Below are 122,687 nucleotides of genomic sequence, written 5' to 3'. Positions count from 1 at the left end.
AACCACCGGGCAGGCAGCCCGCCAGCGCCCCTGAGCCGCCGGGCAGCGGCTTTGCACGCGGCACAGCTCCGCCCTCCGCCTTAGCATTGCTCTCACGCCCACCTCCCGGTGGAGCGCGGCCTCCTCCGCGCCCGGGCAGCGCCTCCGCGCCCCGAGGCGCTTTCCCCCGCCCCTCTTCCCTCGCCGGCGGGCGGCCTGTGGCAAAACGTCCCAGCGAGACAGAGGGTGCCCCGAGCACCTCGCAGAGCCTGAGGCGGCAGGAAGCAGACCTGAGCCGGAGCTAGTACCTCAGCAGCGCGGATCCCGCTCAGGATGGAGGTGAGCGAGGGGCGCAGGCTGGGCGGGAGGCCGCCTCACGGGAGAAGAGAAGCGCTATACTGCGCCGGCGGAGTTCTCTCCCCTACCTGGGATGCTCACTCGCGCGGGTCTCGGCCTGGCCGCGTCTGCAACCACATTTAGCTTGATAGACAAAGCGACCCACCAATCAAAAGTTGCCCTCATACGTCTCCAGCCAATGAGCGAGCGGTGCCTGGTGAAGGGAGGGCTGCTTCCAGGCGCACCCCTCGGAGCGGGGATCTTCTCAGCTGAGCCCCCCCTGCCCAACGGGCACACGCAGGCGCCTCCTTGCCCGCCCGCCCGCCCTCAGGTGAGGAGTCGTGTCTGTCGGGTGGCGTCGGCCGCTGGGCAGAGCTGAGGGGGAACAAGATCTCAGGGAAGCTGCTTGCGAACAGAAAGGGACGGAGCGCGCCCCTGCCGCGTGAAGCTCTTGCCGCACTGGTTCGAGCGATGGGCTCGCGCTCTTAGTGCGAAGTCGATCAGCGATGACGAGTTTCATGTAAGCGTCTAAGGCTGTCATAAAACTACACAAAGTTAAAAAGTGAAGGATTGGCTTTCTGGTGGCTCATTTGCAAAAGCTAAATTAGCTTGTAGTCTGCAATTAACTTCCTGCCAAAGAATTAGAAACATTGAAGGTGTTAGAAATGCCTTTCTTGTACCACCCTCCCCTTTAGAAAGAACTCGTGTCAAACAGAGCAAACGGCCCACCTCATTTTTACAACTAAACAAGCAAAAGGTTGCAAAGGAGAAGTACCTTGAAGAGAGAAAAAAAATGCTATTCTTGCCCAAAACAAAAAAACCCCACCCTTGATACACCTTAAAAAGACATTGTAATACAAAGCAATATGCAGCCCTGAGGTCCACATTACTACCACCATGTTTTCCTAACACTACAACCTACTGTAACTACCAGTTCACATCATGAATTCTAATGTGTCTGCAGATGAGGCTAAACACGAGTGTGAAACACTTCTGATGCATCCATTTTAGTCTAGTGTCATAAGCACTGGATAACCTTTAAAGCCTTACAACTATGCTGAAGTACTACATAAAATTATTTTCTTATGCAATTGTTTTGTAGTTCTTGCTCGTTTTTCACATTGGTTCTGATAATTTGTACCTGGTGTTCTTACATTTCTTTTTTCCTCTTTTTTCATAGCTCCAGAACTAATGTTCCTAAATATGACCCTCTTTGGGCCTCGTCCTGTGAACTTAGGTAAGAAACCTCATTCTCAGTAGAAAGTACTATTCCATACAAGATGCTTGCAAGACTGAGACCACAGTCTTCTATACAGCAAATTAAATAAAGGAGGGTACTTGCTTTTTGTTAAAATCAATGTGTTTATCTTTTCCTATATTGTTCTTATATGACTTTCACTTGTATTTAACCCTTAATTAAATAAAACATTTCACTTCATTTACAAGCAATTCTTTAAGGGGTAACATATCCTCTGTAAGAAAAGAGGTATCGATGTGTTTTCTCCATAAACGTATTCTTTTAACACCCTTTTTTACGCAAACTTTCAATACAGTTCAAGGTAACGTACATTTCTTAGTCTGTGCTGCACTCTACTTGAGGGGAGGTTGTATGAGCGTACTCAAATTAGTTTTAACTAAAGTATCTTGGGCAACAGAAGCAAAGATGGCACAGTGTAACAAGCCAGCTATCCAGTATCTAGAATCCCTAGATACATAGTTTGTGTTAAACCCTATTATTTGTAAATCCATCTAGCTAGGCTGGTGGATCTAGGAGGCAAACATGAGTAGAAACCGAAGCTCCGCTGTCAAATGTTTGTATATCGTTTATATACCTTTTGCAAAATTACAAATATTGTTTTGGTTGCATACAAGTTCTTGTTTGCAGCAATTAGCTAGAGCCTTTGTAAGCACAGAAAATACTTAAAATAATCTTTCTCTTCTTCCCTGTAAAAATATGTACAAACTAACCTCCATGTTTTTTCGGTTTCAGTATTGTGTCATTCCATTTTAGTGCCATTATCTAACAGATTTCACCTGTAAAATGCTACCTTTAAGAACATTTTCACCTCATACAATTTTGTTACTATAATCAATTCCAATTACTATTTTTAACATTTAATGATACAAAATATCAAGGCTACAGTGACATCTTGTGGCATTTATTTAACTGTAGGTAAAGCAGAGATTTTGTTGTAGTCTTGCTGCATCTTTTTAAGACTATATCCTGATTTTTTTCAACAGTGAATTTTTAAGATACAATTTAGATACAATTTTTAAAATCCTGTGTTGCATAAACATCAATTTCTACAGAATATTCAGAGGTGGTGATGAATCTGTTTAGACTCCAAAATACTTCCAAATGACATCTAGATAATCTCTTAGAAGAGGTCATCACATGCATAGTATTTTGTAAAAAATATAAATTCTCAGTAATATAATTAATTAAAGAATCTTAAGGCACTTTTATACCTATCAACAGATAAAAAGTTACCAGTCTTTAAAAAATAAACAAACAAGCCCCTTTTGGTTCCTAAGCACAATGAATTATGGCTGCAGCTGAAGTCTTATCTTTGCATTTTCTTTGCTATCTGAGCTTAATTGCTTAAGGCTGTGTTTTTTGATGGACTTTTTTTCCTCATGAGAGGGCCTTAACTAAATTAAGTGAACGTATGTGCCAACAAGTACACGTTTTTTAAAAAGTGAAATCTTGGTGCTGCTCATCTCTATGCAAACTGTGAACTTACTTTAGACATCTAGCACTGAAAAACTTGGTCAATATTCTGAAAAAAAACACACTGCAAATCTCTTTTATGTATTTTATTTGACAATGGTACAAATTAAATTTACCAGTATAAGAAAAGCTTGTTCTATTAATTCTTTCACTAATACAGAAGAACAAAAGAAAAAAAAAACAACAAAGCACAACCCACTAACCCAAAACAATTTCCTCCCCCCAACAAAGAACCCACTAGTAAGATTTGGCTGAGTTAACAGTTCATTTCACATTTTAAAAGTAGGGTAAACAACATCTGTGAGGCTTTACAATTCTAGTCGATACTGCACAGAACAGAAATTGCAGAAGACCAGTAAATAAGTGAAATGCAGTAAACTACTACTAGGAAGGTTGCATTTCTTGAAAGATCAGAGACCTGTTTGTATACTACTTATCACTACAGCACAATAATTAAAATCTACTTTTCAGTATTACAACAAAATTAAGCAGACTTTACATTGCCATGTTAAGATTTTGCCCCTTAAATCTTGCAAAAGTACTAGGAAGACTTCACTGAACAGAAACCAAATCCTTTAACACTGATAGAACAAGGCCAAAGAATCCTCTGTTCCCCCGAATAAACCCAAAGACTCACATCCACAATCAGCCCTGCTGTAAAGAACTTGCACATTTGTCAACCACTTTTTATTCAGCTAACTTATTACAAAAAACGATAAAATTATATGCAATTTGTGCAGATGCTATTTGTGTATTAGGTATTAGCTGTTACTGACTGCCCATAGATATCTTTGAACTAAGAAAAAATTAAAAGCTGATGCAGATGAAACTAAATCTACTTTGGATGCCAGATTTGATTACTCTGTGATCCAGGAAAATCACCGTCTCTTGTTCTTTCCTCCATACCACAAAAAAGTTCTGTAACTGCAATGGAAAAGGTTTGTCCTGTCTATGTTAACACAATGTTTCCAGAACTACAGAGTCCGAATCTAACAAAAGCTGTAAATAATAGTTCTGTTTCTTGCTATAGATAAAGCCAGGAAATTCAGACAGTGATAACAGTCCAGCTCTGTCAGATACTCCTGTACCTTACAGTATTTTTTTTTATAATGCTTTAACCATTCATTGCACATTTTAATTCTGTTGTCATACCCACCAAAAACAGAGATGAAAGGAACCAAAAAGTAAAGTAAATAGTCATTTGAAAGAGTAGTTAAAAAACAGTAGACCTGTAATATTACAAAATGTACACTCTGTAACAAATGTAGAACAGCTTGCTCTTATTAGAAACTGTAAATAAGACATTTTTTTAGAAGTGAGGATTTTCTTGGTCACATCTTTGTAACAATGTCCATGCAAAGTATCAAAATAAAACTTAAGTACTAAAGCGAGTATTAATAAGTAATATCCCATCCATATAAACTTATATAAGCTTACATAAGTTTCATATTTTGTGTATTCATGTTTCTTACATTTCCGACTGCTAGGTTTTACCTTTCAGCTGCTTGCAGTGTTTCAGCAACTCTAGGCAAATTAATAATAGGAAAAAAAGCCACATGAGAGATCATTTTCCACTATCTCAGCAGTAGTAGATACTGCAGGCAATTGTTTTAGGACTATCTGAGATTAAGGTGAAGTACTCTTCTCTGGCTTGCTTTCATAGCAGCTTCAGGAACATTTCAGAATACAGAATAGCTTATATACAAACTGCAAAGGGGTTTTGTACAGGAGACTAGAAGCCTGGCCAACAGTTTACTGTAGCCCTTCTGTAGTTTTACTAGGAACTGGGTGAGAGGTGGTGAGGAAAAGAGGGAGAAGGCAAGGACACATCTCAACATGTACCTATCAAAAAAATGCCCAGATCTCGTTTGACTAGATATGTATATTAAAAAAAAAAAAAAAATCAAAACATAGGGTAGGAGTGCATCTTTGCATGTTTCTGAAGAACTGGCCTAATTAATTGTAAGAGCTTTTTAGGTTTTAAGGAAAGAGGATGATTTTATCACAGCTAAACATTAGTATATATTCTTTAAGTTTTCTCAAAACTTACCTTGGAAAATTAGTAAGAAGGGGAAAAAAAAACCTGCACGTAAAAAGCCAGATGGAAAAAATTCAGAGGCTACACAGAAGGATGGCCAAGATGCAGTAATTATACCTTCTTCTCTCTTTGAACTCGGTACAATTTACTGAGTATTGTTTAACATCCAACCCCTTAAATTCATTGGCTTACATTTTATTTTTGTGATTGGCATAATTAGGAAAACCAAACTGAGAAATCATGATATTAGAATATTTTAAAGGCATGCCATCATAAATATTAACAAGTTTATTTACACAGTAAGATCTCTGTAACAAATGCTCTGCTCGGTGCCACATTCCAGAATAGCCACTGTTAGTGTCTTTTTCTAAGTTTCTTACATCAACAGGCTTCACAAACACTCCTGAAGGCTTTCCAGTATGCTTGGCTACCAGAAAATTCATGGCAATATCATCACAATTTTGAGTTTCATCTATTAAGGCATAAACAGCTTCTGGCTGTCTTTGAAAGTCTTCTAAATACCCACTATGAAAAAATGCTGCACCGATAAGAACCATAGAATATTGATCTCCGTTTCCAAATCCAGGGTTCTGCAATTCAAAGCTGCCATAACTGTATACACCTGAAGGAGTAGAAATGTGCTTTCTAGGAACAAACCCCACTATATGCTCTGGAAATTGCTGAAAGAAAAAAGAAATTTAAAAAATCAAAATGAAGCCTACACTGTGAAATGCGTGTTAAGTATTTTCGTTAAGAGATATATGCTTTTTTTAAAATGACAGAAGCACTAGATTATTGCCAGGAAAGAATAAAATTGTTGGCATATGGACCTTTGATCTGCATAAATATTGCAATTAAATACAATTTTGCAAAACTGACACAATATGCCTCATTCCACATCATGTCGTGCAAAGAAACATCTATCCACAATTTGCAGCTGTATATTTGGCACTCAAAATAAGTTTACAGCCGATTTCTCTTAGAGAGAAAAAAAACAAACACTTTCATTTTGCAGCCTACTATCAATTCAAATAAATCCAGCAGTCAGCAATTTCAGTGTTCATGTACAGGAAGAGTTAAAAGTTACAGATTACAGGTATAGCTGCTACTGAAGAATATTTTTTCAATTTCTACTATTCAATGCTTCAATCCTCCTAAAATTTAACTTTATAGCTAGAAAATCAATGGTAAAACATGATAGAGTATTACTCTAATTAAAACCATTAATCTGAATTCTAACTCACAAATAACTGCCTGCCAACGTGCAAAACATTACCTGCCAAACAGAAAAGGCAAAAGCAAGGTCATGAGCACTGACTAGTGTATCATCATCCATCATTAAAACAGCTGAAGGGAAGGAAAAAAAAAAAAAGAAAAACTTTTAACTTATCAAAAGATTAAATACACGAGCACAGTATGCAGCACAGTATTTGACAAATTAGCTGTGAAACTTCTATAACCATTAAGCTGAATTGCAGAACTGAATTGTAACTCCTTGAAAGCAGATTGAGAAAACGTATTTAGATTTCAAAGCTAAAGCAAGGTTGCGGCTTTGTGGTAACTGGAAGCAAACATAAGTTTTAGATTATTTGCCAGGCTGTGACAAAACTCAGCAACCTTTAATCATCTGTAGTACAGCAAGACAGGTATGTGTTGGAAAACTTGGAGTGTCTGGCAAAGCAACTTCAAATTCTACTAATCTTGTGTAAAAATACAACTAAAATGAAGAGATAGATACCATTCTTAGTGTATGAGATTTATATGGGATTCTTAATATAAAATTTTACCCATGTCGGTACTTGCAAGTTCTAAATAAGCAAACTTAATGAATTGCACAGGCAACATTCAATATGAATAACTACAGAAGGAAGGATCTTTGCCTTAAATTTTAGGCAAAAGACTATCAGGAATTGGAAGAGGGAAGATATTCTTAGATCAGAACTCCAGACACATTAAAGCTTTTGAAGTTTATAGTCAGCATAAATCCTGTTACAGTAAATAAAACACTTGGGAAGTTGAAGTTTATAGTGTCTTCCTAGAAGTCATGGGTTTTGAGTAGCAAGACATGTTAGGAAGGGGGCAGTAAATAGAATTACCTTTACTAATCATGAGTTAGGTCAGGTCTGTAATGCAACATAGGGGGTTTTGTTCCACTTGAAACAAACAGGGCTTATTGTTGTGCTTCTCCTGGAAAGAGCTTAGGAAGAATATTTAGATGAATAGCCAAAAGACTAGGGAAAATACTCTTAAAAAGGATGCATAATTTGAGGTAGAAAGCCAGCCAGCTAGGGAGGGAAGTTTCTCTGAAGAGCAGAGCATGCTTGAGAACTTAGTCTTAAAATGAATGGATTAAATCAAGTCTCTACCAGATGACTGAAGTCCAAATTAATGCAGAGACTCAACAAATGCATGCACTATGAATTTCAGTTTACACGATAAAGGGAAGAGAGGCTGAACTACCTATGTTTGCTTGACAAAGGAAATGGAGAACAGAGTTGCAAAGCCCATGAAATGCATTTGACATCCCTCTTTTTTCCCCCCTTACTCTTCATTGTCAGCCCCTCTAGCCTGCTGGTGGTGGTGCTAATGTGCATCTGATACCATAACATAGGTTTCTTCTACGTTACCCACAATCTATTAAGTGGCCCAACAGATACATGGATTTATTACATAGTATAAGTCAAACCACCTCTCTCTTAGCATTCATGTTTTAAGTGTGAAAATAGTATTAGTAGTAGTGATATGAACTGCTGATTACCTTTTGTTTCCAGCTCAGGGAAATTCTGGAGTCTGTTCCTCATGCGATTTACAGTTTGAACTTTAAAGACAACAGGGACGGGATGAGGCCCCAAGGAATTCCACATTTCCTCTGGTACCTTCTCACCAATGTTGTTCCACACAACAATTACTTTATGCAGCTGGGGGATGGCTTGATAATGGTTTAAAAGCTTTAGCAGTAAGTCAGTTCTATTATATGTCTGCATAATAAGAGTAAATGAATCCAAAGCAGATTGACTCTGGGTTTTTGGTTCCCTTCTCAAATTGGGCATTTTGTCATCTTTGATATTGGGAAGCAAAGCTGTTAAAGCACCTGCCACTAGAAGTAAGACAATGATCACCACAGAAGTGAAGCGTAGCAGTCGGATTCCCATAACTCTTCCTGGAACTTTACAGAAGTGAAAATACCTTTAAAACAACAGGAAAGGAAAAGTCATTAATGTCCTGTATAGTTATCTCCCATACTTGACCGAAACTCTCACAATATTAAGTAGACTTTTGTTTAAGTAAATAAAAGAGGAGGATTTTAGGACTTGGGCTAAGTACTTTCAACTATCAAGACAGATACTTCTGGTACTCAGTTTCTATGTTTACTTGCTTTTCACTTTTTTTAAACTCTGAATTTCATTGTTTTGTGAAAATGCATCTAGAGTAATTCTTTAACGCTAGATTGTTCATCATCTTGTATTTTCTCAGTACTGCATTTTTGATTGAACACTTATGTACCTCACCAAACCCATCCAGCTGAAATTAGAAAGCAAATTTGTAGAGATTCAGTATTTTCAGCATTGCAGGAGCTCTGCCTTAGCTGGGAAACATAAGGAAGAGAAGGTACCTCCTCAAGAGCTCTGGCAGAAAGGAGGAAGTTAAATGCTTTTTCTTTTTCCGTTGCTCAGGCACCATACACAGAAGGAATAATCTTTATCACTGATTTGCTGGACATTTTGTCAATAGTTTGTGTATCTGCTCGCTAGTGGTTATTAATGTGGGAAATACGATTCTGATCATACTAACTGAGGCTATTAACACAGGTGGAGCAGAAGAAACATGCCAAATGGAGTAAAATAGGAATGCAACATCATCAGTAACAGCTGGTCTGCTAAATCTGGAACTCAGTGGAAACTGGAAATGTCAGATGCTAGGTGCTATGTATCAGCTAACTGGGGGAGCAGCCTTAGCATAAGGCAGGGGTTTCTGGAACCTCCTGATTTTGGAACTAAACAGGAGTTCCTAAAAAGTGGCTCCTACAGAGGTATCCCTGACATTCATGCCTCTTAGGTAGCACTCACAGTTCTCCAAATTGTAATCTTAGCAGGATCCAGCAGCCACTGCATTCCATGGTTTGCCCCTCAAATATGTCATCCACATCTGTTCTTCCTCCTTTACTCGCCATATTAGTATGACTTGAATACAAGATGACTATTCTAAGCTTACTAGGAAACAGTTACTCATCTATACATATTACTCATGTTACTCTGTTAGTAATTTCTAGGCTTTCAGTAGGGAATTCTGATCAAATTAAGTGATCCAGGACAGCCCCACCAATTACACTTTTCGAAAGAGTATCTGTGTGTTGTTTCACAAGTTCTTTTCACAAGTTTTAAAAAGTGAGTTCTTTCACATTTTTTTCCACAGTGCATATACTGTGCTTGAAAATATGAATGTAAATTATTTTAGTCTAAAATAACTTCTCAACTTACCTCATGGTTGTCAAGTAGGATTGTTTTTCCCCTCTTGTTTTTACCGGACAGTTGTTTGTGATCTTTGAATCTGTTGGAAATTAAAGGGACTCTATAACTGAAGATCAACCGTTATCCCACATGCTACCCAGCATTCTTTTACAAGTGAACGTTCCTCTCAATTACTGATTGATGTATGCATTCTTGGCAATTATCCAATCCCTTTTCCTATTGCTCAGTTGAATAATCGTCTCTGCCTTTCAGTGAACACTCCAGAAAGAAGTTATTACACCAGTTGGTTAGAAAGAAAAGCACAGCATACATCTCTGCTTGTAAAATTGTTGCTTCGTACCAATGCCGTGTTCCATCCTTAGGGTCACCTACAGAGATACAAGTAGGTCTCCAGAACCTCACAGACTGTTGCTTTGTTCCCCAGGCACAACTAAAACATATATTTGGCTACCACAGTCAGGCAAGTAGTCTCAATAAAATTATTTCCTTTCCTGGCTCATCCCCTTCACACTCTCCTTCCAGTAAGCTTACCAGTTGTGTTAGAGGTTTAAGACACAACACTTTGTTCTTCCCGTCTGGTTTCGCAGCTTGGCAGAAAGGAAGGCAAATATGACTGTAAGCACAAAAAGGAAGGATGCATAAGATGCAGGACTGCAACCTAAGAAGCCTGTGTCTGTCAAGGCTCCTAGGTTGTTGGACGGATTTTTGTTCTTTTAAGACTAGTTGAACAAAGAAAGGGAGTTTTTATTTTTTATTTAGGAATGAGTGCAAGAACTTGTATTTAGTAATTGAACCCATGTGAAATTTTGTAAGAGTAATTTGTTAAGGTTATATACACTTACTTCTTAAGAGTACAGAATTGCCAATTTGTGTGGATACCAACCTGAATACATCCACACATACAGGTTGTCCCAAGTTTGAGTTCCAATTTTACCATTGACTTATTTTGTGAGGCTAGAGAGGTCATTGAAACTATTTCCAGAAGTTAATAATCACTTGTTTTGGTTGCTTCATTTTATAGGTGTGAACGGTCATGCCTGACTTCTAAAAATGACTGGCAGCAGTAGCTACTCAGCATTTCTTACGACCACCATATCTCGGTCATGTGTGCTTTTAAAAAGGTGAACATTAGACTCTCTTTCCCCAACTGCAACCTAGACGCAACAATACTTACCAATACTACTGTAATAATTAATTACTTAAAATTTAAAAGCATAATTAAGATGAAAGTATAAGTGTTGTTTACTGTGGTAATGAGACTTCCTGGCTTGCCATACATTCTTGCGTTTACTCAATTGCATATAATAGGCTGTAATGATAAGTAAGGACGATATTATTATATATTCTCTAATTAAAGTAAATGTCTATATAAAATCGTTAGAATTAGCATCATGGCACTTCCCAGTAAGAAAGTGTCTATCAGTTTTGCCAATTAAGTTATGAACTAGCAATGCAAGATTGACCTCTTTAAAAAATTCTTACAATACCCTCTGTAGGGAACACCTCTTCAAAACTGACGAAAATAAAAACTCCACGTCAAAATACTGTACTTTAATCCTCATTCCAAGAAAGAGACTTCGTGAACGGGCTCCCCTCCCTCCATGGGCAGCACCTCATAATAGCATTTCATCATAATGCCATGCAGAAGCGAACAGCCTCCCCCCTGCGCAGCGCACGCCGCCCCCCGCACGCCGCCCAGCCCGCCCCCCCCCCACGCGCGGTTTCGCTCACGTTCTGGAGGGCGCCAGTATTGCCGCCTGCCTCCCCAGCGGCGCGGCGCTGCCCGCGGCTGGGCTGTGCTTCCGAGGCGTCACCAGCGGCGGCAGGCCGCAGGGCACGGCAGGGCAGGTGCCGACCCGGGCCCCCGCGGCTCGGTCCGCCCGCGCAGGCCGCTCCAGTGACTCAGGGCCGGCCCGGGCGCGACCGCCGCAGCGCTACGGCGGCGCCGCCGTGCTCCGCTTCCTGTGGGGCGTCCCTCCGCTTCCTCCCGGCAAGCCCCGGTTTGTAGTTCGGGGTCCTGCCGCGGGCAGAGTTTTCCCCCGGCTCCGGCAGCTCTGGCTGTCACGCACTTTCCCAGAGCGCGGCGCTACGCCGCAGCCTGGGCCCGGCCGCGGGGGGGCAGGCCGCCGCCCCAACCCCCGTACCGAGGGCTGCTGCACCAGCTGCGCCGGGCATCGTTACGCGGAACGCGGGCGAGCGGCCGGCACGAGACGGATGAGAACTCACATTCTGGGGCTCGTTTTGGTTCGGTTTTTTAGTCGGCAGCGCGCGCTCTGCCCTGCGTGACCAGCACCCCAGGGTCCGAGCGGCAGCCACGGCCAGCAACCCCTGCCCGCCCCCTGCGCGCGAATGGCGCCGCCGCCACGCCCCCGCCGCTCCTCGTGCCCTCGCGGCGCGCAGGCGCGCGTGGTAGGCCGGAAGTGTGACTGGCGTGTGGGCCGGCCGTAGGGGGATCGCTCCCGCCCCGCTCGCCTGCCCCGCCGGCCGGGCTCGCCGCGGCCCCGGCAAGATGTTGCCCCTCTCCATCAAGGACGATGAGTACAAGCCGCCCAAGCTCAACCTGCTCAGGAAGGTGTCGGGCTGGTTCAGGTGAGCGGCCCAGGGCGGGGCGGGCCGGGACGGGCGCAGTGGGGGCCGGGGCCACGTCCAAGCCCTCGCGGAGGGGCTGGGGAAGGCTGATGCCGTGGGGGCCTGGGCCTTCCGCCGCTGCCTCCCGCTGTGCCGGCGGCGGGTGACCCGCCGTGTGCTCCGTGCGCAGGTCCATCCTGGCGGACAAGACCTCCCGCAACCTCTTCTTCTTTCTCTGCCTCAATCTCTCCTTCGCCTTCGTGGAGCTGCTCTACGGCATCTGGAGTAACAGGTACTGGGGCCGGGGGGCGCGGCGCGGGGCGGCTGGCGGGGCGGGAGCGGCTCCCGGCGCGCAGGAAGCGGCGCCTCCCGCCGCTGCCAGTGCCACGTCTCCCTCTCGGCGGGGCCGGCGCCGTGCGGCCGGGCCTGGCCTCCTGCCCGCCGTCCGGAGGGGCCGCTCGGCAGAGCGTCGGGGGGCTGCTGGAGAGCTTCCCCCGACCGGGAGCGCTCTCCTGGTTAGCGCCCGGCTCCGCCAACCCCTCGGCCAGACCCCAGCGGCTCGGGGGGAGGCGCTCCTGCTCGGGGGCGCGGCTCGGCGCACCGTGAAGGATTGCTGATGTTTGAGACCGCGGTCTTGCCGGCTGTGCTGAGGAAGAAGCCTGGCCTCTGCGTGGGTTACGGGACCCAGGGGTCGTAACCATTTCGTGCCTGCCGCTCGCCACAGGCACCCTTTGTCTGGGGTCTTGGCTTCAGATGAAGTTAATAGCTGGGTGTCAGAAACCAGCACTGCACGAGACATCCTTGTCTCTGGGTGAGAAACAGGAATCAACACATCCAGGTATAGCTGAGTGGTACTTTATGTAGCACATAAATTCACAAAGGTGGAAAAAGCGGGAGGGACTTGAATAAATTGCTACTAAAAAATCTGTAAAACATAAGCAGAAATGTGAAAAAACTTTAGTATTGATGTATGGCTTACAGATAGAGAATAGACAATGGTGGTAGTATCTCCATCATGCTTCATCCTTGGTAAGAGTTGTTTTATGGTGGTATGACAGTCTCTAAGTCAGTATTTCAGTTCGAAGTGGACAGGCTTAAGCCCAGCAGTGTGTCCTTCCATATGGGACTTTAGTCTTTATCAAGAGCTGTAGTATGGACACAGATTACTGGGGTTCTTAGAGAGTCTTGAGTGACCGCAGGAATGCTGATTTGGAAAGAGTTGCATCTTGCTATTTATCATGTTGCTCTGAACGTCTCAAACTGTACTGTAAAATCCTTACCCCTGCACTAGTAAGAACACAGTGTATCTTGGGCACAGGCTCTCTTGGCAGTGTGCTGACCATCTTGGATGTGCTTGGTTTTGATTTTCATGTTGATTCACTTTGCAATTGTGTGATGATTATTGTAGGCATAGTCTGTCTATTCATGTATAGATTTTTTTTTTTTAATAGCACAGAAGATGCAATTATTTTTCTCAGTGGTTCAGGTATAGAGAGCTTTATGTTCATGTGAGTTTGGTCCAATGTCTTTCTTTTAAGCATAATAATTTTTTTGGTAGTGTGACCAGAAATGAAATCTATACCAGAAAAAGTCCTGTATACGTGATAATTAACTGAGAAACTGAAGTGATGCCTGCAAGAAATTTGTCACTGAAGAATTTGGCTTACTGGAATTGAGAAGACTCTTACTTATTTTTATTCATTATAGAGATTAAGAATTGGGGTTTGCTCAATAGTCATTAGTTGGACTTCTTGTTTGTATTTCAAGCCACTAATTTTATGTATCTTTACATTAAGTCTAAATTTTGGGCTAGAATAAAACAGTATCTTAGCAAGTATCTCTTTAATAGAGAGGACTAGCAGAGAATATGATGAGGAATGGCTTCACTCAAAGCAGATGGTTCATGCCTTGGAAGAACAAACACATAACAAGCAAACGAGCCCTCTATATGGAAAATTATTTCTCGAGTTTGAAAAACACAGCTCCATTGCTCGCCACATGAGAGATGCAGAAGCAGAATCTTTGCAAAGGGGATTTTCTGTATCATCTTGGAGCAATTCTTTATTCCACTGTGGCCTGTCTTGGGTATGGCCAGTGGCTGATGCTGCAAGTTTTAGAAGCATGATCTTGAATTCTGTTCTCTAGTTTCCTTGATGATGTCAGTAAGTGTGAGATAGCAAAGCTAACAGGCTGCCATGATTATTCAGATGATTCTTCCCTTGGCTTCCACAGACTAAGGACTTTCTTTGAAATTGTGGTTCTGTAAACTACGACACTTTTATCCGTTTAAATTTAAGCGGGCTGCTGTGTTGTTTTACTAGGATATTCTTCTTTCCAAATCAAAGCCCCCAAAACTTTTCTTGGCAAGTTCTAGAAGTGTTCAATTTTAATTTCTTTTGTTTTCTTTTAATTCTTACTTTTTACATTCTCCTTAGCTTTTGTTTGCCAAGGAGGTTGTTTCCTGAATTCACATAGCTGTTTTGTGTGATCCTCTTAAAAATACTCTGCTATGTTGATGTTACTGAAGCACAGACAACAGAACTGAATGTGGTATTTTGCTATCTGAGAGCTTGTTTAAAGTTGAAATCTGCTACCTGGGCTGTTCTGTCTTAAAATACTATTATGTGCATAGTTGTGTAATGTGGTGTTAAACTTGTGTTACTAAATCAGCTGTGGAAGCGTCCTCATTTAGAAACAATGTGTTTGAGTACAGGGTTTCTACCAGATGATACTCTGGATGATGTGTTCCAGTTCTAATGGAAGTTCTTGCATACGTCATATGTTGATAGTGGTTGACTGGATTGCTTGTCTACTGTGGTAATCACTTTGCACCTAGGTTTTTAAGGTCTTCTTGATTTACAGGTCATTTAAAAAGAAGCCTCAGATGAAATCAGATTGGCCTCTTACTAGACTTCCTATCGTTTGTGCAGTTGGATCTCTTGCAGGTGTACCTGTAATACAGAGCATGTTTATGCCATGTAGCGAATTGCGTTGCAGACTCAGTCTGTACTGACCTCTGTTGATAAATCCATGTGCCTCTGGCTACTTGGAGATGTTAGCTTAGGTCCTGAAAGCAGCACAGCTGTGTTGGTGCTCTACCTATGGCAAGTAGCACCTCTGTGGGATTTGCAGGTGTCAGCACAGTGCTATGAGAACTTGCTGTATGATTTCTGGTTCTAGAGCCAGTATGGGATTTTGTTTCAGTAGCAGTCCTTATATACTCTTCTCTTTCCCAGGAGACTCTTAAAAAACAAACAAATAAACAAACAAACCATACACCAAACCACAGAAACCACTAGCTATCTCTGTTTAGTGATGCTTATTTCTTCCATTTCATAATCATTATAAACTTCTGGTTACTGTCAGCCTAATTACCTTCTACCTGAATGTTTGGTGTGTTTTGTGGGTTTTTCCCCACTGGATCTTCCTTACTGCTCAGGACCAAATGTAAAATGAGCTGTTTCCCTAGCGATGCCACCTGGTTTTGGGGAGGAGGAAGCTGTTCACCTACACCCTTTAAGAATTCAATAGGGAATTCCATTCTGCTGCTTCATAGGCATGCAGCTAAAACCTTTGGTGGTCTTTTAAAGTTTGTTCAGAACTACTTCATCTGTTTTGTGCTTTGATGGCTAGAGCACCTAAGGACAATTTATCATACCATCATCCTCGGCCTTAAATGTGTTATAGTTGTATGTATATATATGTCTGTATGTGTTCTTAAAGTATATATGTAAATATATAGAGCAAACGTATGTTCTGTCTCCTCCAAACCCACTTCAGCAGCTGAGTGTTTCATCTGAAACAGTTCAGATTAATCTTGAAATTTATTTCAGTCAGGTTGTGAAATGGTTTGGTTTCTTAATGTGAAGTAGTTTGAACTTTGGCTAATGAAACTTTGTATTTGACTTCAGTGTGAAAACGTGACTGTCCTCTAGTCCTCTACTACTACCAGTAATTGCTTTTTATTCTTCAGTTTCCAAGAACAGAGTTGTGTACGTACTTGTTCTTAGACAACCAAAGATTGGGAAAACGGAACTTTTGGGACAATTATAAGAACAAATGCTCATCAGTACTTCTGTATCAAATGTCTTTTCAAATATGAAACAATTTTTGTGTTTTGATGCACATACTTCCTTGCAGACTTACAGAACCTGTTTATGATTTGTAATAAAATTTGGCAACTGTTGTGTGTGGTGTTAAATCCAATCTACGTACAGCCTACAAACTGATGTGAGTTCTACTGACTGGGTAACTTATGAACTAAGTTAAGTTGGTTTGAACTTTGTAGGGTAAAACTGCATGCTAAACTTTTCCTGTGTTTATCAGTCAAGATTGTAGTTGTGCATTGGTTATTGAAAGAAACAGTTTAAAAAGTGGTCTTTCAGCCTCTGCTTCCTTCAGCTTCTAGATCAAAGGGGAGAGAGCATCTTCTAGTCAATGCCTTGCAGCTGATAAGGCAAAAATTTAAGGACTGTTAAGGTTTACAAGCAGTGGCTCATCGTTCTAATACCATTCTGTCATTTTTGAACTGGAATTAGCTTGGATTCATTCAGCTGAAAGCACAGGTGGAGCAGGTATCTGTTTGCTTTTATTTCTGTGTGGCTATGTTCCAGTCAAACTGGAAGAGTAATGGTGATCACCAGCAAAAGGAGCAAATGACTGCTATCTTTACACTTGGCAAAATGAAGAAACAGCCATCGATAGCAACTTTGCACTCTTGTCTGCATTTTTAATTTTTTTAAATCATTGATGGAGCTCTGTGCTCGCAGGAATACTACTGTTGCTTCCTTTTATTTAGTGTAGCTTCACCGCAGTATGTTAACCTTGGATGTGTGTGATCCTGGTAGAGATCAGGATGCTGGAAACTTTGCTTTTTGCTCTTAAGTAATGTAGTTGCTTATCCCTCTCTCATCATAGTCTGTTATAGTGAGAAGAACTAGATGCATCTTGGATAAATTCTATACCTGTTTATGATTCAGGCTAAAACCCTGGCTGAAGGTTTGTGATTGGAAATTTGGAGACTGAGCAGCAATAAATTAAGAAGAATGTAGGTGTGGTGCTTTGGCCATGCCATCAGGGACTGGCTTCTCTGCTTGGGTAAAATATAAAAACAGATGTAAACACAAAAGATGGATATTTAGTGAAGGTATGTAGTAGTCAAAAGTACTTACCAAGTATATTGCTTGCTGTTCTGCTTTTATTTCAGGCAAAAGAGAATATGATCTTAGGATTCCGTGTGTACTGAAACCATTTTTTCAGCCTGCCCACTCAGAGTGTCAAGTTGCTGCAACGTGAATGAATAGCAAAGACAAATTCTCATCTGATGATGTGTTAGTTCTGAAATAAGATGCTTGAGAGGAAAACTGCTATGCTGAAGTAGACTTTGCAGTTTTTGGAATGTTTGACATAATGAACTAAAACTATAAGTAGAAGACTTCAGTCTTTACAGGCCTAAAATATTTTGTCGCAGGCATACGTTCGTCAAAATTTTCTGAAACTTTATTTTGATTGCATCATTGGGGGTTTTTTTTACTGCAGACATTAAAGAATTTTTGACCAATTTTCCCTGTGTGTGAAAACTCCTCCAAAGTATAAAGTTTGAAAATGGATTTGAGAATACCGCTTTTGTAAATGCTTAGTGCCATCACTATGGTGGTACTGGTAGTCTTCAGCAGAACAGTTTTAGTGGTGTTGTACTAGTTAACCTGTATATACACACTGCATATAATAGATACTGAAAAGCAGTGTCTTTAAACACAATTTTTTTTTTTTAACTAGATGTGAAATACTACTTTTACAGATTTATGTGGGGTCAGTATCTAAATGCAACTTGTGTGTATACACTTTTCTAGCCAAATTTGCTAATATGGTCAAACTATAAATTGAAATATAAGAACAAATACCTGCTGCTAGAATTAGGTTGGTGAGAGATGCAGCTGTGGGTATATCTACTCGAGAGGCTTCAGTTTGTGTCAGTGGAAACCACTCTCCTCCACTACCACCAAAATCATATGCTAGGGGGACTTTTTGCCAAAAGCTCTTCCAGAGTGTCTTCCCTAAGCTGACAAAAGCAGTTTTGTCATCGTTTGTATTGGTGATCTAGTGTGGCCTTCTCCCCATGGCTGAAACTTAGACTCGCAGTCTGTTCTGCTGGTGTGTAAAAGATTAAATACTGTTTTTTTCATAGTCAACATGTAGCATATGGAACGTAACATTTTTTTCCTGTTCTTTTCCAGTTTAGGTCTAATATCAGATTCTTTTCATATGTTTTTTGACTGTACTGCTCTATTGGCTGGATTAGCAGCTTCAGTCATTTCAAAATGGAGGTCAAACGATGCTTTCTCATATGGGTAAGAAACTTCAGGCTGTTACCTTAATGTATTTTAGTAAATGTCTAGGTAGTAATTTTTCACTGTATAAACAAAACCTCTTTTTGCAGAACATGGAAAAGCTATGTTGAAAGTGTGTTTTTTAAGGTGAGTTACATAAACCTTTAAGTTAGTAACCCCCTAGAAATAGTAGAAACGTGAAGGCATTGCTTTTGGGGAGCAGATTTATCACTTCTAAGATCTCTGTGATCATACTAGTGGAAACAAGTTAGACAGCAGAAGGTTGCCCTGCATTGTCACACGTTAATGGCACGAGTGGAGCGAGAGCAGCTGCATCATGGGTTTGTCCTCACAGCGCAGTGAAGTGCATTACAGGGAATCTCAGACTGCTGGTGCCCCATGCCTTTTTTGAAAGTAGCTAACTCTGTTCCTGCTGTAAGTCTCAGTGATGCTGCACCTGAGATTATAAGCCATGCTTCTCAGAACCAGTGGGATTCAACAGCTGTGGCTACCATTAACACAGATCCTCAAGGCTGAGGTTTATCATCCCATACCGCCCTTCACGGATATAGCTGCTGCAGCTGGTTCTGTTTCAAGGGCATTTGGTTCCACTGCAGAGTGCAGTTGTGCCCTATAAAACAATACTGGTGATACAATATTATTAATTGGTGATACTGATTAATTAACAGCAAATGAGCTGTAACATGGGTTGCTGCATTCCCCATAGCATTACTGACCTGAATGTCAGCATTTAGCTTCAGCTGTCTTGCCTAAATCATGTAGTTTGAAACTTAACTTAAAGCACTGCTTAATTAAGGTGGAAACTCCAGTGTGCCTAGAAATCAATTCAGGAAGAATTGATTGTAACATGTACTAATTGCAATGGAAGCAGGTTCTGTGTTAATTACTGCTCTGCATTTAAACAGCTGGTATTCCATTTATTACAAAACAGCCACAATTTGTTATGTCTGGTGTTTGCTACATTGGAATTACATGTTATTCTAATCTGGCTGTTTTTTATTGGAAAAATTTAGTAGCTGAAATAATTGATTTCTACTTAAAACTTTTCCTAAAAATCCCCCTACTATAGGGGGAGCAAATTAGTGTATGGCTGTTTGATATTAAGCAGAACTTTACATCAGCAGGCTTTGATTACATCTTGCATGCTTATCTTACTTTGTGGCTTTCAAATGTACATTTATACCATAACTTCCAGTAGAGATGCTCTTCAGTGGGAAGATTTTGATGTATTGAAGGTTTTCTTTCATCTAGATCAGGTAACGGCTGATCTAGATCAGGTAATTTCTATCAAAATACAACATAGTGAATTTTATATACTTATCTGTAGTTCATATACTGCATATTCCATTTAGCACGTCTCTGTGTAATACAACTGTTTGAGAACTAGAAGATTGTACTCCAGTGTCTAAGTTCCACTTTTAATTTTCAGCATTTAAATGGAAGTGGTAATATCTGCTATTGCTCTTTTGTTTCTTGCAGGTATGTTCGAGCAGAAGTACTTGCTGGTTTTGTAAATGGTTTATTCCTCATCTTTACAGCGTTCTTCATTTTTTCAGAAGGCGTTGAGGTATGTTATGCAGCCAATCACACTATGAATTGTTACATTTCTATTTGTAGAGCATATTTAATGGGGATAAAATTTTTGAAATAGATTATGTTCATAAGTGGTTAAAAGTCTGTGATTTGAACAGAGAATAGGGCCATCTGAAATTGCTATTTTGTGACACAGAAACCCAGCTTTTTCCATGTATCTGTACTAGCTGCTTAGTGTATTTTCATTGTGTGTAAAGATTCTGAGCTTTACCCTGTCCTTTTTTCAGCCAGTTAAGTATGTCATAGAAAGATCTTTACTTCTCATTGTTAAAGGACAAATGAGGCCAAGAAAGAAAAGGCAAAATTAGTCATTCAGAGGAGAGAAGTTAGTCATAAGAAATGGAGGTACATTCTGTGAAGAAGTTGGACTAACTTCTTAAAGAAGTTATCTTCCAAGTCTTGAAATCTGATATCAATGGCAAGTAGTAATAGCTTTAACATTCACAAGGGCACTTTTCTTGAATTATTTTTTCTACAAGATGATTCAGGTGATAATTTCAAGATTAAAATTTAGACATCAAGGGTGTCTGCACTGAAGTGACGTAGGATTAAGAGTAAAATTGATAACTGATTCGGATCAGCTTGCATTAATGATGTCACTTTTTAATGGGAGATGCACCATAAATTTCTTCAGACTTCTAATTTTGAATACATTCTAGTGTTGGGTTTTTTTAACTAATAAAGCTCTCACCAGTTCTCTCATGAACATACCCTCTACATCGATAAGCCTGTATATACTTCAAAACCAGTACAAACTGGACTGAAATGGCCTAAAAACTTGGGGAAACTTAACTCCAAATCTAGAAACAGCAACAAAACTTAATAGAATTAAAAACTACTACAGGAAGGGTCAGGGGTAATGTTGAATCATTCTTTTCCTGCTGATCTGAACTCCCATGCTAAGTATTCCTTTTGCTTGTGATGGTGACTTCTTTTCTCTCTGTCACTTCAAAATTTTATATCTGCTGAAATTTCATTGTTTTGCTGTTGCCTGTACCTTTCATGCCTGTGGACAGATGGTGAATGTTTCTCTCCCCTGTCAATAATAATTTACACTCTTCAACACTTAGCTTCAGAAGCAAATTGTGTTCGATCTATAATATATCAGTGGAAAAAACTTCCAAAGAAAGTAGGGTAAAAAAGAATTTAAAAAAAAATTCGATCTAGATTTTAGAAGTTTTTTAAAATGCCGTGATTTGTTCTCAGTCTTCATTTCATTCCCCTCATCCCCTCACCCTTCTAAGGAGAAGGGAAGAAATGTCATTCTAGACGCTTGGAAGTTGTGTGAATGACTTGGGCAATCCACATACCACAAAAAGCTCGAACGTTTTCATATGGTATTGAGCCACATCCCACAGCATAATGAAATCTCATGATAAAAGTTAGCTGGACTATCAGAATATTCTACTATACTTTCACAGCTTTAATAATAAAACTTCAACTTCAGACAGTAAGAATTAATCTCTCTATCATCCCAAAAACTGGAAGTCCTGAGTAATTTCTGATGATGTCTTTATATATGCCTGTTTGCTTGTGTATCTAAGCATTTTTTTCAGTGCCTTTTAATAATGTAGAGAGATTGTAAAACTCTGCATTTGCTGCTTAGTTCGTTTTTTGGGGGGCGTTGGTTTGTTTTTTTGTTGTGGTTGTTTGTGTGTGGTTGGTTTTTTTTTTTGTTTTTTTTTTTTTTTAGAGAGCGCTTGAGCCTCCTGATGTGCATCATGAGAGACTTCTTCCTGTTTCTATACTAGGATTCATTGTAAATCTTATAGGAATATTTGTTTTTCAACATGGAGGTCATGGGCATTCACATGGCTCTGGTAGGAAGTCTATAATTTTCAGTACTGTTTCGTTTCATGGCACCCTGTGTTCCAGGACCTTATAATCCTCTAATGAGAACCCCAGTATTAAATTTTAATGTCTTTTTAGTGGCAATCCTAGCCGAATGTGTATGTGACTTATTGCAATATTGACACTTATGTTTTATCACTAGCCCTAGTATGTCACTACTGTACTTCTCATGTTAATATCCATTAACTGAAAGACCTAGAACTCCAGAATCTGCTTTTTGGAACATGCACTCTTCTGCACTTTATTAGAAGAGATTTGCAGCGTGCCTTTTGAATAAAATTAAGCTGGAGTTAAGTGAGATCTTGGCTGGAAAATTTACAAAATGGTGTCTAAACCAAATTTTAAGTATGGCATGATTCAGCTTCACGTGCTTCTCAGCTTAGTGTCTTTTGAATTTAAATGCAGAGTTTATTTGCCTAAATGTATGTGGCAAATATTTTGGTTTGGTTTTTTTCCTACAAAGCTAATTGGTATCTCTTTCAGCTTAACATATAAACTGTTATAGGCTAGTGGAAGAAACTAGTCTTTGGTCTTTAAGCAGCAATTTAAGCTTGAATTTTTAACATGTGAATGATAGCTGTTTTTAATGTGCTTGTATCTAATTACGTGTACATTTTTCAAATTGTACTAAAAGTGTAGCACAACTTGTCTCAGAAGTGGGAATGTATAGAAGCACTTGACTTCTCAAATCAGGTATATATTTTATACAGCTCCACAGCATAGATTTACATGACAAACAGCTTGTCTTTATTTTCTTAACTTATTTAAAGCCGTATCTTAAGATGACCTAAAAAATTAATAGGTTTCGAGTAGCTTAGAAACAAATCTAAGCATACTTAAATGTATACTCTGACTGTGATATTTGTTTATAGGGCATGAACACAGTCATTCTCTATTTAATGGTGGTCTCAGCCATGGACACAGTCACGGAGGTCATGGTCACAGCCATGAACATAAACATGTCCATGGACACACTCATGATCATGGCCATAGCCATGGACACTCTCACGGTCAGGATTATTGTCATGGTAAGTACTTAGTTAATGTCATAAACTGTCTTGACTCAATTTAAATTTTCTATTAAAGATTTACTGAAAAAAAAAAAAAGTGGGTGCTGGCAGCTTGTTGCAAGCATACATGGAAGTAATTTCACTAAATGTGCGGGATGCTATGCCACTGCCATGTTTTGTGGCTCATTTTGGTAAATGCTCTTTCACTTGCAGTAAGTTCAGTGTTAGTTTTTAAAGGTTTTGTTTTACCTACTTTTTTTTGAATGTTCACTATAATGTTATGTGTTGGCAAAAGTTAACAGATGTATGCTATAGCAATATAATGAAATTAGTTATCAGATGCTCTGTTTCAATTTTTTATTAAAATCAATATACAAAGTTAAGCTGCTTAGCCAGTGTTCTGCATTTGAATCATTTTACAGCTCAAGAAACTAGGAAAGATGAACAAGCAGTTTTACTTTGTGTACTTAAAGATTGATATGTGGTATTTCATTTGTGATCTCATATTTGAGATTTCTTCATCTTGTGTAGTTGTAATCTGTTTTAAAGCCAGTTATGAAAAAGGTACTTGTTAGCTATGCTTAGGTCTTTTCTTATAAAGGCAATCAATCTGTGAAAAGATTACCAGTCATTTTGCATGGATGCCTTCACTATGGGAGAAGAGACAGTGTGGTCACGACCTATTTGAAACAATGCAAATGAAAGCTTTGTTGTAACGCAAGGTTGTCAATCCTGCCCGCCTAAGCCGTAAACTAGAATTTGATGTGACTGAAAATGTGTACATTCAGAGCAGGGAATGGTGTGGTAACTTGCAGACAGGAGGTGACAGAGAGTATTAAAATATTTGCTTGTCCCTTCCTTGCTATTTTTAGTAGGAGATTGGTGCTTGTTTTCCAAATATTCTTCTGGAGTTTGGTTAGAAAGCAGGAGCTCACCCCTCATGCCTCTCCCTTGCTCTCCCCATGTCCCCCACCCCAGCGGACCAGTGAATTTTATGCAATTTGATATTCAAATCAACTTTTGCATAAAATATTACATATTTTCAGTAGAAGTCATTTGCATCCTTTAACGAGTTGGTTTTTTAAATATCTATCTGATGTGTTCCACAGAAGAATTAATCTGCTTGGATGAGAGGATTTCTGGACTTAGTTCTACCTTCTCCAAGTCTTATCCTTGTTGTTTTACATTAGGTATAAATGCTTGCTGAAGTGAAATATTTCTGGTTAGCAAATTTATTTGACCTTACTCTTCCTGCTTGTGTGTATGGCTTGTATTCTTGAGAGGGCCTTATTTTGCTAAATACTAGAAACGTCTTATTTTTCAGTTTGATTTCATTAGAAAACAAGTGTTGATCTTTTTATACAATAGATTTTATATATATATAAAGCTGTATTTTCTTTTTTTAAAAAGTGTTAAGACTTTTAACTTAACTGCTGCATTAAAAAACAATAGCTACAGTAAAAGTCATTGTGAGCAGCTTGTCTGTTCAAGAAATTTCAGAAATAAAGACCATAACAAAATATACCACTAGAGAGAGCCTTTCTGTAGGTTAATTTGCCAATAATTGTCTTTGCAGATGACCATTCTCTTGAAGGGATGGCTGGATCCAGCAAACAGATTTTACAAGGTACAATGAGAATAAGTATAGTGGTTTATTAGTATTATCATCATCTGCCTGCCTGTGACTCTTTGTCACACATCTGTTTTAGAGGGTGCCTCTGGGTAAATGGTGCATTTTACATTGAGGAGCTATTTTATGAAGTCCCCTTCCGCCTGTAAACAGAGCAGTGCCATACCCTGTGCATGGCTAGGCATGGAGACACTCACTGAAGTCTAAATGTAATGCAGTGCCAAGATGTTTAAAAGGGAGACCCCAAAAGCTGGGATTCAGCTTCTGTTACTGGAACTGAAAAATGAAATAATAAAAACCAAGGAAAGAGTGGTTAAAGGTAGAAGCCTAAGGAGCCTAACTGCAGTGTATGCTCTGGAAAGTGAAAAACAGTATTATTAAGACAGAATGTATTTGAAAAATGCAGATTGATATAATTGTTAAGGGGTACCTGAGCTTAAAAAGCTTTAAAACTTGCATTTCATCAAGGTAATACAGTTGGTTTAGACAAGATGGTAATTCACTCTAAATTGCTTGAAGGAGTATTGGAGTCCATGATCTCCTGACCATTAGTGTAAATAAATTGCTGATAATTTAGATGTCAGTCTAAATTATGTAAATTTTTATTTAAGTGTTCAAAAGTTAGGGAGAACATTATGTAATGTGAGAGGTAATAATTATTTGGCATACCCAGATGTACATACGGTTTTCTCTTATTGGATGATTTTCTAGCTTGTTAGTAGTCCTTGAAAAGGAACATTTTCAACCTCTTCCAGAATTTATAGTATACCGAATTACGTATATGTATACTCAGAACTTCAGTAGAAGAGATTTAGAAGTCAGTCTTTTCATGAAAGGCACATTTTAATTGAAGCATATTAAAAAGACTCAATTTTATATAAATTTATTTTCATTTTTCAATACTGTCATGGGCTGGCTCTGGCCAGCAACTAAGCACCCAAGCAGCTGCTTGCTCACTCCTGCAGTGGGACAGGGAAGAGAAGTACAAGAGTAAAAGTGAGAACTAGTGTTGGATTGAGATAAAGACAGTTTAGCAAGTGCAGGGAGGAAAACAAAAACACACACCCAAAAACCCCAAGTGGCGCAAAGACAATCGCTCACCACACCTCCCACCAGCAGATCAATGGCCAGGAAGTCTCTGAGCAACAGCTCTTCTGGAAAGACAACACCCCGGTTTTATTGCTGAGTATGATGTTATATGGTATGGAATGGTGTGACCCTTATATATGTATACCATATTGGTATGACCCCTCTGGTCAGTTTGGGTCAGCTGTCCTGGCTGTGTGCCCTCCCAGCATCTTTCCCACCCCAGCCTACTTGCTGTGGGGGCAGAGGGAGAAATGGAAGGCCCTTATGCTGTGCAAGTGCTTTGGCAATAGTTAAAACATTGGTGTGTTATCAACACAGTTTTAGTCATTAATCTAAAGCACAGCATCATGCAGACTGCTGTGGAGAAGATGAAATCCATCCCAGCTGGACCCAGTGTAGACTTGGAAAAATCACTGAAGAGCTGATTTATAGTTGTGAGTTGTTTTTGTGAGGAGGGATTATCTGAATCTGGAGACTTGTATGCAAAAAGCTGTTTCTGAATGACTGTTCCTGTCATTGCCAGCAGAGAGCTCCAAAGGCTAAATTTTAGCTAGCTGCAAAGTCCTTGTTTCTTTGTCTTTTATGGTAGTGTGTTATTCTTCGAAATAAAGAGTGAAGTTGTTAATGTCTGCAGTACTGTTTAATTCTCAAAATCATTTGTCTTGGATGTCTTTGCCAAATAACTTCTACAAGATATTGTCAATGAAACATTAGCACATTTCAAAGCTTTACAAAGCTGTTTCTGTTAAGTCTTTCCTTCTTATACAGTACTTATAATTGTCTTTAGGCATCATGATTTTCTTTACTGTAATATGGGTGGGTATTGAATGAAAAAAATTTAGCTACATCTCTTAATCACTGCTTAAGTTGATAGCCATGCCATGAAATACCCCTTACTGCTAAGTGCAGAAAATAATGTAAATTCTTCAAATATTCTGCAAATTCTACAAATATGTTAAAAACCTGTGATTGCTTTCTATGTTTGACCAAAAATTGACCACAAATTTAACAAGCATAAACCATGTTATCTAGTGCTTGTAACTCTTCTCCATAAACTGTCTTTGAAATACTCCATTAGCTTTAAGAATACCAAGTTGTAATGATATCAATTAATCTCCTACAGGTGTATTTCTACACATTGTTGCAGACACGCTTGGAAGTATTGGTGTAATCATATCTGCTATATTGATGCAGAACTATGGTCTAATGATAGCAGATCCTATTTGTTCAATGCTGATAGCACTACTTATAGGCGTAAGGTAAGTGTTTCTATCACTGATGTTTGGTAGTGTTTTTGATGGTAGTTACAGCACAAATTACAGCTCGGAAGAAAAAGTTTGTCTATTATGTTTATGACTTAGGACGTTTGCTTTTCTTCCAAGAGTGATGTGGCACCTCTGTTCTGTACAGCTGTTCTGGTGTGCTCTTACATGAGCTATCTTTCTTTTCCTTTTCTACAGCTTTTGCTCTTAAATTGCATATTTTACCCCTGTTTGCATAATACTACAAAAATGTCTTTCAGTTTCAAACTCTAGAAGGCTTCCTCTCTGTATTTAGTACATGCTTATATAAACCAATGTACTCCAGTAAATGGAGCAGAATGGCTTCAGGGCAGCAGAGTTGAGCCTGCTGGCACAGGATGCGCCCTTGTCCTTGTCAAATTGAGGCTTGTTTGTTTTTTTTATTCCCCCACATGGTGAGAACTGTCTTTTCCTTTGTATCTGTATTCTGAGACAACCTTGTTCCTTTTAAGATCTGATGGAAATGCTTCAAGTAGTTCTGGACTTTCCTGGTTGTTGCTTACCAAGATCACTATACATGTGAAGCTATTTGGATTCGATTGGACAAGCAAACATTTCATTCAGTGATGCTGTTATTGAGGCTCTTCTGGCAGCAATTTCAATGGTGGCATAGGGCAGAGTGCCACAACTCTAGTTACAACCTAATAACTGAACACCTTTGTCTCTCCAGCAGTGGTGAATACCATCTGATTAACTGCAGCTACTTATGCTTATACCATATATAGCATGTTTACACCATATGCATGGCAGCATTCACAGAATTATTGATGTGAATCTCCCTATTTATCAGAATAGGGCAACATGGTTCAGGCGCTAGATGCCCACAGATCACTATTAAATTATCACTTTAATATAAACTTAATATTTTGACTTATGTCTCCTGTAATTTCGTAAAGGACAATTTATTACAAACTAATTCTATTACTGAAATTGTAAAAACTGGGAAAAAAATGTGCAGGTTACCAAGGGGAAAGAAACTATTGCTGAGGTAATAGCTGAGTAAAACACACAGGTTTCCATACACTTTGTATTTTAAGGGTCTAGCTTTGTGCACAGCAAAGCACATGTGGACATGCTGATCGGTAAATACCACGTGAATGAGGATTTTTTTTTTCTTCCATACGTAGAGAAGTTGAGAGAAGACTACCTTCCATAACAGAGCTTTCATACTGAATCTGTATATAGGTCTTCTAGCGCAGTTAGGAGCAATGTCTGAGGTCCATGTTCAATGCTGAAAATGCTGGAGAAGTTTACTGTTTGATGTGTCTTTTGACCTGATATCAGACCTCAGCCTGTAACATTATTTTGTTGGTCCATGACACTATAAATCATCTCTAGAATCATTATGCTAACTGAGTGCAGTCAGCTGCATCATAGGCAGTAGAAGCAAGTTTTGTCCTTAATCAAGTCACTTAAATCTAACCTGGAGAAATTTTGTGAAATTTAAAATTTTTTTTATTTGCAAAAAGACTTTAAACTGATAGTGGCAAGAGCTGTGTCTAGTGTTTTTGAATTGTCTGCTTGCTGACGGCGTGCGTGTGGTTTTGAGGTGGGGAGGAGTGGGTTGTTCAGTATCTAGTACAGGGATTCCTGGCCACTTCTGTGGGCCTATTTGCAACCTTGATAAATAACTTTTTGGGGGGATTTGGCTCTAGAATAAATAACTATCTGCTCTTTCAGAGGAATATTCGTCAATTTTACTTGTGCGGAGTAGCCCTCTCGTGTCCCTTTTTACTAGTTAAACCAAACTTGATAAGGTGGAGTGGGTTAAGAGTACATGTGTGCCCCAACAAGTGGGCCCATGCATGCGTGTTTAAAAATCAGGGTCTGTTCTTTGTAGCTGTGATAAAACAAGCATAGTTTTGAGTCAGAGATGCAAAAGCCGGTCTGATACAAAGTTGTCCAAAAATTTTAATGTTGTCTGGGGAATTTCCCCTAGCAGGGACTGTAAAGCTTTGCGTCTTTCAGATAGAGTTGTATGAAAGCCTGGAGGTGCTCTCTCTTCTTACAAGAGTACTTCAGCTGACTGGTTTAAATCTAAATAGTAGTGTATTTTATTGCTGATCTTCCAAAGCTCTTTTGCATGACTCCACATTTTAAGTATATTAAATTGTCCATTTCCATTTTAATTATCTGCTTAGACCTCTGGTTCTACATTAAATGTATTAGTTACTGACTGATGAGCTAGAGCAGGCAATACTCTCCTTACTGCTGGTAATGTTAACAAACAGCTCTTAGTGAAAGTAAAGCCTTGAGCATGGATCTTCTTCTGTGTCTTTTAGTACTCTGAAGCTTTAAAATAAAGCAGCTGAAATGTCAAAATCTGTATGGAAATGCCTTTACTCTTGGCTGTCAACTTGTTCTTTGGGAGGGAGACTTCTTTCCTAGGAGAATGTCTTTTTATGTGTGTGTATGTCTTTGAGGTCTTGTTGTGCTGGACTTCTGTCACTTGTTCTCAAATGCCAAATTACCGTATGGGATTAAGACTTGCCTATAGTACAGGTGCTTTTCTATCATGAGGAAGGTATCTCAGGAAACAGTTGTTAATAGTGCAGATGGCTACATGAGTGTAAATCTAAACTCATGGTGGGAGAGTGGTCCAGACTTGAATCTTTTCTGTTAATCTGTAGATAACGAGGATGTTTTGTTTACAACCTGCTGGTTGTATATGAAAATAAAGTATACATTGAGCAAATTTTTTTCATAAAGTTAGAAATTCCCAATAAAATACAAAGTCATAAATGAATTTTTACTTATGTTGGTTGGTGGCTTTCTCCTTTACAGAAAGGATCCTCAGACCAGTCTAGATTACAGTATCACTTTGGATGTGTGTTTAGTCCAAGTAGTTAGTAAACTACTTTCCAGCTGGAATGAGCTTGCATAGAGATGCATTAGGACAGAATTGTAGATGCAAATTCGAGGCAGGAGTCTTCTATAGAATAAGCAGAATTCTTGTTAAACAGTATAGTAAGGTACCTTGAAAGAAGTCCTTGGATTCCTAACTTTAAAAAGTAGTTTTCCTCATCAGCTGAACAATCTGGGACTATCACTACTGGGATTTGGGAAAGATTACATTCTTGCAGTATGAAGGGTATTATTAGAAATACGTATTAAGAAACAAGTTTTAATTATTTTCAACAAAATCAGGTTTATTTTCTGATTCTGAGCTTCAGGTATATGTATTTAAAAGAGGAATTGTGGTAATAGGTGCAGGAGGAGCGAAGATAGTGGTGTGACAGTAGTTAGATATGTGGCTTTGAGACTAGTAAGAATCCATTCTATCTTTGTAACAAATTGCATTGGAATGGTTTTTGGCCTGATGAGACATTGTCATTGGAAAAATCTAAGTAATGCATTAATGTGGTGCCATTCTATAACCAACTTGCAGCTTTTATAGTCTGTAAAGATACTGTGTTGCACATAGTACAAAGTAATCTAGAAAAGTAATCAGATTAAAATGGAAGAACAGCAGATGTTGAATTTGGTATCCGTTACTGGATGTGGGATAGTGTTTATGAAATCTTGCACTTACTTTCTTGAAATAAGCAAATGAGTACAGTGGACTAACAAAGCTATTACCAAGATCTTTCAGGTTCTCAACTCTAGCAGTTTCATTAACTGAGTATGTATTGAAATTTTCTTGAAATTGAAAATAATTATCTCACTGAATTTTGTCTCACATTTTACAAAAATAAATACTTTGCAATTCAATTTAATAATTTTCCTGAAACTGATGATTGCACATAGTTTAATTTAAAAATATATATCAGTAAATCTGCATTAGTATGTTACGCTTTGCATGTCCAAGCAAATATTTAATCAAAATGTGTATATTGTAGTGCGCTTACATTTTTAGCATACTTTACGGTGTTTAAGTAGCTGTTACAGTTTATTTATGCCATTGCAGTAGGCTGTGGTTTTGTTGAAAGTCTGATGATACTATGTTCAAACAGGTAACTAGATTTTAAATACAAAATGCATATATTTTAGCAGTATGTATAAAATATTTTGTGTAGTCCAAATGTATCAGGCAAAGGCATAAGCTATATAGACTTCGTTTTAATTTACTGACACTGTAAAATCAAAAGTTTTTGATTCTTCATGTACAGTTAATGTTTGAGATAAAAAGCTAAATAAGGTGATGGTGATAGGATGCCTTTAGAGTTGGTTCATGACACCCTTCAAGCAGCACTTTAATAGCTTGCTTTTCAAAACTTTCAAAAAAATGTTACATGAAAAATGAAAGACAAACTAAAATTAAGAAATTATGTGTAATTGGTGAATTTAGTGTTTTAATACTTGGTACATTTTTAGTTGTTTGAGGGTTTAATGAAGTTTATTTTTTGCCTTTTTTTTTTCTTCCTGAATAAAATGTGTATATACCACTTAACCTGGTAGTGATTTGGCTTCAATCATATATCCTCCAAGTTATTGCTCCAAGTATAATGGTTTGAGTTTGACTATTATAGAGTGTGGGGTAGGGGGTAGATTTGATCCAGGGCTCCTTTTTTTTTTTTTTTTTTTTTTTTAAATCTGTATTCTTTCTGGGATACTTATGTATCCAAAGAGGGCATAAAGGCAGAACATAAATCCTTATTCCCTTCCATTGAACTATGTTTAATAAGCCAGTAGAATATCAAAGCAGTTGCATGCGAGTGCAGAGTGGAATTGTTGCTCTCAATCCAAGATTGCTTGTGTCTAGATGAAATAAGCATTCATTTATTTTATGATTACTGTTTGCTTGCTTCAGTGTTGGGCAGCGCTCTCTGATTTGCTCAAGTTTTGCCTATTCCTGCTAGTAGGTTTTCTGCTCTGTTCAGTTTTCTGAAATGATGGCAACACTCGCTAAAGGAAATCACAAAAATATCTGTATAGGATGACTAAAGAACTTATCATTGCAGTATAAAGCTGTACAGTCTCTAATTTGTAGCCTACTTTGTCTTGTGCAGATGCAGGAAGGGTTGAGCAGTGCCTCTTCAGAGAAGTCAAGCAGTGCTTTTAATTCAAATGATTGAGCCCTCCCCCAGATGTCATCTTTAATTAGTGCAAATTGTCAACTACTAGCACAGGTGCCCTGTGTTGCTCCTGTGATACTTCACTAAGGCTGCTCTAAGGTGACATATTCTCTGCCTAACTCCTCATGAGTTAGTGCAGAACATTCTGGCTGCACAGTGAAAAGCCAGCGTGGGATTCTTCTGAGGTTGTTTTCACTGACAAATAAATGCACTTCTAAGCTTAGTGGAAGCAGAAATTGGGTAGCTCTTACTAGAGTATAGAGAGGCAAGATCAGCCACTTCCCTTTAGTAGACTGTGACTGTCTACATCCCAGTAAAAGCCTGTCTTTTAATACCTATTATATCTCATGCTTTAAAATTTATCTTTCTGGAGGAAGAAGAATACCCCATGTATTATTGTTGTGCTCTAGAGAGAAGAAGGCACGAAGTTAGTTACTTTCCACTTTGCAAATTTCATTATGCTTTTACTTGCTGTAGAAAGTTGTTTTCTCCATGTATTTATTTATCTGTTGAGCCTTGACAAGCACAAGGCTTGGTAATTTGTGGTTTCTCAATGGGAGGGATATATCCTGTAATCTTTTAAAATCTCGGCATCATAAATCTATGGCCAATTCTGAAGGGTGAAGCTGGGGGGGAGGGTTATAGCTCTTGAGTGTTCCTGGATGCTACCACTAATATCTGATGAATCTTTCTTTAATTACTTTTTGTACTATCTCATGCAAGTGTCCATTTAATATAAAGCATAAATAGGACATGCTTAAAATAGACAAGTCTGGTTTAGTAGCATTTTGTCTGAAGTTTTTTGGTTTTTTTTTTAAACAAAGCTGGACTTTTCCTGTTCAGGTTGACACGCATCAAGTTTTTTCCAAGCTGTTTTTCCTCATAATTTGATGTGCTTGAATCAATAAACAATTTCGCAAGTCCTAAACTGCTTTTAATATTTAAAACTAAATGTTCATTTATCTTTTTAGCCTTAGTATTCTAAGCCTTATTCTGAAATGTTGAAGCAATTTTAGGTTTTTGATCAGCTATGTGAAATTAGTCATCAAGCAAAAGCCACAGCTCCAGTCTAAAGCAAGAAGTTTGTCCAAAACCACTATTAGAGCCACATGTTTCTAGAATGGCACCATAGACTAAATATGATACTAGACTGGACAGAGCATGCAGACTACATATTAAGTGGTTAAAGAAATGAGGCAATTTACTTCAGTCATTTAGTGAAGTTGTTTCCATGGGTTACATCATTTTTACATAAAGTCTAGAGCTGCTTGAGCTGTTTGAGCCTGAGCAACAAGAGCGAGCTTTGGGGGAGGACATGCCTGCAACGTTTGGGGTATATGCCTGCAACGTTTGGGGTATATGCCTATAATGTTTGGGTCATAACAGTATAAAAAAAAAATACTTTTTAAAATGAAGTGCTGCATTCACTAAGACTCAGAAGGAATGTTCTATAGCAAATCTCCCCCAAACTACCATGCTTGTCATTGGTGGTGTTTTGAGCCATTATTGCTAAATGGCATGCACTACCTTTATTTACAGGGTAATGGTACCTGCCAGCCTTGCTTGAGAATCAAAGTACCACATTATTAAGAGAACAGACAATTTTAAAATTGGAAAAGTAAATGTTAAACCTGTGATCCTGGTCTTGAGCAAAGCCTGCAGTCTGATTAAAATTGCCATTGCCTAATAGAAAGATTTTATTAAAGTTCTGAAATAGGCTGACTATCTTGGCACTGCAGGTGTGGATGGTGGCTGGAAAAAAATTTTTTTAATCTGTCTGTAGATTTTCAGCTATGGTATTTGAAGAACTGAATAGCTGGTCTTGAGTCTCGGCAGTGTTTGTTTACTTTCCACAAAATCTATCACAAGTATCCTCTATTTTCTATAGTGCTGAGAGCACTAAATGAATTTCCTGCTGTGTTCTGTCTACAATGACTGTGTAAAAGGGTTCTTTACCCCGCAGTGTTTTCAGCCTTGCTGTCCAAGATCGTGACAACGCCAGAGTCTTGCTAGCTATGACTACAAAAACAGTGGTGTAAATGGGATGGGACTGGAATGGGTATGAGTATTGTCTGAATGTGATGCAAGTTGATTAAGAGTTTGATGCTTTCACTCTTAATTTCTAATCAAGCCATGTGTAGTAGTGGCAGGCTGGGTTTATCAGATTCATGTCAATCAATGGCTTTTATCTTTTTGAAGACCTTTCGCTTCCCTGTAACACTGTATGTGAAGGTGTGATGTGCTGCCAACTCATTTTACACACATTTAGCTGCTTTTGCTGGTACAAATTTTGCGGAGGATATGTTTATGTCCTAAGTCTTGCTGTGGGTTAGCGCCTCTTTCAAATTCAATTGTCTTGTAAAAGTGTGATATTTTAGATTCCAGGCTTGGTAATCAGACACCATTGGAAAATTGTGTCTGATTTAGCAGCAAAGCTTACAGACTGCTTAACGCATGAAAAAACTCTCCACATGGTGAGAATTCAGCATTACTTATTTTCCTCAATAATCTTTTTGTAAATAAAAAAAAAAGGGGGAGGAAGTACCAGTGCAATAGTTGCTGCAGAGACAACCACATGTATTTTGCACTAATGACTAATCCAGAAAAAGGAAAGCTTAGTCAAATTCTCAAACCACATTTTCAGCCTGCTTGGTATCATCATCTTTCCTAGTGTTTCCTTCAGTCACATGAGATGGAACTATTATTTCTAGTGCCATCTGGTGATTAAGTAATACTGTTTTTTAGTTAAGTGTTTGAGGAAAAACTCCACACAGTATGCTCTTGGTTTTTAATTAAAGGTTTCGTACTTCAGTAGTATGCATGAAACAATGGAAAACCTGAGACATCAGAAAACTGGATTCCATAGTGTGTCATGTTAGTTCGGCTTACAATTAAAGACTATGTTGTAAGATAGTGTCCGTTTGGATGCAGAGACGCGTGCGTGGGCTTCTGTGCTCTAACAGCATTTGTGAGGACATATCACATCACTGCAGCTGTCTTTTGGCCTTTACAGCTTTGCAGAAGATAAATTTGAGCTGAATTTAGAGGAGGGAGGTGTGACCTGGGATATGCTTCAACTTTCACCTACAGTATCAAGCCACATCCTGATTTACCCCTATTCTCTGGACAACTAAGATAAGATGTTGCTGTTTCAGTTCAACACCATGGCTTTAGATTTTTTGTGAAGTCTGGATAAAAGCATAACTTGTGCGGCATTATTGCCAAAAAAACTTGCACAGGAGCTTTCTCTCTTAAAGCTTTCGTGTGGAGCCATTACAAAAACATGAATAGGTGAAATCTTGCCAGCAGGGAGACTACCTCCTAAGCTGTACCACCTGCACTAGGAGTGGAGTGTCTTTCCCCACTCTCTTTTTTTTTATATTTTGAGCTACTGGTTCTGATACGTGCTGCTTAAAACTGCACCCCATTGCCTGGCAAGGAGAGACAGTCTTTGGTGCTTGTACAGACCCTGCTGATTGCCTAGACTTAACCTTGGAAGATCAGTTTTTTAGGCAACAAGGTTTTCAGAATGAAGCAGATCTTCATTTTAAATGCATCTTCAGCTGAAGAGCTCTCTAACAGGGTTTTAACCTCCTCTTTTCAGTGTATATTCATCCTGTTCCAGAATGAATCAACCAGTTTCACTGACCAAATCCTTTTTTGGAATGGGTTAACATGCCCAACCTGCTAGTCTTGAATCTCTGTAGGCTGTCTTTCCAAATCTCCTACTTGCCAATTAATTTCCACTCCATCAGATAATGTGCATCAGTTTTATCAAATAATGTACATAAGTTGTGCAAATCCAACATTTTTTTGGTTAGATTTATTTAATGGATTTTTTTCACTCTTAGTGACATGTTCCAATAAAAAGGTAAGCTCCTACATTCTCCCTTCCTTTAGTCTTTTCCCTGGGAAAAAAATATGCAGCCTGTACATGCGTGTTTTCTGAAGACTTTGGATGCGTATGTTGGAGGGGTCATGTTAAATTTATGGGGATGGAGTCAGTGTTCAAAAATCTTGTATTCAGTTTGCACCCTGAACTTGTGTATTGGTCTTTCAAGGTTTTTATTAAGAAGCAAACCTGAATTTTAAATAGTGAATTAAACTGAAATCAATTCAGCAGTGGAGTATTTTGGCAGCTCCAGTTCCCTTTGATGTCATACTTGTGACATGTACATTATTTAGTGAGATGGGTCCATTGATAAGAGAACCTTTTTCCCTAAACGTCTGTAATCCACTGTCTGTAGAATGTGACATTCCAATTAAGCTTCTTTTAGACAGATTGACAGTTACTGCGTTGCTAAATGTTTAATTGTCTTGGTGACAGGTCCAGTTAGGCAACTCCTGCCTGCTCCTAATTGCTGCTTCCTGTTTCTGAACTGATTCCTCAGTAGCAGAGCAACTGTGTGAGGCCACGTGATGGAGTGCAGCAGGCAGTGAATTTGTCTGGAATAAGCAGTGTGCCTGCAAGGAGACTTAATTTTAGAGTGGCTGTTTTTCCAGGGGTTCGTTAGACAAGAGTCGTGCACCCTCTTAACTCCATCCCTAAATCCCCTGGCTAAGGATTAGGCAAGGAGTGAGCTGAGCAGTCGATCAGCCAGCACTGCTTCCATGTACAAATGGAACCGTCTCTTTTTAAAAATGGAAAGAATTGGTTAGGTCATGCTGTTCACCATCGGCAAATATACAGCTGGTCTGTGCAGTGCGTTCTATGTCACTTCATGAGATTTTAAAGGAAGCTTCTGCGGTTTCCTCTAACAGACAGCCCAATTAATCTCTTACAAATATTTTCTGGATGTCACTCCATGTACTCTAGCTGCGATGCCAGTGCTGAACACTGAAATTCAGCTTGCAATTTCTGAAATACATCATCACTTTTCGTCTAGAGTCTTAGGATGCTCTACAGAGCCAGACACGAGCCACAGTACTACTCCTAAACAAAAAATCACCATACTGAATACTTAGTATAAATTTTTAGTGGTAGCTTCAGGGTATAGGCTTACAGGTCTTCTGGTTTTATTAAACCAAAAAAAAAAAAAGGAAGTAATAATAATAATAAAGGATATTAAGTATCGTCTTAGTTTGCTGATTAAACAAGATCATTTCGCCAGGAGGGAAACTCTAATTGGTTCCAAATGTTTAATCCTTGAGCCTGGACGAGACCCTACATTTAGTTTACTTCAAGAATATGCTAAGTTGTCTGTTTCTGACAAAATAACCTTGTTATAGCTGGACTGGTCCATACTAATTTGGTTTTATGACTGCCTCATTATTATCTTAGTTCATAACAAAAATATGCCTTAAGCCAAACACAAAAGCAAAAACCATTTCAGTTGCATATTTTTATGGTTGGTTGTGAGTGATTGCCATTGGAGTAGGTTTTGAGCTATACTGATCAGCTTCTTTGTCATACAACTTTTAAGACACTAAGAGATTTCGTCTCAAATCCCATGATTACAACGTTAATCCTTTGTGATTGTCCACCAGTTGTCTCTGTGGAAAATCTTGGGGAGAAATAATCTTGCCTTCAGTAAGACACCATAGCAATTTTGTCAATCCTTTTATTTTCTGTACCACGTTTTCATGACCACTTTCTCAGCTTCTGATGAAACGACTAAAGAAAAATTCTTCAAGAGCATTAAGGGATGTTATGTTGCTCTTTGTTCTGCATCTTTTGAAAATGTAATAGTAACTACCTTCCTTTTTTCTTTCCAGTATTGTTCCACTTTTAAAAGAATCCATTGGAATTTTGATGCAGCGAACTCCTCCTTCCCTGGAAAACACCTTGCCTCAGTGCTACCAGAGGGTGAGCTCTTAGGCTGTTTTTGCTTCAGATCAAGCTGCTGACTGAATGAGTCTCAGCTCTGTGTATGAGGATATTTTGTGATGTTTTTCCAGTAATGCCTGTGAAAGGTTCCTTAGATTATACAAATCTGGAGGTACCAGTTTGCTTCTTATATTTCTGAAGTCCTAAATTGTATGTAGCTTCAACTCGGGTATGCATTTTAAAATGTGCTGTGTTGGCTTAGAAACATAGATCCTGCAGCTTTTCCTCTCAAAGTACTTTTGCTGATACAAAGTGCGTAACGTTTTTCTGTTCTGTTCAGTTTTTGTCTCCCTCAAAATCTAGCTTAGTAAAGCGACGTGGAGTAACACTGGAAGTGTATTTATAAGAATATATAGATTACTCTGGATTTGACCTCTCCTGGTACTCCTGTTTAACTTACAGAATCATAGAATAGTTTGGGTTGGAAGGGACCCTTAAAGGTCATCTAGTCCAACCCCCCTGCAGTGAGCAGGGACATGTATTACTGTGTCATGACGTGAACACAGAAGTACCTTTGTGAAGTTAATACAAAGTGCTTGTAGGAGTGCCATCTTTCCTTGGGAAGTTACAGGAGGGTTTACTAAAATTGGACAGAGGAAAAAGAAGGGTTTTGACAGGACAAATGTAAGCCCTCAGAAATATCTACATAAATATTAATGTATTGATACATTTATGTTAATACTTAGAATCTATAAAAAGTTGTTTTATGGGGAAATTCCTGCATTTGAAAAAAATCTCTGCTTTACTTGAATGCCCTCTCAAATTTAATAACTGTGACTTTTCTCTTGGACACCACTGTTTTCAGAAATGGTTTCAGTAAAATATATGTAGAATGTAATTGCAGCAAGATACAAAATCGTGACACGTACATACAATTTGTATGTATTCACCTTCCTTACGATTACTGAGATAGTAATAAGGAATTTAAGTGAAGTATCACTAATTGCACAGTGAACTAGAAGTAAAAGAATGCATTGTCTTTTATAACATTTTTTGTAAACAAAAAACAACAAAAAACCAAGCCAAACAAAACGTAGTACAGACAAACACTTTCTCAAATTTATTTTTTAAAATTTGCCTGTATTTTTAGGTGCAGCAGTTGCAAGGAGTTTACAGTTTACATGATCCGCATTTCTGGACTCTCTGTACTGATGTTTACATAGGGACTTTGAAATTATTAGTAGCTCCTGATGCTGATGGAAGGTGGATTCTAAGCCAGACTCACAATATTTTTACTCAGGTATGTCTCATCAATGGAAAACACATCTCAAAGCGTAAATTGGCTGTTACATGATGTGACATTATAGTTCTTAACAAGAACAACTAAATGTTTCTGGTTTTGGTATCATTGTGTTTTGAAAAGCTGCTTCAGTCCAGCTGTATAGAACAATTTCAAGATACTCAGTAGTGTAGATGGAATTACTGTACCTCTCTGCGTTAGTTTTTGATGCCACTTAATGGAAATAACAGCTGTAGTTGTCTGAGGTGTATCAGATTAAGTTGTAACCCTATATTGACCTATGAGGAACCAAGAAAGTAGCTGAGGCTTCCCTTGGGATAGGGCTTCTGACCACAGACTGGACCTGCTCAGGTTTTTTCACTGTGCTGATGCTGTATTTGTCATTCACTTCTATCCCTCTAAGAATCCATGGTCTGCATATCTTGTTGCCTTTTAGTAACATCTGTGCTATGATGATCACTAGTTAAAATGTAGCTGTCAATTATGATGTTGTATATGACCAGTGTGTTACCATTTATTTCCATACAGGTTGTATTTTTTGTATAGATAGTGATGTAATTGATAGCGCTCGTAGCTGATACGAAACACTGGAATTCTTGTGAACAACAGAAACTTTATTAGAAGTTGATAGTTCTTGCTTAAGACTCAGATCTTACAAATTTCAGAAAGATTTTTCTGTTGCTTCCTTATACTTTTAACCATGAAACATGAAATTCAGTTCGGCTGCCTATTCCAGTATAGCTACTGGATGTGAATGGTTTACAAGTAGAACTCAGAGTCTATTAACATAAAATAGAAAAGTCTTCTCCAGTAAGAGAACTTTTTTTGGGGAAGGACTATGTCAAGTCACCAAAGAATTGCATTTTCCAAGCGTCGTTAGATCTTCTGCTGTTTTGTAGATGTGCAGGTATCGGGCCGTGTCTAGGAACGGGATTGGGAGAACAAGGTCTACAGTTTTTCTTACCTGACCTATGGTATTAAGTGGAGGAACTGTTGGAGCAAGTAGAGATTTGGTTTTTTTCTTCTCAGTAATATTGGTCCTCATTAATCTTAATATAATTGATAGTTGGTTTTGCCACTCAACTGAGCTAAAAACAAGGTGATGATAGTTGAAGACAATCTGATCTTTAGCAGTGTTCAGCCTAATGCTTCAAGATCACGTTGCATAACCAGTGACCATCACAACATCATTGCAGGTCTGCAACTGAGGTTAAAATGAATAACTAAATTTTTTTTTTAATGCTGTTTTATACTGAATGATGATAAAACTAAGCAAGTCCATCTGAGCATAGTTTAATAGGATTTCTGAGGAGATAAATGCTTTTGTACAATTCATGTACCTTTTTAGTTTGGTGTGTCATAATGTCATGTAAATTCACTATAGCCATTGTTGTTTCTTGCAAAAATCTTAGTGTAGAACTGGTTTGAACAACAAATCCCATGTTACGCTCTTGTGCTTAGCTCCATTTTAAACTGACAGCTCTTCAAGCAGCTTGCTTTCCAGGAAGCTTAACTTGTACAAAAGAAAGTTGGAATTGCTTTTATGCAGCTTCATGTTGTGACAGTTATTTAGGATGAATCAGAAAATGTAGCAAAGCTAATGTTAATATATAACTACGTATGTGCGCTTGGCTGTGTGAAGCACTAGGTATTCATAGTTTGTAGGTTTCCAAATGGCCAGTATCTCAGTGAATGATGTGCTAAATGTGGAAGATGAATTACAGAAAACTCAGATACTGAATTTTTTTTTTAGCTAACTTGGTGATGTGGACTGGTGTTCAGGACAGTTAAATTGCTTTGGTTTTACAATTTAACTCTTCTTTTCTTTTCTGTAGGCAGGAGTAAGACAGCTTTACATACAGATTGATGTCGCAGCGATGTAGTGAATTTCTGAAATTGTGCTGTTGGACCAAAGTTTTCTGTACTGTAACAGTGTACCAACGTACTGCTCAAGACGGAGCTTGCCTCCACTGTTCTGGAATTGACTGAATAGATTTCTGCCCGTGGGCTATGGATGGAGTTCACTTCTAAGGAGTAAATATTGAATGAATGTTATGGACTTTGGGTCTTGTCTTTTTGTGGCCCCTAAACTTGTACGTTTTTGAGGGTTTTTTACTTACTAAGATTGTGGTACTGGAAACCCTGTCATGTCTTCAGTGAAGCTGCTGAAACCACTGCTCATTCCCATAAAACCAGTGTTACCAACAATTGGAAACTTGTTTTGTAGATAATGTCACAATGGCTGACATGCTTCAATATAATTGTATGTTTGTACAATTGTTTGCACTTTGCAAACTTAATGAACCAAACCATATTGGGTTTTCAAAGTGCCTTTTATATCAGGAGAGGTATTTGCCAGCATAAATATGGAGCATCAAAGGGTTTTATTACTTTTACAAATATCTTGTATGCAGTCTGATTATTTACTAGTGCTGTATGTGGGGGGTTTGTGTACTTGCATAACTGTAGATGTTAGACTTCCCTTATACTTGCATCTTACCAAACGGACAGAAAAATGCTAGATGTAAAAGGCAAAGCTGTTGTGAAGAGACTTGCTTCCAAAACAAGCTGGATATTTTGTTGCACATATCTTGTGGAAGTTATTTCAGTCAAAATACTAGATTTAACTTCAATTCTTGGTCTCTTCATACTGTTGAGAGTAAGGACACATTACATGATGCTACTCATGTTCATAATCACTGAAACAACAGGCAGCTGAGGGAAGATGCCGGTGATAAAAGCAATGCTTGAAGTTTTTTATCTTCCAAATAATGTGTCGGGAAAAACTAAAATCCCTAAATTGTTTGTGAAAACTTAAATCTCCTTAATTTTAATAGGTTGTAATAACTTTTATTAAAGTGATTGGTGAGATAACTTTTGCCTTTCCAAATACTGAAAAGAGTTGTTCCTGGTGGTTGTACCTGAAATGGAAACAAGGACCATGGTTCATGCTCTTTAAGATTATGCTTTTTCCAGGTTGACAAGTCTGGTATTTTTGGCTATCTTACTGTAGCCTTGTGTGTTTTCGTGGGGAAAAAAAAAATTCTCAGTGCAGTAAGTCATTTTTTCCAGAAACATTAGTCTGTCATATTTTTCTAGCATTTACAATAATTTTACACTTTCGGATCTGAGCCTTCTTTTCAAAGACAATCTGCTATACTTGGTATTATAGATAATAATTCCACTGTCCGGTAGCAGTTGACTTAGTAATGGAAGACTTTTCATGTCCAAGAGGACATTTTACAAACAGAACAATGTGGAGTAAAAAATAAGACAGGCATTTTTCTGATAAGTCGTAGCCACTACTGACTGATACGGATTTTAAGCATTCTTCTGGTACCTGATAGGTGGTAATACTGAAATCAAGGCCCTCAGAAGCTGATGATGTCTGTGTAGTAAGTGCTAGGCACTATGAAACTACCGAAGACCCAATTTGCAAAAATGGTTTGTTTGCCACTGATGTTGCTGAATTCCTGATAGAGATGAAGAGTTTCTTGTGTTCATTCTGTCATTCCTATATAGCACCTGAATTTTGATCTCTTTTCATGTGAAAACAAAATGGTTGCCAAATTGATAGGTAGTTCCTGAATTTTCTAGGTTGAAACATGAATGTTGGTTTTGTACAAAGCTTGGGGTGTACTCTTATGCTTGGAACTGAAAACTGGGTGTAAAGAAAAATAGCCGTAAAGTCACATGCATGCTGCTTTTAAGCTTTACAGCCTTTTCCAGTCTTCAGATCCTTCTTTATCCCTATTGCTGGTTTCTGATCCTGTTCGTGTCTCCTGGGGATGCGGATGCAGAGTGCCTTTTCTGCTGGCTGCACTGTTCCACATCCCTCTCCACCGGCCTCCTGCTTGGCACCCTGTCCGGCTCCCTCCCCGTCTCACCGTGCGGGTGCTCTGCTGGGCCTGGAGTTCCTGACTGCAGGATGGGATCTGAACGTTACACGGCGCAGGGTGGGCTGCCAGCATCTGCTAAGCACATGAGTATTGCAGTTTAAGGTACCGTTTGCATGTATGTTCACAGAAAAAGTAATTAAAATGTGGTTGTGATTATGCAGCCGAGATCCCTCGTATCGTTTTGTAGTATGGTGCATACAGACTGCTTCTTCTTGGTTGACAGTGTTCTTGATTTGAATTTTTTTTTTTTTTAATCGTTAATATTACTACTGTATGAGGCTGGAGACTATCAACTGATATCACTTTAAAGGCAAGCACCAACCAACTTCATTGCAGTCGTGTCATGATCCAAGAACAGGCTTTGGTTTAAATCATTTTAAATCATACCAGCGTGTTTTGGGACTGAGTATTCCTGGACTTGCTGAAATACTGTAGTGCTGCCCAAGTTGCTGAGTTTGGCCACTATTTTAGTTTTCTTAATGAAAAGATGACTGCTACAATTTGTTTGCCATTCAGGCAAATTCTCACTTGGAATTGGGTTGGTTTGATGTGGTGGTGGGTTTTTTAAGATGTGTATCTACAAACTTTTTAAATATGGGAAATTGAGTGAAAAAACCTATAGGCTGGTTATAATTACATCATATTGATTTTAATAACTTTTTACATCTTTTTGTTGCTTATTATGACTTATCTGACTGTGGGAAGCATATGTACAAGTCTGAGTTTTCTAACCAAGACAGCACTTTCTTCATTATTTTTAAGGACAACTTGATGTTTCTATAGTAAGACATGTATCATTTGCTCCTTAAATATATTTGAGGGTAGTGTAGGGAAGGCAGATTCAAAGTAGAATTTAAGCTTTTTTAGGCTTTCTGAAAAGAAAAGCATCACAAAATTCAATGAAAGACAGTAGACGACATGTCCAGTAGGTAACTACAATCACATCTAGTATATCAGTAAAGAGAGTGGCATCTGATTTATTTTTCTCACTTATGGGGATACTTGCTCAGGTTTTTAGGAGAGTACAAATCATACCATTGAAAGTGCAGCTTTTCTTATCCTGAGAGTCAAAGCTCCATTATTCTGTGTTTTGCTAATTACCTAACACTTGGCTGCTTATGTAACACTTTGCTTTTAACACTTTATTGGAGATGCATCACATCATTTAAACAAAGATTTGTGTGAATGACTGACATCCAGAGATGGATGAATGTCTACAGATCATCTGCTAAAATGCAGCTTCCTGGTATCCAGTACTGAATTTTGAGCCAAGTTTCCAAAGCATGATGTGCTCATCTTTTCATGTAGCCACAGCTTACTGTGGGGTTACTGGTCTACCTGGGGGGGGGAGGGGGGGGCGGTTCTGTGGCTGAAAACAGTAACTTGCAACCATATGATTGCATGATTTTTACAGGACCTACAGCAAAATAAAACAAGTACTACGGATTGTATTAAAATACCCCAAACGTTTGTCGTGGTAAATAACAGTGGAAGAAAACTACTACTCTTAAGGGCATGCACAGTGAAGGCTGGTCCTTTGTTAGGCTAATCCTGAGTCTATACATACGGGTAGACTTGTTCCTTGCATCAATAGGGCCCCTACAAAGAGCTAGATTACTTGGGCGATTTGCTAAACTAAGACAAAAAGTGCTGGTCCAAGTAAATGACTCTGCTTTTTATGTAATACTGCTTACTAAAGCGAAAGTTTAATTGCATCATTAGTAAGAGCTGTGAATGCTATTTTTACATAAAAATTGAAACTCCTGCTACTAATACAGTGGACCTTAGTGACGCTTAACATTCTTTTTTTTCTGAAGTAAAGCTGGGTTTAAAGGTGAAGGAAAGAAAGGGTATCTTTAACAGGTTTTTAACTGTTGTAAGTGAACCTGTTTTGGGAATGCGAACAAGATACAAGAGGGGAGAGAAGCTGCTGCTGAACTGCAGTTTTCCACCCTTTGCACCCACTGTGCAACCAAATTGTAAAGTTCATGGCTTTTCTCTCACAGTGCAGATTTCATCTGCAGAAACCTTCATGCTTCTTTAAAATGCAAATCTTAATCAATACTCATGTAGCAAGATCTTTAAATACCAGTTCAGAGCAACAGCTTTAGTTACTAATTAAGCCCTGTCCTGTTTTACCCAGCAGCCATCAGGCTGCCACTTGCTATGATTCCTGATTATTCTTCCCCTTTTAAGCATGTTTGGGAATGAGTATAGAGGGATTTTTTTTTTTATAATCAATTTCACTGATCCCTAATACTAATAATCAATGGTTAATTCCTCCTTTACACTTCTATGAGAATCCCCATCTGCAACTTGCCAGGATTCCCTTTTGGGTTTCTCTCCAATTCAGGCTTTGTTGCAGTGACCATCCCTGTTGGGACTTCATTGGCCAGAGACTGCTATAATGTGAAAAGATGCCAGTTACACTCCTCTGCTGTGTCTGGCATGTGAAGACTGCATGTCTCGCTGTGTGCAAATGCTGGTTAATCCACTTGTTGCTTTTAGTGAGCCACAAAAGGTTCCTGCCTATGTGGTAATTTGGCGGAAATAATGTGTAAAAGGAGTTGTGTATTTCACTTCCCATGTGCATTGAAGTCTTTCATGTGTATGCTGGGGTCTTGTACAAGAGTTAAATGAATTGCTACAGTATTTTGGCTGAAGTGTGAAATACTGTGAATGAAGAAATTGCCAAAATCATTCCTGGTAGCATACAGCATATTGCTTGCATTCAGCATATTGCTTGCCTTTACCTTTAAATTACAGGAATTACTCTTAGCAGTGAGCTCAAGTTGAATAGTACATCAAAATATCTGTAAAAAAAATCTAAATGATAACACAAGGCAGCTCACTAAAATTCTGAAGACTATATATGATTTTGTTCTGGAATGCTAATGTTAGTAGCTTAGCCATGACTTGTCCCAAGTGCAATATTAGAAATTTTTAATGTAATCTTTTCTACTTGAATACAGTCTATATAAAATGTTAAATATCCTATATTGCTGAAAAGATATGGGATCAAATTTCTTTCCAATAAATCCTCAGTTTAAAAAAAATATGCATACAAGTCTGCTTTGTTGTCATACATACTGTGAACACTAGTTGAAATTGCAACTACCATCATCCATTAGCTGATTTTTAAAGAGAATTCTTGGAGTCTGTTTTCTGAGAATTGGTTTGAGTTTAATTGTCATTGCTGCAGTTTGAGTCCAGTACTTCATAAATGCTAGCATTAACATCGGAAGAAATCCAGTTCTATTTTAAGTTAAAGCCTTCTGAAATAAAATACTCTGTGCAGCTTCTCTCTGTTTTACCAGCTGTCCAAAGGGTGAGTTCTTGTTTTTCTTGGTTTAGACATAAAGAACATGCTCACCTGTCTGTATTCACTCTCCCAAGTGTAAAGATGGATACAGACCAAAATGGTTTCGATTGGTGAGAGAACTATTAAGTTTCTGGAAAATTGAAAAGCAAAATTTAACATGTAAAATGCACTTACAACAGTGTATGCAGTAGGCTTGGTTAATGCACTACAGCAAAAGTGATGCCAGACAGATATCTGGTACTTTTCTTCAGTTGTCTGCTTGCATTTCTAATCCTAATCATCAACCTAAGACTGATGTAGATGTCAATGAACTGAATCAGGCAAAGGCTTTCTAAGGTTTAAAGGGTTTCTGGAGGTGGCTACATGCTAGAAGCTGATACCAGCAGGTGCAGCCTCAAGTAAAAGCACGTCCATGTTCCTACACGGTTGTCTTTTGAAGCAATATACAGTCTATGCAATGGAATAAAAATTTAAGCGCCCCATTTTTATTTAAGTGGCCCTTTGAAATGCATTATTTTCAAAACTGGAACTCTCTACAGAAAAAAGCTTAAGCATTTCTAATTCCAGAGGATGCATAGTGCCTGTAACAATCAAAGAATGTAGTGGACCGCCTAATTCCACTGTGGACATCTGATATAGTGTGCCTGAAGCAATTTTCTGATCCGGAGCACCCACACGTGCGAGGCCAACACAAATTGTGTTTTCAGTAATTTCTGTAAGAAAGAAGATTAAATGCTTAATTTATTGACTAATGGTCCTATCATAAAAAGTAGTCAAAATGCTTAAACCTTAACACAGCTTTCTTAAAACTCCAATGAATAAATCATTGGAGTGGCCTAGAAAGAAGCTTATTCTTCAAAGCAACTACAGCTTTATCTTAGGGATGTTTATAAGCAAGAATGGGAAGGCAGCAGAAGTAGAATATGAAATTCATTCAGGAATTGTGTTCACTTTGAGGAAACTGCTGCTTCCGATTCATTCTATATAAAGCATAAAATGAAAGTATTTTCATTTTAGTAGTATTTAAGGAATAACATTTTAAAAGGACAACTATAGCTAGATAAATTTCTGTTAGAAATGATTTTTCTGTGATACAATCATATTTATAGCTGCTGTGATTTCATCCTTGGTCTCAACAGACATCTTTCACAGTTTGCTCTTGACTAGTGTTAAGAATTCAAGGTCAAAATCAGTTCTGCATCGTTGGGTTAACCTAGATTCAGGCTGGTATTCATGCAGAGCAGAGTGAGACCAGTCTAAATAAAACATAGCACAGATCTTTGAAGCTCTACTGATCTGAAATGCTCAGAATCCTTCCACCTCCTGCAACTAATGCATCAAAGAGCTCACAAAGGTGGATAGAAACAGTACACGGTTACCAAACTGAGGCTTTGACTAAATCTCCAGGAGCCACTAGTGCTCATTCATCTGTGCTCACTGAACTACGCTCTGTTCAAGCTCTGCCAAATCCATCTCATGACTAGGATTTAAGGCAGCCCAATTCCTCTGCAGAGCAAGAGAATGCCAAGATTAAGAGGAAGGGAGTAGGGTTCAGAGGCCCATCACTAGGTGTGACTTGATAGGGGTAGTAGCAGATAGAAACATTGCACCTGGTTCTTCTCCTTGGAGCCTCCTGTTTTCAATAATGGCAAGAAGCTGTTCTGCAGCTTGATTCACATTCATGTAGCGTGGTGGCTCATAAATTTTTCTTCCTCTGCAGGGAAAGAAAAGTAGAGAAATTTCACATATAACCTATTTCATTATCCCTAGTGTTCTTACAGTTTATTTCCAGAAACCTCTAGACCAGCAAATTGAACTTAAACACACCCAGGCTCTGAGGCTGGGCTTTTCAGACAGCAGTGGAATTTTTAAGGAAGACAGAAGTCTCTTGTGCTCTCACCACACCTGCGAAACAGCAGGGCCTCCAGCTGGCAGATCATTTGAGTCCTAAAAGCAAATCCAGCTGCTAGAAGCAATATGCAGGTTGTGCAGCTACTCCTGAAAGATGCATTAGAGTTAAATTCAAGGGCAAACTACTGTTTTTCTGTCAAATGCCCTGTAGATAGATGATTACAGACTAGAAATACATTCTTAAATGAAATGCTGCTTTCTTTGCCAACTGTGGATTGAGACAGATTTTATTTTGAAACTCCAGAATAAACAAACCTCAATGATACTGTGAGACTTCACAAATGTTAATTTAGACCAGAGTTACAGCATGCATATGCAGTAACCATTTATATTCACCACTGTCAAAACATACAGAGTACAGAGAGATGATTAAGATGTGGCAAGAGCTTTTTTGAATACAGTTAAATGAACTTAAGAGCATTTTCTATACATTGCTTATTTAGCTGTTTAAAAAGGATGGTATGTATTCAGTTTTCTAGCCAGTGTAAGGAAGAATTAATTCAGAACAGAGTTTCAGCTATTAATCTGTTTCAGGATGGGACAGAACAGTAATAAAGTAACACTTCATTTGCCAAGCGGAAAGCTTACCCCACTCTGACTTAGTGCTTCTCACAGAAACAGGTAAAAAAAAAGATTATGCTCTGCTGCAACTTCATTCAGTTACTATAAAGCAAGCCAGATCCTATTGTAAGGAACAAAAAAGTTCCTCTCCTTGTAAGAAAGAAAAGACTGTGGCCAATGAGAAGTACCAGAGGAAAAGGCAGGTAAGTTCAGTATTGGACTATGGGCAAAGAAACTTTGTTCCTTGTACAAAAAAAACCTTTTTAAATACACTGTGTGTTTCTATATATTTTCAAAATGGGGACTCACTTCATTAGATTCTCCAGAGACTGCTCCTTCACTTTAATATCTGTAGAACAAACCAGATATTAAAACACAGGTTCCCTACCAACTTCCCACTTAGTTTTCTATGTAGGTAAAGCTTAACTTAATTAGTACATTCTAGAAACTTTATAACATTTTAGCTATTACACGAGAAAGGAATATGGATTACATTCTACTGTTTTATATGTTAATCACAAAGTATTGTGATTTTATGCATATGATTTTACCCAAAGATAGGGCAAGTTTCACAGATTTCAGAGCAACATAGATGAATAAAAATACTGCTAAGTATACAAATAGTATGCATATTGACCGTAGGATAACTAAATGCCAGCATGGTTAAGCACACCAGGGTATTGGGAGTACTCTTAAATTATGAATACATTGTGGTCACAAAAGGTAAAGCAGTATGACTGATCAACAGTGATTACATCACTGCCATGCAGGAACCTAACTTTCGTTAGCACTTCCTTCCTGTCCCAATCAAAATTTAGAACAATCTTCTGTATGGAGAAAAAAAAGAATTTGGGCAAAAATAAAATAGCGAAAGGGTCAGGTAAGACCCTGTATATCTGCACTTTTATGAAACTCAATTGACCACAACCTCTTCAAGAAGCAATCGAACATTATCTGTATTCAGGTGCCTCCAAAATATTATCATAGTGAAAGTTGGATATATTTTAATCTTCATTTTAAAAAAAAGTATTGCTTAAATTACACAATCAGCTCCTAAACCAAAGTGACTCTGAAGAATGGGGTTTAAAATGCAGAGCTGCAAAATTACTGGTGCACAGTTTACCACATTGCTTATATGTCTGTGAAGTCACTCTGAATTCAGCAGTTTATCAGCACTAACCTTTTTATGTAATGTTTGCTTCTCTGGTAATCTATTTTAGTTGGATAAACAATCAATACATAGACCAGAATGACAAAGTAGCATTACTTACAATTACAATTACTTTGGAAATGGTAGTTTTCAGCTGTGAGCTACAATTAGATGCAGGTACCACAACTGTCCCTGAAACATGAGATTTATAATGCAATTTTATGGTTTCAAAATTTTTACTCTCTCACTACGGTATTAAAAAAAATAAAAGGGAGATCATAGAAATGATTATACAAAATATCTAAAGAATAATTTAACATATTATAGTTGCAATAATCCTTGTTTAAAACACTTGTAAAGTGATCCTTCTTTAAAACAAACTACCAGAATTCTGATTTTTGGCCAGTTTTGAAAACAAGCAACTTTCAAGGCATTGGAAAGTCTGATGTGCACTGATGCTTACACATTTAAAATGTTTCCTGTTCAGGATCCTCCAGTACCACAGACTTTGTTTTTACTTAAAATATTAATTTATTCAGCACTGAGATATCCCAGCTACATCTAAAACATGATGCAGAAAGGTATGTAAGTATATACACAAATATGCAAGTGCCTTACACTTTATATGGAGGCAGTTCCATAATCTTTAAGGAGTTACCTAGACTAGTAGAATTACTCAGAAAGTGGCTTTCAGCCAAGGATTGTTGGGTAGGATAAAGATCAGACAGCAGGATGGGAGAGCCTGGGGACAGTGGTCAGCTAGAAGCTGTATTCTGTTTCAGCTCCATGATCAGCAAAGATGTTTTACAGCATTGAAGCTTCTTACGTCACAATCACCTTTTGCCAAAACATCCTTAGGTAAGATAATTCAGGAAAAAGACTATCACCTTACAAAATGGAAATGTGGTTAAATGTACAATTTAGCTCCCCAGAAAGGCAAATGTGTTGAGCTCTAACCTAGTTAAGTCAATAAAAGGTAGCTGCTATTCACTGCAATCTAATTTGGATCCTGAAGCTAGATTTAGCTTAAAATCACAGTGATCTTTAGAGCAAATATGGGCCTCCTGCTCCTATTTCACTTCTACAAAGGCATAATTTCTTATGGATTTTCTGAAGAGGAATTAAATTTCTGGCCACTGTAGTATGAACAATGGCTGAACTGACTCTAAGTACACATACACTAACATTCCAATTTTTGGTATATTTGCAAAGATGCATGTTAGCTAAGAACATTTGTTTAATCACAGACTTCAACTCATGCCTATCACTATTGTCGCTGGATGCTGCGGAAGATGATAGCTAAGGAACCAGGGTAGCTGCTGCTTACCAAGTAAGCACAGTGTGTGCACTCCATTCTGCCTGTTCTTCTGGATCTTGTCAAAAAAGCTCTCTGGCTTCCATGTATCTGTCCAGAAAACTATAGAAACTGTCTCTCCAAAATTGTATAACTGTAAAACAAGGCAAATGCAGTTAACACACATACACAGTAAGAAAAAACAGAGCTTGCAGTAACATGCTATGCAAACCGTGAACAACTGACAACACTGAAAAGTCCTGAGCCTAGTTAAGACAGACGTTTCATACCACAGGGAGAGTACCCTCCTATGAGATGCTTAAGTTTGCTATTTTGTAGATACAAAACATTGCATTAAAAAAAGTTGCTTCCTTTTAAAAAAGCTGCTCCATGCTTCTCTCTCTCTTGACTAGTTTTAGTGCATTGCTTTGCATTCCCTCCTTTCTTTTTAACGAAATCTGTAATTACTGAACTGGTTTTTCTTCTTCAGAATAGGTATGTGCTGCTGTTCTTTTATTCTCCAAACAGTAAAGCATGTTAATGACTAATGAATTACCTGTAAAGTTTTTACCTATCTCTTCATTCACCTTTCCAATGCATATTAATTTTCAATCTACTTTCTATTCTTTGTTACTTAATTCTGAAGTCCTTTAAAGGGCAAGAACTTTGTAAAATTAGCACCAAAATTATTACTTATTATTTCTTATTTTCATTAAGGCTAGGCAACTTCTAATAATGCCATGATACTTAAAAAGTTTTGATTCTACTCATACAGTAGTATTTGTATTAAAACAACACTTTCCTTCAGATGGAAGCTGTATCATGCAAAAGAAATTACAGTCTAAAGAGACAGTGGATATGACAATCTGAAGACAGGGACAGACTGTGCATGAAGCAGAGAGGTGCAACATTTTTATGCACATATGGCAGGAAGAATTTTGCTAGCAGATTCTATGTCAAACATACTCACTGATTTCATTCTCAGTCAAGCATTATTTATTACTGAAGTCCCTAATCTTGGTGAAAACATTTGAAGCAACAGTCTTGCCAATCATTTCCAGTGATGCAAAAACTAAAGTTATATGTAACCTAAGGCAGCATTTTGCTTGGAAGTGTTTGTGACCAACTTGAAAAAGGGCAAAACCATGCATCAATTTTTGTCAATTCAGCTCTGGAATGGGGCCATGCCAGATGGATTATGTAGTTTGCCAATATCCCATCTGCTCAAACCCACCAGAGAATCAATGGCTATACGGACTAACCTCCCCACTTTCTTTGTAAACCTGAAAGGAAAAGCTGCCTTTCCAAGCTCACTATAGGAAGCACTGTGTGTGCTGTTAGCAGAGAAGAGGACCCTATGTAGATGCAGCTCTGTGCCATCTGGGAATTTCACTATACATACTTATTTTACTGTGGCATTAGGTTGCGGTTTTAAGTCCTTTATGCTGGCAGAGCAGAATTTGAATCAAAGCAGAAACATGTTTGTTTCCAAGGGACCAAAAGCACAAATTTTAACCATTTATGCTGATAGGAACAGTGTTTATTCAAAGATTCCTGGAATATTACTGAAAACATTTCCTCTTTTAAGTATTTCATTCTAGCACAAGGACAAGAACACACAGCGTACATTTCACAACCTGAAGGTTCTTCCAGTAAACTAAGTATAGGTTAAACCAAATGAATTGCTCCTGATGTAACTTGTTAACTATTTCAAGGCTGTGTTCTAGAAAAAGAAAAAAAACAAGCCGTTTTGCCTATTTTTCATGTGGCTAGCTAGAACTCTTTCCATTTTGCACCAAATCCAAAGAAAAACTATTAGAACAAGGAGTTCCCCTTTTTCCAGCTCCCTGTTAGAGCATCTGGAGCAAGTTAACCTTTAATCTCATCGGTAGTATACCTTCAGTCATCAACAACTGCTGAAATGTCCAGTACCAACCTAGCTAGCTAGTTGAAAGCCACTGCAGTCATTTCCCAAAAGCAGCAGCTCTTGCTCAGTACAGAAAGTAGCCTCAATTAACCTCCAATCTTATCCCAGTCCCTTTGGCATTTTGATAACCTGAAGGAGAGAAACTCCCACCTCTGCCTTTTAGCAAAGAAAAGGATGTGCAGAAATGGGCAAAATGTTACTACCTGTAAGTATTTTGTTGGAAATCAGATCTTTTAAACCATTCTGCCACATATGAAAAACAAGTTGAATGCCCAACTTTACACCCCACAGCACTTGTTCTGATTGTTATTCTTCTCTTTTCCATTGATCGTTACAGATTCTCCATCATCTTTGCCAACAAGAAGTTAAGCAAGTTAATCCTTTCTGTGCAAGCACTGCCAGTCGGATTCACTGAATCTGTCCTTTGTTTATCAAGTTTTGCATTAAAACTGAAGTCTGAATGTCAAGAAAGAATAAAACATTCTTGTCAGAAATGGCCTGTCTATTCAGTAGAATATCTTCGCGAAGTATTGATATCATAGAAAACTGTACTTACAGTCTCACAAAAAATACACTTGTTTTCTCAGCACCCAGACATCACAGAAGTAGCTTCTACACCAACAAGGTGTAATGGGGCATATTTTATTAACCTCCTAGAAATGCCTTTGCAACTTATCCCCCTCTACTAACTAAACTTCTAAAGAATGGATTTCCTAGCATTAACGCATACATATTTTTACTTTAAAGAGCGGAAAATACTACTTTGGAAACTTTCTGGTACACCAACAATCTATGAACGCTATGGAACTGAAGCAATAAACGAATACCCCTATTGTGCTCGACTCCTTGTAACCAATTACCTTACAAGCACTTCTACAGACACAAACAAGTATTTCTTTCTCATCCAGCGTTTGATCTCTGCAGATGTGTGACTTTTATGCAAACACAGGCACTGCTCTTCCACCAGAGCAAGCCTGCATCAAAGAAGCAACACATAACTGTATCAGAATTTACATTTTTAAATCTCTCCCTGCACCTCGTGCAGGTTCAATTTGTTCCTAATACAGTTTCCTGTGCTGTGTTCTAATTTCTACCTCTTGAAATCTAGCATGAAGTATCAGACTTTCAAGAAAAGCCTTGCTGCAGACAGAGCAGTAAGTACCAAAAATTCCACTACTATCCTAAGGATTCAGCCATTACAGGGGATGGCAGGTCCACTAGAGCCAGAACCCACTGAAATGCAAAAAGATTCTTTCCACTAACCACAAAAGACTGAATAGGGCCCCAAAATTCCAGAAATCCTGCTTGTCATTGGAATAACGCTGTGACACGTTTGTTAACTAAGGTGTATTACAACACAAACAAGGATTAATGTCATGCTTTGAGATTGTTAAAAAGAAGTTTAATAAGGCAATGAAGAGCTCTGTGTATTTTCAGTGAAATGATCATGCTGTACGGTTGCTGGCACAGCTTTAAAGAGAGGCAACGGCAAATGAAGTTTCACAGCAGTCTTCTGTGTGCAGCACTCTACATTAAGCAGCTGGGGTTTAGGAGTGGGCAAGATCTGTTCTATACAAGCTAAAACACCTCAAGCATCACACTTGCACTAATCATCGGATTTCTTAGAGTGCCTACATTCTGCTCAGGCACAAAAGTGCCAGAATTTCAAAGGGGCTCACTGAAATGGTTGGACAGTCATTTCATGCTCTCAGCTTGGAAACTAACCTCCTTACCTTGTCCCTAATGCTCAAAAACTTCACGGAAAAATTTCAAAAGGTCATTTTGAAAGACCTCAGTCTTTGGAAATACCCCTCCCCCCACACAAGTAGTAATTGGCTTAAGCAAAGCTTTGTGCACTTAAATTTTGCAATGCAATAGCTGAAGTCAGGAAAGGAAGCCAGAACTCTCTGCTCCAAGGCAATGCTCTGTCTTCTCGAGTTTTCTGCCTCTCATAAAATACTGCAGAAAGCTGTTCTTCAACTCACTCACACTTTCATCCCCTCAGAACAAGCTCTAACTTCTTATTTTATTTACACACATAATATGAAAGAATGTCCGACAACTTTTGGTACTGAGGTGCCTGTTTTCAATTAGTATTTTTAACCCTTCTGTTAATGATATTTCTTATTTTACTTGTTGTTTATATAAGCAGAATTGATTACTAATTGAGAGGCCAGAATAAACTATGAGAGAAAAAGTGCTATACCACGATCTCAGCTTGGAAAGCCTGCATGCAAGTGAAATTTCAATGAAACTACTAAGCAACTTTGTTAATGGCCAGTCTGGATGACATCAGACACCTGAAGCTGTCCAGATCAACAGTCCTCACTTAAAATACTGGTGTGGCTAATCACCACAAAAATATAGGGCATAAAAAGAAGGAACAAGCTGAGACTAAATAGGGAAATTAAAAAAGGAAGATCCCCCATCCCCTCTAAAAAGTACTAAAGCAAGCAGGAGAGAAGGTGCAAGATAATACTAAAGGTCAGTAGGGCAACAGCTGCAGAGAAACCAAGAAGTAAACATTTCAAAATGTAGACATTTATTTTTAGAGCATCTTTCCCAGAATTATTGCTGTATCAGCTGCAATGGTGACAAAGCAATTCTTCACTTACAACCCTACCTCCTTTCCTAAAATTTCAAACAGCTTCAGGACTGGATACATGTCAGGGGAAGGAGGTAAACAGTAGTCTTATCATTACATTTTTCAGCTCTGGCACCTGTATACACAGGCAAATGCCTGTAAACCCTGTAGGACTGAAACGCTAGTCAGCTATGTTCTGTGTTGACATGGTCACAGGTTACGCTGCAGACAGGTCTCAGAGGACAGGTGTGTTCTGCATATGAAGATACTGCACAGCCTGATCACACCCCACTGAGACACCAAGAAGCTTTTTCTCCTAAGGCTGTTCCTCAGTGAAATTTGGAGACTGTAGAGCATCTTGCATTATCCCAGGTTCCTTCTTGATAAATCCCAATGAACATACACAGAAAAGTTAAGATGTTTTGTTTATCCTTGTCATTAAGAGTTTTGATGTGATGCTATGCAACGTTCTAGCCCAGAAAGCCAACCATACCCTGGGCTGCACCAAAAGAAACATGGCCTGCAGGTCAAGGCAGGTGATTCTGCCCCTCTACTCAGCTCTCATGAGACTCCATCTGGACTACTGTGTGCAGCTCTGAGGCCCCCAAAATAGCGACATGGACCTGTTGGAGCAGATCCTGAGGATGGCCACGAAGATGATCAGAGGGCTGGAGCACTTCTCCTATGAAGACAAGCTGAGAGAGTTGGGGTTGTTCATCCTGGAGAAGAGAAGGCTCCAGGGAAAACTTATATCAGCCTTCCAGTACCTGAAGGAGGCCTGCAAGAAAGCTGGAGAGGGACTTTTTACAAGGGCATGTAGTGACAGGACAAGGGATAATGTCTTTAAATTGAAAGACAGTAAATTTAGATTAGCTATAAGGAAGAAATTCTTCACTATGAGGGTTGTGAGGCACTGGAACAGGTTGCCCAGAGAAGCTGTGGATGCCGCATTCCTGGAAGTGTTCAAGGTCAGGTTGGATGGGGCTTTGAGCAACCTGGTCTAGTGGAAGGTGTCCCTGCCCATGGCAGTGGGGTTGGAGCTAGATGATCTTTAAGGTCCCTTCCAACACAAACTGTTCTATGATTCTAAGTCAGATTTTTTTTCCTTATACTCCTTAACCAGTTAACAACCCTCCAGACCATATACATCAGATTAAAGGGCTCCTACCATTCTGTATATTACATATTGTTGCCAGAGAAGAGCTTAGGAAGTAGAGCAATCATCAACAAAGAGGTAGCAAGAATCAGTCAAGCTTCAGTTTTGCTTGTAATTGGACATATGAAACAACCACAAGCCTAGCTCTAGCCCTTTACACTATCTTATTTAGTACCACAGACGTTTAGCAACTTTGAATGCCTCTCATGAGAACCTTCACATGAAATTGAAAGTTTTTACCATTCACACACAAGGGGCTATGACTCCTTTTTGTACTGCAAGGCAAGAGATTGGCTCAGCTGTTCAAAAAACCTCCGGTCCCCTTAGTACATGCCAGAGCGAAAGGAACTGTGAAGAAAAGGATGAGGGAAGCCCGCTCCACATGATTGCAGTCTTCAGGAGGCAGCTGAGACAAATAATATAAAACCAGTTGAAAGGAAGAACACATTTTTTTCCTAGCTGCTTCCTGTATCAGCACTTAGGAAATAGCCACTCCACAAGCAGAACAAAATTCAGCTATCAAAAGACTCAGAAACTCCAAGCAAACTTGAACAGGACAGGATTTTCCCTTGAAGGTAATGTCACCTGCAGTTTAATAACCTCCTAACACCCTTCTCAGCAATATCAAACAATGATTCTTTCCCACTCTGGTGACTTGGGTTACTAATCTGAAATTAAGATATCTAAATGGAGGAAAAAAAACCTATTCTGATTAAATGGATGTTTCTGGGTCATGTTTGCTGGTGACAAATGGCACTAAGTTGAACAGCAATTGTAAGTAATGAAGTAATGTGACTAGCACTGATTTAGCCTTAATTTGTTTGAGAAACAAATGTCAACTTCTAAAAGACTCAGAAGCTGATGCTAAGTGAGAAAACCAACCAGTGATGGAAAACAGTTTAACTGCTGTTGAAAAAAAAAAAAAACATTTTGCATAAAGCCCCTCCTATTAGAACAAAGAGTATTTTTGAAGATTAGGGCACAGAGAGAGGGTGGAACTCAGAGGTTCCGTTCTTGCAGCTACTACAGGTTTTCTATTTGACTATGACCATAGCGAGTAATGATAGCACCCTTCAGCTTCCTTATATGTAAGTAATATTTTTGTACTTGACGCTGAAAATGTACTCACCTGTTCAGCAAAGACTCAAAAATAACATAGTAAAGCACTGCTTTTGCATTTAAGTGATCAGCTAGTAGCGAAAAGACAAAACTAGTTTATAACTGTAATTGTCTTACAAGAATTAACTGGACTGCAAATGAAAAAAGTCAAGATGAGTCACTGAAAGAAAGAAGGGCACATGCAGATGTTTGTTCTGAAGCTATTCAGGTGGAAAGTGGGTATGTCTCAAAAGAAAGGCAGGTCTTTGCCATGACATGTTTTTTGCCTAGCTACCCTACCAAACTATAAAGTAAATGCTTTCGAAACTAGCAACACCACTCTCCCAGACATGAGTGGTTCATTTTAGGCTTTTGTCTCATCCCATGGCTTGTGTCAAGCTTTGCACTTCAGTTCTCAAGCCTCTTTTTTCACAGTCATGCCATTATCTCAAGCCATTTCAAGTTGCATCATTCCTTCACATCCATCACAGGTCAGTATGATGCAGAGTCCTCCTCATGTGTTTGACCATCCATACTGCTACCTCAACGATACATTATCAGAACTGAGTCAGAGAGAATTGCCCTGAGAGCACCATTCTGGTCAGTGACCTTCCCAAACTAACCCAGACGTCACGCAGATTAGGAAGGAAGGAAGAAGGTGTAAATTAGAGATCCTAAGTTTTCTGCCTCTCTATTCTAGGGCTAAAAGCCTTAGCAATCTGCCCTATTCAAAAAATCTGAGCGTGGGTACACATAAAGTCATGGAAGTCAGGCTAGGCTCTCCCTTTGTTCTCAGCTTGCAATGCTGAATCCTAGTCAGCTGGAGCCAAGGCAATGTCTCGCTCACAGCGTAGCTGAGCAGTGGTAGAACAGAGGCAAGCCTGTTACCTAAAATACTAAGCTTTCCAAAGCCCTGGAACTACAATGCAGCTGCTTACGAGGAAAGCTGAACTGCCTCCCTAGTTCACTAGAAGTGCTCTCAGAGAATCTTGGCCTTCCCCTGGGGACTTCTGTCCCCTCTCCCTGACTTCGCTGGCAGTATGCATGGATACCAAACTGCATGATTTTCCTCACTGGTGGTTGCTCCACCCTACAACAGGAGTCAGAGTGATCAACATACCTACATGTCAGATTCCAGACAAGAGAGGTGAACCTGCAGAGAACGTACTAAGAGGCATTCGCAGACAGGCACTTTTCCTGGCTTCTGCACCCTGGCTGTATTCATTGACTTTTGAGGGAAAAGATGTTCTTCAGCCTTGGAAAAAAAAAATAGCCTGACACAGTGAAGCACAGCAAGAACAGTGTAAAAGAGGGAGCCACGGCAAGTCATACAGCCTTATGCCCAGTCAGACTAATATTTTGCCAAGTTATACTATCCCTCGCTTTCAATAACTGTAGCTCATTGTATCAACCTGTGAGAGCTTCCTAGAAGTTCAAAAAGTTTGATTTTTCAAAACTAAAAAAAAAACCTGTTCTTTGTACAAATATGATCTTCACCTGTGCAGCCTTAACAACAGCTGCACGGATTCCGTTAAATGGGCAATGCAGTAAAAAAAAAATTGCAAAGATATATTCACTCTTCTTTACAATTTGGCAACAACGTATCTACGAATCGAAGGTGACAAACCATCATTAATTCTCTACGGTCTTCAGTAACTCAATACTGTACAGGAAAAACGGCGCAACTACCAGAATATTGTTGGCTGCACAGAAGCATTGCTCTGATGACAAGAGACATGTTCTTTTGTGAACAGACTGGGCTGTAGCTGCATTTTACTGAGAGCCTAATCAGCAGTTACAGCTCACTACGCACATGGCTTTCAGAACAGCGTATAAAGGTGTTTCCTGTTTTTCTCTAGTAAGAAAGAGGTTTTGTATCACAATCAGATTAAAACAAGAAAAAAAGAAAGCCAAGCCTCTTCTGTGGTGAAGCAAAAGAGGAATCCCTGCTATACTTGACAGCAACTTTGCAATTTGAAACACAGTAACGCCAAAACTAAATCGGTGGCAGCAGACAGCCATGAACATAAAGACTGTTGAAAGAAATTACAAACCACCACAACTCTAATTAAATCACAGGCTGCTTTTTTGTAAGTTACCCTTCACTTGCTGTTTATGCCTGTAAGGAGCAATGAAGAGTTAAACATACAGCTGGTTATAGTTTGTCCGGTAATAGAATATAATCACTATTTCCTAAAATGCTTTATACAACAACAGGAATGTTGACTTATGAGAAGGCAGTCCCTCCCAAGCCAGAATGGAAAAGGGGACTAATGCCAGAGTGAATAGCATCACGTTTCCTTCATAGTCTGTTCTCTTCAGCACGGGATAAGGAAATAGTAAACTAATCTCCAAAACTCTGTGTATGTGAAAAACCTTATGGACTGTTTGCAATATAATCCCAATTAGTTTTCTGCTCTTTTTTTCAATTAACTTAGAAGCTCTATACTCTTCCTTCCTAAGACTAGCTGGAGTTGTAGGGGAAGCAAACTCTCAGAAAACTTAAGTCACCTGTTCTCTTTGGGAATATGAGCCTTACATCACCCTTCCTAATGAACATAAAAGAACAGTAAAAAGATAGCGGGTAGTAGAAACCACTTGTCAACAGCTTGACAGCAAAGAAAACTTTGCGCCACCATGAAGCCAAAAGGGGAAAGAAAGGGTGAGCCACAGCCTCAACCCTTGTGTTACCCGCCCCAGTAAGTGCAGTCATGCGACAGCTGGCATCTGTCTGCTCTACATGTAGATTTCAGACACCAAGGAGCCTATTTCCTTCCTAAAAGATAATTTTGCCTAAGTCTTACAGCAATAGACAGGTATCACTAAGAAAGTGCTCACGGGAAGAATTTTACCCTGTACTGCACTCCCTTTAGCATTAGCATTGACATCTCAGAACAAGTATCCATGCACTGTCAACGCCAGATCAGACAGGGCTCTCGTATTTCCAAACCGTTCAGATGTGATCAAAGCCAGAGATAACACCCAACATACTGCAACAGATTTTCTGCTGCTGGGCAGCATTTAAAAAAGTCTATTGGAGTTTGTCAGTCTAAGTTTGAAGGTGATGGTTGTTGGCTGAAATTTTAAAAATGGTATTCTTTTATGTTAAGCTAGGAAGGAATGCTTCCTTCTTCAGTGATAATAACTTATTGTTCAAACCCTCTACTCTTGTCTGTATTACACTTACATTCCTGTGCTTGCTTTTGGTTTTGGTAAAGTGGGAGCTTGGTTTAGGGGTTCCCATACAGAGGGAACCATTCCGAACCTTGAGAGGGAAGGTTCTGTGTTAAAGTAATGAATGAAAACAAGAGGAGGAAGCTTTCAACTAATATATATCTGATTAGTTATGATACATATACTGATATACGCAGGAAAAGTAAATAATGGACCTATACACAGGTAAAAGGAAGTAGGGAAGTATGTTCTCGGGGGACACTAGACCTTTTCTACTTTAGCCAGGCAAGAAGCATTTGTTCTTTAAGTCCTTGGCTAGGCAAATCCCTCCTCTCTCAGCAGGTGGGCAGGAAGTGAAGACAGGTCAACATCAGAGAGAAAGAATGCATCATACACAAGATTTTGGAATTAGTTATGATCTGAGTTGGGCATATAGACAGGCTTGTGCATGCATTCCTTTTATGACAAGACCATCATATTTCGCAACAGGGTAACAACCTAATTTAAGAATTAACTTATATGGTGACCATCAGCACTAGAAGGAAACCAACATAAGCAAAGCCTTATCTGTAAAATAACTTAAATATCAAAGTCTTCTGGGGCAGAGGGAAGTCAGAGAGCAGAGAAGAACAGAAGAGTTACTACTCATTTACACATGCGCTCATCAAAAGGGACTTTTGCTGATATGCAGTATGCTCAAAAGGAAGTGTTAACAAATTCTGACAACAGAAGTATACAGTTGCTACAGATCTTCAAACTTCAGATTGCAACATGCACTGCTACAGCAGTAGAAGAGCTCACTAATCGTAAGTTTAGCAGATGTGGAATAGCATTTATACAAAAATGTTACCTGTAAACCACAGCAGCCCACCGCATTCATTATTGAAGCATTATGAATGACCTTGTATGGAATCCCCAATTTTACTGCACGTAGTACCAAATCACTGTGTGTCGTGGCCCTGTGTTAAGAAGAGAAAGGAATTAAAGATTGAAAAGATAAAGTGACCAAGTGTTACTAGCATTATAGTTTGTTTTGAAAGTAAAATTAAACCCTTCACAACTATGGCAATGCAGAATTGCCAAAAGGACAACAATAACTTGACTAATTGTTACAAGAAATTAAAAACTCCAATAAGGCTTCCATATGTCACCTTCCCCAGCTGAAAACACAGCCATCCTCAGTATGTTACAGTTCTTTGCAGTTTTCTGGCATCGTTAAAACTGTAACAGCAACACGTTACTTTTTAAAGTAGCTTTGGCAACTACATGAAAAGGAAAGTTCCATTTATCCCTTGTCTTCTGCAGGTGTCTGTTGGACATCTGTCGAACTGTAAAGGTCAACTCTATTTGGCATAGACTTCAACAAAACACCAGTATTTCCTTGCTCGCTGGACAGCCAGGTCTTCTCCCGTTTGCACCTACTGCATGCTAGGAAAGCAACACGCTCAAACAAGAACTTTGAACAGACTGAGGTAAACTGCACGCAGTACTTAGAAAAAAAACTATTAGTTTTACTAAGACTACTAAAAAACTATTTAGTCTTAGACTAAATCAACTTTTATAGTATTTAAGCCAAATTACTCAAATTAACAATGCCTAAGTTTGAGTGGCCAAGTTTATTCTGAAATAATTAAGAAAATTCTAGTTAAGCTTAGAACTGAGATAAATTTGGCTCCAGGTCTAATGCTCAATAACCACCTTGCTGTGATTTGTCCAAGAATTACTGAGCTTGTAGTTAAGGCAATTGGGATTTGAGTCCTGCTAAGATGGAAAGCATATATAGATCCAGCAAATCCTTGAACTGCAGCAATGCTTACCTATGTGTCTTGCTTGCATGTATGCTTACATACATGCTAGGCACTCCATTTACCATGTGAAATACGAAAATGTACCTACCCCTTGCCTAAATTTATCAAACCTGAACAATGGCCTTAGCCATCTCATTCCCAAGATGTACCACACACTTCCGTGTGGCCATTCCAAAGAAGGAAGCAAAGAAAGAAATAGCATATGCTGATCAGAGTAATTAAATAGGAAAACTGCTTTCACCCTGGCCTTGTTCAGTTACCCTAGCAGAATTCCCCTGATGTTTAGTCTGATAATTTTCACAATGCATGTCTGACTAGCACCAGCAGATCAGGTGCTTCAGACTGGAACACAAATGTGGCAGCAGCTGGCAAGGCTGCAAGGATCAATAATTTAAAAAAGAAATCAATTTCACTGGAGAAAAAAAAATAGAGGAATCTAAATTTGGGAAACCAGATGCTGGTACAAACCGGCTCCCAGACCTAGGAGAATGCAGTAAAGTAATGTAAACCAACAATTTGGTTAGTAAACAAACTAGGCTCCTAACTTCATAAGCAAAGGTGGTTTAAGAATGCCTGCTATAAGACAAGAGGGGACTAGTTTTGCGACCTTGCGTTATCCCCTTCACCTACATAGGATAAGGAGCACTAGAGGATTTTGTGGCTATGCTAATACTGACGAAGGGATCAGCTGGCTTTATTCACTGAAACTTGCTCCGGCCAGTATTTTCTTACAATAGATCTGTCCATAATGACTGTAGCTAATAGCAGAATTGCCCTCATGAGCACTCAGTTAATACCAGCAAAGGCTTCATGGAGTCAACCCTCTGCACCCAGAGCTACATTAGTATTTTCTGTCACTGACACAGATTTTAAGTTTTATGGGTAGTAATAACAGGAGTGTTAGCACATTAGGCTAGATGAAGGTGGGCTTTCCATTATACTACTAAAATTGTCAGGTTCATGCTAGCACATCCACGGCTGTCACCACATATGCAGATAAAAACTTGCAGAGAACAACATGGGCACAGCCTGTTTTATCCTTTTAACCATTAGCCACCAACACCTGAGATTTCCAAGGCTGCCGAGCACTTTTCTTACCTCCAAATATACTTGAAACTCTATGATCCGCTGCAGTCACATGGCTTCTATCTTCCCCTATGGCTTCTCTTAAGACAGAAACACTCACTACTCTTTCCTAGTAACCTCATGAACCTCTAAATCCTTAGGGCTCTATGTGGGCATAGGAACAGTTCTTCTGCTCCTATTAATTAATAAAATTGATTAATATTCTGCAATATTAAGAGCTAAGAACATAAACATTTTAGAGAAAAGTAACTCATTCAAAAAAAGGGTAGTTTTCTACGATGTTGTAGTATGTTAATCAGAATTGAAGTATTTTGACACTGAAACTAATGATAACTGAGGCAGATCAAGATACTGCTTAAAAGTAGCGATTACATTTCAATACATGTAGGTTATTGGGTTTACCTTGTGTATTTGTATCAGTTTGGATCACAGCACAAGGGTACAGGTAATATGGCTCTGCAGTCTACATGAATCCTAATTTTAATGTTAACATGCACTGAAGGTATAATTAATATTTTTGAAATATAGCATCATCTGCCCATAAGTAGTAGTTTAATATATTCTCTTGCCAATTCCCTTCAACTTGTCTTTACATAAATTATCTGGTTTTGACAGATGTGCACACTGCTCCTCTTTTTCATAAACTCTATTTTTTTCACTCACAAATAGGGTGCTCAGTGATTTGATTTTTCTTGTGCCCCTTAACACTGTGGTATAAATCTTGAATCACCAGCTGGAGACTAAAAGCTCTTCTGTATGGCTTGACATTACAGACTGATGATGCCTGACTGAAAAGACAGAAGGAGATCCTTCTGGTGACAGAAAAAGACTACACTTTTCAGCAGGAATAAAAAGTGGAAACAAAAGGCTTAATAAACCAAAATGCGAACACATTTATAATGACCTAAATGATTTTAAAAACTAGCATATATCAAAGCAGAAGCACTGTACAACCAACAATCAGTATTCATTCTAAAACAACTGAGCATAAAGCTGCAAATGTACAAAAAGCAACTAAAAGAATATTCTCTAAAAACAGCACATTTCTTAATTATGTGATATCCTAGAATTTCTTCTGTTAGCAGATAAAACCTGCTAAAAAAAAAATATGCTCTATAAAAGCTAGCATGGAGAATGAAATTATAAGTGACTGCTGAAGAAACATTTATACATCCTGGAGGGTCCACATCCCTATCTATAAGGGTCATCTGGGGAAGCAAACTCCAAAGCAAGATAAAGTGTAGACAATTGCATGTATGTTTTTAATGCAATTAAAAATATACAAAGACATAAAAAGTGCTTCTGATGTGAAAATCAGCTTCTTCATAAAAAATTGCAGTTATGGAGCACGGCTCCTTCCCGCTGAAAAAAGAGAGTGATCAAGCTACAGCAATAATTAAAACGTTGCTTTGTCTTACCCAAAAGGATCACCAACTACAAGAAATGCGACATCACAAACATCAGCATCTTTTAAAATGCTATCTGCATCTTGTTCCACTGTTTCTCGGTCAGCCAAAATCAATTCTTTTCCATAAAACTCTTCCTAGAAATTGAAATTAAGAAACACCAAAATAAGACACTTGGGAGTGTTTTCGTATCTCTCTGGGTGCTCATTCAGGAACACAGACAATACACACTAAAAAGGCCAACTTTATTATTCTCCCCAGTGGTCTGACCCATGTCTTAAGAGAACCCTGCCTCCTTTTGCAAGAACACCTGAGCTTCCCATAAAGCAGCTCCTGAGTTGGAAAAAAATAGTAAAGCACATTATTCTGATACTGCCTTGATTTTTTATGCCTTCTGTGTCAGTTGAGGAGTTGCTCCAGAAGTAGCCCAGTCACACCTGTGTACTGAAGGTACCTGGATGGACTCTAGGTATAGTTAATTTAACCACTCATCGTACTGTAAGGCATCCCCTCTCACAACTCAGAGACTAACTGCTTAGGTTAGTTATAATACTGTCATCAAACCAGACAGAAATATGACACCAGCTATACCACAACCTACTTTTTTAGATTTTTCCTTAGTACATTGTAACTAACCACATCTAAGGAATGATTTCATATTAATCCTTCATCTTCAAGTTCTCTGCGAGAAATACTTTACCATGTATACAGGTAAACATGTATTTGATTGTGTCCTTTGCTTTTCTTCAGCAACTCAGTAATCATTGTGTCTCTTTGTATGTTTTAAATGCCTTTATTTCCAGGATCAACCTCACATGCGTAATAAAATTTCAATTAGTTCTAGAAACATGTTATCTGTCTCCGTAAGTCATGTCTCACCATATGTTTCACCCACTCTTTACATGATTAGATAAAGGTTTTTTTCCAGGGCATATACCAAAAAAAGGTGTTTGTGTTGTAAACAGTATTCAGAAAATTTGAGTGGTATTATAAATATTAACAAACTGATAAAACTGTTAAGTCAGTTATGGTCCAGAAAGATTTTCCTCTGACTTCAGTGATGCTTCATCTTTGCTCACAAAGAATAACGAATTGACAAGAGAACCACCACACTTGCACAGAAGCAGAGTAGTGCTTCCATTAAAAAAATCCATCCAATAGCTAGAGTACTAGATATGGGACCTCAGTTACTGGGTTCAGTTCCCTTTTCTAAAGATTACTTCCTCACCATTTTTGGATAACTTTCTCTACCTCTGTAAAATGAGGATATTATTTTTCTTGTGAAAAAGACTGCAATCTGTACAGATCCAATAGAAAGGGGACCAAACAAACGTATAAGCAAATTTTGTATCTGTGATTCAGAACGGTTGATGGCCACCCCGGAGTACTGCTGAGGTCTGTACTAAACAAATTTTGACACCCCACTTGTCTTTATTAGGTGTCTAATAAAGAGGCACATTAGCAAGTAGTACAGCAGCAACAGGAGCTGATCTGTAAAACAAAGCACTTAGTGCCAAGAACTCAGAAACAATGCTACATACATTTTGTTGGGTTTACCATTGGACCAGACTAACTTCAGTCCAGTACTATAAGCAAATGCACACCATAGAGCATAAAAGGTACATTCCCAGAAGCACACCTTTCAGTTTGTTTTCATCTAATGTAATCTATTTGCACTGAGACTGCTCCACAATGCAAATCAAAGCACATTAACTAGAGAATATATAAAAACCACTCTCCTGACAAAAACTAAAATGTGGACTCCCTGGGAGGTCACTGGGTCCAAATAGTTCTTTCACCAAACTGACAGCCTATTTAGACCGTCAACATCAAACAACTTTTAATAAATGTTTTAGGTCAAAGAGATAAATTAAGCAAGTCATGTCATTTGAATTATGAGATCTGATTTTAAAAGAATCAGCACAGGAGGATTTCTAGAAAACCCCTGCAGGAAAGAATCTGTTCCTTATCTATTGAGAGCTTTCTCATAACTTTTCATGTTGCTTAGGAGATTCTTCAGATTACTAAATAAACCATTCCACATTGTCACTTGTATGTAAAATGGGCTGTATTATCAACACTTGACGATTAATTTGAATATTCCCACTTATGCTTTGTTTTTATTGATCATTTTTCCCAAATACCTTATCTTTGAGACTTCAAGGTTTGCAAAATACTAAAAACAATAAAAAACAAAACAAATAAACCCCCAAAATACATGCCAAAAATATTCAGCATTTTTCTATTATTCAATGTTTTCTTTTCAGCTGGCTAGGAATCCATCTTTTTTTAACAGCAAATGCAGATTTTGCAAAGTAAAAATGTCCAAGTAATCATTTCATTCTGCAATTTTCCAACTATCCAACAACAACAAAAAAATAACATTTGGTTTTGAATGGATTAATTTCAATTCAGATTGCTTCAGTGTATTGAAAAAAACCCCAGAAAAATGTGGAAAATATCTTCATTTCAAAATACAGCAGATACCAGAGATGGCCTCAAATATTCTATCCTATCTTCTATCTAGAAACCACATAACGCTGACTACAAGCTAAAAGTCTCATGTGCTATATATACATACAGATATGCATGCAAGTACACTATGGCTATACAGCATCCAAGACCCAGATAGCATCTCTGTGTAGTACTACACAGCTTATTTGGAGATCCCTGTTCTTTGGGTAGGTAAGCTCATTTTTTGGTATTATGGTATTATTTCAGGATTAAACTTTATCCTTCTATGACCAGTCAACCCATCAGAGTTATAATTTGTACAATTTTACTATGTTTTCTTCCATAAGGTGTCTTTACTAACAAAAAGCTTATCTCCATGTTGCTCAACAGCCCATCTCTGATTGAACTGTACATAGAATCATGGAATATTTTGGCTTGGATGGGACGTTTAAAGGCCATCTAGTCCAAGCCCCCTGCAATGAACACGGACATCTTCCACTAGACCATGTTGCTCAGGGCCCCATTGAAGCTGACCTTGAATGTTTCCAGGGATGGGGCATCTGCCACCTCTCTGGGCACCTCACTGTGCCAGGGTTTCACCACCCTCACTGTGAAAAATTTCTTCCTTATGTCTAGTCTGAACCTACCCTCTTTTAGTTTAAAACCATTACCCCTTGTCCTATTGCAACAGGCCCTGCTAAAAAGTTTGTCCTCATCTTTCTTGCAAACCCCCTTTAAGTATGTTCTGGAAGTCTCAAGATGGTGAGACGGCGTGGCCCACAAGGAAATATAGAAACCTGAGACACTAAAATTATTATTCCCAGCAGGCACCATAACACCTCAAGGCTGATACAGAGGTTCAAGGCTCCAAGACAGATATTTTTCTGGCATTTCTTTTTTTTTTTTTTTAAATCAGATCAGACATTTTCTGACCAAGTTGTCCAACATTTCAGGATTGCCATGTAGTTAGAATTTGAGATGAAAACTAGTGTCAAAATACAAACGTTACTTGTAGGAAGGAAAAAATTTGTTTTCATTACAGTCTTCTCTCAAGGTAGCAAAACAATTTCTCCTATAAAACATCGTATGTGAAGGTCATGTACGTGCTTTTTGCGAGACCCCGCATCGTTGGTTTCTCCCGCTGATGTTACTGACCTACCAGGCCCAGCACCCTCCTCATTCCTTTGTACGAGAGGCGTCAGGACTCCGTGCGACAGCACCGGCCAGACCTACCAGCGCTTCCTTGCCCACCGTGAGGACGGACGTGTAGGCCTCCAGGTACACCCTACGGCACCGCCTCACCGCCTCCAGCCCTTTCACTGTGATGTCCTTGGCATCGCCCAAGCCGAGCCCGACCAGATACAGCATGCTTGGGGAGGCCGTTACAGCCGCCAGGCCCACTGCCGCCGCCGCCACCTATCACGGCAGGGAAATGGGGATCAACACGCCGCCGAGGCCTCGCCCACGCCTCCTCGCCCCACGCCTCCCCGCTCCTGCCACTCGCCCCTTCACGCCCGGGCGCGACCCCTCCCTCGCTCCCTCCCGCCTCACACGCGCCCGGACGCGCCTACCCGCCGCCGGCCAGTCTCCCACCTGCCGCCCACTGGCCGCGCCGCCACCAGCGGCCACGCCCCTTCCGCGCTTTGCGGCTCCCGGCGGCCGCAGGGGCTGCCGGGAGCCGTAGTCCCCCGTGGTGGGGAGCGCGCGAGCTTCGGCCGTGAAGCATGGCCGCGGCGGAGGGGGGCGGGGCGCGCGGCTGCCCCGCGCTGCCGCTCGCTAACGGCCGGAGTATCCCGGTGCTGGGGCTCGGTAAGTGCCGCGCCACGCGGCGGAGCCGGCAGCGGGCCTGGTCGAAACTCGCGCCGGGGACGCCTCCCTCTAAGAGACGTTGTGAGGTGGCGGGGGCTCACCGCAAGGCCAGGCCGGTGTGTGGGGGTTTGGCTCTACCGTTGGCCCACACCCGGGTTCGCCTCAGGGCAGGCTGAGGCTGCCTGCGCTGAGCTCGGCAGTCTTCGAGCTCCAAAGGCTTATTCATGGTTGGGTGAATCTGCATGGTCCTGTTAAATGGGACCTTCTGGGCCTCCTCCGGTCGCCCCGCAGCAAGGCGAGCTGGAGAGCAGGTGCTTTTCTGCTTGGGTGTACAAATCTCTCCTCCCGCTTCCCCCAAGGTCTTATTCAGTGGGGTTTTTTTATAAGGCTTGGGAGCAGACTTCTCTTTAAAGCAGATTTTTGAGCCTGAATTAATCTTACTGGAAGGTGTTTTTTGTCAGCAGCACCTGTTGCAGTCAAAAGCCTGAGTTGGAATCTCAGCTTCATGTTAGTCAGAAGGCCTGTGTGAACTCTGTGCCTTGTGGTTGCAGGAACACATGGCCTGTGTGTGTACTGAAAGAATCCAAGTACTGTCAAACCCTGGCAGTGCATCAGAATCTGTTGTGTGATTATTCTTTTTTCTTTTTGAAAACCAAGGTTTGGTGACATTGAATTGTTCAATTCAACTATATTGAACTTTAACAAATGCACGTTTTTGCTGCTCATACAAATGTGTATGGCATTTTTAATATGTTTTTAGGAGAAAAAATGCTTGAAAATATGAAAATGGAAAGAGAAATTAACTTTTTTATAATTTACATTTACTTTTGTTATCAATTGTGCCGTGAGAAGTTCTGCAATAGAATCTTAAAGAAACTCTTAAAGAATTTGTTTTCTAAAATGTGAACCTGGGGAAAAAATTATAAGAGCATCAAAAATTTATTATAAGAGTCCTTATAAGAGCATGTTAGTTGTGTGAATTAATGCTAGTGATAGTTCAGGAAAGCTATTGCATTCAGTCCTAGCAAAACAAGACTACAGGCTAACCAGAATACACTCCTGCAGTGAGAAATTGGGCATGAAAGTGTCTGTGAAACTTGAAAGAAGGATTTTTTTTTCCTTTTTTTCTTTTTAAAAGAATTTATTTTCCCTTAGCTATTTGAGAAGAGGGGAAAAGGGTTTTCTTTTTTACTGAACTGTGGTGTAAACTCAAGCTTGGCTTGCAGCAGAAAACTTTTAGTTGGGCAAACGTAGGACTATTGTCTTTATGCTATTCTGAATTCCAAATCCATCTAATTGGTGTATTTGCTGGTGGTTCAAAAGAGACAGACTGTTAAATGGTTAAAAGCCATTGTTCCAAGTCAGCATAGGACTGTGTGAGCAGAGGAGGGTTAATACCAGTAATTTGGTGGTGTTAGAGCACTCTCCATGCTATAGGCATAACAGATAAAGAGACCATTAACTTTCCCAAAACAGGAGGTGTAGCAAAGAGTGCCTGGAAGGTGTGCCACAGAGGCAGACAGGTATCATGCACATACCAATGACCATTGCATAATTGATCAGATTTTTCTGGCGTTTTTGAATATTGTGTTGGTATGTAGTTGACATGAGTTTTCATTTCTTGTAAAAGTAAAGAGTTAATTTGTCTCATGATTAAAGCCTCAGAGTCTTTTGGCACAGTATTTGAGCATCTCTTTCTGTCTCTTCTTAGCAGTCATTCCAGAAGCCTCTTTCATTTGTAATATATTCTAAAACATGAATGCCCTTCCCAGTCAGTCTTTCATGATGCAGTTTTATCGTGGGTCAATTTGATATCCCAGGTTTTCCACTATTTTACATAAACATACAAATCAAAGGCACTTATGTTCTTTGTAACACTGGACTTAATCAGTCACAAAAGTATCAAGCTAAGCTATAAAACGAAATGACCCTTGTGCTCTTTTCATCTTTATCCTATGAGTGTGTACTGACTTCACGGCAATTATTTAGGATTTTCATTAGTATAAAGGAAGGCAAAATTGGAGCTGTGGATTTTAGACCCTATTAAGCCACTTTAAGTCAATAGGAGTTGGCCTTTCATTTTAACAGGGCTGTTTTTTCATCCAGAAACAGTAAGTGAATAGATGGAGCTTGTAATGCTTGTTTTGGAGTACCCAAAGTCATTTGAGCTGCACATATTTGAGCTGTTAAAAAGTCTTAGCAACTCAGCATCATCAGCCAAAAAAATTAAAGCAAATAATTTAAAAGTCTACAAAATGTTGATAACTGCTTTTGCAATGTATTTATGTGCGAACACATGTTCATAAAAATGTGGTATGTATATGCCCAGTGTATGAATTTGTTATTTCATTATCTATTAACCTTAAGAATACTTGATGCAGCTGTCCTTTACGCAGTCCCCATATAATGAGCAAAAGGGCCTATGTTGTTCAAAATTACTTTTTTTCCCTCTCACTGTTTTGGGTAGGTGGGGTGTTTGTGTGTTTTAATCTGGAACACATTTTGCCAATTTAGTTAACTTAGAGATTTTTTACAAAAATTTAAAAAAAATGTAAATAGTATTTTTTAGGGAATGGACTCTGTTATCTTATGTCCACTGTTTCTGTATATGCTGAACTATATTTCACACTATCTGCACAAACACTGTTGTTTGCTTTTTTAATTGGAGATTGCAATACATTTGTTAGGTGATTGGAAGAATAAGCTGACTAGAAAGTAAACTGACATCAAAACTCCTTTGCACTCTGTATCAAGTAGCATGCTGCTTGCTGTCCTTTTGTTACATTAGTAAGTACTTAGTAGTTGATTGTCAAGCCTGAACTCAAACCACAGTAAATGTGTAGCAACATAGAAGATCAAGAGAATTGAGTTTGACATTTTCTGGCTCAATAACTTCTGTCAGGTATGGCGTTCAAGGAGCTGCTCTTGACTTACAGTGGTGTCATGAACAGCGGGGTTTGGTTCTTTGACTTCACTTACCTATTCTTGTCTTGTTAGAGTAACACTTTGACATATTGCCTATACATTCTGCGGCTTTTTGAAGATCTCGTAATAGATAGGAACCAGTCAGGTAATTTTAAGAAACCCTTGATATATGCTGCAGAACATTGCGGGTTTAAGAAAAGAAGCGGGGGGGAGGAGGGAAGCTCAAGACTTGCCACACTTGCATTTGTGGTCAAGCTATAAATACCATGATATGCAGCCTAACAGAATGAGATCTTTATTTATGGTAGGTGTTCCCACTTAACTACTCTTTTACAAATTAATGGCTTATTTTTCTTACAACCTTACTGCATTAACTAATGTTTACAGTGCAAAAAATTTACTCAGAACTTTCTTCAGTGAGGATGCGTTTTCTGCAAGGCCATTTTCTGTAGAATTTAAGATTTGGTTGTTTCTTTGTTACTTCTTATCCTTCTAAACAGGCAGACATAATTGTTATCTATGAAAAGTTGTCTTTGAGAGGACAGATATGTATGTTGCCTCTGTTGCTAGATAATCTTTCTAAAAGCTTGAGAGAGAGATAATATGCTGTGTTAAGATGGTTGCAACTATCCAGTCTTGTCAACTGGGAGGCAGCTCAGATAGATATGCAAGTTATTTGCAAGTGATGAAACCTTTTTCGTAGCAGCTGAGAGCTGGAGTAGGAGACATGTAATGCTTTTCTCAGCCAGAACATGTTACTTGAGAGAGAGTGCAACAGCAGCATAGGATAGTATTCTGTCAAAAATATCTGCTCTTTCTGTTCAAGCTTCAGTTGTCAAAAGGTGTTGTGGTGATGTTTTTTTAACTGAGTTTTCTTTTTTTAATGGGTTTCTGTGTCACAGCTGCTTTGGCTTACAGAGTTGTATAGGAGAAGTTTAATAAGTTGGTCAAGGTTTGATGCAAAAGGGGAGATGGGAAGGGAGGAGGTTAAGTGGTCTTTTGTTGGATTACCATTCTCTTTCTGATGCTCTGTGTTCTGTAAGTAGAACACTTACACAAAGTGTTCTTGGTGAGGAGGATTCGTTTCCATTAAAATACCTAGTGAGGAAGATGCATTTGTACACCAGAGGAGGCTATGTATTATACAAAATTTATGATCAGTCTGAAAGGTTACTTGGAATAACATGCCAAATTCTGTAAATCCAAAATTCTGTATTTACTTACATGCATATTCATACTGTGTTGTATCTGTCTTGTGTCCAGCAGAAAGACAAGTCTACTAGTAATAGTAAAACAAGCTGACTTTCCTAAGACACCTACTGATCATTATAAGGCAGCCCACCTTTGTGTTAGAAATATGCTGAATAGCTAAAGTTTTAATTAACAAATAAAAATATTCTAGCCCTTGTTTATTGCATTATTATAAAAACGGTTGATAACTTTGTTTCTTATGGTTCAATTCTAACAATTGTGTGTTAGCCAGTATTATTCATATGCAGAGTGTCAGGCTTGTTTACAGTCAATGACAATTTTCATTATAAAGGCTTCTTTCAACTAGAATAGGCTTAAGTCTAAAATGGATTGGCATTTTGGCCCTAATACTTGATACAGGTGTAAAGATATGACCCAGAGAGTAGATTACCTCATAGTGGCTTTAGATTGCTTTAGAAAATGGATGCATTCACTATCTTGCTAGTAAGACAGCTATAATTTTTCTCCATATTTGCAAGACTTACTTTAGTAGTGTTTCAGAAATATAGGGCAAATAACTCTTATAAAATGACACTGTTTTGAAGTTGGTGTAGTGATACTTTTTCATAGGAGATACGCATGTCCAAGAATTGCATACTTAGAGTCCTTGTACTACAGTACAGAATTACATACTCTTACATTATATTAATTTAACTACAGGATACTTGGTGCTTATCTAAAGCAACATCCTCAGAAGTGGGTCACTTGTCAAAGTGGTGCACATAATATTCTCTTCATGCTTCGAAAGAAAAATGCACACACTTTGTACTGTTCATGCTTAGTTCTGTTAAGTAGGAAGCCCTCACTTAGAAAGTTGTGACTTCCTTTTTTTTTCTTTTTTTTCTTTTTTTTTTTTTTTTTTAAGTCTGAGGAGTAAAAATGCTACCTTCTAAAGCATTTGTATATAATTCGGTAGCACAAGGGTTTTTATTCCTGTAACTGAAACATTAGGAAGCTTTTTCAAGGTCATAGAATGGTTAAACTCTTGGCTTCACTCTTTGTTGGAAGGCTTTGTGATATGAGAGAAACTTGATAAAGTCTCGTAGTGATAAAAAGTATTTGATTTGTTCATGAACTTTACCAATATGACTTCTATGAATTCTTTATTCCATTAAAAAAAAAAAATTTCCCTTGTTACAAAAGGTCCCGAAAACACCAATTGTAGATATTTCTTTAAGGCTTCTTCTGTCTCTCTTTAGTGAAACCATCTTCATCCCTCTGATACGGTAGTTATATTCCCATTAGAAAAGGTTTTTTGTGTGTGTTTTTTTTTCTTTGGGGGGGGGGCGGGACGGGACATGGGTGGATGACACACTAGTAATTAGATTTGGGGGGTGGCCAAATAGCATGTGATTTCCTGACAAGATGTGCTGATGATACCAAAAATTCATAGAAAGTTTTCTTGTAAAGTTGCTTTCTATGTAATCCTTAGGGTAGTTAGAATTAATAATGGCTTGATGAGATAAAAAGTTCTCTAATGATTCCCTCCTACTAAAATATAAAATTAATTGCATGCTTGTTTGGGAAGGAGCTTCAGGACAGGCAATTACTAAACAAAGTAATCAAGTCTTTATACTCATTGTGCCTTACCCATGTCTCACACAGTATTTTATTATTAGCAAAGGTGTTCTTTCTGGTAGATCATTCAAGAGTGGACAGTGCCATTATGGTAGGCACTGTAACTGGGAAAGCAGACAGGTATTGCTCTGAGCAGCTTCTAGTCAAATAGCGAAAGGCTGGGAGGAATAAAAATTAATCTCAATAAGTAATATGTTGGTTAACTTACAGCACTACTGACTTGCTTAAATTGCATTTTTACTGTATTTGTCAGTATGTTGCATTGCTAACATGGTAAAATAATACACACAGACACACACATAAAATCCCTCCATACTCAAGGGAAACCGTTAAAATCTCTCTGTCCTTGTTTCAGTGTGTTCCATAGATAAGATTCCTGATATTCAGCTGTAGCTATAAAGCCATTTACTGATCTAAGTAAACAAATTGTAAAAGTAATTTTTTACTGACTTCACTGATTGCATTAAGACGTTGCATCATTTGCCTCGTAACCATACAAGACTTCTTGTATTGTTCCCAGTTCTTTTCACAGTGGGATTTTTCTGGAGAAAAACAGAGAACCTGAGTACTCCACTTTCATTACGTCAGGTTGTGTTGTGGTTTTTTTTGTCAAAATGCCACATATAACTTAAATCTTAAAACTGAGTGGGAGCATTTTAACATTTCCTTCCATTATGTATTACCAATCCAGTTACCTACTACTTAATTATTAATCCTAGAGTTGCTTATATTCATTCTTAAACTTAGCTGTGGTCAAAAAAGACCCCGTCCTGTTGGGACTGGAATCAAATGAGATTTTGCTTTTCAATTTAACGGCAGCAGAATCAAGCCTTCACGTTTTGTCACTTTTCCACTGTTGCTGCCTTTTTTTTTTTATTCATGGCTCTTGTTTCTTCATGGCTTCAGTTCTTAAGGAAATTTATGGAACAGTGGTCCTGATACCAAGACCTATGATGCTCCCACCTATTAATCTTATCCTGTAGTAAGAATCGGCTGTTTATTTCTTCCCTTTGTTTTATGTCTCTTTTTTTTTTTATTCTGTCAGAACTTTGCTTCTCACCCATGGTTACCAAGTTTCCTTAATAGCCTCTTGTGACGAACAAAATGCCACACCTATAAATCTTTCTGTCTCAATTCATCCACCGTTTCAGTAGATCTGACCTTGAGAAGTTGTACTTGAGCTTTGAGGGCCTCCAGATATTTAACTTCTCTCAATGTACAAAATGCGGCCATATCCCAGGCAGCTGTGTATTTGTAGGCAGTGGAACAAAGCACTATCCTCTCCTAACCTGACTAAACCTGCTGAGCACCTACCTTCCTTGCTTTCTTCTGACTTCACCCGCTTCCAATCTGGTGGTGTTTTATTCCCTAAAAAAGACCAAATGCTGTACAAATGTTGTTTTAAAGGGTACTAGTAAATGCATCTGGGGCAAAATGCTGGGCCAACTTTTGCTTATTTCAGAGTATACACAGTACAGAAATAATTTCTTTTTCTGGGGGAAATTGCTGCTTTGTCTCTACTCTTTGTACACCTACAGGTCTATGAGGTGAGCTTTTGATATTTTTGTTGGGGATTTTACCTTTTTTATATTTTGACATACAAACTGTGATTTAACTGCCAAAAGATAGCTTCTGTTCTCATGCTGGATTCTTTTTGGCAATCACACTGTTGCTGATGTGATGTGGATGAATTTTAAATGCCCCTCACTAAGTCTAAGTAATAAAAACCAATTTTTAGGTTTCTATCACTGTTTAATAATTAAATCCTTTATCAGTATAAGCAGAGGCACTTTATGGGTATGCTTTTAAATTTGCTGTTGCCGCTGGTACTTTTAAATGTTACAAGCTTAATTGCCCACTAGATGAGCAAATTATTTGTAACCAGTTTGAAATGGACAGAGAAGCAAGTGTATTTAACTTTCTGTCTTTCACCATGTTTCTGTAATGTAGAAAAATTATACCAAACTTTGTGGGGAGAAAAAGAAAGCTGACTTTTATCTTTCAGCCTTCATATAGCAGATTTTAGTCATTGTACCTTCATTCTTTGCCAGAGCTCCCTAGCATAGTTTTAGCAGCAGTGAATGGTGATGTCATGTGTTGCTGTAACCTAAATTGCAGTAGTTCCTCATGCTTCCAAACAGGGAGGAGGGAAGTACTGATTCCTAAACCTTCTTCAGTTCTTCTAATGTTTATGCCAAGTACCTCCAGCACAGATAGTGATACAAAATCCTCGTTACTGGGGGAGAGGGGAGAGAAAGGGGAAAGCCATCTTTGTGGCTTTAAATCAGTTTCATAACTGTAAGTGCTGTACCCCAGGCTTAACGCCTGAATGGAAGTGCTTTGCATTCTAATACATACTATTCTAAGGTTGAATGTGCAATGTGAGAGGAGGGGCTACAAGAAATGTTGTTTGTCTTGGAAACCCTGAGAAAATGCGTTTTAAATTCTTTGATGATGTGCAAAAAACCCCACACATTTGATGAGAAACGTTCTTTATTGTTCACTTCTAGTTTGCACTATGGATAGCTGGGTTGCTGCTGTCCTTGGAACTCATGAACGCAGTTAGTTAGCAGCAGGACACTGCAAGTCTCAGACCTTGCAGTGTCACATGATATTGCAGGAGTAGGATCTTGTCATAATTCACAGTTGCACTTACTCTGTGAGTAGTCTGGTAGGCATAAAGGGCACCGTTATGATGCCAAAAATTAGCCGTCATCTTGAATTAGGATCTTACAATGATGAGTTATTGTACATACATTTTCATCTTGTAAGCTACTAGTCACTACAAATTGCAGTTCTCTTTATATTTTTTTCTATAGTATTATCTTTAGAGTACTGTGTTTTTGAATTATTGGTCTCATGGTCAAGTACACTTTTTTAAATTGCTGTCCCTGTATTTAATTGTATGCTGATTATGCTTAATCGTAAATTTTTTACCTAACTTTTAAGTCAAACTTTCACAGCAGGAATGATTGTGGTAATGTCTTAAGTACAGAGTATAGGCTTCATTTTTTTGTTGCTTTGATTATTCTATTTTGTGGAAGTTTAGAGGAGGAAAAAAATTGTCATAGGTCTGTCTCATTTATTGTGAAGTATTTCCAAATGTTTAATGTTGTTAATCAATTAATGTAATCTTTATCAGACAGAGTAGTTTAAGGAGATGTATTAAAGGGGAGGAAAATATATTCTGTATATTTATTTGCTGTACATAGTTCATATCCTTATTAGTTATGAAGTTTAAAGTACTATCAAGGTATGGTACATACTGGAAGTAATTTCAATTGAGTTAACAAAGGGAATAGAATGAAAATAATTTAAAACTGGTTCACACCAGCAATTCTTCGTGCACTATTAACTGCTAAGATCTAGTCACAAAACATTATTCTGAGGAGAAAAGGTTTAGTGAACCCTAGAAATTGGATTTGATTTATGCCAGAAAATCTGCCTTTTCACTGCTTGAGATTTCTATGGAAGGAAGCCACAGTCTTTTACCAAATGGTTTCTAAGGTAACATCTTATAGCAGAGCATCTGAAACCAATTTGGTTGTTAATGAGAAATAGTTCTCACGGTGGTGGGAAAGTGTGGAGTGAAAGAAAAGGCTTCAACATTTGGCAGTCTGTCTGTAAAGGCATTTAAATAAATGTGTGCTGCTGCTCTGCTTATGAAATTTCTACATGGATTACACATTCATAATTGCTTTTCAAATGTATAGGTCACTTTCTAGAGTTGTCCTTCCCTATAAATTTAATTGAGAAGTTCTGCATGATAAAAATATTTGTATACAACAGGTGAATAATTTAAATAGCTGGCACTTTCCAGTGGAAAACTCTTTCCTCCTGTGGAAAAAATATTTGCATTTTTTGGGTGATAGTGTATTTTTGCTGCCAGAAATACATTAGTGAATTGGTGCCATATCAGAGCCATAGCATCCCACTGATGACAGATGCTGTTTGCAGACCTTCTGGGCTTGTTGAGAGACACATTCTGAGAACTTGCTTTTATACCTCCTTTTCTAAAGTTCTGACTAGATAAATGGTAGGTCAGTGATCAGAGATGTATGTTCATTTTACAGTAGATGATCTGAATATCTTTTACAGTGAGAGCCTCTTTGGGATGGAGGGAATAGAATGCTTCTGTCAACAGTGGCTCATTGCCATTTCTTCCTTCCTCTCAGGAAGAGAGAAAACTAGCAATTTTGGCTTCCCTTTCCCTGGATACATAATAAACATGTAATGGCGCTCTCCTACCCTTTTGCATTGCGGCAAGGCTGTATTCCTCCATTCTGTTTCTTAGTGCCTGTGTAAAGTTGCCCAAGTAGAATTGCAGAGTTTAAAATCATGCTTGCCTGCTTTTCTTCCACCTGTTATTGAATTCTATGAGCTTATTCTAACCGAGTCACACAGGAGAAACATAGTCCCGGAGTGACCCCTTTGCACTAAGCAGTTGATCATATTTAGGAAAAAAAAAAGAGAGAGAGAGAGAGAAAAATTACTTTTTTTTAATATAAGTTTTACTTTGGTAGTATCCATAATCCAAATAGTTTTTACAGAGGCAAGAGAAACTGCATGATTTAATCTCTAGATTTTACATAGGCCAGGTCAATTAACAATGTTTTATTAGCATAGTGATGTTATTTAGGAACATGAAAATAAGACATCCATACAGGACAGCTGTAATGCCTGAAAATGTGTGTAAGTGCAATGAAGACCTCTATCAGGAATTCTCAGGTGAATCTTCTTATACCAATATGTTGTTACAGTGTGGAAGTACCTGCCTTACTGCAGTGCTGGCAGGGTGGTCCTCACTGTCCTTTGAAGTTTGCTGAAGAAAGTTCATGCCCATGCTTAAACTCCTTTAGCTCATGTTGCATGATGTTTGTACACTACAACCTCTGTCAGCACCGGTTTATTGGAGTTACGGCACTGCATTGGCATTTTCGTGTTGTAGCCTCACAAAATGCAATTGTTCCTGCAACTTCTATACAGCTTTCACGGCCTTAAGTGACTGAGTTTTAGATAAACCTGTGTGCTGCTTTAGTTCTGACCAAAGCGTTCGTTATATAAGTCTGCTCAGTGCCTTTTGGTTTTCATTGACATTGTCCTTCCAGTTCTTCTAGAAGCCCATGAGCTCTATAGGTTCTACTCCTGCAAGGGCAGCTGCTCCATTACATATACATTAGATGCCACTCTTGGACTCTTGAGTAAAATATCCAAGTGATTGTGATTAAATTTGGATCCTATAACTTGAAATACTCTGTAGTCACCTTATGAAAATTGTAAAATATAATAGATTCATAACAAGCTTGACTTCGTTTGATTTCACCTGCTGCAGAGGAAAGCCCTGCGCTCTACAAAGGAAGAGAGGATGCTATGAATACTTTGTCATGTGATGCTAAATATGATGATTCTCAGAGTAACTGACCCCTGTTAAGTAAAAACTATGCCAAAATATAGCGGTAAGGACACTTGGGGTTTAGTGCTATGGTTGTAGAAAGTTAGTGTGACATTATCTGGCTGTCTGAGAGGAGCTCGAAGGATGGTATTGGGGAGCATAATGGAAAGAAAGGCTGCAGGAGACAAGTTTGTGGAGAAGGTCTTTCTGATCATTTGGTGGTTGACTTGGACACAACTGTGATTTGGGTTTTTTATTTTAATAAAAACACTAAGTGTATCAAATTATTTAATTGCTGCTGCTAAAGGGGGAACTTCTCTTGCCCCATCCCTTGCCTGACATTTAGTGTTTTTTCCCCTTTGGGGACTTATTAAAGTTTTTGAATAATTCTAAAATTGTACACTTTTTTTGGCCATTTAACCATCTGAATCAGCTTGTCAGAGGATCATATGAATGCAGAAGCAGGTGAAGGAGGAGGAGATAAGACAGTAAGCAGGGACAGTAAGTGAGGATTGCCTATCCTTGAGCCATTCCATAGAAGAGGCATGTGGTTTTGTGTAAGGATTAGCAATAAACCTTTAAATGTGTTATATGTTAATTTCCTGTATGTATAGGCAACATTTTATGTATTATCATCAGATTTGCTTATAAGATTATTAGTGAAATCAAACTGTATTGACAACAAAAACTTTCATGTATTCACAAGAGGCATTATATGGCCATCATGTTGACATAATAGATATAAAACTAATAGAACAAGGTATTTCAAGCCTATTATGGTTACAATACCATATATACACAATGAGTATGTAAACACTGGTAAAAGGATGTTTGAGATTTTTGCTTTTGAGAGTTCTTTTCTCAAGTGATTACTTGAAGATAAAAAAATCAGCATAGGATCAGGCATTTTTTGTAGGTGTTTTGTCTGTCAACTGTTTTAATTTAGTACTGAGTACTGATGTCAGAAGATAATTAATCCATGGTACTATCTCTAAATATCCTGGCTGCGGTTTCACTAGCAGGACCTCTTCTAATGTAAATGATTCCATTGACTTCAAGCAGCCAAAGTTACACATATCACAGAACATTGTTATATATTAAGATAAATAATACTTTCACTTTTCATAAAGAACATGAAGATGCAGTCCTCCACAAAGAGAGGGAGAAAGCAGGGAGAGTAAGTAGGTCCTGATTCTCTTTTGAAAAACTGTTGGTGCTTTGGATCTCTATCTGCAGTTCTATAGCTTCTGTGAAAGAGAATAGAAAGTTTAATGAGGCTGAGAGTCAGCTGAGATGGTGGATAAAACTGTGAGGGAGGGGACAACATTTTGGTTTGTTAGTTGTTTTACATTAAGGGGAGTGATTTTGGGGGGGGGGGGGGTGTTGCTGGGGTTTTTTGGTTGTTTTTTTTTCCCCTCCTGTAACAACCACATTGTAAATAGGATTCTGCCTTCCTAATAATCTTTGGAACTTTTTATGGGTTGCTGGAGCATGTTTCTCATCTCAGTTTTGGTAGCCGTGTTCTTCAGGATATCAAGGAATTGATAAGCAATCATGATAAAAAGAACAAGGTAAATGATTAAGCCTAGTTTTCAATGGATTTGTGTCATTTAACCTATCCATGTTTCTACTGCAGTATCCTTGTCTCTCACAACCACCAATAATCTGTAGGAATGTAATTATCTCAGACATAGAATCAGAGAATAGTTTGGGTTGGAAGGGACCTTTAAAGGTCTAGTCCAGCCCCCTCACAATGAGCAGGGACAGGCATCTTCAGTTCTGTCAAATTTGGGTTAGTTCGCTCAGTGAGAGAACAGTGCGATTTCCCTAGGAAAACAAGTTAAAATACTAGCTAAAAAATAGAGAGCTTTTCCAGACTTATTTGTATTTGACTTCATTTATTAAAAGGAATTCCAATTTTTTATTAGAGAATTCCCAAATAAAAATATGTTAATTCAGTATTTTCAGAAACAACAGGGGGATGGAATGGGTGCTAGTTCATATTAGTTTTAAATGCAAGATTGGATTTTGTCTTTAAATATACATACACAGTGTGAATTGCATCTCTGTGAACAAAGGGTAATCCCAAACACGTAAGAATGTTAATGTGTTCAAATAATGTTAAGTCTGGGTTTAAAATGTAAAAAAAAAATGGAAATTTATGTCACTCCACCTTCTTTTGTCACCTTCTGCTGTGAATTGCAACATATTTATTCACATGAGTAAACACCAGGAAACTGATTTCTAAAGTCTAGAAGCTGTTACGTTAGCAGCATAATTAACTTAGAAACCTGTTGTTCATGATTAAGTTTGGCTTGCAAAGTGGTAATATTAAATAATTTTAAGCCTTTTAAAAAATTATTAATGTATGAGGACTGTTGTAGTTCATTTTTAGGCATTGAAATTGAGATAATTCCCTCCAGACTGATCTTGGTCTCTATTTCCTGTGAAACAAGTGTGCATGCCATCACTGAATGGGGAACAATAATGAAATTATTCTGAATTTTCCTTCTTTCCCATTCTCTGCCGTTAACTTAAAAGGGTTAAATTTAAAAAAAAAAAAGTTGTTTGTCCTAAATGTTCTTACTGAAATCCATTATGCATGAAAAGAGTCTGAGTCCGTTTGCAAGACCTCTAAATGAACTCCATTCATTCTGTGCTTAGAAATGTCCATTCAGCCAGAAACAGACACAATAGTTACAACCTCATTTATTTGGCACCAATACCAGCTTATTAAAAGTGAAGGGATTGTTATAAAAAAATAGTAATTTTTCTATGCTAGTTATATAATTCTTTTATAAAATTCCTTTAGGATCTGGATAATGTAATAACTGCATATATGTCCTTTGCCCATAGTTGCAATGTAGTAGCATTGCATTCATCTAACATTCTGAAACATTCATAGAGATTTAAAAATAGCTATTTTGAAAATGTAAGTTGATCTAGCTTGACTTATTTTGTTGTAAAACAAGTTATAGGGACATTATTTCTAGATGATTCAAATTAAGCCAGTTATTAATCATAGTTAGCGGCTATGGAGAAGAAAAGTTTTAAAGTTTTGTCTATTAAAACATTAAAACTTTGTTTACATTTGGAAGGTAAAGTATTTAAGATACACATGTCAAAATGGTAGGAATATAGTATTATCATTTAATCTCTTTTAAAATCCATGAAGGTAAATCAAGAATTCAATGTTCCACATTTTGTAGGTCATGAACATAAAGTGGGGATTGTCCCATTGTGATCAGCAGAATGTCTTGATCCTCAGGTGTACATGTGTGCTATCAGACCATATTAGATTTTATTTTAAATTACTTGAGGTGTTGAGCAAAATTACAGAGGTATCAGTGGCTTTCGTTCTACGATTGGGAATGAACAAAAATGACAAGCATTTAGCAGTACCTGGCTTGCCTTACATGCAAGTAGGACTTTTGAAAGTTCTTGTTCTTGCGTGCCTTGTTATGATGTGTGTGAGAAAGTCATGCAGACTCCTGTGGGTGTTCTGTCCCCATTTGGGTATGGGAGGTTCTAAGGATGAATCTAAGCCACCTGAGTGTGTTTTCATTTGTTTCCTTTCCCTGATGGTCTGGGTGGCCGTATGCATTTATTAATTTCATAACATGCAGGTAGCATTTGATGTAGAAATAAGTATTATGTTTGGAGGGAAAGAGAAAGTCAACAGCAGATACAAATTTCACTTTATATCATTCTTTGACCTGGAGTCCTTTATTTATTTAGATTCAGCAGTGGCTGAAGACCCTGTTGCTGTCGACTGTCACAATTACACAAGGTCCTTCTGAAGTTAGTGACACAGCCATTTGCATGCCAACTATTGTTTGTAGAACTAGGGCCTTTAAGTACTAACCATCATCTTAGAAGGTGGCTTTGGTAGCTGACTGGAACTGACTGAGCATTTCCTCCAACAAACTGTAGAAAATACTGTTTGTGAGAAGTGTGTGAGTGAGGGTGAATGGGTGAGGGGCTCATGGCAGGAAAAACAACTAACAGGAAAGGGTAAGTAGAAACATCATCCTCCTTGCTCTCAAACAGTTCTTTATCTGACAGTCCTCCTGCTGGTCGCTTTTCCTGCTGAGTCCCCTCCTCCTTCCGTCCCCTTGACATGCAAAATACACATCCAGAGACTACCTACACAATGAGAGTTACAGTACTTTGTAACTGAAACTCCCTCTATGCCCATTCTCTAACTCTTGTGTAGGATTCCATTGTTTTGGTTACTGCCTTGCTTGACGTTATGTGAATTGCACCTGCAGTACTGCCCAGTCTGGGGTTGTACGATGCAGTAATAACTTGAAGCTACTAGGAGTTCAAGAGCGTAAATGTTCCAGGATATGCTTTCTGCAAATTAAATTGTGTTTTAAGTTATATTTTCTTTCTTATTGTTAATATTTTAATCTGTAAATATTGTGCTCCTGTAGGAAAATTAAATGCCGTATACTAATTTTCCATAAAGTGTGTGTTTTCTTTTTGATGGTCTTCAGCCTGACTTCCGAAATCACTTCTTTACAGTTAGATGCTGTTGATATTTGATTTCGGTGGAGTCACTTCTGATCAGCATCAACATTCCAGCACTTTATAAATTTTCCCAGCCTAGAGATCTGTCAGTTCCCATTTCTTTACTATTAAGTAATTTACCATTAAGAAATTAAATTACTGTTAATTTACTATTAAGAAATGAAAATTAAATAAGAAGGTTCTGTGACAATATACAAAAAAAGAAAACAAAAATTAAAAAGCATGATAAAATATGTCACTCCTAATTCATTGCTGACAATTCACTTTTCATTTTGTTTGTTTAGGTACTTCCCATCAAGGTGGCTATTCCCATGATGCTGTGGTCCATGCATTACAAAAATGTGGCATACGTCATATTGACACAGCAAAAAGATATGGCTGTGAATCTCTCCTCCAAAAAGCCATTGAAGAGAGTGGTGTGAAGCGGGAGGACCTGTGGATAACTACCAAACTCTGGCATAGTGATTATGGCTATGAAAACACAAAAAAAGCCTGCTTGGAGTCATGTGAAAGACTTGGTGTTAAATATCTTGGTATGAATCTTTACATATCGCTTATTTATTGTGCCTTCCATGGAAGTATTTGCAAAGATGAATGAATTCTTGAAAAAAAATTATGTAGTACAGATAGATCACAGAAACCGAATTCTACCTTATTTACACATTTGTAGATTTCTTTTTCTGTTTGTTCTCTGAGAAGTTCACATGCATATAAATGAGAGCACACAATTTTCCCTTGTTGCAAATGTTTTGAAACAGATCAAGGTATGTTTTGTAAAGTTATGTTTCATTGTTAAATTGATTTGAGGATCCAGTACATGAGTTTCAGGTGGTTTTAGCAAAACAGATGAAAATATGAAATAAGGATTCATAAACGTTACCAATAAATTATTGGTAACAAGGTGACAAAAATGCCTAATTACATGTGTGGTCTGCTGAATCTCAAGGAATGGGAGTCCTTTCTAAAACTTATTTTGTAGGTCTATTAAATGGTAAAAGTTCTGAATAACTGCTTTTGGTTTGGTCTGATGCAATAAACTTTAGGGAAAACATTAGAAGTATCTACAAGACTTTAGAATACTAAATATAACTAACACTAACTAAGTTAGACTTTTGCGCTTTCAAACTTAACCTGACCATAAACTTCTTGTAGTCAAAGATGTGATATTGTTACTCCCTTATTAGACAGGCAAAGAGCTGCAATAATGATGCCAATTAATTCTTTTCAACAGGTTATAGGAGAGGAGGTACCTGGTAAACATGGTATTTTTAAAAAATGCTTTTGCTGCTTCTTCCCTAGCTAAAGCAATTAAAAGAAAGTGGAGGTAGAGGAAGATGAATTTAAAGTACTAATCTAAAATAATGACACAGGTGGAGGTAGTGTTTATGCTGATAATCAAGGAATAACTGACCTAACCATCAGACATTATATGTCAGTGTCCTGAAGAGCCTCATTTTGCTTCTCTTTCCTCACCCTGTCCCCTTGTTGCCAGTATAAAAACTTTAATGAGGAAGTGAACAGCTTTTGTGAACTACAGATTTTGCAGAATTAATGGCATACAATATTAGTGGCAGCTGTGTGCTGTATTCACTGGCTTTTTTTCTTGGGTACATTGCAAGATGAAGGGAAAAAAATCTGTATCTGTTGAAGACTGAAATATTTGTTTGCAAATATTTGGCTCCATTCTTCATGGAAACGTATCCCTTAACTTCTTGCACAGGTACAGAATAATGCAAAATGAATTAAAATCTCTATCTGTCCTGTGCAAATAGGGGTCACTGCAAGGAGACTTCCATAAACAAAGTTTCAAGCCCAGACTTTCTCCTCTAAATTAAGAAATAACGTTTCCTCCCCTCTGCTTTCAGCTTATGTTTTGTGTTTGCTTTCTTTTTCCTTCTGCTTGCTATGGCACTGGTGCTGAATGTCGATGAGACAAAAACTTGACTCACTTCCAGGAAATAATTTTCTGTGATTCCTTTTAGTACCGTAATTTGCTTTTATTTTCTCAGGTAGTAGACTGATTAAAGTAGATGCTTACACAAATACTCAGTTTACATATTGCTGCTAAGAAGAAATATGTGAGACAAGTTAAAAAAAAAATTTGAGAGCAAGAAATGCGCAAATATTGTTACAGTGTGAGTGAATCCTTGGACTGGCATAAACAGAACTTCAGTTTGTTGGATTTGTTCAGCTCTGAGACATCTTTTGCTCATATTAGTAAGACCAATTAAGGAGTATTAGAACTGCCTGTGCAATTGGCCTCCATACCAGACTCCACCCACCACCACCACCCCGCTTTTTTTATTATTAGTATACCCTCACCCATCTTCCCTCCTTCCTCACCTTTCTTCCACTGATGTGGAGAAGTCTGAAAAATTTATAAACCTCTTCCTGAACCACCACTTATTCTGCCATAGTGACCTAAATCAGTCCTGGCTTCAGTTTGCTTTAACTTGATGATTTGTAAACTGTGATGGCTTAGGAAATACTTCACATGCAATTCACTGATATGTTGGTGAGGATCGTGACCTCTGCAAGAATGGGATGGCAAATGGAGTAACGGTTTTGACTGCTTACATTTAATCTCTGTTGGATCGACACCACAGACCATTTTTGTTAGCGCAGTATGATCTGCACTCATGTGAAAGAGATACAGTTGAGTTCTATGTTTAGTGCTATGTATGCTGGTGAAGTAGACCCTTAGAGGAGGTACAATACATGGTGTGTTTCATGGTGTTCATACAAAGCATCATGCTTTAAGGAGTCCTATGCCTCCTGTCTGAAAGCACCCAGCTGGAAGGTGCTATTGAAAGCATTTTTAGGCAAAAAGTGGCAATATCTTAACACATGAACTTTTCAAGTGTTTCAAGAATGCTTAGAGCTTTTTGTTGGAAATTTGTTGGGGGGTTATCACAAGTCTAACAGAAGTAACTGGAATGCAGAAGATTGGTTTGAAAATACGGTTATAAGCTTGTAGAACTCAGCTTAGATATCCTAGCTCTGTTTTTATTCATACGTGCATTTTATGTCCCTTTTCTGCTGGCCAATCTATACAATAGAGAGGACATGAAATCCATGACAAGAAAAGATCTGGTAATAACAGGGCATTTTGTGTCCAAGCTTATTTAGGAAAGTAAATTTTTAGTTACAAGCATGTGTTAAAGCTGGCAGTTTTTCTATGAAATAGAAAATAAAGGTACATTAAATGTACCTAAAGCAGAATTTCCTGATTTCATTATATGATATTAACCAAATCTGTGGTGGTTCCCAACATTTCCATAAAGATACACGGTTCAGATATGTTATTTAGGATCCGTCAATATTCTATCTATGAAGTTAGGCCTTTAGGTTGGAGGGAAAGCTAGTCATTCAGAAGGCTGCAAAAAGAAAAAGCTGTAGGAGCCCTGGCAGCTAAATGTGCAGCTAAGCTCTTTGTTCCAAGGAGGCTCCTGTTAATTTTCTTGAGGATCCTTAATGGGCTACACAGTCTACCCATGCAGACTGAATTAGAGACTTGGGAAATAGTATAACAGGAATTGATAAATCTTTGCATTAGCAGTATATAGAATGCCAGCTGTTGAAATAGATGAACCGCTGAAAGCAGTCACAGCTTTTTAAGAGAAAAAGTGTACCATGTAAAATACTATTATGAAAACTTTTTGATAATACCATTTGCCCAAAAAGTGTTTAGGAGAGCAGTGTTCCAGGATTTTTATTTGAATCAGTAGATTATATATCCACAGAAAGCTGGAAACTTTATTATTTGTGGGCAGTGGTTGTAACAGATATCCTACTCCTTGCATTTTCCAGATGTGGTCCTCAAGTAGAAGTCACAGTAAACCAATATGAAATTGCAGCAAATCTTACAGGTTTGGCAGCAGCAGAATACATTCCTTGGGTTTTGGATCAAACCTCCAAAGTAACTTCTTCTTGAGTGTGATTTGTGGGTTACTGAATTCATAAAGAATTTTATTTTCCTTTTGACTGTTCAGAGTCTGTCACATTCAGGCAAATTTAACGTATCGTAAATCCCCAGCTGGATTTGGACAAATGTTCTATAAGCATATTCAGTGTAATAGGTGAATCACGTGAATGATGATAATACACCTGGGTCAGGTTGTCTATGAATTCAGAACACTTTGGGGGTTGCTTCACATTGATTCTTGTTCCAATAGAATAAAAAACAACAAAAAAATTGTGCAGGAGAGAAAAATATGTTGTGTACCTACAAAGTGCAGTGACGATTAAGAAAAACAAGGAAAATACAATCATTGCATTAAGATAATTGTGCTAAATATTGAATAAATATACTTTTGCTTTTAGATTTGAGATGAGCCAGGGCTTGTTCTTCAAAACTAGGTTTGTTATAGTGAGTTTTGACCCTTTTTTAAAATATTGTATTAGGAATTTGAATAGGATTGCAAACTTTTTATTTCCCTGGCAACATGCTGTTGGCTTTTAAATGTGTAAAATGTCCTTGTACTTTTGAGTTAAGAGGAACTGTGTTAATTGTAGGTGCTGCAACAACTAAGAAGTAATAAGCCACTCTATTTTAAATGTCTGTGTGAAAGCAGTTCATGCGTTAATTTTAGTTTTCCTGCAGCACTGTGGTGTTGACATTTGAATGAACTTCAGGCCCTCGCTTACCACTGCACCACTACAGCTTGATTGTCTGTAAAGGATGCCATAAAAAGCTGGTAAATACAAAATTCGATTGTGAATGTTTGGGTATTTCTCTTCTTCCTCAAGTGCATCCTGATACTGTGAATCATTGCTTTTTGGTTTTGTTTTTTTTTTTAGTTAAGATTATTTTTGTTTTTAAATATGGTTGGAAGACATCTTAAAGTATTGATTAATCTATCCCCCACTACAAGGCACAGCTACATCGTTCTCAACAGATAAAAATTTAGTCTGTTCTTAAAAACCTCCAGTGATAGAGTTACACATTTCTTGGCTACTGGAACCTTAAACTATTTTGATAAATAACTTAAAACAAATTTCTTGCCTCCAAAATGAAAATAAGAGTGTTTGTGTTCATGTAATCCCCTAGGAGGGGAAATATTTTAAGCAAAAGAAAGTGCGTGGGTGTAGGTGTGAATGTGTGTGCAAATGAAGATGAAATCGTAGACTTTGGTTTGTGAGGTGCTTACTGTTTTTATTGGCCTACAGGTGCTATGGAAAGTTTTGGGTTGTTTTAACAGATGCAACAGAAGTAAGCAGATCCTAACTTAAAATGAACTATGCTTAGTTTATTTGAGTGGCAGCTCCATTACTCGTTGCAAGGTACACTGTATTCCTTCTGTTTTGAGCTGTGGTGGGGTGGTTTGTGCGTGACTGGCAGAAAGACTGTTCTGCTCTGTCTCTCAGATAAGGTACCTTTGCCCCACATCTTTCGCAAACAATTCTTGCGCTCAGGAGGACTGCACTTTGTGGTCCAGTAGATGCTTTCTAGCCCTGAATGCATCTATTTCTAACTGTGAAGTAATTTTTATTTCAACAAAAAGCCTCAATTAAAATAAACATAATAGGATGATATGGATATCACATACTGATAACATCACCTTTCTAAAATAAAGGACTAACAGCTAATCATGGTTGCATTGAAGAGGTCTCAGACACTAATACAGGGAAGGGTGAGGTACTGCGTTTTGTAAATATCCAAAGCCAGAGATTTTTCAGTTATCAATCTCTTCAAAGTCATTCATCTGAGAGTGCTTCAATTTCTTGGGCTCAGTACAAAGCATCTGTATGTGGATATCGATGGTGTAGCTATTTCTGTGAACATTTGCAAACTGTGATCTCCAATTGAATATTCAGGCTTTTGGAAAAGTAGCTTTTGGTGAAATTCTGCTCAAGTTAATGATTATTTTTTGTGGCGCTATATGACATGTTTCTGCATAGTTAAGCAATTCTTATTAGTCTGATTTGGAAAACGTAACAAGAAGCGATTAAAGATACATAATTCTTCCATTTTCACATGAGGTAGACATCAGATACCAGTAACTTATACCTACTTATATATGACATTTGCTTTATCCAAGCAAAAATGTTTATATTAAAACATGGCAGTCTTTATGCAGTAAGTACCGCCAATGGTATATATAATTTTGCATCCAAATGAACACTTGATATTAGGAATTACTAAAGCTAATCCTTGGGATTATGTCTAACACAAATCAGTGGAAATTTTAAGAGACTTTATTGGCAACAGAGTTAGAGTAGTGCTGAGTTTTGAACATAACCTTACCAAATGCTTTAATCAATATCCCAATATTAGTTTTCACTTAAATGTCACAGAAATTGGTACTTATTCCAATACTATATATTGGTATTTATTCTTAATAAATACAACTTCTTTCCTGAGGGCAATTAGAGAAGAAGTAATTACTCGCAGATCAGTGATGAACAAGACTGCATGTGGTTTGTTCTACTCTTTTCTAAATTGGGAGTGGATTTTACGTATATAGGGGCAAAGAATGAGCAACTTTCTCTTCAAATGTGACATAAATACAGATGCTGCAAATCATTATATATGAGTGATATTTGCTTGTCTGAGCAATTGTGTTTAAAAGTCTAATGGGTTATTGATATCAGAAGGTGCAGATTTAGTTCATTATTTTTGTGATACACCCAAAATAATTTTTTCCTTGATACATCTGTAATGTATCTTGCTGTACAAAATTCTGTACTGTACTAATTAGATTCTTAGTGTAAGCAAAATACTCCCTTTAACAGTGTTGCAATGATGTACCCAAATGGGAACTGGTGCATTTATAGTTAATTTCCTGTCACCTTTAACTCTTAAATCGGGGTTGAGTATGTGTTTATTGAGGTGGAAAGCTAATGTACCAGCCCGGTGGTATAGTAATCATTAGCGCAGTCCTTAAATGTGAATAAAAAAATATGGCAGAGTTTGTTTTCACAAAGAGGGGCTGAAAATAAATGATGTCAAGCATTCAAAGAATAAAAAACATTGATCATTGCAAACGCGTCGATTTTTTTATTTCTTAACTCTATTTGAACTGCCAAAAAAGGAATATTATAAAGCACAAAGACAACCATGCACATCTCGGTCATGCACTTATTTCTTTTTCTGGTTTGTATCAGACTAACATATGATGCAAAGACCAACACCTCTTTGACTGCGATGAATGCAGTTACCTGTTTAATCTGCCATTAGGATTTGAATAGGAATGTTATTGTTTTCAAAGTATCTCATAAGTTTCTCCTTCAGAATGTCTAGCAGTGTCTACAAACTTATAAAGGAGTTATATGTCCTATCATTTTTGAAATTTAGATAATTTGATTTGGAACTCTGAGCCCAATATATGTAAATTTCTCACTTCTAATTTTTCTTGGAAATGCTTCCTTTTTCATTAGCAGGATCGTCTTTTCTTGCATGGAGACAATGGAAAAAAAAAAGCTTTCCTGAGACATCCAGTTTCAGTAGCAGCTTGGATAATTTTGTCAGCAGTAAATCTTAATTGTGTTTGAAACGGTTCTAACATTTTGTAAAATATAATAAAGCATAATTTTGTTCCCTTGAAATAGTATTTTTTTAAAAGCCTAAAAAAAAAAATCACAAATGCTGCCACAAAATTATATCCAAAAACCCCCACCAAACAAACCCTATATGAAAGAATGTGCTGTAATTTCCAACAGAAATTCCTAAATGGAAGTATTCTTTAGAAAGGAAAAAACAGACCCACTGCTGGTTGTATAAAATGTCTGCAGAACTGCCAAACATGTTTATCTTCCATGAACTCGAAGACTTGTAGCACTTCAGCAGTAGTCCAGTCTTAATTCCAGTGACCAAGATGTCTTTTATTTAAATGGGACTTGTTATATGTTGAAAGTTTATTAAGTACATATGTGACCACGAAATTCTGATCACAGTGACCTAAACCTGTGGCACATGTACAACTTCTGCTACCTTTACTTGTTAATGAAATGTAGATTTTGTTTATTAAAACTAAATGAATGTATACAGTAAGGGTCATGGAGTAGTAATCGTAACTATTTTGATAATAATATGTTAGGGAATGTTATGGAGAGAAAATGCTGTTTCATGTGGGGTTTTGGTTGTTTGGTTTGTTTGGTGGTTTTTTTTTTTTTTGACACTTTAATGTGTGTTCTGATTCTGTTTCTTTTTTAGATCTTTATTTAATACACTGGCCTGATGCACATGTTCTGGGTAAAAGCAATCGAGAGGTCCGAGCTGAAACCTGGAGAGCAATGGAAGAGCTGTATGAGAAAGGTGATACAATAATGAAAACCTATCATGGCAGAGGGAATTATATTGCATTTGGGGATTTGGGGAATTCATAGTGAGGGATGTTCAAAAATTTAATTTGAACTGGATGCTCATATTTCAGTGGGATTTGGGTGTGTGAGTTGTATGAATCTCTTTGGAAATTGCAGCATTAGCATTTTGGTAAGTTAAATAAGAGAGCTTTGTGTTGCTTATAAACAATACGTTGCCAAATTCTGCCTGTGAGATTAATGATGGTGTGCATATTTTCTTGAGAAAATCTACAGATTACATTGAAATGTATATCACACTATAGAACATGATTTTAGCAGTTTCCTTTGTTTTAAGTATAAATCATGCTAAGTTTTACTTCCTTTAGATTTTTTTTTAATTGTATGATGCCATTTTCCAATTTATCATATATTGTGGTACTTTATAGATTAATTTGTGGTTTAGAAAAGGTGAACAAAGCTATGACTAGATGAGGAACAAATACTCAACTGCAGATTCTTTGGTACTTACTATTGAAAAAAAAATTTCAAAGAAGGGAGCTATTGTCTCAAGCTCTGATAACTGTGAATTTGATTTTTGGTACGCTGCAAACTTCAGTTTACATTTATAGCAATAGGAAGAGTAGACTGCCCCAATCAAAATTTATCTTGCAGATTTAAGAGGAGGATTTGCTCCTGAAGCATACAGTATTATTAGAAATAGTGTCGTAAGAGAAGATCTTGTCATGCAGTTCTTGGGCAATGTGGACCACCCTGTTTACACTTCAGAGAAGTTCCACAGACAGAGAGAAGACTTCTTGGGTTAAGTAGTCTATCTGCTAACCCAGAGTGACTGAAATAGTGATTGTAGTAGGAGAGTTGTACAAAAGTAATTACAGGCTCTGTGCCGCTATCAGTTTTATCAATGCAATAAATAAACCTGTTATCTTATACTTCAACGATTCAGTTACTTTTTGTCTGCCTCTGGAAACACAGAAGAAAATTATCTTTGATACATCTTTTGTTCTTGCTTTTTATATTCAGCATAAGGGAAGTTGCAAAAAATATTTTCTGCTATGTAAGGGATTACAACATTCAGTTTTGAAAGAAACACTACACAGACCTAATGTTTCAAAGCATCAGTGCATTTTAAGTCCAAAGATGGATTATTCAACAAGATACTTCATCTTTCCATTGAGAAGTTTTCTTTTCTGATGAGTATTTAAGTTAGTGCATGACATTTGTGCCTAGATATGCCATCCTAATTTGATGCACATAGGTTGTATTTTCACCTTCTATTATTATTCCTATCCTATTGGCTTTATTCTGCTTTTGCCTGTGTATTTGTGATCTTTCCTGTCTTACACAACTCTTTCTTTCTCTATATATCTTCCTAATGGGAAAGCCTGTGAGCTCTTCAGTGGTCTTCCAGTAACGCATTGGAAATACCATCTCTGGCCTCAGAGGCAGATGAAAAATTACTTTTATTTTTTGTTCCTATGCATGATACCTCTTTACCGACATCCCATGTTATATTTATTTTTCTGCGATTGCATTTCTTCAACAGTTTTGTCAGTTTGCATGTTGCTATCCTCAGTCGTCTTCTGGATTTAAGCATTCTGTATACTCATGTTTCATTTAGCTGAGCATAAGTTTTCCAGCTGTGGTTGTCTAAATTACCTCAGTTAAATCATCTACACGGGAAGGAAAATTTATTAGTCTGGTTGAATCAAGTGCCTTAGAATATTAACCTCCACATTTTTGCTCTGGATGTCCTGACCATAACCGTGTGTTACTGAAATGATACACAAATGTTAACCACTCTGGAGATGGAAATGCAATGAATCCCAAGGAAAATGTTAAATAATTTGTTTGCATGGTTAACCGCTAGATTTTCCACTGAAGACTGAACACTTGCTGCATATCTTTATGTGACTTGCTATGTGTTATGTGAGCAACATGTTAGCCTTGGTATGAATTGAATATAGGATTTGGTTCTTTGTCTTCTCTGAACTTGACGTTGGTTCAGGTAATCATTGGTTCCTGTTTGCAATCCTGTCACTTGGCGGGGGTGGATGTTTATTCTGGAAAAAAAAAATTAGTAAAAACTAAATCCCATTTGAGGATTGACCATTTAAATGAATAATATGCTTCTGCAATTGATTGATGAAGGAAATATTGAAATTATTCAACTTGCTAGTGTGTTTAGCAAGTAGCTGTGTCCACACTGAAGAGTTTCTGAAAGTGCAGTGACAATAAGCACTGTTCTCCATGGGGAAAAAATGGTTTCTGTTATGGGACTGATAATCATATCTATCTGCAAGAGACTTAGGAGATGGTTAAAGTGACCTAAGTCTTTGGTCTGGCTGAAGTTAACAAGATGTTCTTTAACCATGTCTCTGTATTCACAGATCGTTTGAGTGCAGATATGTGAAATCTTAATCTTTCAACTTCAATTTAAATCCAGGTTAATATTTATTCTTCAAAATTCCACTTACAAGGGGCAAGCAACATTTTAAAATACTGTCAATTATTAGTAGTCTTTTTTATTGTTATTACCGATTGCTTAAGAGGAGGGTAAATAAACTGTTAGTACCCAAGCCTGTAAAAGTCTTTAATGCAGGGTTTTTTTAAGGTTGTGTTAAGCTTTAGATTGGTCACAATTGTCACAACTTGACACAAGAAAAATCCCAAAGGCATCTACACTCATAGCTTTGAGACAATTTTTTTGGAGGGATCATGTCTACAAAGATAGATTCAACCAGGTTCATCTGAGAGCCAGCACATAGCAGCTGAGAGACAGGGCTGCTGGAGAACAACTTGCAGGGCTTCTGGCCTGAAGTATCCTCTCACCCAGCTAGCTCAGGAGAGACCAGAGGTTGTGGGTCTGTGCCCCTGTCCAGGTCAGCATGCACTAATTTATAAGATTTTGCCCCCAGATAATTAAAACTGTGTGACAGGTTAAAAAAAAAAAAAACCTTAATTATTTGTCAAAATTTTTAAAATAAATATTTTAGGGAGCAGAAAACTTGCATAAAAAGTAAAACAAAACTCAGATTATAGTGAGTGCAGTTTTAGTAAACTCCTAGGTACCTCTGGCTGTAGAAGAAATACCAGGTTTATTGTTATTTGAATGCAGCATGTGCCGATGAAATTGGTGTGTAAACTGGTAGATGTGCATTCATGGAGATGTGTGGGCATCCTTAAGTGAAGTGCTAAGTATTGCTTCCTGTATATAGTCTTAATGAAGGTTTAGAGTTGAGCTATAACATCATAATATTATCGTAAACAGAAAATAATAGATTCAGGTGACGAGAGCGATCTTTTGCTATCACTGAAAAATCCCCACTGTGGCTTACCACTATACTGTTTTTGTATTTCATCAAAAGGAATTTGAGGTTAACATTTTTCAAAAGAATCTCTTGTCGTGATACGATTTGAACTGGAAACACAAACAATTTAAAAAGAGAATCTGAGCAATGTTTGTTAGAAATTTTGTTACCCTCTCCAGCTGATTACTTACCATACTGAAGTTTTGGGCTGCACTCCTTGGACCCAATGTGCTTTGTATTTTTGGAAACTAAACATAATCTGGTTATTACCCTAAGGCTGGGGTCTCAGGAACACACTTGAAAGAAGGTTTTATGTTTTAGTGCACTCACCCTTGTGCTTGAATCCACTGTTCAACTGCCTAATGCAACTGAGCATCTATCTCAAGATCTCAGTTCGGGTTAAAAACAATTTCCCAGAATCCTGGACATTTTGCTGGACATTTGTCATGAGGGAGACCATGACAGATATGAGAGCTTACCCAAAAACACTCGTAGGGATTCTGAAGCCGCTATTGTCCCTTACTGTAATAGTATGACATAATACATGTATTATCTATGTTAAAATCACACACCCTGAAAGTTTTACCCACTTCAGGTGTTTTAATCCCTCTGGGTTGTGTCTGAAACATCATCCTGTGTCTTTCTGGTTTGCCCTTGAGCTACAGAGTCTTTGGCTAAACATGCTCATCTTATTTTCTCCTGGCTAAATCCTTTGGTATGTTTCGTAGAGTCCATTAGAAGTCCTACTAGGATCTTTCCCTCTTTAACCTGAAATTTGTATATTTTTACCCTCTATCCTCTCTCCCATACAAACAAGGCAAGGTTATACTTTTAGTTTGCTTTTTAAATATTCCTGTTGCATAGCCAGAGCCCAGTCCTTAAATTTCCTGGTTTCCTGTAATATCTTTCCAGGGAAAAATGTCATACAGTCCTGGTCAGCAAAGGTAGATAGGTATTTACAGCGGTATGCAAACCTATAGCATTGTATCATTCTATAACATGAACCAAACTTATAAATTGTATGTACATTTCCCCAAATAATACAGAAAGTATATTAGAATGCTTATTCATCATATTAATGAGTTATAGCACTGCTTGATTCATGAGACATTCACATGCTGGTTAAGAAAGGATTCAGTGCAGAGATTTCTATCTTGTCTTACAGTCTGTTGTCTTCCCTAAATCTTCAGACCCTGAGATTTGTATGCATTCAGGCCTGGCCTTGCTTCCAGAGGGAATTGTGCCATCTCTTATGGTGGCTCGGGGCTCAGAATTCTGCACCTGGTCTTGGTAGTCAGCCCAAGTGATCGGAAGATTTTCTAATAGAAAAGCTCCTGAGGAACTGCTGCAATTTCCACTGATCAGTCATTGCAGCTTTTTTATGTTGAGAATTAGGAACAAATGAATGGGGGAGGATAATTATTTCCTTTACTGTCTTTAGAATTGTAGTGTACTTGAAAGTAGAGGATAAAGGCACTACCTGCACTAAAAACTCCTGTTTAAAGATGCTGGGTGACTTCTGATAGACCAAGCTGATAGCTAACAAATTTCTACTAGCTGAGGACAACCTTACAGTTTCAAGAATTAGTTTCTGTAAATGCTGTTATGCCTGAGAATGTAACATTTCTTTTTTCTTTTTTCTTTTTTTTTTTTTCCATTTCTTATATTCTGTGGCTTATTAATCTGCTCCAGTTTGATTGGAGCTGTTTCACAGGAGCCAGGTGACTCCATTGTCGTACCTGCATCTGTCTTAAGGTCGCAGTCAGAGTAAAGAAGTCTCTATCTGTACTGCAGTGTTGAGAGGCAGAGAATTCTAGACATGTGTCTTTGTTCAACAGCCTGCATACACGTTTTCCTTTAAAGAGTTATGGGATAAACAGTGCTCAAGGAAAAGGGAGAAAAAGATTCATTTTGGTCAGTGAGACATTTGTGTATAATAGCTGGTTCTTTCTGTTGTAACAGCTGAAATCAGCTAGGATTCTTGTAATAACAAGGCTATGGTCTGAATTTTTGTGGTCTCGTACATTGTCATTTTGTGGAATTATCCTCTCCAGTACCTCAGGACAGAGGCCAGACTGCCTACAGAACCCATTCCAAGATACATACATTGAGTCAAATATTCCCTTGACAGCTGCAATGTTCTTGTATAGGCATTGGTCTGCTGGCAGATGAAAGCAGTGTGGCAAGCTGCTTTGACATGAATAGTCATTATATATGCTTGCTGGTAATTGGTCTGTTCCTAGCAAAATGACCCTTTCCATATGCAGTGTCTTTAATGACCTTGATTTTGGCATTGTGGCTAGCCCATCATCTCGGCAAGCTTTTCATACACACATGCACAGGATTACTTGTTCCTCCATCTAAAAATGCTGGGAAGAATGAAGGCCTCCAGCCAGCTTTTGCCTGAAGTTGACAAGAGTAATAACATGGTGGTTGTTCTGGGTTCAGATCGCACTGGGACTCAATGCCATTTTACTTAAGAGTAAAATTTTTTGTTTATCTTTTTCATGTAAGCAGTGCAGCTTATGCTTACATGAAATATTAATTGCACCAGAAACTCCTTAATGTGTTAACATATGATTTTGTTAAACATAGAGAAATGCTCCTCAAAATAAATACAAGTATTCCATTAATATGTTAGTTTAACAGTCTTCATGTATGATTTGAAGAGAGTCCCATAAATTAACAGAAATTGTTTAGCCCAGTAATTGAAGCCATGTCACTATGTTCTTGGAAAAAAAATATGTTTTGCCTAATTCCAAGTGAGAGAAGAAATCTAATCAACCTTAACAATATTCTTGTCCTTTTCATCTTTAGGCATAGACCAGTTCAATCATCATCTTTTCTTCCTTCATTTTCTATCGGTTCTTAAAAGTATGAATGAGGGTTCAGTAAACCAAATACAGTTTTTGTGTAGGTGGCACAAATTTCTAGTACATCCTTTCCTAGATGACATATTCTGCTTTTATTCTACTGAAAAATTACTTTATGCTTATATTGTCAAATTATGAACAGCTGACAATGCACAAACATTTGTGTTGTAGCTCCATAAAATGTTTGTCTCAAGAGTGTTTATGTTGGTAGAAGTCATATATGAATGTGTGTACATAAGTTGCACTAAAGTTTTAATAAGTAAAAGCAAGTAACTAATCTTCCTAGCAACACGTATTTTTCATATTTTCTATAGTAGTTTCTCTGTGCAGATGAAGATGTCTTATGGCCTTGTTATTATCAGAAGTGTACTTCAGAGATGTGTTTTCATGGGTTGAAAGTGGTTGCAGTTGGTGAGGATGTTGGTTGCACCACACCCTGTTGATCAGATAAGACAGCAATTAAAGATGTATGAAGAAAAAACCTCTACACATATTTATGCTAAAGATCATAAAGAAGTCTTCACAGTGTGCAGTATCTTATTTAAGAATAAGAAATTTCCGTCGAATAAGTCATTTAAATGCAGATGTAAAAGTGGGAACAAATCTAAACTTGCATGAATGTCTATTCTCATTTGTTATATTTTTCTTTTTTCTTTCTTTTTTTTTTTAATTTTAAGGACTTCATGGGTAATTCTAAGTGTAAAAATAAGCCCTCAGACATCTTTGTTTCATGATTTATTGCAGTGTATGGTTTGTGCTTTTTCTACTAGCAAGTGAATCCTTTTTATCAAAAATTTAGATAAATCTTTTTGCTTAGCTTGCTTGGTACACAAATGCGTACATCTGTTTTCACACAGAAGGGCCTAGAGGTGCCAATGTGAACACAAGAGCTGTTGGGAAGAAGGCAATGCTGAAATACATTTCAAAGGAAAGACCTTGTCCAAAATAACTTTTTGTCTCAATAATAACGTACATGATTTGGGGAAAAGGTGTCATTTATCTGTTTTGCATATGTTGAATTTAAGCCCTAATTTATTAGCTAATGTAAGTCAGTATTGCTTTCTTGACATCAGTTGGGTTGCTGTTATTCATGCAAGTTGCGAGTCATTATCCCTCCTGATACAGAAGTCCAAAAAATATCCCAGTTCAGGAAACTCTGCCCTCATAGTTACAGGGGGGTACGAACTATTTGGAATCTTACTATGTGCTCTCCATAATACTTTCAAAGCGCTAGTTTTGAAGGTACATATTCTAATAGACTTTAAGCACTGGGCCGAGTTGCAGATGATTTTGATCATAGTTTCACAACATAGTGTGTGGTGGCAATATTGACTTAAGGTGTAGTGGGATTGAAGCTGTACCATGTTGCTTTTGCAGTTTTGATTGCCCAACTGTTTGTGAGCAGCTGCACAATGTTCTAGATATAAAAATATATTTTCAGCCTTTTTTTAAGCCTGTGTTCTGTTCACAGTATGATTCTACATGCTTAAAACTGGCATACGAGAAGGGAAAATCCACAAGAATACCTGGGAATTGATTCAGTTTTGAAAACAACCAGACAAACAGCCTTTTTGGTGGATTTTTTTTTTTTTTAATCTGATCTGGTTTGTAATGTCAACTCAGGAAAGAAATACGTCAACATAACTAAGATGGTGTTGCATTGAAGTAGTGAGAATGAGCAGCCAGGGTCAAAAAGACAGACTACATTAAGCTGGTATTGCTGCATTCTGCTATTTAGTTAGCCATTTAACAGTTGAGTAAACTGAATGTTTATAATGAGTCTTCAGTCATAGAAGTTGACAGTTTGACTTCTACTTGTGTCTCCTCTCCTGTTGTCTTCAGTTTTCATGGTTCACAGGTGATCTGTAGCAGGAGCAATGATCATGGAATTGTAGTAGCAGAAAAGTCATTTTAAGGCAGATAAGCACCTATACTGTGGTAATGAATAGAATAAAAAGAAATCTTTTGGGGGAGGAAGCATGATTTTTGTGTTTTCAATTTTGCCAGAGTCTTCCTGTGTATCTTAGACAGGACACTTAGCTTTTTGGAGTCTATGTTTTTTAGCCTGTGAAATAGGAACAAGTTTTTGTAATGGGAACATTATTTCATAGATTTAGAACTTAATTCCTTATTGGTTCTGTCTAAGAGTCATGTGCTTTATTTATCAAGGCTTTGGCTTGCAATCTGCATGTAGGGCACACTCAGCCTACAGCTTTGATTTAGCAAGCTGTGCTGAAATGAAATCTTGTATGGTTGACATGAGTAATGCCATTTACCCACGGCGAAGTTCTTAGCGTGTGTATCACAGAGAATGTGGACCTTTCCAACCTGTGTAACCTCCTTTAATAAAGATACAGTTGCTGCAGTTGACCTCTTGTGAAAAGTAGATCTATTTGGTTTTTTATTCTTTGGCCTGAATAGAAGATATAACAGAATGGGCACTGTTCACTGGACGTGGGAATTCTCCCCTGCTCTGACTCATGTCGAGCAGCAGGGAGGGGGAAGAAAATGGGCTCCAGAAACCCAGTATCCAGTTTTGTAATTTAAAAAACTTTTTTGATCTGAACTTTGTACAGTTAATATTCCAGAGACTATTTAGAAGTTTGATAAAAGTCCATAGTAGTGCTAGAGAAAGATAAGGCTCACTATTGTACTAAAACAATGTTGTAGTGCCAAGACAGTGTATTTATGCTTTTTTTTGTTGCAAGACTAACAGTGCCCATCAAACTTTGTATAATTTGGTATTATACTAAGTAAAGGAAAAAACACCAAATGATTCTCTAGGTTACCATAAAAAACACTTTAAGCTTAATATGCAGCTACATTGCAAACAAGTCCACTAGCATGATATATTGCTTCACGGCAGCCGAGAGTAGTAAGTGTGGTGAAATTACCAGTGTGGTGGAGGCCATGGTTTTTTTTGTGCAGAATAAAAAAGATGCTTTTTTTTTTCCCAATACGATCAATCACTATTTTGCCAGTATGTTTTCTAATGTGTCTTGCAGAGTTTCATGGTAATTTTTAAAGTGGGATGAAAACTTCTGTTTCACCATTGTGGTCAGTCAATTTTTAGCATGCATAAAAGAAGCATCGTTGCCAAGTTTTCCTTCAAGTCTGTGAAGTCAGAGTCGCAAGGAGTAGGACAAGCCTCAATAAGCTTTGGGAGCTAATGGGGAATTGCAAACTCTTTGTTTATTGCACCCGGCGCTTTCTCAAAATCTGCTTCATGGGGCCAAACCACTCATTTCCTCAAGCAGATAAGGAGGATGCTTTCCCCATGTCAAAGCTCTCTGAGTTTGTAAATAAGGCAGTGTAAATATATATTTTAAAAGTGTGCTTTCTAGAGGGATTGCAGGTAGCGCTTTGCAACTTTTATCTCAGAGGACCTGAACTTCAGGACTAGTTAAATTGGTTAAGCTAAAAAGAAGTATAGACTTTAAAACCACCTGTTATCACAACAGCAATACATGGATTGTGCCTGAATTGTCTGAAACAGGATTTTTAGGCACACTAAACAGGTATTAAATTGAAAATAAATGCTTTTTTTCCCCCCTTTTCAACAGCAGTCTGGTGGCTTTGAGACCTATGGCACAAACATTGGGGAACCTACCATTGTTGGAGCTTTGTGAGAGGAAATGTAAGGAAATGTGCCTCCTCCCCACGCCCGAGTTGTTTCAAGGCAATGAGTCAGGACCTTTTTACGCAAGTTTCTCAATAAGCAATTTTTTTATTTCTACTGCTGATGTGATCACTTCATGGATCTTTGATACACATAACCACAAGTGTTGCTCTGTCGAATAAAGCCCAAGAGTTAACCTGACCTTCATTTTCTTGTCTGTCATCTTCTAATTCTACATTCTTAGGGATTGATCCAGTAGATGCAAATGTGGAAGTAATTCTGTATAATCTCCTGTGTTAAGTCAGTCTTTCCCAGATTTGGACAATGCAAAGCAACTGTGTTAATCTTCCATCAAGCAGATGGAACCAGTTCTCTAGAGTAGAATCCACCAATTGTTCGCTGAAATTTAGACTCTATATTTTTCAGGAAATTCCGGTGTTTTGAATTCATGTTTCCACCATGCATTGAAATAATATTTTTAATACAGTCAGGCTTGCAATTGTTTTCATATTTGTTGTATTTTATATGGTAATTTAATACAAAAGTCAAAACACTTTCATGTATTAGACTGAAACTAAAAACAAAGCAATGAAGTTGAAACGAAGGGTTCTAACTTTGCCCAAATTAAATAGTGGATTTAATGAAAATGCAATGTTTTAACTAATTCCCTTTAAAAAAAAAAAGTGTTAAGAAAATGTTCATTCCACAAACACATTGAAATTCTAATTGTTGTTTTTCTCTGTTGTCTGGGAAAATCTTTACTTTCTTGGCAATTTTGAATTTGGCTTTCTCTGTGTGACATCACTCTACATACAGGAATGCCGTAATATTGATTTTGGTAGGAGTGACTCAAAACATAACTGACCTGAAATTTCCTGATGGCAAATCTGACTAAAAACTTACCATGAATGCAATGAGACTATGGAATAGAATTCAAAGTCTCCTACCAGAAGTATGCTAGAAGCAAAATATCTTAAAAGTATACTGGGGGAGGCAGAATGGAAGCTTTCTGTGCAAATGGACAAGTTTAATAAGCCCTTTCATCTTTCATGTCTGTGATTGAGTTTTGTTTTATTTTGGACTGAAATAAAAGCTTTATTCTTCAAGGGCAGTAACAGCATGTTTTTTGTAACTCCTTAGCTTTCAACAATAGAGTATAATATTTTGGTTCACCATTGTGTTAAAACTGCAAGTGTTTTTCTGACTTCTTTGGCACAGTGATTTATTAGTGTTGACACTTTGGGGCTTTTTGTCAGTGGAAGACAAAAGCTCAGGTTTTGCTCCTTCGGCAGATTACATACAAACTATGCAAATCACTACAGTGCGGGTTATAACCTAATTATGTTATACATCTTGAACAATGTTCGTTTCTGTAAGGGAAAGCTGTCTAGCATTTTAGCTGCTAATGTATTTTTTCCTCTTCTCTGTATTCTACAAAAGAAACCACATAAAAATTGATAGTATGTGTGCAGGTTTTGCTACTGTCCATCTTACCTGCTTGTGCTGCTAAAATACGTGAAAGCAGCATAGTAGTCAAATTGCCTACGTTTATATGGTTAGTGGCTTTTCTACTGCAAACATGATTTTTTTTTTTTTCAGGGCTTTAACAATCTGTTTATAACGTCACTTACAGAATTTCATAGAAGACTAGAAAAATTTAATCTTTGTTTTGTCCAGGTAAACCAAACCTGAAAATTCAAGATACTTTGTAATCTTATAGCTTGTATTTTTATATGCCACTTCATAGTCCACTTGCGAGTTATTCTTTTTAGACATAAAACATATGCATTTTAGGAATAAGCACTTGGTTAGTACATTTTTCTCAAACATTTTCATTAGCTTTCGCTTCAAGTGAAATTCTTCTTTTTAAGTTCACATCTCACAGTTGCATTAATAAGTTGTTTCTATGTGTCTGTATTCCAGATTCAAGTTAAGGCAGCTCCACATAGTTCCCTGCTGACCTCAAGAAACTGGTGATTCTAAATGTGAAACGAGGGCAATTTCAGTCCAGAAATCATTCCTTTGACATCAAATAGCTGAAATTGTCCAATGACTTCTTTTTCTGTGGGAAAAAATAGCAGTATAACTTTTGGCTTAATTCCTTTGATTCTTTGCTATAGAGATTTGTATGTATGTATATAGATAAGCACATGCATATACACTATATTGGGCAGCACAAATACTGGACTAACAGCAACAGTGATCGGACTTCTGTGTTCACACACCTTGAGACAGGCCTTCCATCTGCAGAGTTACTGATTGAAATGCAGATCAAGTCAATCAAGACGAAGTTCACATGCTGAAGAAATTAGTCTGACTCATAGTCCACAGAATCCACAGCCTAAGGAGACCACTACTGGCCTGACCACAGTTCGTTTCCCTGTTAACTGTGTTTAGCACAGGGTAAGGACCAACCAAAGATGAGTCAGGGCTGAGGGGTGGTGGCAGGCCAGTACTGGGAGTTGTGCTTTATCGTATCTGAGGTTTGAAGGAGGACAGCTGATTACAGGACTGTCAGCATTTAATTTATGCATGCACATGCATGCACACTTTAAGGCTTATTTAAAAAAAAACAACAAAACCTTCATATCACCTATGTGCCATTTAATTGTATTTGCATGTCAACAGGAGTTGAGAAATCTAGCTACATTTTAAAGCTTCTTTGTTCTTGTTAGATACTGCTTGCTGAATTAAAGTTTTTATACTGAGTTTTACATAACATCTCGTAATGATTGAATAGAAACATAAGCAGTGTTACATAGTTCATTTGAGCTGCATGTCCTTGTGTTGTATTGCGCTCACCTTATTAGTCTTCTGCAAATGTTCCACTTTTCTTTAGTTTTGGCAAGCTGCTCAGAACACCATTTCCTTCTTTTCATTCTGGTGGAGTCCAATTGTTCTTTGCTTATACTACATTAGCCTTTCCCAGAATTTAGCCTGGAGTTTTTATACACTGGGGAGTTTCCAGTGTGTTTAGATTATAAAATGATTTCCTAGTGTGACTGACGGAACCCTGCTTTCAGATAATACCGTCAAACTAGATTTCGGTGCTGGTTTTCTGTGTTTCTTTGCAGTATTTTGCTATACAGAAATGATGTGTACAAGCATTTTGTCTCTTGAAAGTGATATTTTTCAAGTCATCCTCCTAAATAGTTAGAATTGTCCCCAAGCTTTTTCTTGTTCTGTTTCTCATTAGGTTTGTGTAGATCAATTGGTGTAAGCAACTTTCTTATCAGTCATCTTGAGCAACTAAAGGAGGACTGTGTGATTACTCCACATGTTAATCAGGTGAGTGGATGAATATATTTAAAATATCTGGGTTTGGGGTTTTGCTTTGGGTTTTTTGTTTAATAATCTCCTCTCCACCCCTGTGCCTGAAAGACTACACCCAAACTCGCCTTAGTCATACAGTTTCTTCTCTGTCATTTCTATACAGATATTGAAAACCATTCAGGAAGGTGACCTGAAGTGAGGGGAGAGCAGGGAAGTCCTTCCTCCTTTCTTTTCCCCAGTTTCTCCCAGGCTACTTGTTTTTGACTGGTTTTAAGGCACAAATGGTCCATGTGTCAGTTTTTGATGATAAAACTAGAAATAAAATTCAGGGAGCACTGAACATTTAGCATCTCCAGAGTGAACAAGGTTTTGGAGAGGCTGTGTTCAAATACTATTTATAATTGCTCTAAGCAACACCGAAAGCCTCAAGTGATTACATATCCATGCAAGGGTGCTGTTTCCCTTGGTTCTCCTTTATTTCATATTCATATTTCAAGATCACATTACATTCAGTGAACTTCTTTAGGAAGGTGCTGCAAGGGCCCTGGCAAAATTTTTTTGCTGCCCTAGGCAGATAAAAAATGGCCACCTACATACTGGCAGACTTCCAGGGCACTGAGAACTATTCCCTTGTTGCAGTTTTCTGCCCACAGCTGTGCTGGAAGTTCGTGCTCCCATTCCTACCGCCTCCTGCCAGTGAAAGTGTGCTTATGCTAACGCAGAACTGGGAACTGGAATGCATGAAGTGCAGGCGCGTGCTTTTCCCCTTAGTACAGGTGGTGAAGATTTCTGGCAGCTGTTTGTGCTTTAATGTCATAAACAGCCACAAAAAGGTTGCTCAGAACGTGACTGGCTAAACCTAACATCTCTGATTTTTGCTGTCCACTAAACTAAAGGTTACTAAAGGACAATTATGAGTGATGTTAAATTAATGTAAAACTATATAAAATACTTAAATTCAATTATTCAAAATAAACCATTGAAATATGTCTTAAGATGGGCAGGTTTATGACTGTTTAAGAATCGGTGAGTTTGCCAAGGTTCAATTGACTGCTTTTCAGAAATATGCATCTTCAAAGTCTTACTGGAGTTTAGCATAAGTTGTTGCTGTCTGTTAAATGAGAATAGCCTTTCAGTGTCCTACTAAATCACTGCAAGGAAAAAAATGTGACCTTGGATTTGTTTTGAAATTTCCTCTTGCCCACAGTGTCAAAATGTTACCAATCTTACTGTGTAACTAGTGTAATGGAGAAAAGTTGTTTCTTGATACTATTTGATGGCATCTCTTTTTCCATGGCTGAAAAAGAGGAGACAGAAAGCTGAGATGGTAGTGATACTGGGAGGTGGGAGGGTGCCCCTGCTGTATTCACATAGCCATTTCTTTAAGGTGATGCACAGCATTGTTCCAAATTAAAACCAAAAAAACCAACAAGGAAATATCCATGCCACTGCAAACTGCTCTACTTTGAACAGTTTGGTTATAGCATTAATTTATGATTTTTTAGAGTTACAGGAGTCTTACAAACCATAGTTCAGGTTATCCTCAAAAGCATCTTTATTCTGTTTCTTGCTTAGTGTTGGAGAGTTGCTGAGTCTGACAGTGAGACTACTTAAGCATTATAAAATAACTAATGAATTCCTAAATTTAAATTGGGAATGGAAGTGCTATACTTCCATTTACATATGCATAATATACATATACAAAACAATTGTGAATAATAACTGTATACAAAGTCTAGATATTTAAGAAACAAGTGAAGGAAAATCACTTCCCTCTTAGCTATGTTAAATTTGCATAAAGAATTTAGGGTGTTCTTACAATTCCAACAGTTCTTATGATGTTAAAATTTAAATGTATTTCTTCTGTAGAGTATATAGGAAAGCAGGAGAAAGGATGTTCTTTATTAGACTTTTATAGTCTGTGCAAATGGGGTAGTATTCAATGCTTCTATTTTACAAATCAAGTTGTAAGTACTGCCTCTGTTCTTGGTTCCTGGAAAAAACACTATCATCATAGCTTTTAAAGAACTAGGAAAGGCCTGTCTTTTCAAGAATATAGTATTGTTAACATATTTGGTAGTAAGCAAGCACCTTTTAAAATTACAATCGACTATTAAAAATACTGTTAAACACTGTGTGAAGTGATGATAAATATTTTATTCTAGCATCATGTAGAATGAAACCTACAACCGAGAAGTTGCAGGTTTGTATTCCAGAGTTTGTAATTGACTTGGCAGTAATAAGTTTGGATTTATGCTCAAGAGGTCTTTGAAGTGTCTTTGAAGGCTCTTATGCCTGTCACTCATTAGGGGGAAAAAAATTACATTTTATAAGAATTTAATGAATATATATGTTTCATTTGATAAAGTGATACACTGAAACCAAATATAAACTGTTCCTCTCTGAATTCCATGTATCCTCACTGTTATTTCTACTTTTGTAGAAGTGCAAATTAATGTAATGACCTCAGAGAGATTTAGTAATGTTAATATTGTCATTAATATTGAGCTCTATTATGTAAATTTGTACAAGGTAGAAATGTATTTTAGTATTTTGAGTTATTAGGAAATAACCCCTTTGTACATAAACTCACCTGAACTGTTCCTCTATAGACAAAACATTTCTAGGCTTATATTTCAGTTTTATAAAGAGAAATAATTGTAAGACTGTGCATTCCCCTTGAGAAACTGACTGAAGTCCAGACACAGGGAGGCTTTACCAGGTGAAAAGAACCCACAGCAGGGTGGAAAGAGCAGGGCTTTTGCATACTGTCATCCGAGGTATGACTTTCTAGGTCCATGTGACAGGATTGTTATTAGGCTCAACCTTTCCCCATTAGGCTATGACTGCTGTTAAACACAGCACGCACTTAGATTTTCCCTGTGGCTGACCAAGTAGCAGCGGTGAAGAGTTCTGTAATGTGAACTGTGAACTCTTTTATTAGACAAATGGCAGTTTTTACACACAAATCATTCAGGCTAGAGTGCCAGAAAAAATCAAGATCTTCCTCTACCACCATATGACGGGCAGACCTTGCCTGAGAAAAGTTTGGTGACTAAAATAGCAAGGGTGGGGCAAGCCAGGAAGTAGGAATTATTATTTTGAGGGGAAGTACATGCTGGCCACTCACCCTATGCCTCTTCTAGCTCAGGATGCTAGTCCCTTGCATTCAAATGCTGCTAGAACCTTCCAGAAAGTTTTCACAAGAAAAATAAATTCAGAATTATTTTATGCATTTGATTATTTTAGCAATATATTTAAGAAGAAAAATACTTGCTGCTACCAACAGATAACTGCATGTGCTAAAAATCATTTCACAAAATTGGGGAGTCTCCTGATTCAGTGAAAGGCACAAAGTACAATCTTCTCAGGTGGGAAGTAGTTGTTGCTGTGTATTCTGCTTGTGAAGCAGGCAGGTTACATCTCAGCATGCTGTCTTGCTTTAAATATTTGTGGTGTAACCTGGAAATGTGCTGCCTAGAAATCTTGTTAGACCAGCAGGTAAATTCTGCTTGCAGTTATATTAATAATAAATGCTGAATAAGTCACCTGATGCCATAGGGGTACCACAGATTTTTCAGCATTTGATCCTAAATACATAATTCTTTATTTAATATTTTCTAGGTTATTTGTTACACTTAGTGTAAAGAACATCTACTAAAATTGCTTATTACTATTGTAATAATCAAGTAATACACCCTGCTTGCTCTTCCTTTTTTCTCTCATAGTTTTGCGTAAAAACAATGAGAATATTTTCTGGTCAGCTCAGGTGCAAACAAGTGAGTAACTGTATGACCTAAACACTGGTCTTACACATATAAACATGAAATACAAAGGCTACTCAAAGGTCAAGAAACATCAAAGGTTGAAGACATGGATGTGTCTGTTGCTTGAACCATGTTCCCGAGTCCACCTAGTAATTTAGATCACAGCAGCTTTAGGCTGACTCAGCCCAGCCTTCGAGGGGCACAGTTTTTTCTTAGAGCATATTGAATGACTGCCAGCCTATTGTTCCCGACTATTGTTTTCTGAAAAGACAACATGTACTAAAGATGAGAAACAGGAAATGTTCATTTGTCCTCTCTGTGGCAGAAGAAATTTTCCAGATTCCATGTGTTGAGGTAATTGTTCAGAAGAGCAATTTTCTTCAAAATGTGCAAGAGTTAGATCACTGGAACAATGGTGACGGCCAATCACAAAAATACATGACATGTTTATGTATTTTGTAAATAACACTATCCATTTTCATCTGAATGCAGAGGAAGGTATGCTTCTTACAATGTAGAAACTGTGAAATATGTATTTGAATAACATTAGGAATATTACAGAGGTTCTCTTTTGGCTTTTGCTACATGCCAGAATATGTGGCTCTTCTGAGATCCTTACTTTCCAGTAACCTCTGTTTCCTTTTACTTCCAACAGCTACATCTTTGTAGCTTGTTACTTTTCCTCTTTTAACTGGTTCTTGGCCATTTATTATCTTCCTTCCTACAAAGGGTCTCTCCTTCACACTTCATTCCACAGTGCGACTGCTTCCCTGCATAAGCTGTTGGTGACATCACACACAGAATACGGGATTTTCCAGGTGAAATCCATGCCAAGAGGCTTTGCTTCTGAGGTCAGACCCTCATCCTAAGCAAATTGTTCTGGTTGGTCTCTTGCAAATGCAGTCCCTGCCCAGCCCCCTCCCCTTGCCTGTGCAACTCAAAGATCATTAGTAAAGAGACAGGAAGGGAAGTAGATTTGGGGAAGAGAAGATAGTCTCAGATCACCAGTAAAAATGACCTGATAATGATTTCCAGTATGCATTTGCATATCTTTCTCAAACACAGAGCAGAACAAGAGTGCCAGTCCGACTGCAGGTAGGGCAGACAGCTGCTCCGTGCACCTTACTTCTGGGGGCAGTGTAAAATACGTAGTAAACTACTGTGCCAATTAATGGCAAAATGCTTGTGGATTAATGTCCTTCACATGTCTTCTAAAACTAGTAACTTACATCTATCTCCCAGAAGCAGTGATTTCACTCATGTTGTATTTTTAAAAGGAGAGAAAAAATATTTTCATTTATCAATGATGGCTTCTGCTAAATATACTCTCAAGGTTTTTACTAAAAGTTTGTTTCTGTTTATCTAAGGTTGAGTACCACCCTTTCCAAAGACCTCAGGAGCTGGTCAATTATTGTAGGAGCAGAGATATTGTTTTTGAAGGCTACTGTCCTTTAGCCAAAGGTGAAGCACTCACTCATCCTAGTATCATTCAGCTGGCAAAGAAATATGGCAGAACTCCAGCACAGATTTGCATACGCTGGAGTATACAGGTAATGGAAGGTGGTAATAAAAGCATGTCTCCTTCTCTCAGGAAAAAAAATGCAAATACTTTGAGTTTTGTGCATCAAACCAGAATTTATACAGAAAGTATTTTTGCCTTCAGTATATTAGTATCACATGAACTAACTGTGCTGTACTGGAAATGTGGAATGTGGTACACAAAGCATGGCGGTCTTTTCAATATGCAAATAATCTGATTGTAGAGAATGAAAAGAGCCACCAATAAAAGAGATGTTTCCAAACTAAATGTTATAAGCAGTATGGGGCACTGTTCCATTTCTGTCACTCAACATGAAGTACTAAGCAGTGAAATAGTGTATTAAGTTGACATCAACCACATAATCTGTTGGAATTTAATGCAGTGTATGTAACTGCAATTAAAAATAGCATCCAGAAATGTCAGTATCCTCTGAAAAATGAAATTAAAACCTCAGAAGACATGAGGAATATCTTCACATGTTTTGAAAAGATTATTTTCTTTGAAACTATGTAAATTTTAATGATGAGAAGCATTATGTTTTTCAGAATGGGATTGTCACTATTCCAAAGTCCACAAAAGCAGAAAGGATACAGGAAAACTGCAAGGTAAGATTTGGTTATGCACTCAAGTCTGACTAACATCTGAGTTACTGTTTTTAACACTTTGGTTTGCCTGCCCATTTTCCTGTACAAGTTTTATATTGGGGCAACTCAGTTAAAACTGGCAGATTATAGTACCATAAAATTACTACAATATAGTAGAAAACCATAATTCACAAACGTCAGAAATCAACTGGAGAGCTAATAATCACTGTGTATAAAAAATACATCCATAGAAAGACCTTTCACAGTTGATTTTTTTTTTATTAATATTTGTATTTATTACTTGGCTGATTGTAGAACATCCTAACCTGGTTATGGTTAGGTCCTCTTTGTGAGAGGCACATAAGTCAAATGGAATGAGTTTGTATGCTGTGCCTAACACTGTATGAAAGCTGTAAGACTCTCTTGGGGATATCCCAGATACAGACTTTCTAAGGAAATCATGTTCCTGCCAGAGCTGACTCTTCCCCTACCTTCTTACTTCTACTCAACTTGCAGAGAAGGTCCCAGCATGAAGGGACAAAGATAAGTGAGGAATGAATGAGGATTGGCAGCATGATTCCCCCCACCCTTTTTTTAATTTCCTTTTCATACCAAATGTTTTTTAATTCATTACTTCATTTTTCTCTCCATTTCTCTAATCTGAAAGTGTGCTTTCTTTGGGGGAGGGGAGAGGAAACCGCAACTACCTTATTGTTATTTCCAAAAATATCATAGGGGTATGAACTGTTTGGCAAATCAGGAAGAAACTTTACAAGAAGATAGGAAACTTCTGTCTGGTAGTTAAATCACTCTGTGTGTGTGGAGATGTAAATCAATGTATGTGTAATAAGGATTTCTCCTGGTGGCTATGTCTGTTTATATAGCTCCTGCCTTGACTATCTATTCTGACATGCATGCTGCCTTCTGTGGTACAAGCGTAGCTGTTTGTGGTACTGTATTGTGAACCAGATCAGAGAACAAAACCAGGTTAAAAATCCTTCCATATTATTTTTACTTGATTTTATTTTATTTTTCCCAATGATATTTTAGATCCAGATTAATTTTGGGTTTTTTACAGGGTTTACTGTATGGCTCTACCAATTCACTTTGCACAATGGAGGGAATGCATTTCAGTAAAACTTAAAATGCTTAGGGTGGAGAGGAGGAGGGGAGAACTGGCACTGTTATCAGATGTTATCACATCTCCCTTTCTTTTTTTTTTTCCTTTTCCCAATGCCAGTGTGTTGGCCTGAGTCTCTACCACTTCTAGTCAAGTAGGTGAAAGCATGGACCTCATTAAGCCCTTAGTATTTAATATAAGGTGCAGTATTTCTGGTTCTGTGACTGGTCCCTCGTTTAGGTTTAAAAAGCATGAGCACTGAGGTTTGACTACAAGGGTCATTCCAGCAGAGAGTGATCACTGGATAATGCAGGATGGGAGGAGCTCTTTTGGCAGCAGTTCAGGCTCCACATGATCTTTTTATTGAGTATGGAGGGGCTCTGACAAAGACAACAGACCAACTTAAAGCAACTTCAGTTCCAAAGTGATAATGTCTGAATAAGACAACTGCTAAGAAAACACTGACACAGTCATTCATGTTGCAGGTCTCACCACAGGAGAAGTCGGTGGCTATAAGAACCTATGCATGAAGACAGGTGGTTGCTTTCAAGTTTGAGTTAGTACTGAGGCACTATAGCACTGTGTCTGTTTCTGTACTAGCTGATCCGTGAGTGTTTTGTCTAAGTACGCATAGAAAAGATAGACATAGCCTGTGGTTTGCTAGCTTTGTGAATGTCCTTATACTTTCTAATAATTCTCTTTGGCTAAAATCCTGAGGAAAAGAACTATAACACTCTAAAGGGAACACTGGGATATAAGTGAAATACTGAGCTCAGGTTTCCAGAGGGATTGCAGTCAGGGTATTCATATACCTCTGGCAGTGACCATATAGAGTGCTGTCAAAACCAGTTTTGATACTACCATTATCTTGGACCCTTGCCTGAGACCAGAGTGGTACAAAACCGTCTTAACAGAGTCTACAAATAAAAATGAGTCACAAAGGAGCAAAGGACCCAGTGGAGCCTGTCAGTTTAATGGAGTATTTGTCTATGACAAAATAGAAGAATTTCCAGAAGGAAAAATATGGAAAAATTCTGCCTCACATTTAAATGAATCTTGGTCAGTTTAAATAACAGAAACACTCCTGATTCTCTCTGTGTTCATGATGTTAACTACATATGCATTCCCATAGGTGTTTGATTTTACAATAGCAGAAGACGATGTTGAAATTCTGAATGGAATGCATGACGGGAGACATGTTTCGTGGGACCCAAGCCATATTGAGTGAATGAAGGTTTGAGCTTTTTCCTTTCAGCGATCAGTGAGTCACACCATGTAATTTAAATTCAGGGAAGCTTACAATAAGAATATAATAGTAAGATTAATGTCTGTTATTAATAACTGATTTGAAATCCTTAACATTGATAACAGACAAAAGATATTTTTGAGGGTAGCACTTCTGTACAGAGATCTTGCATTTCCATCTCAAACCCTGATCCTTAGTTCATTGAAGCCCATGCAAAGCCTCCTGTTTATACCATTGACCCTGCATGAGGCCATTTATTCAAAGAGCATAAGGAGATACCCCTTCTTAAAAAATACAAGAAAAAATGCTACCTACCTAGTGTACAACACAAGTGTTAAATACAAAATAATTTTTCTATTATTTTTTCAATTTTCCCTTTGTTAAAGGGATACAATGTAAGAAGAAGAAAAAGCTGTGTGAAAAAAATGTTAATACCATTATTATTACAGTATTTATAATATACAATATATGGCAAATCTCCATCAAAAATATAATCTCACTGTAATAAGCAATATCGGAGCATCACCAAAAAAAGTTGTATGCATACTATTGCATAATAATGGCATTGATCCAGAGAGTTCTATTTACAAGCCTGTAGGTATAACAAAGTAGAAATCTTTCCAGAGAAGTCTATGTACAAGTAATCTATCTGCATGGCTAAGAATGCTAAGCAGCAAGGTCGAAGAGCCAGAGGCATCTTTGTTACTGCGGATCTTTTTCTCTTCCTAGAAATTCTGGTGAGTTTTGTGTAGCTTTTAGTGATAATTAGTTTTGCTTTCATTTTAGATTTGTCCAGGAAATCTCATTAAGAGACTATACTGTTCCTCAGATTTTCTTATAAAATATGTATATGTAGAGAGAGAGAGATGTAGCTCTGGATACATGTAGTTTACAGATCTCTTGAGAAATATATCTGCAGAATCTTTTATCAGCCAAGTATTCAACTTCTAGTCACATTGGTTTGATATTTTAGGAGTTCCTGTGTCTAGAAAGGTATGGAAAACCTGACTATGATTTATATTGTGTGTGGACTTCCTGAGGCAGTTTTCCCAGTGCTGTTCTGCTTTAGTCATATTGCAAAACAAAGCTTCTTAGTTTTCTATCAAGTGACTTACAGCAATCATATATTCTAGCCTGCATTGTTTGTCCTGAAAGTAGAGCTTCTACACAGCTTGGCTAAAATACAGACAAACGTACCTTTTTGGTCACGGATCCAATAATTGGCTGGGTTTTTCCTGGTAAATGTTTTCACAGAAATTTGTCTAGATTTGCCTCTGGAATCATTAATGTATTATTTATTATTTTAAAATACAAAGTATTGTATGAAATTCTGTGCTCACTAATCCCTGTACAATGTACTATTCGAAGAAGATACACAATCTCCACAGTAAGGTTATTTTCTGGAGTTTCATGTGTGGCCTGCAGTTTGAGGTGCTTCAGTATCTGGGAATGCCGTTTTAGGTGTCTAAGAACAGCTATGTACCTCACTTAGCTATGATGAGGGGTTCATTAATAGTTCCAAAAAGTAAGGCTTATTTATAAAATTAAGGTAATTTTTAGGCTTTTTTAGCTTTTACAGAAAATTATGGCAATGACTAAGTGAAAATTGGAAAGATTGCCCAGAAATAAACCTTTCTACCAGTGGTCGTCAGTTAATCTTGCTTTTGAAAAGTCACTTTATAGAACAATACCTTAGCAATATGGAAAAAAACCCTGCTACTGTGCTCTTGAGGGACTCTTTGCTTCACAATGTATCTGAATTCATAAAACGAGGACTAGAGGTGAATCATGTGCGTAGTATTCACTCAGTGTGACTGTTTGGCAGTGAAGACTTTTTCAGAAACTACAAAAGAGAAGTTGGAGTTTTACCTCTAATTCTCTCTAAAGAAGCAGACATCAGCATGCTATTTTCAACACAAACGATGCATACAAAGTGAACCAAATCTTTATGTATGCTAGCAAATTCTAGCTTCAGTGTTACCAGCACAGTATCAGTTAGGACTAGCTATGTGGCTAGAAGTCCCATGTTGGTCAGAACAGCTCAGGTTTTTTCTGCGCTTATTTCTGACTGATCCACCTCCCTGTCCTGAGCTAAAGAGAACTAAACCAGATTTTCTTGCTAATCCTCTATGTAGATGCCTTCAGGCTACAGTGAGGATGGTGTCCTAATTCACTGATATATTTCATTGTTCCCTCTGTCAAAGAGATTTTTACAATGTTTTTTGTCTCTGCTTTTGCTAGGAAGTCAAGCCACCATTTTCTCTGATTGAGATCATGGTATGTAAGCATTAAAATGAGTAATGGAATGAATAACCAAATAGAAAGAGTATTTACTAAAAAACCATTCTTGTTAAGAAGCAGGTGTGGCAAGTTACAGTTTTAAACTGATACTTACTTTCCTAAGTTCCTTCAGACTTAGTTTTTGTCAGTTCAGGACTTTTTTCTGGGTTTTGTGCTTTGTTTGTTTGTTTAATACTTCCTAGAAATTCCTTTGCTACTAGGTAGTGGCTTTAGAACTATGGAAGAGTGTAATTTTAACTATGTACGAAGTCGAGTGTAATTTGAGACAATATAAGCTTTTTAAGTGCCAGGACTCAGCTGCCCCATGCTTTCTCCCAGGTGTGGTGTGCAGTTTTGCACCTTGTGCCATCACTAATAGTCATTGTTTTCTGCCAGAAGCTGTAATTGCCCTACGACTGGAACCCTATTATCTCCCATGTGCTTGGGTTATATCACTGGAGCCTCTTCCTTTGAATACGGCATTCACAATTTTATACCGTGTTAGTTTTAGTTTAGAATTATTGAGCAAATCCTCTTTGAGTTTTGATCAGGTTGCAGAGTGAAAGACAGACTCGGTGCATTCGTTGGTTATGGTCCTCTCTACAACTAAGTTGACATTACAGATGTGGTAGATAGTTTTCTTTTTAAGCAAAGGCTGCTGAAGGTAAGTCCACACCACCTCATATAAATGAACATTCCTAAAGTACTGACAACTTTGATCATAGTATAAAGAAGTAAGACAACTAATAAGAAATTGGAAAGTGAACAGTAGTGAGATTTAGGGGTAGCAGTGAGGAGTGATGTTCTGTAATAAAAGCAGAACCTGGAAGACCAAAAGGATATAAAAGTGCTGAGCATATAAAACCAGGAAATTTAACTCCATTTTTTATGTCTACTTTGGTCAGACATAAAAAGCCTGGAGGTGCTAATTTTTTAAGATTTTTTTTTTTTTTTTTTTTAAACTCAGAACTCATCCCTCAAATTCTTTGAATTATATGCATGTTCTTCCCCAGGGCTGAAATTCCTCCTCTTGTCCATATTTATGTAAGACAAGCTTTCTCTAGAGAGAAAACTTTTTCACCTTTCTACAATGACCATTTTTAAGATACAGCAATGCACCCATTTTATCAGCGTAACCCATCATCTTGCCAGTAGGAACAGGGAATACACCTGAAAATTGAAGCTACTTTTTCTTCCATATTATGTATGTCATTTTTGGTAGTGACTGGTTGGGGCACTCCCTTCTAGTTAAGATAAACCATCATGTAAAATAAGATACAATTTACCAGTGTTATCTACCTAAGTGCAATCAGCTGCCTCTTTGCTTGAGCACTGTGACTCTTAATGGCAGGGAACCCTCTTCAAACAAATAACGAAAGGAAAAAAACTAAAAGTCAGTGGACAGGGTGAGGCCATTTTCTGTGCGACCAAGTAGCTTCCTGTCTGAGTGGCTGCCTCTCTCCTTTTTCTTGGCTGTTTCTGAATTTCATCTTTTATACTATTGGAGATGAAGGTGCCCAAGAATGTTTAACTGGAAAATATTTGGAACGGTTTTGTAAAGTGCATACTTCAGGATTTTTCTTTTAAATCAGGCTGCAGAGGTGTTTCAACCACACCTGTCCCCCAAACATAACTTTCAAGACATTATTCTTTTGACTAGCACACGTAATAAAGAAACTACAATACTAGTAAGTTCACAAGACCACTAAGCCAAGCAGACTGCACAACATTCACCCTTCTTTTTGCACTGTGGTTAACACCAGCTGATTTTCTTTTTAAAATACCAGTGCTGAACTGTCTGACAGGAAAGCTGACGTTAACCCCATGTTTTTGAAAATGGGGACAAAGGTGGAGTAGCTCTTGCTGACAGTAATTGAATCCAAGCAGTTAACTCTTTCCATATTGCCACACCCCTTCCAAAGCTTTGAAGCTCATCTCTGATTATAGCGCATGGGGTAAAAATAACAGATAAGCCAACCTTCTGGCAATTTTTGTGTTGCTGTACTGGGAATCTTTCTGTACTTAATCTTTTGGCACTTTGTGCAGCCTCCATTAAGTTGGCTGCGCTTTCGAAAGAAAATATTGAGTATTTGTACTGCCTTGTAATGAGCGTATGTTGTACTTATTATATAAATGATGCAGCCTTACTATTTGTCTTTATGAATGGCTGCTTATCCATCTACAGCATCACGTAGGACTAATAACAACTGCCAAGACATTATAGAACAGTAATGACTTCTAAGGGATTAGAGCATGAGAACTATCTCCAAAACTTGCCACTTTTCATTGGAGAGAAAAAAAAAAAGGAAAAAAAAAAAAAGCCCAAAGCTGAAATGAATTTAAATCAATGATGCTGATACTACTTCCCAGTGATATAACATGTATCATGCTGTAAACATTGTAGGCATGGCCAACATTACAGGGTGAGCTTCTCTAAGCAACTTTGCACAGATCCGTTCTACCAATCTCAATCGCTGTGCCCAAGAGGAATATTTCATAGTGGCTTTGCTAGCCAGTGCCCTATGAGAACCATTCTGTAGCTGAACTACTAATAGGAAATTCAAGAGTATGTTAGCACCGTTATCATCCTTTTAATGACTGCTTTACGTTTTTCTCAAGCAAAACAGATTTCCAAGACTTTCTAGGTGAGGCTTCAAAATTGCAGTATAATGGACTAGTACTAAGTTCATAACTTGGCTGTGAAATTTGGAAAGGGGGGGAGTGTACAATTCCTTTCACAGTTTCCTGGTAACAAGGAGAGCAGAGATTGTTGAATATTTTTGTTCTGCTTTGTTTTTCTTTTTTTCTACTAATTAATTTTTTCCTAATGGTTCTTCATGACCTGGATTAATCGTATTGATTATCCATAAATATAATGTTGCCAAGATGAATTTACAGTAAATCACTTGTTTTGGGTGCAGTATGAAGGTGGTGGAAGATTAATGTGAAGCATAGCTGTCAAGTCATACGTATACTGCAGTATAAATTCACTTCCTTAATGTTGAAAAATATACATTTAATGGACTCTTTATATTAATGGAAGAGCAACCAGCTATTTTATATCACATGGTCTGTGAGATTTTTGCATTATTATCATGAAAGCCTTATAAACCAGATATAAGTACATTTGATTAGTCTGAAAAATTAAAAAATTATCACAGGTGGCTTTGTTTTCATGTTGGTTTTTTTCAGGAAATTGTTATTTTACTGCTCTCTCCCCCCCCTCCCCCCCCCAGTATTACATACAAGTAATACCTGTAGTCTGCCAAATAATTGTGGATTTTCCATCTAAGACTTCTGTTTCTCCAGGATAGCATGTAAAGTTCAGTTATCATGTCGATTAATGTCTTTAGTTTACCCTAGCAGAAAACATACAGTAGGACTTTAGTTGACTGATCTGTATCACTGGAATGAAAAATTAGCCTTCATAAAGTTTTCTAATGCTGCATTATACAGTTTCATTACTGCAGAACTTCTGCTATATTTTAATCCACATGGAAGAAAACATGTATCATGATTAGATATATTAAAGTGTGTTATGGTTTTGGGTGCAATGATATCCAGTAGAACTATTGCATGTCACTTTCTCAACTACTTCAATTCTTTCCACTTGGACTTAGGCTTTTCCTAATGTGATGGTCAGCTTAGTGATCTAAAAATAAAGTACAAATTCTAACAAAAATTAATATAGCAAACTTTTTACAATAGCCTTTTAGAACAAAAAAGGCCATTTAATGAGTATTAATTAATATTCATTATCAAGAACTTAAAATAAAAGCAGACCACCTAAATTATAGAACGCTAATACTGAACAAATATGTGTGCTTTAGCCTTTGCAATGTTCTTACCACTTTTTTTTTTTTTCTCCAAACCAGGTTTTTGATTTTAATGTGAGGGAAGAAGATACGGAATTTTTGAAAACTATGAATATCAACAGAAAATTAATTCATCTAATCTATCCACTGTGAAAAGGATACTTTAAAACCAGATTGTTCTATACTGCAAAAGTGATCCAACTGAATCATTAATTCATTTTAAACTGAACAATAAATGTAAATTGTTCTCTTGGGTACTCAGAGTACCTAATAAATATTAATCAATAATCAGACATCAATATCAATGGCTTGTATTTACTGTTATGTTAACAAATTAATAAAATCATTTAGTTTACTCTTTTCTTTGTTGCTTTCTTACAGATAGAGAAATGCTTCCTTTCTGCATTTTCTCTGCTTTCTCAGAATTTTCTGGCATATTCTCCCAGTATGGGTTGACCCACCTCATGATATTGTAATTAAGTTTCTTCTGCCTGCATGTACTTTATTTAAGGTGTCATTTTAACCCATTTGAACAATTAGTTTGTTGGGTTTTTTTCTTACAGATTTTGAAAAGTATTAGTTACTCAAAGGCATAGGTAAGAGCATACTACAATGCATGTAAATCTTGAAAAAATTTTCAAATTATGGAATATTTGTTCTGGGATTGCAGCAGAAATCTGAATCTGACTTTTTACGCTGTTTTTTGCATTTCTTCTAGCCATGAGAATTTTGGAGGATTCTGCAGGCCACTCTGGGTACTTTCTTGGTGAGCAAACCTGTTCTGTTCGTCCAGTTTCCCAGATTGCCTGTCTTGACCTACAACATGAGGGAAGAATAGGTCTGGTTTGTGGCCTAAGTTGTGTCAGAACGAATGAAAGTATGTTTTGCTTATATAGATAAAGATTTCTGAAGGTGCAGAAGAGTAATGCGTTGGAAAAAATCCTTTGCTAATCTGTCTTGCAGGGATTTTCTCCATCTTTTCAAGATAGAATAAGGTTCAGACACTCCTCTGATGCAATTGTGAGTTGACCAGCGGTGCTAGCACTAAGAGAGCACAGTCTTCTGGTGTGTCAGAGGCCACTGATCTATTAGTATGCAGGCTTTGGGAGTACCCCAGCTTGCAACTTCTTTTCTGACAAGATCAAAGCATCTTCCTGCAAGGAAATTGCCCTGTGACTAGCCAGGTTTCTGAAATACCCGCCACACCAAGTTCTTATCGGAAGTTCCACAAGAACTTTTGTTGTCACAGGCAGCCAATTTTTGTTGTTGTTCTTGTTGTTGCCGTGCCCCGAGACATGAGTTTCTGCTCATCCTAAAGCCTCGAGTACCTACAAGCGCATACATATTCAGGATCCCTATGAACAAAAGTGTCTGCGCCTGTATGCTTGTGGAAATGTTGCAGAAACATTTTTTTAACTAGTTTGCCTCGATCAAGCAGCTGTTACGTATCAGTCTGGTGTCCTGATGTGCACAGCGCTCCCCCCTCCCATTCGTCTGAGACCTGCGTTCTGATTATTTCTGAAACGGTGCATGAATAACACTGCGTTGTCCTTTCTCCTTATTCTGACTGTAGGCAATTCCAAAGTCGAGTTCCCATAGGAGCTATATATACCCTGGATTTCTGTAGCATATTTCATAGAAGTACAAACTTC

General features: G+C 38.0%; 4 protein-coding genes across 4 annotated transcripts; 2 read left to right on the top strand and 2 right to left on the bottom strand.

Annotated features, from left to right (window-relative positions):
* Window positions 1-4,519: 4,519 nt before the first annotated feature.
* Window positions 4,520-11,276, bottom strand: EXTL2 (exostosin like glycosyltransferase 2). The gene is made up of 5 exons (XM_082002875.1): window positions 11,114-11,276; window positions 9,563-9,632; window positions 7,843-8,270; window positions 6,361-6,431; window positions 4,520-5,764 (listed from the first exon to the last, which is right to left on the bottom strand). The coding sequence occupies exons 1-5, from the start codon at window positions 11,184-11,186 to the stop codon at window positions 5,273-5,275; spliced, it is 1,134 nt and encodes a 377-aa protein (XP_081859001.1). The 5' UTR covers window positions 11,187-11,276; the 3' UTR covers window positions 4,520-5,272.
* Window positions 11,277-11,914: 638 nt separating this feature from the next.
* Window positions 11,915-40,910, top strand: SLC30A7 (solute carrier family 30 member 7; the record flags this gene model as incomplete). Its single annotated transcript, XM_082002619.1, has 11 exons — window positions 11,915-12,142; window positions 12,312-12,413; window positions 18,358-18,471; window positions 19,951-20,038; window positions 21,758-21,884; window positions 22,788-22,943; window positions 24,502-24,552; window positions 26,768-26,903; window positions 37,676-37,766; window positions 38,878-39,027; window positions 40,863-40,910. Exons 1-11 carry the CDS (start codon window positions 12,063-12,065, stop codon window positions 40,908-40,910), a joined length of 1,143 nt encoding a protein of 380 aa, XP_081858745.1. The 5' UTR covers window positions 11,915-12,062.
* Window positions 40,911-46,737: 5,827 nt separating this feature from the next.
* DPH5 (diphthamide biosynthesis 5) lies at window positions 46,738-69,225 on the bottom strand (the record flags this gene model as incomplete). Its single annotated transcript, XM_082002786.1, has 7 exons — window positions 46,738-46,961; window positions 47,859-47,962; window positions 49,030-49,069; window positions 51,198-51,318; window positions 61,954-62,062; window positions 65,416-65,540; window positions 69,091-69,225. 7 exons carry the CDS (start codon window positions 69,223-69,225, stop codon window positions 46,738-46,740), a joined length of 858 nt encoding a protein of 285 aa, XP_081858912.1.
* Window positions 69,226-69,581: 356 nt separating this feature from the next.
* LOC309407372 (putative oxidoreductase ZK1290.5) lies at window positions 69,582-114,922 on the top strand (the record flags this gene model as incomplete). Its single annotated transcript, XM_082002874.1, has 7 exons — window positions 69,582-69,666; window positions 85,630-85,878; window positions 93,501-93,602; window positions 106,607-106,698; window positions 111,818-112,000; window positions 112,536-112,595; window positions 114,827-114,922. 7 exons carry the CDS (start codon window positions 69,582-69,584, stop codon window positions 114,920-114,922), a joined length of 867 nt encoding a protein of 288 aa, XP_081859000.1.
* Between the last annotated feature and the right edge of the window lie 7,765 nt (window positions 114,923-122,687).

This window comes from Phaethon aethereus, assembly GCF_964289735.1.
Source record: "Phaethon aethereus genome assembly, chromosome: 8".
NCBI lineage: Eukaryota > Metazoa > Chordata > Aves > Phaethontiformes > Phaethontidae > Phaethon > Phaethon aethereus.
Note: the sequence above shows the minus strand (reverse complement) of the source record. Positions and strands in the feature narration are given on the sequence as shown.

Bases quoted from the DNA above. Each gene is read 5' to 3' on its own strand.
- EXTL2 (XM_082002875.1), bottom strand. From the start codon at position 11,186: ATGATGAAATGCTATTATGAGGTGCTGCCCATGGAGGGAGGGGAGCCC. The intron at 9,633-11,113 runs GAGGATTAAAGT...AATTTCCAACAG, and splicing joins CGAAGTCTCTTTCTTGGAAT to ATTCAAAGATCACAAACAAC. The intron at 5,765-6,360 runs GTAATGTTTTGC...TTTTTCTTTCAG, and splicing joins TTGCCTTTTCTGTTTGGCAG to CAATTTCCAGAGCATATAGT.